The sequence below is a fragment of the Argopecten irradians genome, chromosome 7 (genome assembly GCF_041381155.1).
Source record: "Argopecten irradians isolate NY chromosome 7, Ai_NY, whole genome shotgun sequence".
Classification (NCBI taxonomy): domain Eukaryota; kingdom Metazoa; phylum Mollusca; class Bivalvia; order Pectinida; family Pectinidae; genus Argopecten; species Argopecten irradians.
The window spans coordinates 46,811,023-46,955,201 of NC_091140.1; the positions used below are offsets into that span (position 1 = coordinate 46,811,023).

Genomic DNA, 144,179 nt, shown 5'->3' on the forward strand with positions numbered 1-144,179 from the left:
TTCACGCTATCAATCCAGGTACGAATTACTTCTATAATGTTTGATCAATAGCGAAAGAAGGATTTCCAAGGAGGTCAATATATTACGAGACTATGACAAAATCAAACGATGTTGAATTAATTTAGACAATAAGTTTGTTATCAGAAAGGTGGTGAGGTAGAATTTGAAGGAACGTGGCGAAATTTGTTTTATTGAGCTAGGAATTACCAGTATTTTTGTCAAAATACATTGGAATGTACAAAATGTACTAAATATGACAAGAGAAGGAAATTATGAATCAATGGGGAAAACCTCTCACAGACACACGAATCCCTAAGGATGCGTTGTTACAAAACTAAAATCAGTTCAAACAAATTAAATTCACTGAACATAGATTTGTAAATTTAGTAATACTTTTTACATTTGTCATGTGTCATGTTATTTTCAGGTTTCTGGTTTATGCACTGTCACATTGAATTCCACGCTGATATTGGAATGGGGTTTGTACTGCAAGTCGGTGAGCTACACGAAATGCCTCGTGCGCCAACGAATTTCCCTCGCTGTGGAAGCTGGAAAACTTCACGAGAACAAACGTGATTTATTGACTTGATAAAGTACTGAACAACTTCCTCGATTGTCACACAATGTTGGACAATTTTAATTGTGATATTTCTTTTTTAAATGTTATTATAATTGATATATACATGTACATGTACTAAATTATTCTGTTTTCTATGTAAATAAAAACTAGTCATTTTAATATTGTTTTTATGTACATTTTAGCATTCTGGGTCAAGATGTTCAAAAGACAATTTTCAGGATTAAATTATTAATAGCTATTATCTATAACTTTGTAATATGTTGAAGAGTCCGATTATCATCTTATTGTATATTTAAAGTTTCGCAACAAATGTGAAATGCAAACTTCTTCAATCATTACTATCACTTTTTGAACAACGAAAACCAGATCAACTATAGCTACTACATGTATCCTTCATATCACCAAGTCAGCCTATAATCTATCAAAGTTACTTCTCTTTGTTTCGTTTAATATGGCATTTGAAGTTGCTACAAGTAAATTTAGGAAGGCAAAGACGATTTGTGGCAGAGTGATATTTTCTATTTGGAGAACCTTTAGAACTGCCTAAAATAACTATTTTCTGAAAAGGATTCATAAACCAATGATATTTGATATTATTTATTCGCTTATACCTACAGGTGTGATACTGGCTGGTCTCAGACAATATTGTATGGTTACCCTTGCAATAAAGCCTTGTGACGTCACAGTATCAACAAAATTTCAATTGATCGGTACAGTTTAAATTTTTTTTTTCAGGAACCAATACGGGTTTACTGTAAAAGTTACAAACAACGCGTACGGGATTTTTGTTGTTGAAAATATGTAATTTTCATACATGGCGGAAAAACATAGTAGTAAAATTGCAATACAATATGAAAATGAGAGAAAAATAGTCTTTCATATGTGGATGTGAGGAATATTTGTATCTACATATAAAATTGGAACGTTTTACATAAGTCATTTGAACGATTTTTCCTTTTTCTATTAAAATATATATAAATCAATAAATATCAAGATAGGAAAACGTCCATTATTTGTTATATTTGTTTTTTTTCCTTCAATACAAAATATATGGTATCAAATCTTCGATGACTGCCTGTAGGCCACATTGTTGTACGATCGCTCCCAAAACAAAGCAAGGACAACTAGGACACAAGGGAATCAAAGATAAATTGCAACTAACAAAATCAAAATGTCGGTCATGTTGTTGCCCAATGGGGTCAATAATAAATACACTAAGCACAATTAGAGCCCAAAAGGAACCTACACATGTCATTTGATATAGGACCTGATAGGTACTCTGTGCGAAATAAAGGTAACAATATTCTTTCGGTCGGAAGAACAAACGAAGGATCATTGGCGGATGCATATGTTGCAAATGTTTAAACGAAAAACTATATTGATCCCAAAATGAAACAGTGCTTTGCCAAGGCTGTGAAGCAACAATTACCATGAACACGTATCCTGCTATGCGTTCAGCAATACATATCGGGAGTTGGAAGACTGGTTTAACATCTAATCAAGGAAGTTATTAATTATAGTTTGACCTGTTGTGACGTGCACGCGGTGTCTTAGGTAAACATACCCCAGTCTTCTATAAAACAAGTATCATTATGTCTAATAATTACAATAGTCTAACCTCTTATAAATAGCCTTAGGTGATTGAAGACACAGTACTGTAGCTGGTAATGTTAAGCAAGATAAAAGTAATAGAATCTGAATATATCGATTCGTTACCTGCAGTTTCCCTATTGTGTTCAACAGTCTTGTCAATAAGACTATCATTTACACTTATATAAGTCGGTTGCATTACCTAAATGTTTCTGACTAAATGTTACTGAAAGTTACTGATCACTTTGTGCACTCTGGTGAGCGGCTTATCTCTATTTCTAAAATTTCAATTCAGTTTTCCATTTCTATACAAAGGCTATCTCATTCGAGGGTTTCCAGAGTACTCGTAAAACCATGGAACCATGGAACCATGCTACCGCAAGCACTATACCTATAGGCAATTCATGTGTTCTGATCACACAATTTAGTATAGAAGGTAGAATTTATGGGGATATATGTTTGTCGGACAAAGCAAATGAAGCGTAAATTGCATCTGTGTGTGCATTTAAAACATTTTTTATCTACTTTCTTTCTTGAATAGAGATAAAATTATATCTTGATATCGACATGTCATTCACAATTAAATATCGGTTCATCAGGGAAATACACATTCCTGAGGGAGGCCTATTGGTTTCTATAGTTGTAACACCATTGTATAACATGTGTATGTGTATACATGTATGTAGCTGTTGTGGTGATGTTTACCTTGTCACAGTCAAAGGGTTGCAATGATCCTTACATTTACAAATCCCTATCACACAAGCTAGCGGAAATGCTTACATTACTAATATAACTTTGATAGGTAGCCTATGATGTGAGGTGAACTGTCGCTGCAGACCTGCATTACCTGTATTTTTGCCGAGGTTTGTCTTATAACGTAATGACAAGTGATGATGGTAAGATGGAAACGCTTTGCAAAATAATCATACTATATTTATTAACAAATGCAGGTATTTGTGTTTCTAAGATAACATATTATGGTGCATTTGTTTCAGAACGAAGATTCAGATGACATTTTGAACATAGGTAAGTTAAGTGGAGTATTTTGAATATGGTATTGATGAAATTTTGCATGTAGATAAACAATCTATATTTTAATCATTAATAAAAAGTTAGGCAATTATATTTCAGGCAAATGCTTTCAGGTATTATTAGAGGGTGCCCATAAAGTGTGCTTGATTATGATCATTTTACGAATTGTCTTTTTTTATTGCATAGAAGTTGGCTAGAACGCTTGCTCTTCCAAATACTCTTATATTTTTACCACCATTTGTTCAAATATATATCGCTAGTGAAATCCAAAATTCTAAAATCGACGTTTTGCTTCAATGACGCTTTAGTTAATATTTTAATATTTTGCTATTTTTCACCTTTCTACCATTGATAGTGATCATTTTGTAGATGCCAGAGTGACGATTTCATCACTTCTTTTGATCCTTATGGCCACGTTCCATTTGTGCCATTTAAATGATCCAAGTATCACAGGTAAGTATAATAATTTGAACAGAAATTTACCAAAGTGCCCATTTATTTCGAGTAGTTTGATATTTAGATTTACTTTGAATAAACGATACACTAAATTTGTTTCTTTTCCAGATCTCCAAAACGTAGATATGAGTCAGAGCAGCTGCAGATTAGTTTGTGAAAATAATATCCATGCTCAGCCTAATCCCACCGATGTCACAGACGGCAGAACCAGTTATAGAAATAATACAGCCAAAGGAAATGACCGAGACGCTTCAGTTACCACACCAGTAAGACAACATATTCATGATCAATTCAAATAAATTAATAGATAAATAAATGAAATCATTAATTAATCACATCTGTGAAAGACAATATGAACATATCATCGGGCATCGGGTTATCGGGTTATTTCTGCATCCATTATTCCATCATTGCATATTACAGAGTTATCTCCTTTTTTTGGTATTTATTAATAATCATTGGGACGTGTTTATTTTGTGAGCAGCATTCACGTCGCTTTTTTAAGTATGATGTTAAATATGCTGGCACAAAATAAAACGACAAAATTAATACCTACTTACAAGGGCACATAAGTGTGTAATATACAAATACAGAATACATTTTATTGCATGTCTGTGGTTCTACATTCATATTGCAAAAAAATTATTTACAATATCTTAAAACATCTTCTTTTGAAATATTGAGATCATTCATTAACTAACGGCTCTTGTTTACCTTTGCTATGAAACTAATTCTCCATTTTCAAGATAGAGTTAATTGCACTAGCAGGTAAATGTATATTGTAGGGATCAACCAACTAAATAAAAAAAAAGAAATGGCCCGTGTGTATACAAGATTGAGCCCAGGATAGAATTTTAACCCGGCCGCTGATTGGCTGGCTAATTATGAATTTCAAAAGTAAAAATGTTTTCTGACAAGTAATTATTCCTAGATAACCATGATATGAATTTGGAAATTCATATTGAGATTTAGGTTCAAAATATCAACTTTGATAAGGAATAGGTAAAAGCATTAGAATTTCAGGATTTTTTAGTGAAAAATGCGCCTGATTTCAATAAAGCTACCCTGGTTGGAGTTTGAGCAGAAGGACCCAAACTTTTTTTTCTGTTTAGTGTTATATGAGAACATAGACTTTAATTATAGAACACAATAGCTAACTAATATTCCTCTGTTTTAATAATACAGTACAAAACTTTAACAAAGTTTATCACTGTGTTCTATGTAAAATAATTTAGTTGGTTGCTCTCTATGTAGGAATTAATATTTACGTTGTGTGTTTGTGAGTTTAACGCCGCATTTTGCACAGAAAATGACAAAATTTACGCTCTCAAAACAATGACGTCACAATATATACCTTCCACAAGAGCAGATTACTCTATAGGTAAATAATATCCACGGAATATACATCAAGTATGTTTTGTTATTTATGCCATTTTAGTTGGATGAATCTGTCGGCGATGAACAAAGAAGGAGAAACCATTAGTGCTAGCTATTTCAGGACAAGTATGTAATGGAAGACTGGACCAAAATTGCAACCATTCAGGTTCAAGACTGACCACTCCAAGTTTGCTAACTGATTTTTCATAAGTTGAAATGCAAACCTATGTCCGGAAGTAAGTGAGGGTTTTAGAGTGCCATATGCTTTCCATCCAAGTGACATACGTTCCGAAGTTATCATTTTTACCCCAGGAATACAGTATAATATATTTTTAGTACATTAGCTAATAATTCAATTTTGCTTGTTACAAGCATTTTCATTGGCTTAAAATTTTACTTTATCAGCCAATGAAGGAAAAAATGGCGTCGCCGTTTGTAACATTGCTTCTGATTGGCTGAGATGACGGCGTAATGATTTCATAGACAAAAGAGTCCCAAAATGAATTTTGAATATTGAAGAGATTATCTTTAGTAAATTGAATTATAAGGATTAATTTGAATAGATTTTTATGTTATGGAGATACATGTATAACACAAAGATATGAGTGTACTCTCATCACAAGTACACTCAGATTTCTGTGTTATATCTCCATAACATAAAAAATATATTCAAGTTAATCCTTAAATACATTTGGGAAGAAGTAAATAGGAAAACATTGACGATTTCTTTCAAGTGAATAAAGTTTTGAATTACATAAAAGATTTACCTTACCGACTTAAAGCCACAAAATTTTCTTGACTAAAAGGACGAAATCTTTTCATGAATTTTTATTGAAGTGTTTTCATAAAGATATATCTACAAGTAATAATTTCATAATAACACAACGTATCATATACACTATGTGTTGCTGATCTAAAGGTTTAATTTTAATTTCCTGTTAATATTGTACTTCGTTGATGATTATATAGGTATATATAAATATATAGATTTATATGATATGGTCTAATTAGTTGATAAGTCTTATGTCAAAATTATAGAAATCATTTATACTCATTTCACAAATACTACAATACTTCAGATTGAATATTAGTTATAGATGCATTGTGAATACATTAATTACAAATAATTAATTACAAATAAGTAATGCTCTGTTATATCATCAGTTGAAAAACATTTTTTGCTAGTAAAGTCTAATCAGACATCCAAAATAAAACATGATATATTCAACATTAAAATTCTTATCTTCATTACTATATATATGTTAATTATGGAATGGCAATGCACTAGATGAATAAATGGTGTCTAATAACTGAGTCTTCTTTTAATTAAATACTCATGTATTCACTGTAAAGACCAAAATCAATACTCCCAAAGTTGATTCTTTTGGATATTTTTTAATAAATTCATTTTACACGATTTGTTTTTGTTTTGTTTGAAAATAATGACTAGATAATTCAAAATACATATGCAAGGTTTGCCTATCTTTTTTTCTATTTTAGAACTTTAATCTCTTGACTAATATATCACATAACACTATCTCTAATTGTATTCTTCAATCTAATGGAGTTTTCAACAACAACTGATATCAATTACTACGTGTTTCTGTGAACCATGACAATGCCAGGTTGAATTGAGACTCAAAACATGAGATCACAAAGGATCTTAGCACCCACCATTAAATAATTATGTACATGTTGATAAAAGGACAAAGGAGGTCATTCCCTAATTTCCCTTCTTTCCCTCTTCGATTGAAACATTTGATAACACAAATGGATACTACGTAATATGCAGCAAAATATATTATACTTCAATTACCAAAATCAACACAAAGACATTTTTTCTAATAAGTCCGAGATTGTGATGTCCATAATTATATATATATGTACAGTAAATCCAGTCCTTGCACGTACATGTACTTCTCATAGCATCTTTATAAAGAACACTTGCTTAATTATTAGACCACATTTTATGACCAAAATGGCACAATTTGACCTGTGTAGAACGACCACCTGTGTGATGGACGATGAAGATATTTTTCCTTCTCCCTGGTCTTTATAGACAGGTTTGACTGTATAAGGAATATGTGAGCCTATATTTCATATTGACTTTTGAATAACAGCTGTTTGAGAACAGCAAAGCTCGCCTTTGGCAGCTATTAAAACGCTAAGATCTTATCATACAAGTACATGTTTATCCATTGGGCCTTTTAAAATTCTTTTTGTTATCCCTAAAGTGAATGCCCATATCCACAACAAATGTGATCCTAAGTCCTTATCAATGTCAATAGTAGATTGTATAAAGTAAAGTACATGTGTGCATTGGCATCTATCTTTTTCATTCTTGAAATATTTAACCACACCATAAGTAAGACTTATAATCCTATATCAATGTAGAAATCAATATCCGATGTTATGGATGACAGTTTTTCAGCACTTGAACCAAAACCTCCATCTAATGATTTGGCCCATTGGGTCTCTTGAAATTCTCAAAATCCTGCATTTTCTTCTTTAAAATGATAGTTCATACCATTCAAAACAATTATAATACTAAAATAATAAAGAAATTATTGTCAATTATTGCACCAAAACCTTGACCAGGTATTTCCAACGCGGGTACCAATGTCGATGCCAGAGTGATTCAATAAGCCTCCCTCCCCACCTCTTTTCAAGAGGCAAGTTAAAAGGTCGAAATTTAGGATGGCTGTCTATCAGTCAGCTTCCTACAAGGTATTGGTCCAAACAGTTTCAAAATGCAATGTGTACAACTTAATACATTTTATATTGTACCAAGGAAAACCTACTTATACAATCTATGAGAAATCCCTTTATTAATACTGTAGTAGTTTCTTAAATATAGCGATAGCAAACTTCAAGTGTCAAATTCAAAGATGGCTGCATGTCTGCCATTTTGAATTCATATTGGTCAAAAAATACAATATGCATAACTAGTCACCAAGAGAAAGCTAGATAACATTTGATATAGATCTCTTCAGGACTTTCTGAGAAATAGTGATAACAAGAATTGTGACTGGATGCAAGGAGGACCATACAGATGGATGGAAGATGAACTTAAAATATAAAGAACTACACATGGTAATAGAATCTTACATGGGTATGTTAAGTGGACTAATAGAATCTTAATGGGTCTGTCAAGTGGACAGGGATATCTCAACCAGAGTGAAGGATTTTGGCATGTTAACCTGCATGTTTTGATGACGTCACGTTATTGTCTAGCGCGTTGAGCTGTCCTACACCCCTCTATGTAAGATAGAGTTATCTTTTCTGTAGAAACCTCAGCCAAGATTTTAACTAGTCAACATATATGGTGGGCTTGCTCAATATTGACAGCAAAACTCTTGTATGAGGTTGAGATAAATAAAATATTTTAATTATCTTACCCTAGGCAGGGATATCCACAATTTTACCGGTTTGATATTTTTCTATCACACCCTATAGGGTAATATAAGATACACGAGACCTTTGCACTTGCATTGCTCACAAAGTGTAAGAGAAACAGAGTCATTCTCCATCTTTGGGATGAGACAGGAGATCTCAACCATCGGGATAAGATTCTTTAGCTATCAAACACTCTGCAAAGCCTTGTGTTTGACAACTCAAGAATTTTACCCGTCGGGTTGAGATTCTCCTGTCTCGTCCCAAATGGGGTGAAATTTCTATTAATCTCAATACAATGGGTAAGATTCTTAAATGTCAAACATGAGGCTTGCCAAGTTTAAACAGCTTAAGAATCTTATACCGCGGGTTCAGATCTCCTATCTCACCCTAAAAGAGTGAATGATTCTTTTAATCTTACCCTATGTAACCTGCAATGATCATGTGTAGCTTGTCTTTACCCTAGGACGAGACAAAAAAATCTTACACCGGTAAAATTGGGAATATCCCTGTCCAAGGTAAGGGAAACCTTTTTCTCCCATACTTCACAGGGATATCCCGTGGTTACTAGGGAAAAGATATCTCTATCTTACACAGGGGGGTGTAAGACAGCTCACACGCGCTAGACAATATCGTGACGTCATCAATACATGGGGCGCACATTGTATATGACGTCATCAATTTTGATGCATAACGACCTTTCTGCCATAATGGCGCAATGAAAAAGATGGAAACCAAGTGGAATTTCATCATTTTTCTGCCATGTATGGGAGAAATAGAATCAAACATGGGTCTGTCAAGTGGACAGGGATATCTCAACCAGAGTGAAGGATTTTGGCACGTCAACCTGCATGTTTTGATGACGTCACGTTATTGTCTAGCGCGTTGAGCTGTCCTACACCCCTCTATGTAAGATAGAGTTATCTTTTCTGTAGAACCCCCAGCCAAGATTTTAACTAGTCAACATATATGGTGGGCTTGCTCAATATTGACAGCAAAACTCTTGTATGAGGTTGAGATAAATAAAATATTTTAATTATCTTACCCTAGGCAGGGATATCCACAATTTTACCGGTTTGATATTTTTCTATCTCACCCTATAGGGTAATATAAGATACACGAGACCTTTGCACTTGCATTGCTCACAAAGTGTAAGAGAAACAGAGTCATTCTCCATCTTTGGGATGAGACAGGAGATCTCAACCATCGGGATAAGATTCTTTAGCTATCAAACACTCTGCAAAGCCTTGTGTTTGACAACTCAAGAATTTTACCCCTCGGGTTGAGATTCTCCTGTCTCGTCCCAAATGGGGTGAAATTTCTATTAATCTCAATACAATGGGTAAGATTCTTAAATGTCAAACATGAGGCTTGCCAAGTTTAAACAGCTTAAGAATTTTATACCGCGGGTTCAGATCTCCTATCTCACCCTAAAAGAGTGAATGATTCTTTTAATCTTACCCTATGTAACCATGTGCAATGATCATGTGTAGCTTGTCTTTACCCTAGGGTGAGACAAAAAAATCTCACACCGGTTGAATTGGGAATATCCCTGTCCAAGGTAAGAGAAACCTTTTTCTCCCATACTTCACAGGGATAGCCCGTGGTTACTAGGGAAAAGATATCTCTATCTTACACAGGAGGGTATAAGACAGCTCACACGCGCTAGACAATATTGTGACGTCATCAATACATGGGGCGCACATTGTATATGACGTCATCAATTTTGATGCATAACGACCTTTCTGCCATAATGGCGCAATGAAAAAGCTGGAAACCAAGTGGAATTTCATCATTTTTCTGCCACGTATGGGAGAAAAAAATCAAACATGGGTATGTAAAGTGGACAGGGATATCTCAACCCTCGTGAAAGATTTTGGCCGTCAACCCTCGGCAAGCCTCGGGTTGACCGGCAAAAATCTTTTACTCGGGTCGAGATATCCCTGTACACTTCACAGACCCATGTAAGATTCTATTAATCCACTTGTGTTTTATTATCCACCCCACCCCACCCCCACAATACTTAAAACAAAAAAAGAAATTTCAGTTGTTTTTAAGTATTCTCATCACACCACCATCACATAAATGTCATTATGTCTCAAAGTTGATGACATCAACAACAATCTATCCATTGTAATGCCACTTGTATTCATGTTGAATATATTGGTATTATCATGTGTGAAGTGACTTATACACCATCCCTCACCTTCTCCACCCTCCATCCACTACCACCAACCCCTCTAACCCTCGATCTAAGCAAAGAGTCACACAAAGGTCACAAAAAAACTCAAAAACTTTATAAGTAATATCATTTGTTGCTAATGCAACTTTTATATGGGTTACTAGAAAGAGATAATTACAGACAACATTATCAAAGTTAATATTCATTATCTAATACATATATTTATATCAACACTCACACTCACATATCACAATATATAAATGTTTTACAGTAATTATAAGGGTCAAAGAAGTGGTATCAGCAGGATTTACCAGATGACACGAGATCCCATCAAACATGAGTCTGTAGGATACGAATTACTGATGTTACTGATGATACTTATGTTTTACAGTATTAACACATTCACTTACATCTTTGCCATTAAATTTTATCTACTTCCTTACAGAAACATTCCTACAAGACACGATCACAATTTTTTTACTCCCATTTAACACTCTTTTGCACAAAATATCACAATTAGTCTTTAAATCCACACTAGCACTGTCTATGAACAATGTAAATCTCATTGGAGAGATGAGAACTGAGTTCTTCAGACTTAATATAAGTGTACCTTAATTTGAATATGTTGATCAAGTTCTTTGGGTCCTCATGACCATGCTTGATACACACACAGATTCCATAGCAACAGGTTTACATCCAACTGTGTAAGGGAAATCACTCACTTCACCTACTTTGTCACTCACTCCTTCTTGCTTGTTATGTCCATTGGATTACTCCACACTCTCATTTCTGTTGTGAAATAAATCATTTATGGAATTTAGTATCTAACATTGTAAACTACCGTTATGACAATGAATGACATTCTTTGGTATTTTTTTTGGATGCTTATTCAGCTTTTCTTTTGTAAAGTATTTCTAAATTCTTGTATTTCTTACCAATGCGCATGAAAGCCAGCTGCAAGTTATCAATCAACAATATCATTTCAACACAATAACATCTTTAAAGAATACAAGCACAGTGTAACAGTTCAAATGGTTTATGCTTTTCTTTTTAAATATTATTATTAAAACTAAAAGAACAACTTTATTCTTACTTTCAAATTTCAATCTTTGAAATTTTAATTCATTGTAATTCAATCTTTTGAAAGATCAAAATATTAACTTGGAATATTATATATAGGACACATGTTTTCACTATCAATCTTAATACATGGTATATATTTTTGATTATAATATTGTTAAAGAGTATCAATATTGTATTATGGTCCTAACAATATTCATTATATTAAATTGTGCTGATTATAACAGATCAGTACATATCACTTTAGCTATTCTGTTGACTTGTAAAGGCATGGTGCATGTTTGTGTGCAGGCATGGCCAGCACGCAAAACTTAACATTTATATATGTATACATGGACCACACAAATGCGCAAAAGTACATGTATCTAATATGCAGAAGTACATGTATTTAACACTTTTCATACTTTGTATTCTTTCCGGATTCTGTTGTGTGTTAATTCATTTAATTTAAACATGCTAAGGTAAGTAAAATCAATTATTAGTCATATCATACTTAGCAATATTCTTATGAATTATATGAAGTCTGCATCAAGATTTTATTTTGATAGTTCAATCTGGAGCAAAAGACAATGGTACGGAAAGAATTAAGTGTGTATTACAAACCTCCAGGTTGAATCTTTTCCTTATCAAAACCGGCTCTTCCTTCCTTCTGAAGTTCCTCTAAAAAAGAATGAAAATGAATTAAATCAATGTCAGTCAGTGAGTTAAAAAAATGTTTAATTGCATTTACATAATATTCATTATGCTATAGCTAATGACAAAACTCTACAGTGAACCAACTTTTCTGAGTCCCCCTTAGTTGTATGTATACATCAATACAGAATCTTCCATGAGATTTTTTACATGTACGTATACACTGATCATAATATAAAACAATAAGAAATATGAAATTTATTAAAACTTGGGTCCTGTATTCGATCCAATAATTAAGTCCCTAAAAGCACCCCTCCCTTTCGAGGCCTCATTTCAAGGCTCAACTTAGGACCAAAATTATTAAAACTGAAAAGATTTGAAATGATTTCTTCTAATTAAGTACTTTTTCAGGTTTTTTAAAAAGTTTTTTAAAAGCCCCGAGGACTTATTGGGTCGCTTACAGTAATATGTTCAATATGACACGTACTAACAATGTAGCCTTTAGTATAGGCAAGTGGCATATCAAATTATCTAATTAGTTATATAAATTTCATATTACGTAGCCACCACTGTACACTTTTATTTATTAAATGACTGGTATTTATGGAAATATAGACAAAGCTTTCAATTTCATTTCGTGCCAAAATCAGGCTCGGATAAGTTTCTACATTTATCTAACGATACAAACTGATGAGTGTCATATTTTGATAATGATGTCATTATTATCTGTCGTCTGACGTCACAATTGTAGTACCACATGTGTGTCTTATAATATTGATGTAATGACAGAGAGGGCAAGATGTGTGATAAATGTCATTGTAGTGCAAGTTATGTTAATGGTGATTTAAGCACAGATCTAGATCTTCACTACATGTACAAATGTACATGTGTATCTATAATTGCTATGCATTCCATTTGAACATGTACAATTAAATGGATTGACTAAAAAGTACACGTGATAACTGTCTCTTTAAAATAACAATGCAAATGTTTTGTATAAGCTTCAACGTTAAAGTTTCTGACAAGCATAAAAAAAATGTTACAAATAATTACTACAAATAATGTGTCTGTACCAAGGGCACGTTCGGCTCCAAATTACGATCCCTTTGCAAATAATCATTAATTACAAATGGAATCATGTTTCAAAAACATAAGTGAAAGCAAGAGGAAATCATGTTAGATCTACATAACATAAACAAAAAGTTGCAAATATGTGTGCCCTTGATCAGTTGATAGAGATGACTTACGCCACTTTGTAGGATCCATCATGGGCTGGATAACAGTCGGATATAAAAACAACCCCATTGTTCCAACAAGACCTCCAACTAAAGCAGCGAATTTTAATCCCCTCATTTTATGTACGTTGATCTTATCGAAGTCTTTTCTCTTTATATTTGATCTGCGCGACGGAATAGCCATGTTTATTATCAACCGGAAGTAAACAGTGCATTATAATGGATAGACTAAAACTCGGATATCCGGTGTCTTCCGGATCCACAGACGTGTAGGTTTAACATGATATTCACTGAATGCAAGTAATACTTAATAATAAATATAACATCGAATGACATAATATCAACTTTTCAAAATTGCACAGAAAACCAGCAAATTTTAAGAGCTTCCGACTATTTAGCTACATGTATTTTTTTCTAAATTATATAAAGCAGTGTATATAGTGGATTCAGAGTGAAATCGGCCGGTGTAACGTTGAAAATGGACCTTCATTTTTCAACGTTGAAAACGGACCCCGAATGCCGTTGAAAATTGAACATGCCGTTGAAAACTGACAGTGTCTAGGGTCAATTCTCAACGGCAGGACTGTTGAAAAATGACCGTTGAAAAATAACCTTGGCAAACTATCAACGGATGGTCTTTTGAAAAGTTTTTACTATGTGGAGTGTTACAAAACTATAATTATGTGATATTATTAATTCGTTTCTTAATGATTTTTTATGATTATATTTTCGATGATTTTACGTTTGTCAGGTTCAGTAATTATTAATATATATTCATTCCCTGCAATACAAGAATACATGTATTATATATCTGCTTATGGATCAGTTATGTTGTGTTCTGCGTATGGTTGTGTTGTGGTGTTGTTTTGTGGTTGTGTGTTTGTGTGTTGTGTTGTTGTGTGATGTTGTGTGATGTTGTGTTGTTATGTTGTGTGTTGTTGTGTGTTGTGTTGTGTGGTTGTGTAATGTTATTGTGTTGTGTGTTATTGGTGTGTTGTTATGTTGTGTGTTGCTGTATGCTGTGTGGCTGTGTTTGTGTTGTGTTGTGTTGTGTTGTTGTTCAATGTTTGTGTAATGTGTTGTTGTGTGATGTTTTTGTGATGTGTTGTTGCGTTATGTTGTGTAATGTTGTGTTGTTGTCGGGTGTTGTATTGTTGTGTTGTTGTTGTTGTTAGGTGTTGTTGTATTGTTGTTGTGTGTTGTGGTGTGGTTGTGTTATGTGTGTGATGTTTTGTTGTGTAATTTTGTGCTGTTATGTTGTGTGATGTTGTGTTGCGTATTGTGTTGTGATGTGTGGTTGTGTAATGTTATTTTGTTGTGTGTCATTGGTCTGTAGTTGTGTTGTGTGTTGTTGTATGCTGTGTGTTGTGTTGTTGTTACGTGTTTGTGTAATGTGTTGTTGTGTTGTTGCGTTATGTTGTGTGATGTTGTGTTGTTGTCGGGTGTTGTGTATTGTTGTGTTGTTTTTGTTAGGTGGTGTTGTATTGTTGTTGTGTTGTGTGTTGTGGTGTGCTGTGTGTTGTGTTGTTGTTACGTGTTTGTGTAATGTGTTGTTGTGTTGTTGCGTTATGTTGTGTGATGTTGTGTTGTTGTCGGGTGTTGTGTATTGTTGTGTTGTTTTTGTTAGGTGGTGTTGTATTGTTGTTGTGTTGTGTGTTGTGGTGTGGTTGTGTTTTGTGTTGTTGTGTTGTGTGATGTGTTGTTGTGTGATTTTTTGTTGTATGATTTTGTGTTGTGTGATGTTGTCGTGTGTTGTGTTGTTGTACAAGTGTTGTTTTTGGGTGGTGTTGTATTGTTGTTGCATGGTTGTGTGTTGTGGTGTGGTGTTGTTGTTGTGTTGTGTGATGTTTTGTTGTGATGTTTTGTAGTGTTGGTGTGTAATGTTGTCTGTGTTGTGTGGTTGTGTTGTGTGATGTTGTGTTTAGTGTGATGCGTTGTTGTATTGTGTGATGTTATGTTGTGTTATGTGATATTGTGTTATTTTGTTGTGTTGTGTGAAGTGTTGTTGTGTTGTGTAGTGTTGTTGTGTTGTTGGTGTGTTGACGTGCTGTGTGATGTTGTGTGGTTTCGTGTTGTTGTGGTGTCGTGTTGTGTTGTTGTGTAAAAACGAGATAATGGGGTCACTTTTCAACGGGGTCTATTTTCAACGGGTCGGTGTAAATAGTGCGCTTAAAGTTCAGTTTTCAACGGTTTTCGAGGCCAATTTTCAACGTTGAAAAATGACCCGAGGTCAGTTTTCAACGGGGGTCCATTTTCAACGTTACACCGGTGCCGATTTTTAGCAAATTAATTCGGCCCAGAGTAAAATCGGTCCATAAGGTTATATGTGTATCACCATGTGTCTTGTTTAGAGTATTGACTAACATAAGCAATTCTTCTACTAATAAATAACCCTGATGATGTTCCCAATTAGAAGAATTTGATATCAATGATTTCTTTATCAAACGATGACTTTTGAATACTAAATAGTTTGAAATGCTCTGCCGCTGTGCGCTTCGTGCGATTAAAGGGGTATAACTCGTACAAAAATGTATATTTTTGGCTAATATTTTATATGACGTCGCAGATGACGTACATGTTACTGACGTCATTTGTCAAAGACAGACGTCTGCTTACTAAAATACCAATGTAAACAAAGCCACGTAAAGATGGGGAGGATAATCGGCGGAAGTTTCGTATTATATGAAAAAAGTTATAATAAAAAATGAAGTCATACGGACAAAAAACTTCAGAGTTGGTAAAGGCAACTGGAATACCAGAATCTACGATTAGATCCATATGTTAAAGGTATTTGGAAAGTGGAACTCTGGAAAGCAAAGCAAGAACAGGTAGGCCGTCCAAGTTGTCAACGAGACAAAACATGTCTTTTTCGTTACACAAAAACAAACAGAGGCAAAGTATTGAAGGAAAGAACTAATGAATTAAATGATAGATTGGATGTACAAGGTACATAATAATAATGTACAGTAAATAGTCGAACTGTTCAAAGATTTCATAAAAAGGATTTGAAGCGCAGAGTTGTCAGAAAAATATGATTGTTTCGGAAGTAAATCGTAAAAAACGTTTAAACTGGTGTTTAGAAAAAAACTGACTTAGTGTGGAACAATATTGGAAAACTATAATATTTTCTGATGAATAGGTTGTAATAGGTGATAATCACCGTGTATATGTGTGGAGAACAGCCCGTGAATCTTTCTAGAGTGCATGTGCCCTCCCCGTCAGCGCCGGATATCTGTTATGGTGTGGGGATGCATCACATATTATGGTGTGGGAACTTTTTGTAAAGTTAACGGAAATATAAATGCCTAGAAATACATACATATATACTAGATGATAATCTTTGGCCTGTTATCGCTCAGCATTTCGCCGACAAAATATATAGATTTCAAGACGACAATGCCCCCGTACATCGGGCACATGTTACAAACGAATTTAAGCTGCAAAATAATATACCAACCATTATATGGCCTGCACAATCACCAGACATTAATATTATGGAATTTGTGGCTTAGAATCAAAAGGACTTTGCAAAACAACGCCCGGAACATCGGATTTGCAGACCAGCTGTTTCTAGCGATTTCCGATGTATGGGTTTCATTCACTCTTCAATACGTCAGGTCTTTATATGATTCAATACCTCGCCGTTTGATGGCAGTTATCAAGTCCAAAGGTCACCTCACAAAATACTAGGTAAGTGCAATTATTTTAAAGGATTTGTGCAGCCAAAATTTTTTTTTTTTATAATACGTCAGGATATTGCTTTTGATGAATGAAAAATTAAGTCCTACCCAACGAATCGCGTAGCTTTTAGCGCTATCGGTTGGTTTTGGTCGTGATTTACGGGTAGTGTCGACTACGGTTCAGAGATAATGAGCTAGGTGGTCACGTGGTCTTGTGATGTCAGAGTAGTCCGCGGCTACACAAGGTAAGCCTAGTACTATACATGTATACAGCATATATACGTATACGTTAGATCTACAATTTGAGTTTTTCGAGTAAATGGTTATTCTAGCTTTATGATGTAGATATTTTCAGTTTCAAAACATTCCATTTACACCACTTCAAAAATTCAAACAAGCATATATTTAACTTTAGATTAGATAACGATATCAAAATGATGTTCGGATCAGTCTGGACTGAGATTTAGATAGCATGTAATGTAAATTTCAGTGTAATAAAAAAGTATAATGTAACACTATCTTTTTACGAGTAAAATCCCAAAATTTAGCATGAATATATCTAGAATCCGTGTTTTTATTTCATTCAAACTTCTGCTATAACGATGCAAACACGGCACAGTTTTTGAGTAAAAATAAAATGTGGACGGTTATCAGTTATGTGATATTGGAGTTACAGTACCGAACTTATACCGAAAATAATATGTATATCTATATTGTTGCCTTTGAAACTTTATCCATAACGTTTACTAAAAAGCAGAAATACATCAATGGTATTTCTGATATATGTTCCTATATTACAGTTTAAGTGTAGATTTAAATTCATTATTTCAAAATTATACTAAATCCTTAAAATAGTATATTCATTGTCGACCGTTTTGTATATCATACCGAGATTTAATAGTATGATATATGAACATTTATCGTATAATCCAAAAAGTAACCACATACAATGTTCAAATGAAAATTGAAATTACTCGTATACAGGCATTAAAAATAGATATAATATCTTGTACCTTTTTTAAAAATATACTAAGTGATATTTAAATAAGTATATTTAGTGTGATAATGTTGTAACCCTTCTTGTATGAATATACATGTACATTAAGATTCGAAACGGTGAAAATACATGCTTAGAATTTTTACTAATACCTTAGAAATTACTGGAGATTGCTATATGCCACGATTCCGTAATTACAGTCTAGACTGGAATAATTTTCAAGGTTAAACCTTTAGTTGAACTAGTTCTTAGAACCATTTTTGTTTCTGAATAAGTCACCTTCCATTTTTGTTTTACCTGCGTACGCCATATATATATGTGTATGTAATATGTATTCCTAGGTATGATTAGGTATATTTTATTTCCATTTGCTTTTACATCTTCATTTTAAAAATGGAGGTGACAATAAAAAAAACCTAGAGCATAGATGTACGGGATTTCCATAATTCAAATCACAATCCAATTAACGGATGTCCTAACCTGATTGACAGTAAGACAATAGCAAATACACGATATACACCGAATAGCAAATTGCCCGCGGCCAGGTAATTACAGGTGAGTTCGATGAATGGCGTTGTGTACAGGTAAATAACATCCTGGTCAAGGTATTACATAACCATCAAACCAAAGGCATGGCTAATTATATATCTATAATTTCGGTGTATCTACTCGTATATCGATTAAAAACTGAAAGCGACCGCACGTTCTGAAAAAATAGTTTGTTTTGCTTAATATCTCAATATTTAGATCTTTCATAATATCAAAAGTAAATTCTTTCTACCAAAACGTTTTAGGGTATTGTAATAAATGTATCTCGATTTATTCGGTTAGCAACACACAACACAATGCTTGTTACGATAAAGCATCGATGTGTACGTATGTCAAGCATCATATCCTTGATGTTTTAATCAAGGATTTCTTCAATTGTCACGTAAAATTTCATTCTACAGTCACAAACTTTGCAATTCACAATGTCTCAAAGATACAAACTACAGGAAAATATTATTTAATTAAAGCGTATTCGTTGCTGAACTCCTCGACAAAAAATCGGAAACTTTTATTTCTGTGTGGATTTTCTTTCATAATTACACGAAGATACCTGCTATTAGAGCATAAATTAGAGTATTTGAAACATCGAATTTCACTCTTTTAGTTATTTATATTCGAGACAAAGTTATTGTACGATTAACTTCAATCAAAAGTAATCATAAAAAATCTTTGATCGGCTTTTCCTGTGACCGTCGATGTAAGTGATAGCACATCAGTTAAAGTACAGCTATAAGCCACGGACTATTGTGACGTCACACGGTTTAGGGCTAGAAAATATGCATAATCGGGCGGTCAGAAAATTTGACCTCGATATCGGCGGTTTACAGGTTATTCCGGTCGCGCGCGGCACGGAGAGGTTTCTACACGGTCTAATAAAGCCATTTCCAGCATAAACTGAAATTATCATTTTTGACTGCATAAATCCTTTAATGTTATTTAAGTGACGTTTTCCGTCAACGATGCATAGTGTTGTTTTTGACGAAATAATTACTTGTAAACAAAGCGGTAACATTTTAATGTTATACACCGTGCAGGAATTATTCAGTCTCAATATTAATACCAATTCAATTTCAATATTAATGTAAATAAAATTTAGAAATTACCCACACTTTCAGACAACGCAATAATATATTAATCATGTATTGTACACATTTGTATTCTTAAAGGCGTAGGCTATACATTGTACATGTACAATAAATAGCTATATATAGTAGAGCTCTAAACACATGTTGTAATTTGGTTGAAGTGCAGTCGACCGTGCACGTGGATCTGACTTATGTCGTATGTTTTTTTTTCCGCATCAGTTATGACATCAGAAACATATAAAAGCATGACAAAAGAAAGTCAGAACATAGTCATTATAAACATTTTTGTTCCTAAATTTAGAAAACAAGAAATAACTGCGGTTAATTACTAATCAGTATGAAGCAAGGGAGAACGGTTAATGACCACGAAGCCATGGTGAAGTCTACATTTGATAGAGTTCTTAATAGTTGTATAGCAGTAATTTCTACATGTACAGCAGAAGGCAAGGATTGGGGTTGCAGCATTTTCAACTGTGGAAGAAGACAGTAACAATGACAGAAAGGCGCAGGATGTTTCAGAGCGAGTTCAGGCGGGTAGAGGAAGACAAGAGGCAATGGGCGTGTATGAAGTGGGAATTGCCAAGCAGGGAACTTTCTTGGTTAGAAGTGTTAAGGAAGGACCAGTACAGGATAGCATTCATGTTAAGAACGGTATCTTCAACAGTGGAGATTTAATGATGACCCATCATGTCAGCTCTGTGGGAGCCAGGGATCAATGACCCAAAGTTTTGCCAGGTTGTCGGATATCGTTGACTCAGTGACTTAAGAGATGGCGTCACGATAAGGTCTTACGCGAGCTGGCAATCAACACCCAAAGTTTACACCAGGAAGTATGAAAAAAATTGTTAGGAAAGGCTAGACAACGGAAAAAGTCAGCTACAACATCACTGAATAGAGGAAAGGACTGGGAGCTCAAATTGGACACCTGGATGGAAGGCTTATTTTCCCATTAGTGAGGACTGCATTACGTCAAAATATATTTCTGGCATCGAACCAGTCCAGAACTATCATCGTAATGGAGCTCACTGTATCTTGGGAGGAAAATTGTGAAGAGTGCGGATCTAATAGCAGACTGCAAAGAGAAAGGATGGAAAGCATGGATGTTCGCAGTCGACGCTAAATGCAGGGGGTTCCTAGCTCAATCATCGAACAGCCTCCTGCAACATTAAGGAATAGGAAGGCAATGTCATCAGCCGTGAGGGGAATTGGTGGAGCTGCTGAGAAAGCATCTTGCTGGTTATGGCACCGACTTGGAATGGAAGCCAGGATCCATCGAGTAGTGGATTGGCCACCACTAGTGACCCATCAACTGAAGGATGTCGTGGTTTAGGGTTGAAACATCTGAGGATATTTGGCGACCACCTGATGACGATGGAGACTGAAAAGTGAGCATGTAGTCAGAACACCAGCCATATGAATTACAGGGATGCCAGGAAGGAGATGCAGTAGTAGATCAGCTGTAAGTGTAATATTGTTGGTATACTTTATGTTAAAAACTCCGTTTTGTTTGTAGTTAAACCATTTAAATTTTGAATGAATTTAATTCTAAACTAAAATTAGTGTTTTTGGAATGAAAAAATAAACAAATAAAATAAAAATAAAACATACAGGTTCCAAAGGTCGCCCTGTCTAACCTCAACTTTTACAAGGTAACTTTATTAATTATTTTATTTATTATTTATTGGATTAAGGATTAACTTGGATGTATTGTTTATGGTATGGAGATATATTACAAATTCTGAATGTACTCTAAATAAAGCGGTTTATGATGAGAGTACATTCGGATTTTTGTGTTATATCTCCGTAACATAAAACTATATTCAAATTAATCCTTAGAATTCAATTCACTGAAGATAATCTATGTAGAAATTCAAATTCAATTTGGGACTCTTTCAGGAAGGATGTGACAAAGGGTGACGCATTGTTTTTCCTTTATGTGTTGATAAAGTATTTTATCAAGCCATTGAAAATGCTTTTTGTGGGCAAAATTGAATTATATACATGTACGCTGTATATGTAACACATGGGAGTATCCGTAGATATCCCCTGATGTCTACGGGTGTTAGTTTATTTCATGCAATTTTATTCCGAATGTAACAATATACATGTATAGGATATATATTTATGGCAACATATTACATTTGTGCAAGATGGCACAGAACAAAGTCAATGTACATGTAACGCCACAAAAGTATGGTAATTTCAATAAAGCATGTATTGATCTAATTCTACCATGAGTCATATAAAACAGCTATAATTGATGAATAGGAAATGAGAGTTCTACGCCACTCCGTCCCTCCCTCTATATTTATAGTAAATCCCTCCCTGGCGGGATGGATTGGTGAGGGACCAGTGAGGGATGAGGGACTGACCTCTTGACCTTTAGTAGGAATTTCCTGAGGGAGGATGACCTTTATTGAGATCATCTTATTTACATATGTGGAGGGACCGGTGCTATTTTTATGTGCATTGCGTCAGCCGTACTGTAATCCTCCTAACAAGTCGATACCTGTCCGCTTTCATCATGTTATTTTTTGTTTGGTCTTTCATGGTATAAGAAGCACTACGTCATGCTATATAAATACTTTCAGTTACTCTATTTTCATTTTTTAATCATGAGTTGGAAGGATCACGTGAAAGGCATATACTTTGACTTAAATAACCCAATTAGCTATGCAGGGCCAGAAAAAATCTACAGATATTTAAGAAAAGACGGAAAGTACAAGGTTGGTCTTCATGCCATTCGTCGCTTCCTTCAGGACATCGACGCCTATAGCTTACAACGTCCGCTACGATACAAGTTTAAGACTAGGAAAGTAATATCTCAAGGTATTGATGTCTTATGGGACGTAGACCTTGCCGACGTGTCCAACCTTGCAAAAGAAAACGATGGAATACGATATTTATTTGTTGCCATTGACGTGTTTTCACGTCATTTATGGGTAGTTCCGTTGAAAAAAAACACCACGAGTCCATCATAGACGGATTCAAAACAATATTCAGTCAAGGAAGAAGAGGTGAGATCAGACCCAGGTAGCGAATGGAAAAATAGATGGGTCAAACAGTTTCTAGACAAACAAGGAGTACAACATTACGTCACCCATAACCCTACACACGCAAACTATGCCGAAAGAGTAATCAGAACATTGAAAACGCTGATGTACCGCTATTTCACTCACAATCGGACTCACCACCACTTGGACGTTTTACAGGATATTGTCAGGAATTACAATGACCGACCTCACAGTGCTTTAGATGGGAAATCCCCTGATGATATCGTAAAGTCGAACGAAGCACTCCTGTGGAAACACTTATATGTCGATTCTAAGAAGCCAAGAAGGGTGAGCAGAAAGACAACTACAAAGCCTTTCAAGTTCAAAGTAGGTGATGTGGTGCGTATTTCGAGCACAAGACGAACTTTTCAAAGAGATTACGAACAAAAATGGACAGAGGAAGTGTTCACTATTAAAACACGATACTTACGCCAAGGTATACCTATCTACAAAATCATAGACTATGATGGAGATCCAATAACAGGAACATTCTACAATAGCGAGCTACAAAAGGTTAGTAAAGGGAGAGACGATCTGTTTAAGGTGGAGAAAATTTTGAAACGACGTAAGAGAAATGGAATAAAAGAAGTTTACGTGAAATGGCTCGGCTATCCTAAGAAATTTAATAGTTGGATTAAAGAAAGCGACGTGCAAAGCCTATAAAAAGAGATCATTACGACTCTGTTTTCAGTTTTTCTGTTTTTATTCGTCAGCCATGCAGTCCATATCGTGCCCAGAGTGTAACAGAAGTTTCTCACGCAGAGATGCTCTCTCCAGACACATGAAAACCATCCACGGAGGCAGTCAACCATATCCACAAATCACTCATGCGTATCCACCACCACCACCACCACCATCACATATCACTCCTATACCACCTCCACCACCACCACCACCACCACCACCACCACCACCACCACCACCACCACATATCACTCCACCACCACCACCACCACCACCACCACCACCACCATCACCACATATCACTCATACACCACCACCACCACCACCACCACAACGGGATTTTGTTTTTAAACATCCCTTCACAGCTAACGTGTCTGGCCCTACTTCATGTGGTAAAACCTATTTCGTCAAGACTTTACATCAAAAGTGTTTGACCAGCATAACACCAACTCCGCAGAGAATTTTATGGCTCTACAAAAGATGGCAGCCTCTGTATGACGTCATCAAAACAACTGTCTACCCTTCAGTAGAATTTGTTCGGGGTATACCTCTTGATTTAGATCAAGATTCGTTCATCGATCCGAACATGAGAAATATAATCATTCTTGACGATTTAATGTCAACGGCCTCCAAGGACCCAAGAGTCAATGAGTTGTTTACGGAGGGGAGCCATCATAGAAACCTTTCCGTCATCGCCATTAATCAGAACTTGTATTACAATAAAGACCCTACACAAAGGAGGAATTGTCACTACTTAGTGATATTTAATAACCCCGTTGACAGACAACAAATTATGACGTTGGCACGGCAAATGTATCCGGAGAATCCACAGCATTTAATCAGACACTTCAAAGAATCTACAAGTATACCTTATGGGTATTTATTGGTGGACCTGAAACCCACAACTCCCGAATCTCTACGTTTACGTCGTAATGTTTTCACGGAAGAGCCTATAAAAGGACCGGTTTCTGTTTCAACGAATCATTTTGAGAAGAACACTCCAACCGTACAGACGTATTCGGAAGAATCTGAAGAAGACACGATGAAACATTCACTTGAGGAACCACATAGCAGTACAATCAGCTGTGGAGATTGTGGTATTGTGTTTGAAAACTTACATGACCTTCAGAAACACATAAAAAGTTGGTGTCCCGATAGATACTCATTAAAAAGAGGAATGTCTGAGGAAGAAGAGTTACCTCACAAAAAAGTTAAAATAGACAGACTTATCTCCGAAGATAATGCATCCACGACAGAGGCACACGATGAAGAAGATAATGTATTTGCACATTTTGTAGAATTAGCTAGAGAGAATAACGAAGAGCGTTGGCAAAAGAAAGTGGAGAAATATGAAAATGAAGGAATGTCGAGCTCTGACGCTAAAGCTAAGGCTGACATGAAATTTAAGGACGATGACCTTAAAGAGTTCTTTGATTCCTATAAGACACTTCTATCCAACCTGTTGCAGTTAAAGCATGGGAGATTACACACAGAGGTGATGGAATCCATCGAAAACTACATAGACGATGGTATGGACAGAGAAAAGGCCATTCGAGTGACTCTCAGACGGTTCCATCATCGATTTGAAGACTACTTCACAAACAACTCTGATGACGAGGAATCAGAGTGGTCAGATGAGGAGGATGAGGATGAAACTGAAGACGATGATAGCGAAACTGATGATTAGATATTCCTCGTGGACGTTCTCGGTGTATTTTTGTACAAAACATTAGGGATGCGTGTAAATTTTCTATTGTTTCTGTAAATAAAATTTGTAAATATGTCTAATGTTTTTGTTATTTTATCAATAGAGGAGGATACCATCGACAATTTTAAAGATTTTATTACAATAGACAAGCAAAACACAAATAGTACAAAATGAATGAACAATAAGAGCCAACATTTCATTGTATATACAAGCTAAGATACTTTAGGCGTAACATATAGAAAAGTTTATTATATTTACAAGCAAAATAAAGAGTAGCTGTTTTAAGCTTAGATATACAATAGTTTATTATACTTACAAGCAGTGATAAAACTTAAGACTTAGGCTATACAAAATTCCTCTGCATTAGTAGATACACATATGGTGGAACTTTGACTCACAAATTGATGACTATTAGATACATGTTTAATAAAACTGAAAGCATGAAACGGTTCATCATTGCGGAATTTTAAAATGACCATAAGCCAAGCTGTCAATGCCTGTGAAATAACGTTTGTCATCGTAAGGAGACAAACTGGTCTTGTTAACAGTAATACTGTAAAGTTGATGGTCAAAACTACGTATAAGGTTCATCTTATGTTTACAACTACTTTGGTTAGACAGACAAAGTAAGTAAGCTTGATGTCTCAAATGTTTTTCAATGACGCTCTTCTTTACCCCCTTGGCCGTACGTTTCTCTATACCCCCACATGTCAGGCTGTACATTTTTGGTTTTAATCCAACAAATTGATCCATGATCTGACCTTTACATTCGTCTTTCATTTTGCCGAGGACTTTGCAATTGTTCATGCTGTATAAAGGACTATCTTTCGGAAAATTACTGGTGTCAAACAAGTCGGCGTTGTCATGCATGTCTTTGTACCAGTCATGTGTCTCTATACAGTATGCCAGTGAGTCAGTATCAGTAAAGAGCAACTCGGCTTTAGACCCATACTTTTGTTTGATGAAGTCATAATGGAATTGATACATAAAAATCTTTGAGACTTCTAAAATACAGAATCCAGCATAAATAGGTCGATTGAAAACGATATTTGTTTTCTTCATGTTGACGGCTACGAGATCTTGATTAAAGATTTTAAATGACTGAAAATTTGGCTTGGCACAGACCTTTCGCAGACGTTTTGGTGTATTGACCAACTCTACACTGACTCTCTTTCTCATGTTTTCCATTGTTTTGCCGAAAACGGAGTTATTCATGAGTTTGAAAAAGTCTTTTTCGAAATCGTTTCTAGCAACCATTCTTTTAGCAGTATTAAAATCAATGTAAGGCTTCAGCCATGCCGATTGAGTGAATTCAATGACTCGGTGAATTTTCGTGAGAACCATACCTTTTGAAAGGTAATATTTCAAGTTCCTGTAATGGAGGACATACTGCTGCTTGGAACAGAGATTTGGAACTAATTTTCTGGACGGTTTTCCCTTAATGTTTAATTTCTTCCTAAGGTTTTGAGAATCTGGAGAGAGCATGTCTTTTGTTACACATGTGTTCTCGGGGGCTAATGGGTAACAATTATGTTCATCGTGTAAGGATGTCGGATATTCAAGGTCAATTTCCAAAATATATCCCATTTCTGAGTTGTCATCAATGTTACAAATGTCCAATTGGTCAATTTGTTCAGGTGTTAACCACGCAAAGTTTTTCTCTGGTAATACCTCAGACATGCTTGTACCATACAAATTGTTCATGTCTAGGTACGTAAGCCAAGTGTTTGGTTTTGAAGGGTCATAGCCCGGTGCTTTGGGGTTATTTGCCTGAGCAAATTTCTTTGAAATCATTGATACACCACCACGAACACCCTTTTCAACCATTAAGACCATGTCAATATCATCCAAAAGTTGAAGTTCTACCCCGGTCATTTTTAACATGGCTTCCCAGGAAAATCCAGGAGCCGTGTAGTAGTGTGCTGGGTCCAGGTGATAATAGTCGAGACTAATGGAGCGGAAGTTTTCAAACACATCTGCCAGCAGCAATACGTCCGTCTTTAGGTATAGGTCATGATACTCACCAAAACATGTCATGTCAAATGTTTGCCATACTGATTGTGCGTGTTTGTAGTCTGTATCTGACAAATCACTTTCTGCTAGTTTATTGTAAAACTTGTCTTTCCCGGGCAAGGTCTTTTCATCAAACTTTTCGGGTGATGTCGCGTAATCGTACGGATACACCCCTTTCCTGAGAAGAAGTTCAAGATGCTGTTCATCGGGAAAGTGTTTTGACAAGTTTGAAAATTTACCCATTCCGTCTACTGCAAAATTTGATACCAGTGTATCAAGAGAAGCATTCAGATATTGTAAGGAATCTATGAATCTCAGATTCCCCAGAGAGAATGACATATACTTCTCCATATTGTTGGGAATACAAGACAGGGGTTTCGATTTAAATTTTCCCGCCGATTCCATCAACAGATGCATGTCATAACCTCGTAAGTTATGAAATATCACAGGAATGTAAAACTTTGATCCTTGTGATCTTTTGCCTTGTCGAAACTGAAACTGGAAGTTACAGTTACTGTGGCTTGCGCCTCTAAATGACCCGTTTAGATGATCGTGATCTCGAACTCTGTCATCTCCTAATTCCTTTTGACAAATGTGACATGTCGTTGCATGTTGAAAGGATGACTCTTCGTACTGTGTCAACCTAATTGGTTTTACATTCTGCAAAACATCACAAATAGTTTCTTCTTCTTGGATTAATTGTTTGAAAAAGTTATCGACTACATCAGGACCTCGATAGACCTGTGCGGGTCTAGATAGCTCGTCTGAGGAACATTTCACCATGTAAGAAAAGCCTGAAGGTTCGTGTTTTTGGTATCGTGTCGTAGACGATATGTTCGAGTCAGGCTCACATGTGCTAACGGGGCGAACAAAACTTTCAAAGTCAGCATAAATCACAAAAGGGACCTTAAGTTGCTTGTGAATTTGATTAAATTTAACCCACTGTTGCTCTTCATTTTTAGGAAAACTCAGCTTTTGGGGGCCGTGTGGCGAGCAGTACGGAACATGATCATCTAAAATCTGCTGTGTCGTGTAGTCATGGAGACAATAGTTACAATAATACGTTTGACCGTTGTGTGCGGTTCGGTCCCCGAGCAAACGGCTGAGATTTCTAATGAGACAGTAATGTCTGCTTTCCCCTTTTGAAAACAATAGGAGATTCACATGTTTAGTGCTTCGAAGATCAGTCACGTGTAATGGATATATTTCACCCCCTTCTAAACCAAAAACATTGATGGAGATGTCATTTTGTTTTTCAAACTTCGAGACTTGAGACAAAGGAAGTGGAAATTCAATACCATCTATATTTAACTCCGATTCGTATTGGATATAATTTGACACGCGGTCTGGGTGGTTTTCAAAGGGAAAATGATGAATGGAAGCTAAGACTGACCAGAGGAAACACTTTTGGTCTGTGTTTTGTATGTTAAGAACGGCCTTTTTCTTTTGAATATTTGATGGCAGGGGGATATAACTACTACCCTCAAGTGGCGTGTACTCTACGGTGTTAACTTCCAATTTCAAAATTTTGTCTATTGTCCACCCACTCCCATCCCGCTCGAAATTTTGATATGCATTATGTAGGTTATGGAAAGCCTCAGCGAGTTGTGCTTTTAATTGGGATACATTTGTACATGTTAGATTAACGGACCTGAAGGTGGGTTCAGCATGAATGGCTTCATTGTTTTGGTCATACTTTACAAATTTTATAAAAAGCGTGATAAACCATTTCATACCTTTGACATTTTGCAGCCTTTCTTCTAATATGTCTTTGATCAGTATTTGATTGTCACTAAAAAACTGCAACACATCCCAAAGGTTTCCCGGGTTTGGTTCTAATGTCTCTGTTTGTGCCGTACCATCCAGTGCAGAGATACCAGCACCCTGCTGATTGCGAGTTTTCCATGAATCACGTCGCTTCACACACCTTTCACATACATCAGTTCTGTCACCATAGAAACGTTCTGGGAGAGGTCGATGACACCATTTACATTCTCTCCCTTGTTCACCACACTGTTGACAGAATTTTTTCCCTGGAAGCAGATCTTTATGCTTCATACACCAGTTACATTTATTCTTTGTGTTAGTCTCCGATACAATTACTTCATTGACTATTTTCCTTTCTTTTAAAACTGGAATATCGCCATCCTCATTTCGTGCAGCACTAGCTTCAGACGTTGAACCTGCTTTCCTTTTTCCCTTTATATCCTGAATCACAGGTATATTTTCTTTGTGGTGTTTTACATGTCTTTCAAAGTTATCTTTCCTGTTAAAACTCACACGGCAATGCGAACATGTATATTTAATAGAATCGCCATGAAATGTCCTTTTATGTCTGAGCAAATGGGATTTTTGTTTAAAACATTTATCACAGATATTGCATTTGTTTTCATCGGATTTATTGATACTGGAAGGAGCAGTCCTATTGTCAGTAAGGAGGGCGAGACGTCGGAGACTTAATTCTGTATCCGTAGATAATCCATTGCAAGTAGCCCACTCATCCAACTCGGCTACATTCTGTATTGTGTACATACGACCCCTGTCCATCTTACAGTTCACCTGTGTAGATAAAGATGTATACACCTTGACAGCTAGCGAGATAATGACACTCTACAGGTAAAGTTCCGCTCGATAGGTTTTCACTTTTTCACTGTTTGTCCCAATCTGTATGTTTCACCTGTATTTAATCCGCCGTGTATATACACACGTCCGTACACCTGGAGCGATACTTTTCTACTGATAGGTAAATGTTACTTCTTATTACTTACATAAAGGCAACGGAAAAACCAAGAGTGACTAAAAATAACCATGATGAAAGCGGACAGGTATCGACTTGTTAGGAGGATTACAGTACGGCTGACGCAATGCACATAAAAATAGCACCGGTCCCTCCACATATGTAAATAAGATGATCTCAATAAAGGTCATCCTCCCTCAGGAAATTCCTATGAAAGGTCAAGAGGTCAGTCCCTCATCCCTCACTGGTCCCTCACCAATCCATCCCGCCAGGGAGGGATTTACTATAAATATAGAGGGAGGGACGGAGTGGCGTAGAACTCTCATTTCCTATTCATCATATAATTGCAATTAAACAAAATGAATTAATAATTAAAGACAAAAGGTACTGGCTGGTACTGGATATACGAAAACTGCAATAGCAATACAACCTTGTGACGTCACGTTTTGCGTCGTCAACGAAAATGATATTTTCTCACTTGTTAAAGATGTTAATGCTAAATTTAGAAAACAGGTTTGTATAATTGTAAATGACAATACCATTAGAATTTACATTTAATATATCGCACAGTTTTCATGTTTGGAGAACTGTTTTGCAGTTGCTTTTTAGAACTCATAATGGGAACAAGATCAGAACGACAGGATATATATCTGTAATAATAACGTCGATGTATACTATAAGAGGAAAATACCCTTCCATGCGTGAATAGAAAGTGTAGGGGTTCTACCATCAGGATCACAAAATGTTGTAAACATTCGACAAGCTTCCAGTATAACTACATTTTGTGACCTTCGAGTAGAATTAATAGAATAATTCATCTACTTTGGGGTGAGACAGGAGAATCTCAACCCTCCGGATAAGTTTCCTAAGTTTCAAACACTCTGAGCCTCGAGTTTGGCAAGTTTCACATCAATCTTAGTAAAAAAATATTACTAAACCTGTAATATAGATTAAAGAATTCCTTAACTTTAAATTCTTCATACGAAAGCATTAGAAAATTTAAGGAAGGTTTCTTTACTTAAGTGTTTTCCTTAAATTCTGTAATGGTTTCCTGTGGACTGTGGACTGATGGAGACTTTTTTAGTTATAAGGAATTCCTTATAATTAAGGAATGTTCGTGAGGGTTTAGATTCTCCTGTCTCGTCCCAAAGTCATTTTAATTACACAACAACGTTATTTATGAGAAATATTTGCCACAAAATAGTTTCCTATGTTCCTATTTTTACCTCGAAAAAACTAAGACAAGCTGCCTTAAACGCCTTACAAAAAAAGAAGGCAAACGCACATATTCCCTAATGCTGAAAGCAAGGAAAAACTGTCTAATATAGAAGCTACCACATCTCTTTCCCTTTTGTGGATTACTATTTTAGAAGAACCTATATCATATGTAGAATAGTAGAGTAACGCTACCTTATTAAGCAGTTCTGATGCCAGAAAGTGACATTTTAACAACTTGAATAAGTCTGTCGGATGATTTCAATCGGTTTGACTCCTGAAATTGACGCCGATTCATTATATACCGCATGTACAGATGTATCCCCGTCATCTCAAATACCACCAAGAAAAAGCAGGGTAGAAACTGAAAAAGTAGAATCCTTATTAAGAATCCGTATTTAATCAGTGTAGCGATCACTTCATAACTATCTTTCTTTATACGAGTAAACATTGTTATAATATCTTCATTATAATAATTCTTTGATTGAATATTCACTGATTCGCTCTAAAAATCGAGATTACAGCCAGCAGGAATATCGCCATTATGAAACAAGCACAGACGGAAATATAAATTCGGGCGTATTTAGTTTTCAAATAAAACTGAGCCTTCATAGGAAAAAGGATTACTAAAAACTTCTGAACAGAGATACCTAGGGTGGTAAAGATTGACAAACAGTGGGAAAAAGGTGGGGAAACTTGAATTGATAGAATGATATAAATAAACATATTGTAGGGTATGAAATCTGTATGCGCTTTCAAAATGATAAAATAGAAGATAACTGGCATCTTGAAAATTACTATACATGCATCAAACAATGACTTCAGGCGTAAAAAGAAGATATTACAATTGGTTGACATGTGTAAATTTAAAATGCATAATATTAATCCGTTCTTTAGTGTCGTAATCATCCCAATAGTAGGGAGAGCGTAATGATAATAAAACGCATTCCATGGTGTATCCAAGTACGGTGTTTCTTTACTGAAAACATATTTCTGTGTAAAATAATATTCATTGCAAACGTCAGTAAAACCACTTCGTTTGCAAAAGAGCTAAAACAACTCCATTTTGTTACCGGGATATCTGGGTTTGCGGTTTCAAAGCGGTTTACCATTTGAAAACAGTTCATGAAATCCTCCGAGTTGGTGTCATTAAAAACCTCCTCGCAGTACCCGAAACCTCTCCCATAGTCCTCCGCACACACAGTATAGTCGTCCACTACGCCAGGTAACATTCTGTCACAAAATACGACTAGTTTAGTAAACCATGTCATCATCGTTGCCATGAATTCAGTTGGCATGGATTTGATGAACAAGAGTATTTCTGTCATCATTCTTACACAAAAATCACCTTGGTACTCTTGATTCCATTCAGTGCAGAGAGATATATCACTGGTGTTAGCCATGTTTTTAAATCCTGATTTCTTCAATTAGACTTTTGTTTGGTAGATCAACAAACTTGTCAGAGTACTCAAATGTAGATTAGAAAATATTTCTAAAAATTCTATTATCAAATATATAAATGTCTGCATATATAAAGCTACCCACCCATCCTTTAAAGACAAACTGTATTTGTGTGTATCAAGCCATATATATGCGGGTATCTGGTGATAGAAACAAAGCAAAGGATATTTTGTAAAACAGAAAGACACGGCCATTGACGCTTATTTAAGTAATACAAAACGATTACATGGTCCTAGTATCTATCTGATCCAGAGTAGAACTAAGACAAATTTTTACATAATATAGCTATTATTGATTTCAACCAACAATTTCGTAACTCAAGCCGTTTCCGCTTAGGTATGTATTAAACCGAGTTATAAGCTTTGTTAAAGTTTAAATAAATACTTGCATTGAAGTAAAACTCCCAATGCGATAAATTAATTTTTCTCGCATTAATCTTTGTGCTCTCAAAGCAAAGGTCTCGGTAACTTCCAACATAAATGTATTTTTAACTAGAACCATTCGTTGACAAAATGCTTGATAGAGTCAGTCACAGATTTTAAACTTATGTGATGCATAATAGTAACATATAAATAATCTATTTACATTACTCTGGAACACTGTCAACCTCTTTACATTCTATAACATACCCTGCTATGATAAAAACGATCGTTTTCTCATTGTAATCGTCATATTAATATGTTCTTTAGGTCAAAAGTCATTTGACGTCGTGTACGTGTGTGTCAGCTCAGGTTCGAGGAGGTCACGCTTCACGTTTGTCTCTAAACATAGACTTTAAAGTTGATATCAATAAGAAGAAATATAAGTTTACAAGAAAATGGACCAAAACAACAATGACACTACATGCTACATGTACATTATATAATGCATATTTATAAAAGTAGACCCCGCCACAATCCATAGCCTTTAACTAAAACCCTATCATACCGCGACAAACGTGCCCCTATCCCGCCTTACGTATGTACTACGCACCTCTATTTCCTATTTGTTACTTAATCCTTCAGAACACCGCACAGAAAGGGTTAGGCTTATTCATTTTTTTAAACTCTGTAATGGGTTTTACGGATTTATTCGACAAAATTTCGGGGCTTTCCGTGTACGAAAATAGAATAACATGTACCGTAGTAACAATACACGCACGACCGATAAAAAAGACGGGACAAAATATATTAGATACAATGACCAAATATGCATGACATGTACTCGTAGACAAGATACGCATGCTTAATAGTTCAGCTAACACAGGGCCATGAACCAACACATATCTTAAAAAACACAGCCGCTTCATTATATTATTTAATCGTGCGCAGTTTTGGAATTAACAAACCTGTCGACCTTAAAGTTGTATTGCTGCTAATTTCACTGTAACGATATGTAACTTAAACATTTGATATTTAAACATTGAAATGTAACTTGATGATTTAGCTCCCCAAAAGCATATGTCGGCCTATAAGAGAGCCGAAATCTAGGAATCATATATTCCTGGTTTTGAATAAAGCGCCTTCAATCACCGCCATGTTCAGTGACTTCGGATTCCGAATCGTATCACGTAACTGACGTTCGACACGACCTGCACGTGGTGAGCCAGATAACTAGCGTAAGCGCACATGTGTTTGTTTACGTTTTCCTTCTGGCTTATCATGAGCAAATCATGCTGGTATATGTCCACAGATAGAGTATTTGAAACATCCAATTTACACATTACCGTAAAATATTGTGTGTATCAAATATAGTAATGTGCGAGCATTATTTTCTTTATAGATAGAGTCTGATGAGGTCGACCACATGTTTTGTTTATGAAAAATTGTTGATGTTTTCTCTTGGTTTCACAACTCTCGTTTTACTTCGAGATTGTCGCGACGATGTTCGGAAGAGTTCGGAATGATTCGGCATCTTTGGAGCCTATTTTTCACGTGTACACGTTAAAAAGATTTTTTACTTTTATAATTAAAGATACTTCCAGTGCTGCAACTTTATAAAAAGTGGTAAAATTAGAAAGTTTAAAACTCAGGCAGACGGAGAAAAATATGTATAACACTTACAGTTTTCACTATGACAAAAAGAGTGAAATTTATAGACCATACAACTTTAAGTAAATTTTAAAAGTATGCGAACAGTCCACAGGGATTTGAGAATTAGTAAGTTTATATCAATATGGACACACTAGATAGCCTAGTTGAGACGATTTAGGGGTCTAGATAAAATCAAAGTACTGAAAGTACTAAATGGCTCGGTCTCGATGATTGGAGGAATATATTTCTAAAGTCAAAATTTTTCTTTTTGGACAATAAGAAATAAATTTTGCTAGTGTTCCTTCCAATTTGGACTTTTGAGGATTCCTTGGACACAAAGGTATTAAATAAGAAACACATACTAAACTCTTGGGAGCCCATTCCAATATTTCCTATGATGTTATATGCCAAATGATTTTATAGCATCTTTAAACTTTTCCTTGTTAATTTGATGTCAATTAAAATATCCATTCTGAATTGCTATTCTCAAGTTCCTGGGACCACAGTATCAGTTAACATGTATTGTTTTACAGCAGAGACAGACAAGAGGCATATTTTTCTATGCCAAAATGTCTTAAATATAGAATATGTCAGTCCTCTAAAAGACTTATCAATACAGTCATACCATTTCTGAATAAAATGGTCAATTGGTCTACTTTTAACAAGTTTTTGTAATTATTCTTTCGTAAAACATCAAGATGATTGATATATCCAAGCATGAATTAAACTAGCTCTGGATAAAATATCTTAAACATCTTACAGCCATTTAAAAAATGTCTGGTCCATTTTCATGTAAAGTATACATTAATTCATAAATATTACTTGATAATTTATTTGATGTTATGTAGTTATGCCAAAAAGTAATTATTCTACATTTTATTTCAATATCAATTGGGTATCTTGTTAGCTTGCCATAGACCATGAATTGTTTTATACACTTTCTTAACTTGAGGAAATTACAAATGAATTTTTCTACAATATTTGTATTTTCAAATCCCCATACTTCTGATGAGTATAATAAAACTGTTATTACAAGTGACTAAAATATTTTCAGTTTAAAATCAACAGGAAGAGATACATTCCTTAGTTTCTTAAAAATAGCAAACACTGATTTAATTGTTTGTTCAGCAGTTTTTTCCTTTTTTTTTAAAAAAACCCCGCTACCATTAATGTTAAAGATGCTCCACCGCCGACAGATCATAAATGATATTCATCATTTGAACAATAATTTGTGTTTAATCATGTATATATATGTCTAATTAACACAAAAAATATAATAAAATAATATATTTTGCCTTTGGTACATGGGCAGTCCGTACTTCATTCCATATAGGATACAGTATAGTGCCACGGATTTTTTTCGGGATGCAATTAATTATATTTTTAATTTTCTAATTTAAAATGAAATTAGAAGCTCAAACATTTCAATGGTGGTAATGGTGTAAAATTTGTTACTTTTGTAACTAAAGAAAAATACTAAATCGTCTGCTCCTGTTTTTGACAGTGAAAAAATACCATTTGTCAGCGGTGGAGCATCTACCCTTCTTATCAAAATAATTTTATATCCCATAACGTAAACTGGTGTTGTTGGGCCAATTTACGTTTTGAGAATATTACAACGTTTATCTTTCTGATATTAAGTTATAATTTCCATGTAATGCAATATTGTTCAAATCCGTTTAACATTTGTTATATAACAGCGTCATCGGCATATAAAATGATAAAAAGTTTGGGATACATGTCAATATTATCTATAAATAATTTGTCAATAGTTGTCAGACAATTAACATTGTTTTTAAGATAAGATAAGATTCCAAGTCATCAAGGTAGATTGAAAACAGGAAAGGAGATATAAATAAGGTACCATACTGTGCATGTACATGTATATGTTCAAGGTAAATAAACAATGCAAGCTGATCTTGCAGAATTGCCTTACAGCGTTATAATAGATGCAGTATGTATCATTGCATTGGATGTAATTGATTTAAGGGCAGTTCATGTGGTTACCGAAAAAAAGGTAAAATCACCACTTTCAGAGTGATCAGAGAAGATTGATAGTCAAGGAGGGAAAACATAAGACAACCTGTGTTATGCAAATTAATATTTAATTTATTTTAGATAAATTGTGCTGAAGATGATGATTAGTGTATTATTAACGATATAAATCGAAATATGTTTTCTAAAAATATTAACAACTAATGCCATATTGTGTTATAAATTTAATGTTTTATTTATTCTTTTTATTTCAAGCATGTACATGTCATAGAAAATAATCAAAATACCAACTATATGCTTAAATCATATATAAGTAAAATTCACAAATCACAACACTAATGTGTATTGTATATATGGAATGAAGATGTCATGATGATGGTAAGTATTTGGATCAAAAATGTTTACAACATTAAATGTATTATATATATGGAATTTGAATATAATGATAGTAATTATTTTCAGATCAAAAAATATTACAGTATTAAGCTACCAAAGTTGAAAATTATTTCTTTCATTTTGTTCACACAATTTTTCTCCTGGACTGGTTCCAATTGAAATGATATTTGCATGTAGACATTCTGTAAAACATAAGGAAACAATAAATGTATTAACAGAGTAATTACTGAAAAGGCTAATATCATATAATTAAACATTTTTTTATAAATAGCAATACCAGTTTAGAGTACATATTATTGAAATTTATTTCCTGTTTTTCTTTAGTCCTCCTGTTTTTTTTAGAGTTTTGTCCTTCATAAATTGATTGTAATATAGCATTTGTCATATAATGTATCTGATAATGTGCACGAGGAAGTATAAGTATACGCATGTGTGCATGGGCACGGTGATAAGTTATTAAAAAACTGGCGGATGCTGAATATGAAAGGCGTAAAGTCTATTTTGCCGAGTAAAAAGTTCAAAGAATTAATATTGTTCATACCCAAAGATATAATCGCACTAAAAACAGTGATCGTGTAGGCTTTTGTGTGATTGCATTTGTAAGAATGTGCCAGGTGGTAGAGATTAGTTCCGCTCGAGTGATCACACAATGCAAGTGAGAGTGGGGAGTATGTTTATGCAAGTTTTAATTGCTAATCTCTGATGATTGTTGACAAAATATAACTCAGGATAATTGCTAAACATTTAACAGTTTCCTCCACGTTTGTTGTAGATTGAAACAGCTTTTTGAGTGCCGTTCTACCACAGGGCCATGTATAGTTACTATATGAAAAAATAGCCAGAAATACATATAAAATGACACAAGTATTTTTGGCTATTTTTTCATATAGAAACTATACATGGCCCTGTGGTTCTACGGTAGAATTATGAAAAAGAAATCGGCATTTTCATCGATCTACAAATGAAGTAGTCCAAAAAAATCTCACTTGGAGTTATACGAACATTTTATGTATTTTTTTTCATTCGGACAAAAAATTTACTTCGTTACTTACGTAGTTTACTGAATATGCTATATATATTATCAGAACGTCAAGCTCCTGTAGGCCTACATGTGATCAGAAACATATATGTATATATGTTTCTGATGTGATGGAAGAGGCTAAAATGTTTTTAAAGTATGATTTAGTGACAATCTCTAAACGTGCTTTAATATGTATATATAATCTGATAATTATTACATGTGCTTATAAAATTATCGATAATTATAGATGTGGTAAATATTCATACCTTATTAACTGCCGTAAGTTGGAAGATTACGCCACCTTGGACATTTAGAAAATGTCCATCGTCTGTCACGCGCTATTTGATCCGAAGACAAAGTTTATCCTAAATTTTGTTAGAGTTGTCTTTCTTCCATTGTGGATTTACACGTACATGTGGCATAACGCAGCCGTAATAAACAAGTCTCCATTTCGTCCTGAAATTTATTTGCTCCCGAACTGATTTGATTCAAAGTACAAAAATCATTATTGTAACAATTTTGATGTTTGAGGTGAAATATTGATTCATTTTTTCCGTTGCGGGATAATTGTCACTAGTAGGGACTAAACGCGTGGGGCGAAACGAAGCATTTTCGGGACGAAACGTCTTCATGCATTGTCAACAACATTTTCGGGACGAAAAGTCTAAATACATTGTAAACAATTCAAGTGAAAATTTTCCAACCTAAGATCATTTGGATAATGTATATGGTAAGGATATGAAAGCAGTAATCTACTATTCCTGTTTCAACATTACAGATACGCTTATTTCAGTAACTTTCATATTCAAAATTTATTATTTAAAATTCCCGGTAAAATCAAAGTTGTTGAATAAACTGCCGTTAGGAGCGCTAGTATCTGCGAGCAAGTTTTTAGCCAATCCTATTGAGGAAATTGACTGAAAGAGAATTTTGCAACCACGATCACAAAGGCGAGGTGATTACCTCGCCAAAAATCGGTAAAATTCGTATTCTTCATATATGCAAGTGTACTATGTAGAATATAACAGGAAATTAATGAGTACGCAAATAGGCCAAATTGGCGAGCATTTTGGTGTTTTGAGGGTTCGGGGGAGACCCCCGGGAAAAAATATTACGATTTAGAATGGCTGAGATATGAGTTTCACGATGTATTTTGATGATTTTGCGAGCGGCGAAGGCGCGATATTTTGGTGTTTGAGGGTCCGAAGGTCTCCCCGAGAAGGAAAAATATTACTATTTACAATGGCTGTGATGAGTTTTACGATGTATTTTGATGATTTTAAAGCGTTCTTAACATTGTAATTTTTCGATTTTAAGTTACCTGCATTTAGATAATGATAATATTGTGAATGTCGTCATATCATTATGTAGCTGCAATATTGTAGCTCAAAAGACTTTTTGACCGATAATGTTGTCGTCTTTAGAGCTACAATTGGTGCCTATTACCGCTAGTGGAGCAAAGTGAAAATTTCGCTATATGTTACCTGAAACATTTTTTTCGGACCATTTTACATGCCTTACCTATTACATGTTATCAATAAAAAAGAATTTTCCCGAAATTCGTCCTAATTCTTCTTTTTTCGTCATCAGCTAAAAATGCACTTGTTATTTGTCAAATCTTCCACCATTACACTTATCGAGGATTACCGTGTTTTCTCGCGCATCCAAATAAGGATCTTGTGCCCATTTAAGGAAATAGATACTACAACTTTACAGCTTTCGGGACCTCTCTTGGTGTACCGTATGTGCAATAAAAACAATCCCGAGAGCGCCGAAAGTAAAAATGGAGGGAAATGAGCACTTAACCTGCGTAAATTGTGGAGCAATCTTCGAGAAAAAGGGAAAAATTATAAAAGAAAGAGTCTATGTTCAAAAGAAGGCGACAGAACATTACAAGATGTTTTGGAAGACGAACTGGGCATGGTGTTTTCTCCTGAAAGTGGAAAGACTGCACGATTTATGTGTAATTCCTGTGCATGGAGCGTTCATAGCATAGGACGATCTAGTAAACAAATACGGGAGGCAGCGTCAAAACTGAAAGAGACATCCCATCCTGGTCGGTACTTGTCCAAAAAATACCGATGCAGTCCTGTACCAACGCCTAGGAAAATCAAACGACCGCGACTAACATCGCCAAAGAAGGTAAGCGTACGTAACGTAATGTATGTTGTTTACTAATAAACATGAATATGGTCATGGGACTCGCAATCAGTTATTAATACGAACTCTAATAGGCCTAAGGGACGTCGAGAAAACTGTATTATCAGCAGGTGGTTGGGAGTTACAAATGTAAATATCGGTGCAGTATATATCCAGTATGAAAATGTAAAAAAAAAAAACAAAAAAAACCGGAATGTAAATCTGATTACACCGCGTTGTGTCAATAACGGCCAAATAAAAAAATATTCTTGTTTTCGGTATCATCCTTTTAAAATCGAAGGTCGGTAGGTAGGCTAGAATTAGTTTTCCCCTTTTTTTGGAAATATATTTTTTCTCTTCATCACAGTTTCTTGCAATGGAAAAAATGAACTTAACTTTAATTAACCTTTTATAAACCATGCATTTGGTTCCCATTGTATTATTGATGTGTTAAAAACCGGAATGCAAATCTGATTACACCGTGTTGTGTCAATAACGGCCAAATAAAAACATATTCTTGTTTTCGGTATCATCCTTTTAAAATCGAAGGTCGGTAGGTAGGCTAGGATTAGTTTTTCCCTTTTTTTTGGAAATATTTTTTTTCTCTTCATCACAGTTTCTTGCAATGGAAAAATGAACTTAACTTTAATTAACCTTATATAAACCATGCATTTGGTTCCCATTGTATTATTGATGTGTTAAATTTACAGAATTTGTACAGAAAATTCTGACTTTGTGCAAAACCCCACAAAAATAAGGTTGTTATTGTTTGCATCGGAAACACGTTTTTTTTTTACTTTCTTTTTTGCATGGCCAAATTGCTTCCATGTATTTTTTGTAAGTCATCAATTGAATTGATTTTAAAGGTATCAGCAGCTGGATCATCACCAACTGAAGCCCCCCCCCCTCCCCCCCCCCAAAAAAAAAAAATCAAGATCTATGACAAAATTTGCAATTGTACCGGTAAGTGTGCTATGTAGGCCTATTAAATTAAATTAAAGTAAGCTTAAGACATTCTTTAAGTTAATTGGCTTGTACTAACCAGTTCAGATAGTATAATTCTATGTACTAACTGGATATATTGTAATGCTGGTATGTACTATGTTATAATAGTATTTAAACTTTAATAAGATAAACTCATTTCAATTCATTTGTGTCATATTTTGAATTCTTATAATATTTAAAATTCATTTTTTTCATCAGGTTGTTGATGTGGACCTAAGGAGAGCCCTATCATACATGGTACGTCGGTAGTATCCACGGGTAGTGCTGCTTCTTGTCAACATAAAATCAGGCTTTAAAAAGGCGGTTGACAAATATGTGCAAATAGCTGTTGAAAAGGAAATGTCGTTATGTTGAAAAAGAAAGAGTCTGTGTTCAAAGGTAAAAAATCATTGGATAAACTGAAATTATTCTCATGGGAAAGTCATATGGAGGAGATGAAAGCTACAATGCCTTTGGCAACATCCATGCTAAAAACGTGTGTAAAGAAAAACAACACAGAAGCTCCCCATATTGTTGGCTAAGTGATGGCACAGATGCTATACCACAGACAACAGTCTTTTAGCAATCTGCAGCAAATCAATGCTTTACAACTCTGGATTGGAGGCTGCAAAAGACAGGTAATTTAAAAGGGCAATTTTAGAAATGAGAGTACTGAAACATATACATACTGTATATGAATTCAAATTGATATATACATGTACATGTAAGTCCTTATACGAATCGTCATGTAATCAATGTAAAGGAATTTTCCACATCTTGCAAGAGAAATTAAAATTTTATGAACATGTCTCGGCAATAATTTCATATTATTTTTATGCATGAAATATGTTATTTATCTAGTATTTCTTCTTTAGGTGGTTACACCCTTCCATCAATTGGGGTTGTCTGTTGGAGTCTGGGGAATGCGAGCCACAATTGACAGGATAAGGTCAACATATGATGAGGAGGTGCGAAAGTGGAATACGGACATTTCTGACCAGTTACTGATGCCCTCTGAGAGCTCTGGAACTATTCTATACAGTGGATCAGATGTGTCAATGGCCAGCAGCTCAACTGGACAGCAAACGCCTGGGTCCCCATTCTCACCTCCTATTGGTGCACAGGAACAACCTCTGCTGCAACACGTTCTGGAGAAACACCTTAAGAATCTTGAGAAAGAGGATGAGGACTCAGAAACCAAGGACAAATGTAAATATTTTAGTTTTCGACATTTAAAAGAAATGATTAATTCATGTAAAAGGTGCAGGTTATGTGAAAGTTAAGTTTCTTTCATCCATATTGTATGTTTTCTTTACAGTGTATTGCAAGATCTGTCTATAAATTTAAACTTCTTTGGATCTCACACTAACAGTTGCTTTTTTTTTTATAAAAGTAAAGTTTGCGTTGCTCTATATATCTCCTAAGTTTTAATTGTTCCATTATTTTACAGTGGGATTCTCAATCTGCTTCGACAATGTAAATAGGCGCCTCACAGTAAGACACCAAACCAGAGATAAACAGAATAGAATGTTTAAGAATGTAGTCTCATGATAAGGGAGATAGATCATGATTATTTCATGCAGACGCTTAAGTTATGACAGTGTCCCAAGCTCTTCAAGCATTTGAATGACCGCGATTTGATTAATATCCCCTTTTCTGAAGTTTGAATTTATGAATAAATTATTTTATTAGTTTTAAAAAGAACAATACTAATTATCCCATTAACCTTATATTGCTATTTTATGATATATATATATATTGATTAAACATTGTTATTCATTTTAAAACTAAAAGTATTGACATCTTGATTATATTGTAACAGAAAAACCTACAGTGAATGAAAAAAAGTATATAATAAGGGAGATAACTCTATTGTGATTAACGTCGTTTTCAATGAAAAATGAAGGTTTTATGGTGCTAAAAATGCTCTATTTTGAAATATTGTGGTTCAATTTTCTTGAAAATTGACAGAATAAAAGCAACTATGTCACTTTTTAGTCTATTACTTTTCTAAAAAAATGAACTTCACAATTTTGACCTATTCTCATTTTTGTGAGAATGTTTTAGGTAATTTACATGCATCTTTTTTACCTAATTTCCACCAAAAATTATCACTAAAAATTAATTATGACGAGAAGTAAAGCATTTTTTCTTGAAAAAGCATTGAGATATATCATATCAATTAAGCAATACATATATCATAGAACATTTTGTTAAAGATTTTTATTTGCGGGGCGGATTTAGTGCAGACTAATGCTGTTTTTTCATGTTTAGAAACTACTCAAAAAAGACAAATTTGAATATTGATTTAGAAAAAATGGATGGTTCAATTTCTTCGAAACTTTGACAGAAGATGCATAACAACATATTTACTTCATAAAACAAATATAAAAAATATTGAACTACGGGAAAATTTTGAGGAATGTGAGACTACCACCTTAATATGGTGCAGGCGTATGCTGCTAAAGACAGAATTCCAAGTCTGCATTTGTCGGATGACATGCCATTCCCAGAGGAGTTACAGAACATTCCCCTTGAGAAGTTTTTACCAACTGACATGGACCATGTTGATTTGCGTTCAGAGATGACTACTATTGTCATGCGTATTCTCCATGACCATATGGCAATGTTTGAGAATCTTCCTGTCAACCAACATATTGAACACCCATATTATCTGGAGTCCACAAAGAAAACCCGAATTGTATAAAAATGTTTTTCTCATAAAATTTCCATAATTATCAATGTTTTGTACATGTATAGGAATATTTAATATTTGATTAAATAACAACATTGTAGGAATTGAAAAAAAGTGAAAATAATTTTCCGTACTTTTATATCTAAGTGAATCCTCTCAAAATATACCCTAAAAGGCTTGTTATTTTTAGGTAACCTGACTCTTTCAATAAGTGAAAGGCCCAGGTCAATATTGGACCTATACATGCTATGAAGGGCTATCAAGTTTGTTCAAACATATGACCTTTAGTAATATTCAAGGTCAGAGGAGTCAAATAGCTAGGCTGAAATCTTTAATGACTAACTTGACTTACTGCATAGTCCATTTCTATTGTATTATATTTTATATTTAGATGAACATTAAAGCCCATTTGGCCTCTTGTTATTGAAATTAATAGGAAATAAAATGAGTCAAAATTAAATGGTAGATTAACAACTTCCATTTGTTAAATTTGAAAGCGAAGTTGCTTGAATTTTAACAAAATTATAAGTTTAAAGGTTAAGTTAATATCAGGTTTAAAAAAACTTCTATATTTTTCAGATTCCACTTGGTGTTCTTGACAAGGATGAGAGTAAAGTTGGTGACACCATTGACATCATGGATACTTATCAACAATATGTCCCATTGAAACCAAACGGCAATCCCATGAAGACCATTTTGCATGCAGACGGATTGAGTTGTGAAAGAGGAAATGACGCTCAAAATGCCAGGATAAATGGAGCAACTGCATGGCAACAGCTGCAAGGTCTGCACATGAACATTCAGGAATGGCACAAGAGGTGTATTCTTCTTCAGGTAAGTCCTTATAAAGTCTGCAAATCATTTCAAATTCCACAATTATGAATTGACTTCATTATCACACTCACACTCTTTTTCAGGCAATATCAAGTAGATGTTTTACAATGATAATGCATTTTAATCTATGACACATTTTGCTGTTTTAACAGGATATTTTTGATGAGCTCTACAGTGGATCTAGTGGGAAGGAGAAAGGCACAATGTTTCACAAATGAAGAGGAGCAGGAGATGTTGTTTCAGAGTGTAGCTGCACAAATCATAGATGAAGTTTTCCTTTCATCTACAGTGTTAGTGGATGCTATCACAGGAGAGTCAAGCAAAGGCGAGTTGACTGACAAGGTCAGAAACGTCGACGGAATGTTATTGTAAAACCGAAAAAGAAGGTGAGCTTATGGTTTTCTGTAGTGGGAAAAAGTGCCCTAATGGAACTTGGTTTCATTTGGAATGTGTTGGAATGACAGAGGATGAAGTTCCAGATGGAGAATGGTACTGCTCACAAGAATGTAAGACTGGGAAGAAACAACACACACAAAAAAGAAGAAAGGTAATAGACGTCTTGAAAGCAGACAGGAAAAGGTACTACTCGGTTCGTCTTATCTGGAGAGGGTTGGGACAGATGGTACGAAGGGATGCTATCAGGGAAAATGATGGAGAGCGAATGATCACTCACTGGAAGTTTGACCTGCTTCAATTTTATGAGAAGCACAAGTACTAAGTAATATGTTACCGTCTCCTGTTAGCCATCAATGGAGGAGTCTCTAAAAGACTGCAGCACCAGCTAATCTGGAATCGAACTGTAAATCCACACGGGGGAAAGGCAAAGAACATAGCAATGGACCTTCAAATGGAGTACTTCAATAAGGAGTACAAAGGTAATTTAAATGAATTTTGTTGTAATACAAAGTGTATATCACATACTGATGTGTAACAGAAAACTAAGTTATTAACTGTCTATGGAATAAAGATAACTTCATATTTATCAGTGGGTTTTTTGGTGTCTGTAAGATGATATGGCAAAATGAAGGCAATTCTGTTTTTCATTTTAATAAAGAAAAAATATTGAATGGTATGTTTTCTGAATTGTGGTTTCATGGAATCATAATTTAATGTTCAGCAATTCTTTGGTCTGTATGTAGTTGATTAATGAATTAAGTAAAAAAAATCTTTTTAATATATGATCTGCCTCCACAGACAGGTATATCAATTTTTGTTTTGTATCTTCAATTTCTTTGTGAAACACTTAATTCTTAAATTTTGAAAAATGTTTTGCTTATAATATATAGCTGATCACTTCTCACAATTTAATCAATGATATATTTCAGAGAGTGTTAAAGATGCAAGGCAATTGACTGATGACACTGTTGCCAGACATAGTCAGATGGTGAGTTTAGGAAAGACCCTTGAGTCCATATACAGCACACAAGTAGCAGGAATGAGTGACAGGACAATTCACAAAAATGGTAGTGTGAATCTTCAGAAGGAACTGGATTCCTTTGTTGAACTTCTGCAAGCCGAGGATCTCTTCAGTACAATTCCAGGACGAAAACACCAGTCATTTCCAGAAATAGATCTGGACTTGTACCCAAATACCCTACCAAAGGCAGTGCGTGCAAGAATGGAAATATCAAAAAAGGAAACTGTCAAAAAGGAAAGACTTCTGATTTCCATGCGTGAAAGGGAAAACAGAGATTAGTGTGTAACATATCAGAAACTTTATCAGCGAGAGTGCCTTATAGGTTAAAAAGGACAATTTTGAAATGGTCAAACCACTTTAAGCTCTTGATATGATGAACTATTTAATGCTAAATATTAATTTTTCAACATACTCTGTTAAAATTGTATGTGATATGTTCATGCTGTCTTATCAAGATGTTTTTCGCCACCAAAAGTTGTAAATATCTTCAGAATTACAGTACAAGCAATACATATACCGGTAGTTAATATTACACAGAAAAATCATTATAGCAGAGCTCAAATAATTTTTTTATCTAAACATAAGTACGACAAGAACTTTTACAGTGCAACTGTGTCGTAACTGATGTTTACAAGTCATCATACAGTTGCTTTCAATGTGAATTGTCACTGCTGAATTCATCAAACTTATAGTGGTTTGGAATAGATAAGTAAAACAAATAGCATGCCAAAACTATCACCCAGTTATGGCACATATAATTTTAAGTTGACCAGTTACATTAGCTTTTTGCATTTGTTTAATGTGTGTCATACACTGTGTAGCGAACAAGCCTGACATGTAAACTTTGCAAGACCCATATTATTTTGCAAGTGAGGGTTGTTAAAGTGTGCTTGAAAAGATGACATTTAAGGTCACAGAGGTATATTGATTAGATTGGGTATAATCTTTTCACAATTTCTCAATAAACAGGGACTGCAAACATATTTCTCATAATCTTATATTATATTTAAACAAATTTCATAAATATTCTTATATTTTGACAAATTTCATAGAATGTGCTACTCTAATCAAGATTGTCTTGACAAGGAAGTCGCTCGACTCAAAGCGGGAATGGAACAAAGTTTGTTGATACTAATTAATATGTCTAGACAATAACATGATTGTACCTCAGATTTGTACCGACTTTTCCCAAGGATACTAAATCACAGAAAGCAAGGAATTGTGCAACAGGGCCTTTTCGCAGGGCGTTCTCAGTCTTATGTATAAAACCATAATCACAATCAAATAAGGCCTTATTTTTTCCATGATTGCTAGCTAAATTTCAAATTGACTAACAGTATAAATGAAGATATTACAGATAACAGATAATTTCTTTTGCAAAAATAAAGGATCTTGCAGTATGCTTATTTTACTCCTTACTGCAATTTCACATATAAGGAATGAAATACCCTGTTGAAAAGTCCCTCTGCCCTGTTTTTCATTTTAAATAATAGGTCTGGACCAAATTGAACGCATGTTATAATAATTAATTGGGACACTGCTGGTTACTTTCTTTTTAGTGTGGTAAGCCCTTGCAATAGTTATTTCATTTTGATGAAGGGAACTATAAATGGATATATACCAGGTAACAAGGACAGTCACCACTGGTCTTATAAGATACAGTGTGGGTCCAGTAATAAGTTCTTCATATATATTTCAAGGAAAGCAGTATCAGCAATTTCTCAAAATTTACATGAAGTGCTTTTTTTTACTTCATTTCTTTTAAAATTATAATTCTGATAATGATCTTTGTTCTGAACTGTCTGTGTATCAGGCTATGTTATACATTTCTGAAGTAACATGTTTCTGACCTTCAGTATATGACCAAATAGAATACTTATAAACAACTAATATGCTGTAAAATGTATTACATTTTGCAGATATTGTTAATAAACATAATTCAAACTACAATGCAGTCTTGTTGTTTTGATTTTATTTGTGGCAATTGGGCAGATGAATGCTTCAAAACATAAAAACACTATTATATATAATAAAAGTACAATTAATACATACATACAAACATTCATTACATGCAAAACACAAATGTTGGAGACAATGCATATGCCATTCATGCAGCCATACCAAAGCTCAGTGTATGAAGTTTTGTTAATTTGATTCTAAATACATGTGCACTAGCTGAAGTTGACTCAAAATGTATTAAGAAATATATTATTTTATGTTTCGAATGCTTGAAATTCAAATGACATATTGTTCAGCTGTTGGGAATCTGATGGGGTCATTTTCAGGTAATAAATCAAAGATTAGGTACATTATGCATGTTTTGAAATGGAATACTCATGTGATAAACTCAATAAATTTAAGAATTTGAATAAAACCTTATTCAAGTTTGAAAAACATGATAACCAGCAGTCACTTGTTGGGAACCTCTGTTTCACAACAACAATAATAGTCTAGTAAAAACCCTTTCTGATCATTGTACAAAAATTATCCTAACTTGACAAAAATGTTTTCAACATATTGTTATCTTTGTTGTTACAACAACACATGTTATGGCAAACTGAGCAACACAAGCTCATCACACACTCATTGTTGCTACACTCTGAAGCACTGTCCTTTTCCAACTGTGTCAGTGACGCATTGTTTGTACCTTGCAGCTGAAAATGCTTCAGCACACTTATCCGAAGGCAAGTGTCTAGCCCAACAGCCTTCTTCAAGTGCTCATCCTCGCACTTTGTAATGCTTCTCTTAAATGCATAGCATATGGCATAGCTGCATCTGCCATCCCGACCACATTTGCCAACCTCCTGCCAGTAAGCCAGTCCTGATGAAGGTAAACCCCAGTGAACCACTATGTCAACATCAGGAATGTTGACACCCATTCCAAATGCCACTGTGGACACCAGCACACATATCTCGCCTCCTTCCTGCACAAACTCTTTCATTATGTGTTCTTTCGTTTCTTTGTCCATGTTCGCGTGAAACATTTCAACTATACCAGGTTTGAAATAATTTGAGTCCATCAATCCAGTGGTAAGAAAAAGGAAGATCCTGTAGCAAAGGTTGATTGACCGTACATATATGATCATCTTTTTCTTTTTCTCTGACTTCTGTAGATGTTCCAATAGCCAGCAAAGCTCTGTCTCAAAATTCTCTGTTGATTCCTGCATTTGTAGGTAAATGTTTGCTCTGAAAGCAGAATCAAATCAGCAATTAATATTACAGCGGTATGAAAATCAGTGTTATTTTAATGAGACATCATTTAAGGATTCTTTTCAATTATGTTTTTTGAAATTTCACTTCATTTTTACCAAGATGCATATGCTTGGGTTCATTTGGTTAACAAAAAGTTATCAATAACTTCTTAACTGTCAAAACGGATCATGATTAGGTAAACTATACTAAGACATATAAGGCATTCTAAAACCCAGGAATAAATTGAATAATTACTTAAATATATGTTATTATTGATCGGAATTACTTAAAGCAGATACACTTTTTTCATATGTCTGAATCTCTATTTAATAATGATACATGTCACTCAAAACTCTGCATTACCTGTTTGGAAGAGTGGCGACAACTTCAGTATCTGAATGATGTAGACCAAGTACAATGAAGATATCATCTTGGATCTTTCAGTACCTGAGTCGGGACATCAAAGTAGCTTTGCAACACTGCTACCTGTCTGTAACTAGGTCGAAAATCAAGACACCTGAAGTATTAAAAAGTAGATTGACACCACATGTACATTCAACAAAATTAACACCTATTACATATCCCGCCATCGCCAATAATGACCATGCAAAGGACAAACAGGACTGCTTTAATACTTCACAAGGATATATTGCTATTAATTACATTTATTATAAAAAAAGCTCTATAATGAATATGGATATTCTGGCCTACAATAATTTACATCCATTCTTGCATAATAAAAAATTGATTGTCAACAAATTATTTCACATACCAGGATGAAATACAATGTGCTTCATCAAAAGTCAAGAGACAAATTCTTTTCTGTAAATGCTCGCGCAGAATCCTTGTACACTTTGGTAAAATGGCAGCCTCTGGTGATGCAAATATGATGCTGGGATCAGAGTCTTTTACATCTGTAAAGTGAAATACAAACATTACATATAGCATAAATACATACTTTAATCACAGAAAGTATCATTTCAGAATGAGATCATTAAGAAATTTCAAGTACCATTATTGTTTGATGAAAGGCAAACGATTTCTGAGAATCTTGCATCATTATAGAATTTTTTTGGGGTGATTATTTCATAAATTTCAATCAAAGAAGAATGGTTCAGTATTTGTATTGTAACGAAACTGGGGTTGTGTGTATATGTATAATTCAGGCTCTTGCCCTCCTCTACACTCTCTTTACAATCCTGTTTCCTTGTGGGTCAAGTCTGACCAGGACAAGTAGTGTGGTCACAGACCACTTTCCTCAGTCTATTATTCTTCAGGTCCTCTTGGACTACTAGTAGAAGTATCTTCTAGTTCTATAACCGTACGCCTTGTCAAATACTTATTTATCACTTCCAAAATACTTAACTTAAAAGAAAACTAGAAGTCCAAAGATAAATTACTAATTCTTTGTATTATTAAACATTTTCAAATTCAACAATAACAATTAATATTTACAAGATATTGGTAATGGAAAATGATATTACAGTATTATAAATATAAAAACATGGACAATATTAGTAATTATCCAATTATGTTTTCTCAATGAACAACTCCCTCTCTATACTTCTGAATTGGTAAGTTTTTGCAATTAAATTAGAGAATTGTCCATAGAAACTCTGTCAATAATAAATTAAGCCATCAATTATCAATAATAGGTCTAAAATATCAGATTACAATAACCTTAAGTGAATTTCTGATAATGAATTAACTACAACCTATCTTAGGAGACAACAGTATAATTATAAGACTTTGAATCCAGTCTAAAAATAGTTACATAAAATCTAAATATAGATGAACTTATTATTTCATAGAAACAGGTATAAACCTCTTCCACAGAGAGTTATTACTCTTGCAGGTACTATTTTCCCTAATCCATACCAATAATATTCAAATTACTATACAATAAATTAATTTCTCTATAATATACCACTCCTCTTCCACAAAGTAAATAAATACTTTGTAGGCAATTATCTTTAACCTCTACGGTTACAGGATCTGGAATATTATCTAAAATTCCGTAGAATTTACCAAAAGGTAATATTGCTTACATTATTTCATAATGAAATAATATCATATAAAAGCCTAATGACTGTAATAAAATAATCCAAAAGTCTTATAAGACCGTATGAGTTGTCTCCCTTATTTGTATACTAACTTTGCTATATACTTTAAGCTATCTATCCAATGGTTATGAAAAGGCGCATGTATACACCAATGCCGACGGGCTAGAACTGTCGAAACAGCGATGCACGCCGCCTTTTATAACCTTCGGTCCTCACCAGATGAGGCAAATTCCTCATCTGATGAGGAAAATATCCATATAAGGAAAACGTGACCTCACGTGCCGGGTCAACAGTAGCATTTACTACGACCGAGCAGCCGTGTCTAGACGATTCCTTCCGCAACATAGTGCGGGAATCTATCGATTAAAATACATATTTTACAATAAAAATGTACCTCTATAATATAAGTAAAACCTTTCTTATTACATTTATAGACTATTATAAACTATAGAATGCTGAAAGCGAACTATTACAACCGTACGCTTCCGAAGTAGTTCTCTCATGACGTTACATTGCTCGCCATGTTGAGAGTGGGAACGGGATGAACTAAGATAAACAAACCATGAGTTCAGACGTTTATAACCCGTAAGTAATAAAACTATCATTGCGAAAATGATCTATGAATTCAATACACACACAATAGGCTAACAACTTCTAAAATTATCGATGATTACAATTTTACCTTGTATAATTAGGCTGTAACGAATCCCGTATACTAGTAGCAGTGTTGTAATGGCGACCGGGCAAACTAATCTTAAGACCCAGTAGACAAATAAAATCATTAAAAATCGAAAAGTGAATAGATTTACATAATGCCGTGTTCTACAGTTAGATCAATAATTTTACTACCATCCTAATTAATATTGGCATGTAATTATCGCTATTTATCATAAAAATAGTCGAGTAAACCCAGCCGAATACAGAGGTAAACAAAAATCAGCTGTTTACAAGGTCTCTCGATCTTGTTATAGTAAGATCACACTCACACAGTTTTCCATACCAATTTACCATGCTCAATGCATAAGTTACACAAATTTATCTACACCAGAGATGTATAGCCTACATTCTCTATTCATACCCATCCGAAACTAGAATTATAATAAATATCCAAAACTGGAATTATAATTATCACTGATGCCTTGGCACAGGCCCATGCAAATCCAGACTCGCCACATTACTCCCTGCTTTTAAAATATTGACGTCCGTGTCAATGCTTAAATTTACACACCATCCCTATCACAAATTCAAAACAGTAATAAAAAAAATCTTAATATGTTACAATATGATTGTTACATGCACTTGAATCACGGTAGCTGGCACTTCGCAATATAACACCATATCTACTCTTTTTAACTTTTCATTACTGTAATTCAAAACAACAACTTTGTACATATTTACATTTTACCACAGACCATATGTTCCAACTTGTCATCCGTTACATGCAGTTATACAAAATGTAATTTCAGTATTTCGACAAGTATTAACAAAAAAGAATATACAGTTTTCATACCTGTCATAATCAAGAGTTAAACTCCATAAAATATGTATTGACGTATTATTATATGAACAGATTATTATATAATAATAATGATAATACTAATTAAAATTATGGCTGGCAGATATACCCTACTCAATAATTCCACTCTCAGTCAAAACTTTTGTTCCCAACTTGTATAATAATCTAAGTTTTCCCTGAAATGAACATTACAATATAGTTATACTTTTATACTTCATCTAAAAAAATACAAACAGGAGTTCTAAAATATTCTGGTATGTACAATGTACGCTTGATATCCACCCTATCTCAATTAATTATGAATACCGTATTGCTAAATAAACAATTGTTGTTGACTTGTTCCATATGTATAAAGTGATGATTCAAATTACTATACAATAAATTAATTTCTCTATAATATACCACTCCTCTTCCACAAAGTAAATAAATACGTTGTAGGCAATTATCTTTAACCTCTACGGTGACAGGATCTGGAATATTATCTAAAATTCCGTAGAATTTACCAAAAGTTAATATTGTTTACATTATTTCATAATGAAATAATATCATATAAAAGCCTAATGACTGTAAAAAATAATCCAAAAGTCTTAAGACCGTATGAGTTGTCTCCCTTATTTGTATACTAACTTTGCTATATACTTTAAGCTATCTATCCAATGGTTATGAAAAGGGGCATGTATACACCAATGCCGACGGGCTAGAACTTGTATAATAATCTAAGTTTTCCCTGAAATGAACCAAAAATACAAACAGGAGTTCTAAAATATTCTGGTTATACAATGTACGCTTGATATCCACCCTATCTCAATTAATTATGAATACCGTATTACTAAATAAACAATTGTTGTTGACTTGTTCCATATGTATAAAGTGATGTTACAATTACTGGTTTTACAATGACTGATTTTGCTCCAAGGGAGGTAATCCAAACCCAAAAACATTATTTCATAAAGTGAAATGATTATTCCATTTTTTTTTTTTTTTTTTTTTTTTTTTTTTTTAAACATGAACTACGAATCTAAATTCAAGAAAAAGATAAAATTACACATTCATTCATCCTTTGATATCTCTTACAGTGGTACTGGGTAATAATTAAATTGCCAAAAATTTAAAATTAAATGTGGACTTTATGATATAATTATAAGTTACCTGATACAGGTACATAACTTAATAAGAAATACCTACCCATTGAGCATTACAATAATGATTATATTTAATTTATTTTAACAGCAATGCAACTTTCTCTATCTTATCTAAAATATGATCTAAGTTTGTTTTCCTTCCCGCGGTCTTCAGATGTAACACGATGTCTCCCTCATCTTTTCCACTCAACACTACTTCCCTCAGGGATTGTTACATCCAGTACCTGCTCCAGGCAAGTACTTTCTGCTCTCCATATGGACGACCTCCCTCGCTTCCTCGCAACATCAAGAAGTTGGTACTGTCGAGCAGCAAGTTGGGAGGGATGGTTCCAGGGCCTGCTGGTTCCTGCTCCGTTCTTCCATCTATACTCCCAACTCACTTGGAAGGGTGGCCTCTTCAATCTCGTCTGTCTTCTCCTCTGGAGGAGGGTTGCTGATTGTAACTGTTTCCTCTTCTTCTTCTACCATCTCCTCAGGAGGAGGAGGTAAGGGTAGAAGATTCAAACTGTCATCAGCCTCCTGAGGAGATGGAGGAGGGGGAAGGTCCACCAAAACATCCAAATCAGCATCAGCCTTCCGAGGAGATGGAGGAGGGGGAAGGTCTACCAAAACATCTAAACTCCTCGGTGGCTCAAACAGTTGAATTCTTGAGCAGGCGTGCGGAGAGGGGTACAACTTCCCATAGGTGGAAAGTCATACAGTTCCTGCCCCTTCTCCGGCACGACCTGCTCTGGAACCACAGTGTTACTCTTGTTTGGAACCGCTGTAACCACTGAACGTGGATATGGCCGAAATCTGTTTAACTTCCAACTGGCTGTCTGTGGAGTGTTCTCTTCTGTACCGAGAACATTATGATTCTTCCTTATATGATTATCGAGGAGATGTCCTCTATTACTAGAGTACAGAAAGTTACAATTTGGATAAGGGCACTTCTTTTTCTCTTCATGTCGATCCTTACGATGTTGGTTAAGGCCTTTAGTGGTCTTAAAATCTTTCTTACAGATGTAGCATGGGAACATTCTGAAACGATATAATTAATTACATGTATCACTATACAGCTTTATATTTAGCATATGACTTATGCGACAGAGTTTCAAACCACCCCCATTCCCATTATTATTATTGTTGAGAGAGAGAGGGAATTGTTGTTTATTACATGTATTCTATCTATATATAACTAAACAATAATCTTCTTCAGCAGATCTGTATGGCTTTCTACTCCAGTGTTGAAGATCTGTGTACAGGTCATCCCTGCCAGAACTGAGTAGTGGACTCCATACAATAGACATCTCGAGAGATCCTGGCTTGGACTCTTCCATCTTCACAAGGGTATCCCCTTGGTATACATCTCAATAATTGAAATTATACATGTCATTTTTAAGATATATAAATTTCTGGTAACTAAAGTAACATGTGATATTGAAATTTATTCCAGTGCCATTTTATATCATATTAAAAATAAATAAACCTGTCTTTCTCTTCCTATACAGTATTTCTCCCACCCATTCCAGATGAGTTGAGGACCGCCTATATCTTCTTGTGGCTCTCAAGAGTACTCCAGACTGGTGATGATACTGTCACCTGCGCATGGTGCATCATCAATCCAGAAAGAGTCACTGTATAAATTTCTCGGCCATAGACCACATCGAACATCCTCCAGCAATGTTAAGAGAACCTGGCCATGGTCCGCGGGTCTCCATCATATACTGTATATTATACAATTAACATTAATTAACTTAACAAACTATGTAGTAAAATCTACTCGGGTGTGACCTCATAATCCACCATCCAATGTGGATTTTTCCTGGTTCGACTACTTCTTCGTGTCTGCATCTCGGAGTCTACATTGTGATTTTGTCGCCTGTCGTTTGAGGTAACAACGTCTGCAACATTCTTTCTGGAATGTTGTATCCTTGACGGATGTACGAAATTATCATAAGCTCCGTAATACGGCTTCAATCTGTCATGATGTGAAATCTTTTCATCAGAATTCCTATGTTTCTTTATTTTATATACCACGTCGGATATATGTCCTGTAACTACAAATGGTCCCTCCCATCTATCTTGCAGTTTTGGAGATCGTCCCTTTACACGGGAAGTAACTCTAATCCAAACTGCGTCTCCAACATTATATTGAACTTTATTGGATCTGTGATCATAATGATTTTTCTGTCTGTTACTAGCGGCTGTCATATTATCTCTCGCCTCATCATGTACAGTCCACATTATTTCCTGAATGTCCTTAACATACTCTGATATGGAAGGAGGGTTATCATCTGGAGGCTTTCCAAATACCAAGTCTACTGGAAGTTCTAGTTCTCGGCCTAACATCAGAATACTTGGTGTAAATCCGGTACTCTCTTGTACTGATGACAGGTACGCCAATGTTGCTAGAGGTAGATGTTTATTCCAATCTCGTTGATCTTTAGCAACATATTTACTAAGAACGTCTTCTATTGTCCTGTTAAAACGCTATACAAGTCCATCTGTCTGAGGATGATAGGGTGATGTTCTTGTTTTATCCATGTTTAGAACTTCACATAAGCTCTGAATTAACTTGCTTTCAAATTGTCGACCTTGGTCTGTTAAGATTTGCCTAGGTACCCCAAATCGACAGATAAACTGATTTAAAAACAAATCAGCAACAGTTTGAGATTCCTGGTCCGGCATTGCGTAACATTCTGTCCACCTTGTAAAGTAATCGGTTATAACAAGAATGTATTTATTATCTAGAGTGGACTCAGGTAATGGAACCAAAATATCCATGGCTACTCTCTCCAGAGGTCCTCCAACCTGATACTGTTTCGTCTGTCCACGTAGTGTTCGTGGTGGTCCTTTACGTTTTTGACATTCTATGCATTTCGTACACCAATCTTTTACAGTATTGCAACGGCCTGATCAATAGAAACGTTCTTTAACCCTGGCTATTGTCCTAGTTACTCCAAAATGCCCTGACCCAGGGTCATTGTGTAGCATGCGCAATACCTCGCTCTGTAGAGAAGCGGGTACCACCAGTAGATATCTGGTTCCAATAGCCTTATTGTTCCACTTCTTATACAATATCCCTCCCAGTAAAACTAAACTGTCCCATTGAGACCAGTAGTGTTTACTCTCTATGTTATGATGAGATATGTCCTCTCATTTAGGTTTAGTTGAATATTTCTCCTTCCACATCAGTACCGGACCTATTATTCTGTCTTCCATCTGAGCCTTCTTAATTTCTTCAGGAGATTTATTTTGAAACCAGGGATCCTGGTGATCATGTATATTTGTATCCTCCCCCTCATGGTTACTGTGAATCATCCTAATATTTCCTAGTACTTGAACTGATTGGGTTTGCTCCTTGTTTTCTAGGCGACTACAGTAGTCGCATGGTCGACGAGACATACCATCTGCACTCCCGTGCTGTCGTCCAGGTCGGTGTTGGACTTCCATATTATAGGTTCCTAGAATCTCTAACCATCTGGCCATCTGACCTTCTGGTGACTTGAAACTAAGGAGCCAATTGAGGGCTCCATGATCAGTCCTCACTGTAAACTTAACTCCGTATAGATAATGATGAAAGTGACTATGGACATAATCATACCTAACAGCTCGCGTCTGGTTACACAGTAATTCCTCTCACTCTTATTAAGAGTTCGACTGAAATACGCGACAACTCGCTCCTGTCCGTCTTCCACTTGACTAAGTACTCCCCCAATAGCAAAAGCACTGGCATCACAATCCAAAATAAATGGAAGTTCCATATTTGGATATCTGAGTATTGGAGCTGTAGTAAGTGCCTCCTTTAAGGACTCGAAAGCTTTCTGACATTCATCAGTCCGAACGAAACTTTTCATGTTTTTCTGTTAATTTGTGTAAAGGCTTGGCGATTTTCGAGAAGTCCTTAATATATCGACGATAATACCCACAGGTTCCAAGATAGCTGCGAACGTCGTGTACTGTTTTAGGTTGAGGCCAGGCCCTAACTGCCTCAATTTTAGCAGGATCTGTCGCAACACCCTCCTCAGACACCACGTGTCCCAAAAATGAGACCCTCTTCTGAAAGAAATCGCATTTCTTAGGCGCGACTTTTAAGCCTGCTGTTCTCATGCGTGACAACACCTCTGCTAATCTTGAAATATGTGAGTCGAAGTCGGTGGAATAGACAATGATGTCGTCCAAATATATAAGACACCTCTCCCAATGTAAACCGGCTAATACACACTCCATTAGGCGCTCAAATGTTGCAGGAGCGTTGCAAAGACCAAATGGCATTACATTAAAATGATATACTGCAGTATTAGTTCTAAAAGCTGTCTTTCCCTTATCAGAAGGGTCCATTTCTACTTGCCAATATCCTGACGCTAAGTCAAGTGTAGAAAACCATTTGCTTCCTTTCAGAGCATCTAAAGAGTCATCTATTCTAGGAATAGGGAAACTATCAATGGAAGTGGCTTTGTTGAGTAATCTAAAATCTGCACAGATTCGTAAAGATCCATCCTTCTTTACAACAGGACTATGGCAGCAGCCAAGGTGACTTGCTGGGCTCTATGACATTGGGATCCAACATCCGTTGTATTTCTTTATTTACGTCCTCTCGAGGGGAATCCTCCTTGGAGGTAGCCTAATCGGTTTATTAGTTCCGGTATCAATACGGTGTTTTATAATATCTGTTCTTCCCAAATCGCTTTTGTCTTTTGCGAACACATCCTTAAATTCTGTCAATAGTTGATGTACAGCTGTATGTTGTTCTGGAGTTATGTGTTCTTGACATTTTTCATCTAATTTCTGGAGATAATCTGGTAGACCTTCATCTTGACTTACAGATCTCACTCTCTCGGATGTATGGACTTCGGTACTTTCTTTGGGTACACTAACCAGTTCTCCCTTAGCTGCCTTAGTACCTTTGTATAGGACATATGCTTCATTGTTTGTATTTGCCACTCTAATAATGATTTTGTTGTTTTTAGGATCAGACAAGGACCTGGCTACCAGTATTCCTTCTTTGGCTAAGCGCTGACTTGATGGCTCTACTAAAACTGCCTCAAGGTCTGCGTCTGATGTAGAAGTACCAACAATATTTGCGTTGATAATCATTTCTGACTCCGGAGGTATAACCACATTCTCGACTACAGTGATGGAGAATACTGATCCCATTTGACTCTCTTTCTTGCATTGTAGATTATCACCATCAAAATGTAATACTCCACCACCCATGTCTATCTTGCAGTGATGTGAGTGTGGAAAGTCATATCCCAAAATAGCTGGAGTGCTAATATTAGTAATGACCATACGGTGCTTCACCAATTTTCGACTGATCTCCAATGTTGCGTCAATAGCCCCTTCTGACACTACCAAACCTCCGTCAGCTACCTTAAAACTGGTATGATGTTTACTCAGTACAGGTCGATACTTAACATCAATAGCAGCAAATATATCTGGATGTAATACTGAAATAGTGGAACCTTTGTCCAACAAACAATTGATTTCTACCCCACATACTATAGCTGGTATAAAAAATCCATCAGATTTTGGTTTTGATTTAGCCTCAACTATCTTTCCAGACCCTTGATAATTACTTCCGGCTGACATCGGGTCTTCTATCTCAGCCTTCTTTAGTTTCCCGCCTTCTGTCCAGCTTTTGCTTTCCCCTCATCTGCTTTCCTCTTCATACAATCTCTTCTTATATGGCCTGGTTTGTGACAGTAGAAACATTCCCGATAGTTTCTGCTGTTGTTGTCCTGTAATGCAGCAACTCTGTCTGTTAATTCACTCAGTTTATCTTCTAGTACAGATGTGTTGTCAATGCTAACCTCCTGTTGACTTCTAACCATTGCCCTTGTAGAGCTTCGCTTCCTACGTCCAGTTTGAAATGCTTCAAACTCTAGAGCAATTCTTACAGCATCAGCTATTGTTCTAGCCTTGCCCTGATGTATGGCCCTTTCCATATCAGCATCATTTAATGCTTCAATTAAATAATCTAGTCCAAGTTGTTGTCTAATTTCATGTGGAGCTCCAGGATAAGCCAACCTAACAAGTCGCTTAATATCTTGTGCAATTTCTGGTAAGGTTTCATCTTTCTTCCTCAATCTTCCCTTGATCTGAGCTTTGTATATTTCAGCTTGGTCCTCAGGCTGAAATCTGTCTGTCAACACTTTGACAAGTCCATGATAATTTAATCTCTCGTCCATCGTCAAATCACTCAAAATCCCCTGTGCTCGTCCCCGTAATGCTGTAGCAAGCTTCAACGCCTTGCTTTCATTATCCCATTTGTTACATCTTGACACTAGTTCAAAGTGTACTAAGTAGTCTTGCCAGTTCGCTTCACCATCGAATGTAGCAAGCTTAGTCTCTAGTGATGGTTTACCTCCCTGCTCCTGTTGACTCCTTTGTTCTCCCCACCCTGTCGATCTTGGACCCCTATATGCCCCCGCCCTCTCAACTTCACCCTGAGTAGGGCCAGAATACGGTTAACGGGTACATCTCCCATGTACCTTCCAACACTACTCTCCCTAGCAGTGTTAACGTCCGTACGCAATCGACATTGAGAACGCCAAGAACCCATCTCCTCTGACCCGGCACCGCTGTCAGTATGAACGCCGGCTGTGTTACCCACTGTCCCAAGTAGGCATCCACAACGCTGTTTCATAACAGGTACAGGCTCGACCCCCTGACCTTGCCCCTTGCTACCGGACAAGTCCAGGTCTGATCGACCATACAGGTCTCTTAGCTGCATTCGATCATATCCCCTGTATGATTGGACCTGCATCAGTTGTGCAACAGAGCTCCTTTCTGCGTCTAACACCTCTTGTAAAGATTCTAATTTCTTTTGTAATTCATCATTTCTCTGTTGTAGCTCTGATTCCCGAGAACTACTTCTATAGCTGGATCCTATGTCCACAATTTTCTTCCTGACATTACTCCGGGACACCCGGTTTGGGATTGGTGTATCTAGGTTACTGTCCGCCACAGTTTTCGTAGACATCCCTCTAAATACTTTGGGACGTACGCCCAAACTATTGTTGTCAACATTACCACTGGTAGCAGTTGTTACTCTGAATTGTATTTCTCCACTTGGAGATCCAGCTACATACATCTGCGGATTTCTTATTCTTTCCCTAGGAGTTATGGTCTCTGGGAGCAATGGCCCGTCGGCATTGGGTGAAGTGTAAATTGGTAAATCCACACTACCCAATAAATCCTCATCTACAACTCCTTGAGGAGTTTCTTCAACATGCTCATCTTGTTGATCTGTATGTACTTCTGATATCATTCCATTGGTTGCCATGGTGAATGATAATGACCTCTAAGTGTCTAGTTCAAGGACACTGTTGGATGACTGAGAAAAACTATCCCACCGCTGCCGCCAATTGAAACGAAACTGGGGTTGTGTGTATATGTATAATTCAGGCTCTTGCCCTCCTCTACACTCTCTTTACAATCATGTTTCCTTGTGGGTCAAGTCTGACCAGGACAAGTAGTGTGGTCACAGACCACTTTCCTCAGTCTATTATTCTTCAGGTCCTCTTGGACCACTAGTAGAATTATCTTCTAGTTCTATAACCGTACGCCTTGTCAAATACTTATTTATCACTTCCAAAATACTTAACTTAAAAGAAAACTAGAAGTCCAAAGATAAATTACTAATTCTTTGTATTATTAAACATTTTCAAATTCAACAATAACAATTAATATTTACAAGATATTGGTAATGGAAAATGATATTACAGTATTATAAATATAAAAACATGGACAATATTAGTAATTATCCAATTATGTTTTCTCAATGAACAACTCCCTCTCTGTACTTCTGAATTGGTAAGTTTTTGCAATTAAATTAGAGAATTGTCCATAGAAACTCTGTCACAATAATTTAAGCAAGTCAATAATACATTAAGCCATCAATTATCAATAATAGGTCTAAAATATAAGATTACAACAACCATAAGTGAATTTCTGATATTGAATTAACTACAACATATCTTAGGAAACAACAGTATAATTATAAGACTTTGAATCCAGTCTAAAAATAGTTACATAAAATCTAAATATAGATGAACTTATTATTTCATAGAAACAGGTATAAACCTCTTCCACAGAGAGTTATTACTCTTGTAGGTACTATTTTCCCTAATCCATACCAATAATATTCAAATTACTATACAATAAATTAATTTCTCTATAACATACCACTCCTCTTCCACAAAGTAAATAAATACTTTGTAGACAATTATCTTTAACCTCTACGGTTACAGGATCTGGAATATTATCTAAAATTCCGTAGAATTTACCAAAAGTTAATATTGTTTACATTATTTCATAATGAAATATTATCATATAAAAGCCTAATGACTGTAATAAAATAATCCAAAAGTCTTATAAGACCGTATGAGTTGTCTCCCTTATTTGTATACTAACTTTGCTATATACTTTAAGCTATCTATCCAATGGTTATGAAAAGGCGCATGTATATACCAATGCCGACGGGCTAGAACTGTCGAAACTGTAGTCACACGATTACGACATTGTTCGTCAGGTTTACGACATCGAACGCCATTCTCACGGGCAGACGACCATGTCTTACGAAGACGAAAAAAGTTCGATTTTTGGACAATTTGAAAAGATTAATGCAACTCTACAGTCGATAGAGGAGTCACAAACCAAGATTAACGATCGAATGAAGGTATTTGAGGAGTCAGAGAGTGACAGGAGAAGAAAAGAATATGAGTCACGTTTTTTTTCGCGGTGACGATTTCCACCACGAGGGTGCGGTCGGTCCCACTCCAATGCTTAGTGCAGCCGATATTCAACGAGAGTTTGAGAACATTCGTGCTTCATTAGCGAAAAATAAACTTCCAAATGAGTTGAAAGTGTTTGACAATAAAACAGGAATAAAACAGGTTGATCAAGCTCATCTCGCAACTCTAAGCAAATCAGCACGATTTACTGAGACTGCTCTCCGTTGGTTACAAACAATAAATGTGCAGGAAAAACCAGTAACGACAGAAGATTTGGGTCATTTGTTTACAATTTTAGCGGCTCAAATAAACTTTCTTCAGTCCGAATATTCAGCGTTGTTGGTACAGAACACGTTTGATAAGGAGACATCGAAACTGTTTAAAAACTTAGAACGAAATAATTCTACATTTTCGGACAGCAGTTTAAACAATTTGAAAACAGCAGCTGAAATTTCTGCAGTGAAACAGAGAACAAGCTCTGCAAATACGTTTCAACGGTATTACACACCTGGACGCGGTCAGTACAGGGGCAGGCGAGACAACTCCTACTCTTACGGTCGGCGTTTCGGTCGTGGTTTCTATCCCAGACGTGGCTGTGGAATGGATGGTCCGAGATTTCCGTCGATACCGACAGATAGAAACGACGAGTCATCATAATTATACGGTGAAACATACTCATGTGTGCTAGTCCATTACAACAGTCTGTTGATGCCTGGCGTGAAATCAATGCCCCAGAAACTGTGTGCAATTGGATTTCCAATAGTATTGATATTCCATTTAATAAATTAACACTAGAGTTTTGTATTCCAAACAAGTGTTTTTCTGTGAAAGAATCACAGTTTCTAAGTTCTGAAATAGACAGATTAGTGTCTGACGGAGTTTTAATCGAGTGTATAAATTCTAAGCCTATTTGTATTTCCCCAATTTCGTGTGTACCTAAGAAAAATAACAAGCTCCGATTGATTGTTGACCTCAGGTATTTAAATGAACATATTACTCCTAAATCATTTCATTATGAAGGGATCAAGGTTATTGAAGACATTGTTAAGCCAAATGATAAGTTGGTAACAATTGACATAAAAGATGGTTTTCATCATATACCTGTCAGTTTAGATTCACAAAAATATTATCCAATTTAACGGTAAATTTTATAAGTGGACTAAGTTACCGTTCGGTCTGAAAGTGTCGCCATATTTTTTCTGTAAGACAATACGACCTATTATTTCATATTTTCGAAGTTTAGGTGTTCGAATCACAGTGTATGTCGATGATTTTTATTGTCTGCTGATAGTGTTGATATTTGTTCGTCAAGAGATTTTGTACTTTCTGTTTTTGAAAATCTTGGTATTAGAGTGAACTTTGAGAAGTCTAATCTTGAGCCTAAAACAAGGACGGAATATATAGGATATGTTATTGATACTGTGAATTTAGATAACAATGTGTGGATTTTTATTCCGAAAAAGCGCATAACAAAACTTAGACATAGTATCAAATTAACTCTGCGTAAAGGTACTGTTTCAGCTAAGGGCCTAGCTAGAATAGCAGGACAATGTGTGTCTATGTCGCGAGCCGTATTACCAGGAAAATTGTTATTGAGAAATATTTACAGACTTTTAAAGCAGAGATTGTCGTGGCAAGATAATTTAACATTGGATGAAGGTACTATACAGGATCTCCAGTGGTGGGAGAAGGCTCTCTTATCATGGAACGGTACAAAGGTGGTACATCAGGCTATAGACCTACAATTAATCACAGATGCATCCAGTACCGGCTGGGGTGCGGTGTTGGAACAAAAGGAAGCGCGCGGATTGTGGAATCAAGAAATGTCGTTAGAGCATTCAAATGTACGCGAAATGATGGCGGTTTGCTAGCACTAAAATCATTCTGTTCTCAAGTACACAACAAGGTGGTACAGCTACTTTCGGACAATATATCTACGGTGGCGTACATAAATTATCAGGGAGGATCCAGTATAAGACTCACTCAGTTAGCCACAGCGATTTGGGCGGAATTAATAGACAACAAAGTTTCATTGGTAGCCAAGCACATCGCCGGATCTCAGAATGTACATTCGGACTTTCTAAGCAGACTGGAGTCTCATTCAGATTGGAAAATGAACACGGGTCTATTTCAGTACCTCGACAGAGTATGGGGGCCACATACAATAGATCGATGCGCGTCGTTTTTAACCAAACAAATTCCGTGTTACAACAGCCTGTTTTACGACCCGTTTACTTCAGGAATAGACTGCTTGGGTCAGAGAGATTGGTGGCAACACAACAACTTTGTAAATCCTCCGTTCAAAATTATACCTCATGTTTTACGCGTGATCATCGATCAACGTGCAGAAGCTACAGTTATCGCCCCTTGGTGGCCCGGGAAACCATGGCTCCAAACGTTACGCCGCCTATCAGTGTGTCCGCCTATCCGGTTAAAAAACAACACAAAGACGTTCATGACGATCAATTTATTACCGGAACCGTTGAAAAATCGGCGGTGGAAAATTTATGCCTGGAGAATCTCTGGCGCAATAGACTAAGTGATTTTGGGTGGTCAACTAGAGCTATTGAACAGTTTATGTGTTGTTGGGCCAAATCTACTATGGCACAATATAATAGATATGCTAGACGTTTTTGTAAATTTTGTGAAAAGGAGTGTGTCGAGTTCCCACCTGACTCGTCTAGTTCGGGAGTTTTCGCAGATTTCTTATGTTCTATCTCGGACAGTAGTGAACGACCGCAGTCACAGTTAAAGATGGCATCAGCTTCGCTATCTTGTTTGTATGATTCTTTGGGGAGAAATAACCCTATGAACTGTATACCAATAAAAAACCTCGCTACAGCGTTAGTTAAATCGGGTACAACGAAACCGGCTACACGTACCCCAGTCATGCATCTCGTAGCATTTGATGAACTATTTCGTTCGTGGGAAGACATTAAAGGAGTTTCATTAAAAGATTTGCGTCTTAAGGCAATTACTCTGTTGGCAATTGCGTTTATGACACGTCCGTCAGACTTGGCTCCGCGTGGTCAATATTTCGACCCGTCGTCAAATTCGTGTGTGGCGTTTACATTTTCAAGAGATCAGCTTATGTTTCATGAGGACGGTTCCTTAACGGTTACTTTCTTTGGGATAAAGAACGATAGCTCTAGAACTGGTTTTGAAGTTCGTATTCCCAAGTCGTCATCTTCGCGCAATGATGTGGTTGATACTCTCAAAACATACTTAAACAGAACTAAGGATCAAACGACTGAGAAAGGTCCTGTGTTTATTTCGTTGAACAAACCGTACAAAGGAATAACCGCGACCGCTGTAAGTAAGGTCCTATCAGAGTCAATCTCGCTGGCTGGTTTAAGTGACAAAGGTTTTACACCAAAGTGTTTCCGTCCGTCGGCTGCTAATGCGGCGATTAAATCGGGTTGTGACGCCGAAACCGCTATGCATGTGGGACGCTGGAAAACAAAAGACGTGTTTTATGATCATTATGTCCATGCTATGGCCCCTTCTCAGTTCACATAGGACGCTATGCGCTTTTCCGGTTTACTATATGATTAGGACATGTTATATCGACGAAATGTACTTTCATGTGTTGCACAATTAATAGGCTAGAACTTTAACTTCAGTGATATTTTGTTTCGTATGGAATGTTATTATTTTGACGATAGATTTTCAATGTTTTTCATCTTCAAACCTTCAGTTCGGTTGTGTCTAGAAAGACGTATAGTGAGTCGTATTTTAAGATTTTGATGTAGAGTGGAATATGTATCTCTATTGAAGGCAATAAATAAACAATTAAAATATAAGAAGTGTGACGTAAGTTTGTTTTTCTGAGAAACGAAACTGTAGTCACACGATTACGACATTGTTAGTCAGGTTTACGACATCGAACGTCGTAAACCGTTTACGTTGTCTTTGTCAAAAGTGATTAGGTTTATAGACTGTGTATTTTATGTATTATGTATGTTGTATTTAGGTATGATTATGTGGAATGGCATTTGATGAAGATAAGGCAATAAATAAACAATTGAAATATAAGAAGTGTGACGTAAGTTTGTTTTTCTAAGAAACGAAACAGCGATGCACGCCGCCTTTTATAACCTTCGGTCCTCACCATGTGAGGACGTCCTCACCAGATGAGGCAAATTCCTCATCTGATGAGGAAAATATCCATATAAGGAAAACGTGACCTCACGTGCGGGGTCAACAGTAGCATTTACTACGACCGAGCAGCCGTGTCTAGACGATTCCTTCCGCAACATAGTGCGGGAATCTATCGATTAAAATACATATTTTACAATAAAATGTACCTCTATAATATAAGTAAAACCTTTCTTATTACATTTATAGACTATTATAAACTATAGAATGCTGAAAACGAACTATTACATCCGTACGCTTTCGAAGTAGTTCTCTCATGACGTTACATTGCTCGCCATGTTGAGAGTGGGAACGGGATGAACTAAGATAAACAAACCATGAGTTCAGACGTTTATAACCCGTAAGTAATAAGACTGTCATTGCGAAAATGATCTATGAACTCATAAGTTTTACACAATAGGCTAACAACTTCTAAAATTATCGATGATTACAATTTTACCTTGTATAATTAGGCTGTAACGAATCCCGTATACTAGTAGCAGTGTTGTAATGGCGACCGGGCAAACTAATTTTAAGACCCAGTAGACAAATAAAATCATTAAAAATCGAAAAGTGAATAGATTTACACAATTCCGTTTCTACAGTTAGAACAATAATTTTACTACCATCCTAATTAATATTGGCGTGTAATTATCGCTATTTATCATAAAAATAGTCGAGTAAACCCAGCCGAATACAGAGGTAAACAAAAATCAGCTGTTAAAAGGTCTCTCGATCTTGTTATAGTAAGATCACACTCACACAGTTTTCCATACCAATTTACCATGCTCAATACATAAGTTACACAAATTTATCTACACCAGAGATGTATAGCCAACATTCTCTATTCATACCCATCCGAAACTAGAATTATAATAAATATCCAAAACTGGAATTATAATTATCACTGATGCCTTGGCACAGGCCCATGCAAATCCAGACTCGCCACAGTATTAAAATGCTTATTATTCAGGGTGAGACTTAACATACATATATTTTTTTTGTAGTTAAGTGAGCAAGAGTAAATAGCAATGGGATAATGTGATATATCACTGTTGATCTTTCTAAATTCAGTTGTTTTTTAATTCATGGTCATTCATCACTACAAGCTTCAAGGCATAGCCTATATATCGCATTGCTTGTGTAGGGATCAACCAACTAAATAAAAAAAGACCTTCGAAATGGCCCCTGTGTATACAAGATTGAGCCCAGGATAGAATTTTAACCCGGCCGCTGATTGGCTGGCTAATTATGAATTTCAAAAGTAAAAATGTTTTCTGACAGGTAATTATTCCTAGATAGCCATAATATCAATTTGGAAATTCATATTGAGATATAGGTTCAAAATATCAATTTTGATAATGAATAGGTAAAAACATTAGAATTTCCGGATATTTTAGTGCAAAATGCGCCTGATTTCAATAAAGCTACCCTGGTTGGAGTTTGAGCAGAAGCACCCAAACTTTTTTTTTCTATCTAGTGTTATATGAGAACCTAGACTTTAATTATAGAACACAATACCTAACTAATATTCCTTTGTTTTAATAATGCAGTACAAAACTTTAACAAAGTTTAACACTGAGGTCTATGTAAAATCATTTAGTTGGTTGCTCTCTGTAAATGGAATACAATATATACCATTCAACTGTGTCGTCTCGACAAGCACTGCTGTTTTAATCCCTTTCTGCCTCAGCTGCTCTGCCTGATCTGCCATTAGTGCCTTTAGGGGTGATATCACAATAGCTGTGTGTTTCTTATCTGGATTCAACTGAATGGCAAAAGATGTTCATAATTAATTTACTTTTTACTTACCGGTACTTGTTTCGTTTCTTTTTAACTCCATGACATTTCAATTTCTTTTTATACATTAATGAAACAAACTTGTATACAATATATATTAGATAATTTACTATATTTTGAAATTTGGATGTAACTATATTTACTTTTCCACATTAAGCTGTGTTCAATTATTTCCCGGCATGGCGTGCATGCCTAATGTTCTTTCAGTTGCGTATGCAGCATATGTAATAGGCCTATATGTATGTGCCAGTACTTCATGTAATAGGCCTACATATTATAACTTAATCAGTAGAAATGTAAACAAAAAATTATCGCCGTGAACATGTATTACTTGTGTTGTTTTGGACGGTACGTGGCACTCTGTTTTCCTAATTTTGTATCAATGTAAGTTTTCTCAGAAAATAATAACCATGTTGCACTGTAAATTGTCCAACTTTAAACGGTTAAATTCGGATTAGATGAATCGTGTGTATTTTCATGTCAAGAGAAGAGAATGTGTCAAAACTCACCTCATTCAAAAGAAGTGGCACCATAATAAAAGTCATGGACTTTCCATACCCCGTAGGTAGCAAACAGAACACGTCCTTCTTGTTCATAATGTAGCTGATGACTTCCATTTGATGGGATTTCATTTCATTAAGAGAAAATATCGATCAAACACTGATTTTATCGCTCGCTCCATGCTGCTGGCCGCCATGTTTTACTACACTTTCCGTATATGGGCATTGGGTCCTTATTTGAAACCGGAAATGATGTCTGAACCGGATGTCAATAGTTTTACATAAAAATATGGCGGTCTTTTCAAAGATAAGTTTTACAGTAACACTACTGTTTTGAAATTGACGTCTTGTAAGCGGTAAGGTAGGTAATTGGACTAATTTTTGGGTTCTTTTTGTTAAGAAATGATAAATGCATGCGCCTGTATGCAAGAAATAGTTGGAAATTAAGGAATATGAACTATGAACTATGCCCGAGTGATTTTCGGAGGCAGTGCTCCATTACGACACATGGGGACCAATTCGTACCCGGCCGAAAGGTATAGTAGGCCGGGTACGTATATTCGTTCTAATCATTATGCAACCCTGTTCGATCTGAACATACCGGCTTCACACCATCGGCACATCAAGTTGTTTTGTAACTCAAAAAACAAAGAAATGTAATAATGAATTATTGTCTTGCTAAGACTTACACACATTTTTTGAAATACATGTAGTAGAATCCCTAAAATGAAATATGAAAACTGTGCAAGAGGACCTTTTTTTCTTTTAATTGCGTATGATTGTAAAGCACGATTCTTTTTCATCAAAACGTAGGTCTAAAGAGGTGGGCCACAATAGTTGTCCATTTTCACTACGATCTTATTTTGCACATAAAATTACCAGTATTTATATCAAAACTCCCCGGTTAATTTTATGTGTTAACTATAAATTACATTACATGCACAGTCGTATTACTACAGGGTAGACTGAATAGTATAGTAATACAGTGTACTTATTCATTCGTGAAAAATGACCTTATGTTTAACCCCTCACATGATACTCCACATGATATATTGTACTTGACATTAATGACATCATCATTTACATATAGTGACGTCATTTTACAGGTTATGACGTCAAAAATGTGTCATGATTTAGGGGATAAATCACGCTACCCAATAAGTCTAAACATAACATATTTTTCTCCGTGTGTATTTCCGTAAGTACTAAGACCTGTGGCTAAAATCCACAGGCATGTTGCCAGTTCCGCGATCGGCACACCGGCTTCCGGTAGTTTATTGTCTCAGATGACGTCACAACTCATCGGAACTCAAGGGAGGTAAGTCATAGAAAAAAACCTGTCGTCAAAAAGATGTAGGTTTCGCCCAATGAAATATAAAGACTACGAAATTGAAATTTATCCTGTACATAGATATAATCTTCAGATCATTTTCAATGCATACAGCGAACAATATGGGTGGTCAGTTGCCTAGCTTGACCAGGAAAATACTCCTCTAAAAATAGAGTGAAGTCAAGCTTTACATAGAACATGACGTATTTTTTTCCAAAACGAGGCCGCAGCAACAAACGGAAGCGTGCAACAAAAAGTCAGATGGCAGTGACAGTTTGCCACGACATGTTTAGTTAAAAAAAACCAAGAACAAATCGAAGTACGATGGACTGTTTGTACATATCTTTAGTCCGCTAAACCTGCCTATATTATTAGGCATTTTTAAATTATGTTTTTTTTGGCCTAATACATATTAGGCAAAAAAAAAAAAAAGCCTAATAATATAGACAGGTTTAGCGGACTAACATATCATATATGCTAAAACACTTCACATGTTACTTACATACGCTCGCTAGCTAAGTACACCAAACATACATGAAGTTAGTCTGCGGCGGTATGTGCGCAGGCATATGTGTTGAAATTTAACTCACCACGTGCAACGCCGTTACACGAGTCCCAACAGATCCGGGCAAGTTCCGCTTGAGATTTGGCTTCTGTTTCTTCTATCGCTACATGCCATCTCTGAATTTAATTCCCTATAAATATCCTAGGGTGCTACCGATTCCATTATAATTTCCTCCACTTTGTTGCCGATTCAGATATATTTTTTTTTATCTCACACACTTTCGTTCAGCCATTCTGTTTACTTTTAGTGCGTAACAATGCGCATGCGCGAAACTTAGACTACACAATCCATCGCAGCTACATTTGCATACTATTTTGTCTGACGGACACCGTCAAAAATCAAGGATTTCCTTCAAATTTGTATTCAAGACACATTTGTTCAATCTCAAACGTATAAAGAAATTAAATTGAGGTATTTTTGATATGTTTTTTTCATCTTTTCTTCCGTTTATCGGATTTTACAAAAAAATATTTATTTGGTTGGGCGAAACTTACCTTTAATTTTACTATTTAGAGACAAAATATCAGCAAATATCAAACTGCTATATGTTTAAATAGGACATACAAATGTTTCTAGCGTATTATCTCATTTTCCATGTCCCTTCTGTTTTTATCATCTTTAAGATCAAATTGCGAAAATTTTCATACGTGAAAATAACCGTCTCTACAGTATATTGAGCTATTGTAATCACTTTGGGTTTAAAATAATTTTTTAAGAAAGTAAACATATTTTGATGGAACTTGGTATTAGGTTAAATGCAAAATTTATACAACACATAAACCACGCAAAAAGGTATAAAAGACACGAGAATTGTTATTTGATGCGACATTTTGTTACATCCTATTCCAGTAACAAATCAAATGAAGAAATTATCAAGTTCTACGTAATCGAACTAAACCAGAAAGGGTGTTATTTTTGTTACCACAGGTTTTCGTTTCTCATTCGTCGACACCTCTCCGTATTACACAATTAAACTATATAAAATATATATAACTATATAACCACTGTGTTGGGTGTGTCCTCCTGGTCACGCCCAATTTTCTTTTTTTTTCTCTAAAGCTCGCAATCTCAACCACATAATTTGATTTCTATTAACTGTCAGTATGCTTGATTCAAATTGGAAAATGAGTAAGAAAAATTCTATTTTATTTTTATTTTTCCCATTTGTTTAAAAATAAAAGACCTCGATACTTTGTCCAATATTTCATATTATACCTTGATTTGCAAAAACAATGTACTGACTGTTTCTGTCATCAGAGTATACAGCTCATTAGGAATTTGATACCCATAATGTAATTGAAAAAGTAATTAAAATCTAATTACAATTAAAAAGTAAATTTGCACCAATTAAATTTATCCTATGCCTGAATACAGTTAATCTATCGTATTTTGGTCCTATCTTCAGTTCCTTAACTAAAGATTTCTTTATTTCAGGGGCGATAACTACAAAAATTGGAACTAGGAACTGTATTAAATAGGCAAGTTTTAAAATCTCCAACCTGTTCATATGATCAATGTAAAAAAGACAGTCTTATAACCTTTATAAAACCTATCCAATAAAATGAGTTCAGGTTAACATTGTTTACCATAAACCTTCACTACTTATACTTTTTGTCATGAACAACATACAACATTTAGGCTCATTGTAGGTCAACTTGTACATAATTAAGATTTTCAAACGACCTTATCTCTTTATGACAAAGTCTTCCAACAGAGGGCTATTATAGCTAAATACATATTTTACTGTTTATAAAAATGTGACAAATGTACATGTATATATATTTGTATTCAACATTTTACATTAAAGAGTAATAAGTACATGTATACATGAAACATTAGGAACATTTATGAAGGATTTTTTTCTATGGTTCATGTTATTTTATTTTTTAACTCCCCTAAATTGGGAAAAAAACTATTTAATATAACCCAAAATAGATTTCGGACTATCTTAACTCATTCACCCCTGTAATTTAATAGTGAACTTTTCCACCCTTTAAGTTAAGAAAGTTCAAATGTGTCTACAGGGGTGAATGATTAAGTACAAAACAAAGTGATCTGTTATTGTTGCATAGTGAATATCACATCGAAATATCAAAACAGTATATGGTAAAGGCTTATTATATAATAAGTAATAACAATAAAATAATAATAAAACAAAGGTTTTTAATAAATCACAGTAATAAGAAGGCATCATAATGGCTATAAGACCATCAAATAAATTTACCAAAATTTCCCTTTGGTTAGATGTATATATCAATAAACCTTTGTTATCAATAGATATTTCATATCATGGTGGAGAAAAAGAAAACATTGTTAACTCATTCACCCCCAAATACACATTTGGACTCTTCTAATTCAAAGGCTGGAACAGTTCATTTACATTTTCAGGGTGAATCAGTTAACATGAACATTGTAGGACAGTGTAATATAAAATATATAAATTATGTAAATGGAAGTGTAAATACATTTAATACAGTAACTGTAAATTATATATATATATATATATGTATATGCAACTAGATATCATACCCTAGTTTATAGTTAATAAGCAAGAAACAAAATTGTAGCCATCAGAAAAATGGTCACTGATAACAAGTAATGTAAAAAAAATATCTTCATTTAAAATCTGTAATACAATTACAATGTTCTTGACATATGCAGTATTTATAATATAATAAATTACAATACAACATAGTGTATGAAGTTTCAACAAAATCCATAAATACATTCTCAATTTAATGTCTGGAAACCAATATTTATGTAGACAGAAGACAGAGAAAACCTAGTCCTACCAGCAGACATATGTCTGTATGTTACTTGTCATAAAGAATCCCCATTAATATGCAAGATTGAATTATCAATCTTTCAAAATGCAGTAAAAGTACTAAAGGCAATACTGTAAAAGTACTTATTTTAGCACTTTTCGCTTTGTCTTTGAAGCATTAATTCATTTACAGTTTTGTAAAAGAGGTATTGCCGTTATTGAATCACCATATTGTGTTAATTTATATTGGCGATAATAAATCATAATTTACAGTTTTTTCACATTTGTACTAAAATTTGACTACGCTAAAATAAGTATACTTACAGTAAATTTGTCTCCCACAGACAAGCTGGAAATTGAACACTCAATTTATAAATGTAGACAATATTCAGAAAAAAAAGGAACTATTTGGCACCTTCTCGGCATATCCAGATTTTGTCCTGGTAGATGAAATTTAAACTGCCATAAATGTTTGTAATAGGAGCAGAACAATGCACAACCAGATTGAATTTAAAATCTAAGACCTTTGAACACCTGTCAGTTGGATTTTTGTTGAAGAAAAATATCTGCTTTTCAAATGTTTTTCGTTATATAGTATAGGCAATGATTAATAATTATATAGATATTAAAAGGAGACTGGTAAGTCCTGTGCACGCTTAAATGATCTTTGGCTGTTAGTCATATACTCTATAGATTATGGTGGCAACCATTTTGGAACCCATTACACTCTGTTTGGTTCCACAGTCATAGGATAGCAGACTATCCTAAACATCCAGTGAACGACCAGGTCTACATTATACTTCTGTATACTAGAGTGCTTGAAAGTCTCCACTCATAGGATTATACATTTCTGGTCCTGGTAATATGCCTGCCCCTCCACCAGCAACCACTGCACCTATAACATCATATTTGATTATAGGTAGATATCAAATTGTACAGGATGGTAAACCTGATGTAGGTTATATATAATCTGATTAAAATACATATCCTTATATATAGCCACTCCATTAAATAGAGAATCTGACAACATCCCAAAAGGGGTCATATTCAGATGACCTTTATACCATGTGTACTAAAAATTACATCCATTTTTCCACACCTTACTATATCAATTGAAAACAATATTTTGTCCCAGTATACATATACCAATAGCTTTGTTGTGCTCTTGGAGCGAGATGACTATGTACACGAAAATAATTCTGACAGGTTTTTTTTTAATTATTTTGTCCCCTACAATTCACTTTCAAGATTTTGCAGGCAGCAATTTGATAGGCCATTTCCAAAGGTTACCTGGACATGACCCCTAATGAGATTTTCTCAGATTCTCTTTTCATATGTAGTGATAAAAAGGATCTGTATTTCAATCAGATTGGGTAACATAGAAAACAAAATAATCAATTATGATTTGATTCATTGTTTCCGTATATATACTTATAAAAAAAAGTTATATTTACTAAATCAAAAACAACCAACAAGAGTTTCATTGGCCTTAATGGTCATCTGATTATTAATACAATGCAAGAAAGTGGAAGTAGTCAATGATATAAAAAAATTAGGGCTGTTACGAGTACCCGGTTACCGGTCGGGTTGGCGATGTAACCGGGTCAAAAAATGTGTACCCGGTTACCCGTCAAAATAGGACAATTCGTCTGGATGTACGTAAACAAGTCTAGAACTTATAATAAAAGTATTACAAAATCCAATTTATTTTTTTTGGTTTTCACTCACCAAGGATGATACCTTATCTTTTCAATACATTTTAATTCTCATGACCGTCTTTTGATGCGAGAACAATCTACTTGACGGACATGTGCACTTAAATTGGTCACACTATAGTCATATCCGATAACACAAGAGACCGTCCGAATGTAGTACTCCCTGTTGCGCATGTGCAAAAACATTTCTTCTGGGACTGGTATAGCTACAGACATGCTGGCTAGACTGCCACTTTACGGCAGCTCATTAGCAATTATGAATGTCAAATAGAAATGAAGTAGACACTTAACGACTGAAGCTATCTTTACTGAACTTACATATGATTTCATCGAATCTCCGTCGATCAACCAATCTTTCCAAACAGCACACACAACGTAACCCAATTTGTTACAAAAGCAGTAGATCTGTGTCGCATACCCGGGTATGGGTCCCGACCAAAATACTAAAATTCGGGTACCTGGGGACAAAATTTAGTACCCGTGACAGCCCTATAAAAAATGTAGATCAAATACCAAAGACAGAATTAGCTGAAAAAGTTCACCATTTCTTCACCTAACAATAAAGATATGCATACTAAGAACTCTACACTAGAAATTGTTAGTTTCCAATAAATTTGGGAAGAAGACCAAGGCCAATTAAATAAACAAATTTGAAGTGCTTCATCTATCTTACTTCATGCTCAATACCTTCATACTTTATACCATTAACTCACTGAGAATTTGTTTTCACCTATTTGACGTCTATGACATTTAAAATAGGATAAATTTTCAGCATGCTACAGGTCCAATATAATATCTCTAGGCCTCTTACTTATTGATTAGAAGTTTATATATTTTGAACTATTTGACCTGTGATCTTGACTGAAGTTCAAGGTCATTAATTTGAATAAACTTTGAAGCCCTTCATCCCAACAACATGCCATAGGCCTATTATCATGTCTCTTGACCTTTTAGTTATAAGAATTTGTTAAAAGATTTATCATTTTGACCCCTGTGACCTTGCATGAAGATCATACAATATCAATCATTTGAACTTGGTAGCCCTCATCCAAGCATGCTACCCTTGAGGTCATGTGACCTAAAAATGAAAATTTTGAAACTTGATAAGTTGAGAGGATGTACTCACCTGCCACAAACATCTCCCCTGAGTTAAGTGGAGGACCTCCACCAGGTACATTGACCAAAGGGGCAGGACCTGAGGAAAAACACCATGGTAACATATATATTTAGCTTTTGAGATGTCTGTATATATCACATTACTTTATGAGAAGCAGCAATTTAAAGGAAATGTTGATGGATGAAGGATCAACACTGGAGACACCACGCCATATCAGGTCAAGTGAGCTTAATCATGCAAGGAAGCATCTGCTTTAAGAGTTCTGAGCAGTTTGGTATTCTGTCCTCCTTTCATACAGTCAACAAAACTTACCTGTATTCTGGGGCACATTGTTGTACTGTGGGTCCCTTGGGTAAGAATTTAGGGCGGGCTTCTGTACTGTATGGTCTGCAAATGGTAGAAGTTGTAAAAATATCTGACTTATAATCTGACACAATACTAACCTGTGTTACAATCATGGATTCAACTACCACAAAATTGTCTCATTCAAAAGAAAATTTGATGTATACATATGAGAGATACAGTACCTGGTAACAATTTGAAATTTAAAAGGTTTCGCCAAACAAACACATTATTATTACACACCATGCATGTTCTGATGAGTATCATCTAATTATTATACATGTGTGTATTATGAAACAAAGTTGTTAAGGAATTACAGTGCAAGCAAAGACTCAAGCAGCTAGGTCAGTGATAGTTGGTCATAGGTCAAAGTCACTGTGTCAGAGGTCAAGTTTACTTGTTACCTTCTTTCATTTTAGCACACAAGTGATGAACATTTTGTGATATAATTGTAAAGCTGTTTAGAATAAGTTTTTATGACATCATAAACTGAAATTGTTTTTCATGCAAGTCCACTAATCAGAGGAGGTCAATGTCATCCAGTCAGAGCACGAAGTTTTGAACAAACATCCTGGTAAATTTCCTCTAAAATTTCATGAACATCTTTGCTTGATTTCTTCTTGACAACTATATGCACAATTAAACAGATTGTTACCAAATTTGGCCTGTAGCATCTTTTGGAGAACAGAAACCAATTAATGCATTTTTCAATACCACAGCTCTGCCCCTCCTCAAATCAAGAATGAGTGTATATACATACCATATTCCTTTTTTGTGCAAACACACCCCATTACTTGTATGGATACTATTTCTCCAAGAGGAATCAAGTCGACACATCCACGTTACATAGACCTAAAACGGATTGATACAATAGATTAAAGTCAGTATATTTAACCTAATGGTAAGATAAATATTCTGAAAAGTGTTGATTCAAGCAGAGATTTAGATAGTAGGCATAAGAAACTACCTCATAGTCTAACTAAACCAGGCCCGCCGCGGAAGCTATCCCAGAGTGCATCAGATTTCTAACTTACAGTCAAATACAGTCTAATGGACGCCATATTGAAACTACGCTTCGTCTGAGGAAGAGGTCTAGTATAATTCTATTTCTAGTAACAAATAGCCTAAAGTTTGCTCTTTATTGAAACTAGTATCTATTTGAATATTCTATTCTATTTTCAGAGGTTTTAAACAAAATCAAATGTTAACGTTAAAACTGGATCTTCTCATCCCAGCATGATAAATTCCTCGATCAGTACTGAATCGATTGTACCGTGAAAAATAAGCATAATAAAAGCATGTACTCTGATTTCAATAACTCACCAATTTCCATTTAGTTTTCAAATTTTTGTTGCTTGGTAAATTTTACATGATAGATTTTCAAATTGATTGAGTTTGTACATATTGAACATTTTGAATATTCTGTGGTAAAAGTGTACACAAATCATCGAAGCTACCCTAAATTTATAATGGCGATGATATTGTCCCGATAGGGTCGTGAACGATAGAATAACTAAAATTACACACTCTGATTTCAATAATTGACTGACTTCCATTTAATTTTTTTTAATATTTGTTGCTTGGTTTGCTTTTGTCCAAACATATAGAAACTTTAAAATTTGCTCAGGTAAAAGTCAAATTATCGAATGTACCAGCATATCATCGCAAAGACTTAAAAGTTCTAGAAATGCTTTGAAAGAAAAATGGGTCCTCCTGCACATTTTTCGTTCTTCATTCTAAAAAATTTTCCGCTGCGCGGCGCATTTCCTAAAACGTTCAAGCACATAATGTTCAAACTTTTAATAGCAGATATTCAATACACATGAACTACACTGAAAATGTCCATTAAGGGATTCTACGTACTACATTTGTATTTAAACAAGAGGCCCAGAGGGCCTGTATCGCTCACCTGGTTTGTAATGCCAAGTAATGTTCTAAATACAGGTTCATTGTTTCTTTTCTGAAGGAATTCGAATATTTACCTCTAATTCACCTACTGGGCCCTACCCATCCTGCCCCCGGGGGGTCAGAGCCAACATTTATAGAAGTTCTGTTCCCCTTCCCCCATGGATGTTTGTGGCCAAATTTGGTCACAATCCATGCAGAACTCTAGGACAAGTAGCGATTTATAGGATTTACCTCTATTTCCCCTATTGGGCCCCGCCCCTCCTGCCCCCAGGGGGTCAGAGCCAAACTTTATACAAGTTCTGTTCCCCTTCCCCCAAGGATGTTTGTGGCCAAATTTGGTTACAATCCATGCAGAACTCTAGGACAAGTAGTGATTTATAGGATTTACCTCTATTTCCCCTATTGGGCCCCGCCCCTCCTGCCCCCGGGGGGTCAGAGCCAAACTTTATACAAGTTCTGTTCCCCTTCCCCCAAGGATGTTTGTGGCCAAATTTGATTACAATCCATGCAGAACTCTCGGACAAGTAGCGATTTATAGGATTTACCTCTATTTCCCCTATTGGGCCCCACCCCTCCTGCCCCCAGGGGGTCAGAGCCAACATTTATAGAAGTTCTGTTCCCCTTTCCCCAAGGATGTTTGTGGCCAAATTTGGTCACAATCCATGCAGAACTCTAAAACAAGTAGCGATTTATAGGATTTACCTCTATTTCCCCTATTGGGCCCCCGCCCCTCCTGCCCCCGGGGGTCAGAGCCAAACTTTATACAAGTTCTGTTCCCCTTCCCCCAAGGATGTTTGTGGCCAAATTTGGTTACAATCCATGCAGAACTCTAGGACAAGTAGCGATTTATAGGATTTACCTCTATTTCCCCTATTGGGCCCCGCCCCTCCTGCCCCCGGGGGGTCAGAGCCAAACTTTATACAAGTTCTGTTCCCCTTCCCCCAAGGATGTTTGTGGCCAAATTTGATTACAATCCATGCAGAACTCTCGGACAAGTAGCGATTTATAGGATTTACCTCTATTTCCCCTATTGGGCCCCACCCCTCCTGCCCCCAGGGGGTCAGAGCCAACATTTATAGAAGTTCTGTTCCCCTTTCCCCAAGGATTGTTTGTGGCCAAATTTGGTTACAATCCATGCAGAACTCTAGGACAAGTAGCGATTTATAGGATTTACCTCTATTTCCCCTATTGGGCCCCGCCCCTCATGCCCCCGGGGGTCAGAGCCTAACTTTATACAAGTTCTGTTCCCCTACCCCCAAGGATGTTTGTGGCCAAATTTGGTTACAATCCATGCAGAACTCTAGGACAAGTAGCGATTTATAGGATTTACCTCTATTTCCCCTATTGGGCCCCGCCCCTCCTGCCCCCAGGGGGTCAGAACCAAACTTTATACAAGTTCTTTTCCCCTTCCCCCAAGGATGTTTGTGGCCAAATTTGGTTACAATCCATGCAGAACTCTAGGACAAGTAGCGATTTATAGGATTTACCTCTATTTCCCCTATTGGGCCCCCCCCCTCCTGCCCTCGGGGGGTCAGAGCCTAACTTTATACAAGTTCTGTTCCCCTACCCCCAAGGATGTTTGTGGCCAAATTTGGTTACAATCCATGCAGAACTCTAGGACAAGTAGCGATTTATAGGATTTACCTCTATTTCCCCTATTGGGCCCCGCCCCTCCTGCTCCCGGGGGGGTCAGAGCCAAACTTTATACAAGTTCTGTTCCCCTTCCCCCAAGGATGTCTGTGGCCAAATTTGGTTACAATCCATGCAGAACTCTATGACTAGTAGTGATTTAAAGGAAATGTTGACGACGGGACGACGGACGGACGACGGACGACGGACGCCGCGCCATGACATAAGCTCACCGGCCCTTCGGGCCAGGTGAGCTAAAAATGTGTCTTAAAAGATTATACTTTGCTTATATGTCTTAGCAAGACAATTAATTCATTATTATTTTGAGTTCAGATCGAGCAGGGTTGCACAATGATATAACGACACAATTATCATTTCTAAATGCATGTTACTTTAAATCGAAAAATTACCATGGTAAGAACGCTTTAAAATCATTAAAATACATCGTAAAACTCATCTCAGCCATTCTAAATCGTAATATTTTTTTCTCGGGGGAAACCCCTGGACCCCCCAAACACCAAAATCTCGCGCCTTCGGTCGCTCATAAATTCATCCAAATGCATCGTAAAACTCATCTTAACCATTCTTAATCGTAATATTTTTTTCCCGGGGGAGACCCCCAAACCCCTCAAACACCAAAATCTCGCGCTCGCAAAATTATCAAAATACATTGTAAAACTCACCTCAGCCATTCTAAATTGTAATATTTTTCCCGGGGTCGACCCCCAGACCCCAAAATCTTGCGCCTTCAGCGCTCACACGCTAATTTGGCCAATTTGCATATTCATTAATTTCCTTTTAGCGACCCCACTGTCAATAAATGTGTACAAGGATTATATTTAATGATATATAAAAAAAGTATATGAAGTATATATGGTTGTGTGTTGAATTAATCTCCTCCTGTAGGTGCGGCAGGAGGTTACAAAATATTGAGGACCTTTGCCCCCCATTACGTTTCATCTTCCTACGCCACTGTCATATGCATACTGTCGTCAGGTGTACCCTCGGGCAGAACACCTGGCCATCGCCCCAGTTCCTCGCCTCAATTAACTCAACGGGGGTCCATTTACCTGTGTCTGTGTCTCGCAGGCTATACGGTAAGTTTGTGAATTACATTGATGATCTTTTTTTATTTTTCCAATCAGATTTAAGTCAAGAATGCATAGAACCATATTGAAATACATGTAAACTTAGATGTGCAGTAAGATATATCTCGCCACCAGCTATATTGCGCAAATAGTCTCGCGATAACCGTTCATCCATTTACGATAATATTAGGTAGGTACGTGATATCGCAAGAACAGCCCTAGTTTCTTATCCCAATTAGCTGATTAAGGTTCATGTAATGACTTTAACCAGTGATATTTTGCAAGCCTATAAGTAATTTGTGAAGCTGCTTGTAAATTTCAGTAAAATAAGAGAAAAATGTATATTTCTGGAGAAGACATAGAACTCGTGTGAATTGCATTGATGGCACCAAATAAACATGCTATCGTGTTCAGTAGTGACTATGCCAGGTACTCCAACAGTTTGTTTGGCAAAATTGGACCAGCGAATAGCGCAGGAGCCTATTGTTGTAAATGCAAATGGCTGCTTTAAATGGCGGATCACAAATATAGCATATAAGAAGACATTTTAATTGATACAAGTGCTCTTATATACACTATAAGGTACTCTGAACATGACAAGAAGAATATTTAAGAAAAAAAATAGTTAAAATGTGGACTTTGAGGCTCTTTCCGGAAATTTGCATTTTTCGCCCCAAACAGATTGTTTGAACTATTTTTTTCGAGAAGAGTCTTCTTGTTATGTTCAGAGTACCTTATGGTGTCTATAAAAACATTTGTATCAATTGAGATGGCTTCTTATATGCGATATTTTCGATCTGCCATTTATAGCAGCCATTTGCATTTACTACACTAGGCTCCTGCGCTATTTGCTGGTCCGATTTTGCCAAACAAACTGTTGGAGTACCTGGCATATTCACAACTGAACACGATGGCATGATTATTTGGTTCCATCAATGCAATTCACACGAGTTCTATGTCTTCTCCAGAAATATACATTTTTCTCATATTTTACTGTATTTTACACGCAGCTTCACAAATTACATATCAACAGTAAGACTGACAGTTAGCCAGGGTATATACCAACAATTAATGAAATTAGTTCTGTTCAATTGCAGCACAGTAATGAGTTTTAGGCTTGCAAAATATCACTGTTTAAAGCCATTACATGAACCTTAAGTTATCTATGTCTCTGATTAAAGGTTAAAAATCATTCATTATTTACACGGTATATGTAATAATCAGATCCGGTAGCACCGCTTAATCTAGCTATATAACTAGATATTACTATATAGCCAAATATGACTACACGTATAGTGGACAAATGTAAATAAACAGGTGAGGTCTGTCACATTAATCTGGGGATTTGAGAGTATCAGAGTCAGCCGCCGATTACAAAATTTAAACCACAATATTGTATTGATCCACGATAGGCATTATGCATACTAACTTACCGTTGACAAAACCGTCTAATCTAAAATTTCACTTAAACAGTCAGCGCTATCACTCCTCTGGTGTAGATCTGTTATTATAATCTGAAGCTCGTCTGCTTGTTGTTGAGAAGGAGTACGTCGTAAACCGGAAGTACCACGTCAGGCCTAAGACAAAAATCAGTCCGGTCTAATTTTCCGGAATTAAACAATATTCGTAGCTGTTATATTAGATACAGTGTACAGTTATACCAATTTTGACCCACCAGAATGTCCATAGACCATTGTTAGACGTTTTATGGGTCTAGATAAAAATTCGTTGACATTTGGATTGATATGGAAATCAAATGTCCATTTCTTACAACATATACGTAAGTGCACTAGTCTACGATATTCCCATAAATTCAGAACGAGATGTGTATTCTAAATGTTGACAGTTTATAATCTTTGTCGTACTCAGAGGAATCAACTGCACAGGGGGCAAACTCAATTAAATGGATGTTGTCATACAATTTTTTTTCTTTTTTGTATTTGGTGGATGGACTCAATAATGAATATTATTTTATGTGATTTTTTTTAGAAAAAAACGAGATTTGAAAAAATCATTTAAAAAAATCGGGATATTTATTATATTATAAAGATTTTTTAAACCTCGTTTTTTTATCTGAAAAAAGCACATGACTTATATGTATTCATCAGTCGATCCACCAAACACAACATCCATTTTCATTGAGTAAGTCCCCTGTGATCAGCTATGCATCTTTTTGATGATGTAGCGCGGCATAACACTATAAAGAAACCCGCAACACTGATCTGTGAGAACGAAACGTTGAAAAATGACCCCGAATGCCGTTGAAAACTGAACTTTAAGCGAACTTTTCACACCAACCCGTTGAAAATGGACCCCGTTGAAAAGTGACCCCATAAGAACTCGTTTATGATTACGTAACCCAACGCTACAAACTAGATCTCAACAACGCTTTCCCAATGACTCGCTCAAGTCGACTCGATGTATTGATCTAACTTTGGAAAAAAATAATGTCAAAATTCAAGGTCATATTTTAATTTTTGTATTACCTAAATACAACCCCTGAATTCCAGATCCACAGAAGTCATCAGCCAGGTCCACCTCTCCCTGAACGTTTCGACTCCTAACCTGGAACGTTCTCAAGATGGCGAGTCGACAGTGATTGGCCAAATCACAGCCCTTCTGTGGATAGCTTCCAGCCCATGTCTTGTCTCTACCACAGCCAGCTTGACGACTTCTCTGAGCACTGTTCTTGACAGTCGGTCCACTGCTGCTTTACTGTGTCTGCCCTTCACACGCAGTGCTGCAAGCATTCTCCATGTTGAATGTGCAGTAAATCCTCTGTATCCGATCTCCACTTGGAAGAGCCAAACACTCCACCCTAGGGCTCTGATGTCTCCTGCCTTTTCTTCATACTTCCCCTTCTTTCGCTCAAATGCCTCCTTACATCTTCCCATGGAACTGTCAATTCCACCATGATCATCTTCTCTCCTTGCGTTGACCCAAAGAGGATATCTGGACACAGATTGGTCTGGATGATGTCGGGGAATACCAGTCTACTGTCTAGATCGACCCTCATCTCCCAGTTCTGTGCGTCGTCAAGGATTCTCACTGGTGAACAGTAGTAGAAGTGTTCCTCCCTCCCCGTCTAGTACAAAGTTGATAAATGTACAACCCTTCGCAGGCTTCCACTTCTTAGTCCTTTCCCTCTCCAGGATGTCAGTCAGTTCTCTTAGCACCTTGTCATGGCGCCATCTGTAGCGTCCTTGCGTAAGGGCGATATTGCATCCTGATAGTACATGCACAAGGTTCCCTGGTCGGTTGCACAATGGATAGTCGGGAGTCTCAGTCAAGCCCAATCTATGGAGGTTAGTAGGCGAGGGAAGCAGGTCGTAAACTGACCTTAGCAGGAACTAGTTTCGGCAAGGTTCCATTCGCCAGAACTCCGACCAAGACAGTCTTCTGTCTGTAGTTCCTACCTCGTCCATGCTCCCTGGGCTTCCATCTCTACCACTTTGGCCTTCCTGATTTACTCCTCTATTTCCCTGATGTTATCCTGTACCATCTTCCTCTTGCCGGCTTTATCTGATGTCCCTCAGCGCTGTACATGAATTATACCCAGTCACTGGCGTCCTAAGCACGTTGTACCAACGATGTCTTGGTGTCTCAGGCGGCTCCCAGCTGCTTCTACTGCACTCCTTGCAGACCATTTCTCCCCGTTCTCGTCTCTTTGCCCGCGAGTCTGATCTTATCATCTTTTGAGTCCCTCACAGTCATCACCTGTCTTGCCTTAGCCACCTTGAACTCCTCAACAAGTGATGAAATTGGGACCTGTTTGGCTTGTGAGCTGTACAGGCCAACGCTCTTGAATCTTTGCGGTACTCCTAGCCATCTTCGCAGGAACTTGCTGATGGTTCTTTCCAGTGCCTCTACTGTCGTTGTGTGCACCACATACAATGTGAGCGGCCATGTCAGACGAGGTAGAAGTCCCTACTTGTAGAGCCACGCCTTGAATTTCCCTGGAAGTCCTGTATTGTCGATCGCTTCGAGTCCTTCTTTTACTTGTCCTGCAGCCTCCTGATGTTGTAAGAGTCATTTAGGCTAGCATCAAAGTATTCGCCCCTGTAACTGTAGACGGACCGGTTTAACTCCCTTGTGAGAGCTCGTTGCGGAAAAAGGTAAGAAAGTTCCGAACAGAAGAAAGAAGAAGCCAAGTGCGCGGCTGTTTGAATTCTCTTCCATTTGCGTTGGCCTGCGAATGCCTGTTTGGCAACGAGGCATAAATCTACCAACGGAACTTGTATGTAAGCCCAAAGAGGTACATATAATGGAACAAATATAGTTCTTCTGTACACCATCAAGACCCTTGTCTTAAGTCCTTTGTGCGAGTTGCGTCCCCTTGATCAGGGCTGCGAAATTGCGACACAATCAATGCACGTCACCTACGTAGTACAAATGTACGTATATACCCCTGGTGCGTATGTGTTGCTGTTACACTCCAAGACACTTGATCGGGTTGTTGACGATTGAGGTAATATCTTCGCCCTGGATAAGCATCGAGAACTTCTCTGTGACCTTGCCTCTCTTGATGATTAAGCTCCGTGATGTCCTGGGTTTGAATTTCATTCTTGCCCATTCCACAGTCTCCTCCAGTGCAGTTAGTATCCACCGGACTGGACACATCCATGAAGCCTCTGTTGGGTGGTGGTCGAATCCCCGATTACGTCTCCGGGCCTCTACTTTTTCTGTCTGCTGCCTTGATAATAAGGTTCATTGGTTTTTTTACGACATTATGAAGCAAATAAGTGCAGAAATGAGCAAAGAGTCATCGGTCCAAGGCTTTACTTAGTTTGGTTTGGTTTATTTTGTTTAACTTCATATTGTTTATTGGTATAGGAAAGGTTGATTTCTTGGAGGAAAACCACCAGCCGACGGTCAGTGCTTGGCAATTGCCCCACATGGAATTCGAACTTGCGACCCAGAGGTGTAGGGCTTGTGGTAATATGTCGAGACATCTTAACCACTTGGTCACCGCACCCCATCAATAAAACAGCATCTAATGATTTTGTGTATTTAGAATTGGGATCTTTGTACCCAGAAAAATAAGAATTTTGGAGTATAGGATAAAACTAAAAGGTACTTCTAACTGTATTTCAAAAGAATGTTTAGATAATATGATTGAAACTAAAGATGAGTGGATTATTTACGTTAAACCTGAACTAGTAAAAATGGATTAGGATACCTCTGGAATGAAAGTTACGCTGACTGTTATACATGTAACATTATTGAGAATAGAATTAATGATGTATATAGACAAAAGCTTATTAACAATAAGGTAAATAATACAACACGATGTATACTTTAAACACATTTAGTAGACAGTTTTTGTTCACAATTTTATTAAACAAAAATGGAAAAAAAATATATATTTCACGAGAGAATAGATTGTATACATGTTGTGATTCAAGTGAACTTGATGATGAATATAATTTCCAACTATAATGTAAATTTACGCCAAATCTATATAAAGAAATATCATTACAGAAGACCAGTTTTTTAACTAGTTAAATTGTTAAGCGTTAAAAACGTTAAAGAATTAAAAAGTGCTGGTAAATTTATTCATTTTGTTTTAAGAAACGGTAAGAATAATTTAAAGATGACAGATATTTCTCTGAAAATCTATGGTACATGGATGAAACATTCCCCATCTCTTTTGATTTGTGTGTACTGTACTGCTAATATTTAGGGAGAAGGCGTGTATAGGCATGTTGCATGTTGCTTAATTGCTATTGTCTTGAACACCTGACAATAGAATATTACGGTCATTTTTCAGCAGACAATCTGTTTAGAGTTTGCCACGGTCATTTTTCAACGGTCATTTTTCAACAGACCTGCCGTTGAGAATTGACCCTCGCAGTTGCCAATTTTCAACGGCATGTTCAATTTTCAACATCGTTCGGGGTCAGTTTTCAACGTTGTAAAATGACTTGAGGTCAATTTTCAACGGAGGTCCATTTTCAACGTTATACCGGCTATAAAAAGTCCGCAGTTGTATGTTTGAATAGTAACGGTGAAATCCATCTATAGATGTTCATGTTCATCGTCCCGAGAAGAGAGACTTCTTATAGCCATCACTTGAGCAAACGTTAGGTTATAATATATGGATAATTTTGCGAACCAGATTTGAAAGTCCAGCAAATACACATGTCATGTGAATACCCAAACTTTCAAATCTTTATTTCTGAGTCATAGAAACTCACCAATTACCTGTGGCTGCGCCCCATAATTCAAGAGACGCAGGTATATATTAACCCCGTTAACCTTCTCCATGCGGTGTAAGGACGTGCAGGAATCGTGAGAAACAGTGGACTGCCACAATGCCATTTTTTCATGGAAACCCATACAAAATTCAAATACAAGCAACAAAACAATATATTTATATATTTTTCATTTTTAAAACTCAATCATTAAACCAAAAGAAGCATCACTTGTTCCAAAACAAGTCTTAGGTAAGAACTACCGAAAATTTACAATAATATCACAAAAACAATGCAACGTGAACACCATGAAAGCTATATCATAATTGACTGACTATAATAATCAATTCAGTTCAATTATTACAATTAAGTTAATTAAAAATAAACTTTTTGAATAGTTTTTTTTCTGTTGAAGTGATCAATATTTATAGAAAAAAAGATAAAACGAAATCCATAATCCTTTGTAGATAGTTTGTTGTCTTTCAAAACATAAAGATAACAAATGTTAATTGGTAATAACTAAACCCTCCAGTTCGTCATTCCAATGGACTTAAATGAATGATCAATGGTTTACAAAATGTTTTTAGTCAAAATCATATCAAAATTTGAACATGTTGTGTTGCAATTATGACATAACAAAATGCTATTAAACTTCCATGCCCAACACTGATGAATTAGAGTCATGGGCATTCCATGACTATTTGACCGTGGAAGCAGCATTTTTGACCTTGGACAATATATTGAAATGAGTCAACAATCCCCAATGATCTCTTGGAATCTTTCCACACTGTGCAACACGTTCAAGTCAAACAAGTTCAAAATGTACAACCGATCAAATCGGAACCTCGGGTTAAATTTTCAACGGAAAACTAAGTTGTCATTGAGAGACATGCTCCATGTATAAGCCGCCTCCGGTCTTCGACCAGTAATCTCCCTGACGTCTTGGATACCTGGCGGGACACCGGTACCCCCTTCATAGACTACGTGAAACAAATGTCAAAATTCAACATTCAAACTCAAAACTATGTTTTTCGGGCAGTTACATTGTAGGCCTACTGCTTAACAGGCATTTAAAGAATGAATTGAATCATGATCAATCATTAATTTTCATCCAATGACTTGCTGAATGAAATTGCACGTAGTTTGAAGATATATGTGTTCATAATGATTTAGTATTTTCCCAATAAATCCAAGATTTTTTGACATAAATCTGTAGGTTCTAGGCCTAGCTATGTATGAAAGTGGGAATGGTGAATGGATCTCCTCCTGTGTGAGGACACTACATGTATCATGATAACATGCCTATTATGAATAAACTTTTATGTTTAAAAAAAAAAAAAAAAAATTTTAAATCCTCCGAGTTGAATGAAAGTTCTGGGGCACACCGACTGTTTTGAACTGGCATGGAAATCACTGTTATATGTGATCATTTTAGCAAGACTGTCCTGTTTCAGTCAACTGTTTTATTTGATAGATATGTACTACGTACATAATTGAGTATTAGTGTATAGGAGTTATCTCCCCTAGATTAATGATCTTATGATCTTTCATTTTCGGGTTTCCCAGAATGCTTTGGGCAGTATAAGGAAAACAATATGGCGCATGTTCGCATGTTCAAGGATAAATTTAGGCCCACACAGAGTAAGTTTATTCCCCTCCATATGATGTTTTATGTTGATAAGTATGTATAATTGATCCGTATACATTTGTGTTAGGGTTGTATAAGATGTCGCATCAGTTTAATAGTCAGATATCGTAAATTAAATTTTGATTATGATAACGTGGTTATTTACATATCGTAAATTCGTGTGCATTTCAGTATATTATACCTACAGCAATAACTAGTTTGAGAGTTAAACTTATAAGTATTTTTTATACTTTCAGCTTTCTACCTTCCCATGGAAGTTCTGTACTTTATATGAGGTAATAAAAGGATTTTTGAAAGAAAAAATTAAGGTCTTGGACAGTACAGTAGAAAGTCTGCTAGCATGGCCGCGAACAACGATGATAGACAGGATGTAGAAGGTCCTCGCATCCGGAAACTCTCAGAAAAGGCATTACAACACTATCATCACATAGTGGAAACATCCAGTAGTACATTATCAGTATTACGCAAGGACATTGACAGGATCATTATAGAAATACATACAGAAAAGGACAGAGGTCAAGATATAGGACATTTGAGACATGAACTTATCAAAGTCAGAGAATGTTATACACAAAAGGTGCAGACATTTATGCAATATTTGGAAAAGACACGTACAATGGAAAGCCTCAATGAGTTGACCTCATTACAGTTAATGGAGAGAAGTGTGTTAGTATGAATAGACTTAATCATACAAGAATTAGAACAGAATGATGGTGGTTCAACTTTAGAAAAACAGTCTCATCAAATCTCAGCAGATGTTGAAGATGTTGATCATAGGACAGGAAATGAAGGAAATTTAAGAGCAGCTGCAAAAGCCAAATCCACTACATCAAAGTCTACAAAGTCTACATCTAGATCCCACCATTCGAAAAGGAGTTCAGTCACAGGTTCAACAGTAAGTTCAACAAGTTCACTTTTAATGAGACAAAGGGCAAAGATGGAAGTAGCTAGAGTGAGACTACAATTTGCTGAACAAGAAGCCACTATACTTAATGAACAAGCTGAGAAACGGATGGAAAGTGAAAATATCAAGGTACGCTTGAAGTTATTGGACACACAGAGGGAGTTAAAGGAAGCTGAAGCTGAACTTGAAGTGATGCAGGAGGAAATGCTCTCCTCCGAGGACTCGTCTCTCAATGAGGACTTGAATGCTGTTACAGAGCAGCGTACTGAAGATTATGTGGCAGGGCTGCCTAGAGTCAATATGGATCCACATTCTGAGGAGGACCCCCCTTCCCCCAATACCTTCAACCTTAAAAGGACCCCTAAGGTACACAAAAACAATTTCACTGTTCCAAGTGTTAGTGATCTCAACAGTAAAACAAGATTGGACCCAAACTCGCATCCATTTACCCCTAGACATAACCAGGAATTATATCCACCCCCTGTAATTCCTCCGACACCTACGCAGTCACCTGGAGAACTGCCTGCGATTCCTCAGACACCTACGCAGTCACCTGGAGAGACCGAACTTACAAAATATATCATGAAAAAGGACCTAATATTGTCTCGGCTCTCACAATTCAATGATAAGCCAGAGAGGTATTTTGTGTGGAAGTCAAGTTTCAAGAATATTGGTAAAGAGCTGGAGCTCAACCCTACTGAGGAGTTGGATTTGCTTTGTCGGTGGCTCGGGCCTGACTCGTCAATACAAGCAAATAGTCTAAGGGCCGCTAACTGTTCTAATGAGACAGAAGCTGTAAGCAAGATATGGGACAGACTCGATCAGCGATATGGAGCCCCAGAGTTAGTAGTTCAGGCCTATCAACAAAATTTTTAACAGTTTCCTAAGTTGACCTCCAAGGATTCCGTTAAGATATATGAACTGTCGGACCTCCTTACTGAGTAAGAGTGTCTAAAACAACACGATAGATACACCACATCCCTAGCATACTTGGACTCATCAGCAGGTGTCAATGCCATAGTGAGCAAGCTTCCAGCCTTTATACAAGGAAAATGGACTGACCGTGCCATACGATATAAACAGCAACATAATATTTTATATCCACCATTTACATTGTTCACTGACTTTGTCAGGAGTATGGCAACAAGGATGAACGACCCCAGCTTCAAATTTGATTCTGCTTCAGTTACACCTGTAAAGAAATCTAACAACCAACGGACAAGTAACAGTACTCAACCATCCAACACTAAGGTCACACTTTCCACCAGGAAAACAGATGTGGAAAATCAGAGCCCTATTGAGGATACCTGTCCCATCCATGGAAAGAAGGTAACACATTACCTAAGGGACTGTAAGACATTTCAAGCAAAGTCAATCCAGGAAAAGAGAGAAATCATTAAAAAAAATGGAATCTGTTTTAAATGCTGCGCCGGTAAACACCTAGCAAAAGACTGTACACAAAATGTTAAGTGTGGGAACTGTGGCAGTGTCTCTCACTGCACTGCCTTTCACCGTGAACCTCACTTGAAGCATGGCGGGAAACCCAGTAATCAGGAAAGTGTATCAGTCAAGGATTCGAACCCTGTGAACTCTAAATGTACTCAAATATGTGGGAGAGCGTTTGGAGGGAAGTCCTGTGCCAAAACAGTCCTCGTCAACATTCGTAAGGGCCAGAAATGTATGAAGGCATATGCAATAATAGATGACCAGAGCAATCGCTCCCTTGCTCGCTCTGAGGTGTTTGACTTTTTCAATGAAAATGATAAGGAAGTTGAGTACATGATGTCGTCGTGCTCAGGACAAGATAGTAAGATAGGTAGGCTTGGACAGAACTTCACTCTTGAGTCTATTGATGGCAGGCACAGTCTGAAGCTCCAATCAATCCTGTAATGTAACAGCATCCCTAACGTAAGGCAGGAAATCCCCACACTTACGGTTGCAAGAAATTACAGGCATTTAAGGGATCTCGAGAGAATGATACCTGAGGAGGACACTACTGCAGAAATTTCTTTACTCATTGGTAGAGATATAATCGCTGCACACCATGTTCTGGACCAAAGAATTGGAGACGACCATGAACCCTACGCTCAGAAACTTCGATTAGGTTGGGTTATCATTGGAGAAACCTGTCTTGGAGCAGTTCACCAATCCGAGATGGTTACAGTGAATAAAACTAATGTTCTTCGTTGTGGCCGAGAAACTTGTTTCACACCATTCCAAATGACCTCAATTTTAAGATTAAGAATACCCTAGGAGACAAATCACTGAATATCTCTGAGGACATATTTAGTCACAGTAAAGATGATGAGACCAATGGTTTGTCACAAGAAGACAAAAAATTCATTGATATCATGGAGGATGGATTTTTCATGTCACCAGAAGGAAAATGGAGTGCCCCACTTCCCTTCAGACAAGGACGTATTAGGCTGGACAACAACCGCGTGCAGGCAGTCCAAAGAACCGAAAACCTTGCCAGAAACTTGAAAAGAAATCCCATAAAACAAGAAAAATTCTGCAGTTTCATGGAGGACATGTTCACAAAGGGACATGCAGAAATAGCACCCCCTATCCAAGAGGGAGAGGAGTGTAGATACCCTAGGAGACAAAACACTGAATATCTCTGAGGACATATTTAGTCACAGTAAAGATGATGAGACCAATGGTTTGTCACAAGAAGACAAAAAATTCATTGATATCATGGAGGATGGATTTTTCATGTCACCAGAAGGAAAATGGAGTGCCCCACTTCCCTTCAGACAAGGACGTATTAGGCTGGACAACAACCGCGTGCAGGCAGTCCAAAGAACCGAAAACCTTGCCAGAAACTTGAAAAGAAATCCCATAAAACAAGAAAAATTTTGCAGTTTCATGGAGGACATGTTCACAAAGGGACATGCAGAAATAGCACCCCCTATCCAAGAGGGAGAGGAGTGTAGATACCTCCCCATCTTTCCGGTATACCATCCTCAGAAACCTGGGAAGGTGCGAGAGTCCTCGTCAACATTCGTAAGGGCCAGAAATGTATGAAGGCATATGCAATAATAGATGACCAGAGCAATCGCTCCCTTGCTCGCTCTGAGGTGTTTGACTTTTTCAATGAAAATGATAAGGAAGTTGAGTACATGATGTCGTCGTGCTCAGGACAAGATAGTAAGATAGGTAGGCTTGGACAGAACTTCACTCTTGAGTCTATTGATGGCAGGCACAGTCTGAAGCTCCAATCAATCCTGTAATGTAACAGCATCCCTAACGTAAGGCAGGAAATCCCCACACTTACGGTTGCAAGAAATTACAGGCATTTAAGGGATCTCGAGAGAATGATACCTGAGGAGGACACTACTGCAGAAATTTCTTTACTCATTGGTAGAGATATAATCGCTGCACACCATGTTCTGGACCAAAGAATTGGAGACGACCATGAACCCTACGCTCAGAAACTTCGATTAGGTTGGGTTATCATTGGAGAAACCTGTCTTGGAGCAGTTCACCAATCCGAGATGGTTACAGTGAATAAAACTAATGTTCTTCGTTGTGGCCGAGAAACTTGTTTCACACCATTCCAAATGACCTCAATTTTAAGATTAAGAATACCCTAGGAGACAAATCACTGAATATCTCTGAGGACATATTTAGTCACAGTAAAGATGATGAGACCAATGGTTTGTCACAAGAAGACAAAAAATTCATTGATATCATGGAGGATGGATTTTTCATGTCACCAGAAGGAAAATGGAGTGCCCCACTTCCCTTCAGACAAGGACGTATTAGGCTGGACAACAACCGCGTGCAGGCAGTCCAAAGAACCGAAAACCTTGCCAGAAACTTGAAAAGAAATCCCATAAAACAAGAAAAATTCTGCAGTTTCATGGAGGACATGTTCACAAAGGGACATGCAGAAATAGCACCCCTTATCCAAGAGGGAGAGGAGTGTAGATACCCTAGGAGACAAAACACTGAATATCTCTGAGGACATATTTAGTCACAGTAAAGATGATGAGACCAATGGTTTGTCACAAGAAGACAAAAAATTCATTGATATTATGGAGGATGGATTTTTCATGTCACCAGAAGGAAAATGGAGTGCCCCACTTCCCTTCAGACAAGGACGTATTAGGCTGGACAACAACCGCGTGCAGGCAGTCCAAAGAACCGAAAACCTTGCCAGAAACTTGAAAAGAAATCCCATAAAACAAGAAAAATTTTGCAGTTTCATGGAGGACATGTTCACAAAGGGACATGCAGAAATAGCACCCCCTATCCAAGAGGGAGAGGAGTGTAGATACCTCCCCATCTTTCCGGTATACCATCCTCAGAAACCTGGGAAGGTGCGAGTGGTTTTTGATAGCTCTGCCAAATTTAACGGACACTCATTGAATGATGTCCTTATGACAGGTCCAGATGTGACAAACAATTTGGTGGGAGTCCTCTTGAATTTCAGAAAAGAAAAGATTGCCATAACTGCCGACATTGAACAAATGTTCTTCAACTTTCAAGTACATGAACAGCACAGAAACTTTCTAAGATTTCTCTGGTTTGAGGAGAATGATCCAACGAAGAATCTGGTAGATTATAGAATGCGAGTGCATGTGTTCGGTAACTCGCCATCTCCTGCGGTGGCAACTATGGGGCTGCGGAAATCTGCATGTAACCATGGAAACGATGAATCATGCGATCAAGTTTGCGATTTTGTCCGGAACCATTTTTACGTCGATGATAGTTTAAGATCATTTTCTGATGAGAAAACGGCAGTGGAATTGATGCTGAAGACCCAGCAAAGGTTGAAAGAAAACGGAAATCTGAGGTTACACAAGATATCTTCAAACAGGGCAGAGGTTCTTTCTTGCTTTCCACGAGATGACTTAGCAAAAGAGCTCAGTGAGAGTGATTTCTTTGACTCAAATACAGCAGGTGTACAAAGAAGTTTAGGTTTGTCGTGGGAACTCAAGTCTGATACTTTTCTATACCGTGTCTCTATTGGAGAGAAACCATGTACCAAAAGAGGTATTTTGTCCACGATAAATAGCATCTTCGATCCTTTAGGATTTATCGCCCCAGTGCTGCTAGGAGGCAGACTCATTCTAAGGAATGCCATTAAGGACAATACTGTGACCTGGGATGAGGAACTACCTGAGGATGTTCAAAATGATTGGAACGAATGGAAAGGGTCTCTCAAAGACCTTGAATCTTTGAGGATTCCAAGAACTTTTACAGACATGTCTCTAGAAGGAAGTGTACGCCGCGAGCTGCATATGTTCTCAGACGCGTCCAAGGAGGCGATCGGTGCTGTAGGCTATCTGAAGGTCTACGATATACATGGAAACTATAACCTCGGTTTCGTGTTGGGAAAATCTAAGGTCGCACCGAAACACGGACACACCATTCCCCGGCTCGAGTTGTGTGTAGCGGTGCTTTCTGTGGAACTTTCAGAATTCATAACAAGGTATTTGGCAGTGACGATTGATGCAACATATTTCTATACTGACAGTCAAGTTATCTTAAGATATGTCAACAATAAAACTCGTCGGTTCCATGTGTACGTTGGAAACCGAGTTGCTAGGATACTAAGAGCGTCAGCATGTCCCCAGTGGAATTATGTGCCTACCAATAGAAATCCTGCAGATCAGGCTACAAGGCCAGAAAAGGCATCGGATCTTCACAAAGGTAACGGTTCATGGCTTCAGGGCCCAGTTGAATTTCTTGACGAGAAGACTGAAAAGAAGACATATGAGATTGTTGACCCCGATCAAGATAAAGAAGTTCATTCTCAAGTGAATGTCCTAAAGACAGCAGTGACTAAGAAGGGACTTGGTAACCACCGGTTTGAAAGGTTTTCGTCCTGGAAACGGTTGATTTTGGCTATATCAAGATTGAAGCAAAAGGCAGCGTCACTTCAAGGGAACAGTTCAGATGAACGTAATGTAGTAGACTACTATCAAGAGGCAGAACTTCTAGTATTGAAGGAGGTCCAGAGGGAAGTATATGCCAATGAACTCCATTGTCTACAAGGAAACTGCCCTCTTCCTAGAAATAGCAGTTTAGTGACCTTGTCCCCTGTATTAGACTCTGATGGCTTGATTCGGCTTGGAGGACGTCTAAAAAATCAACGCTTGAAACTGGAGAGAAAACACAAAATTACTAGTTAGACATTATCATGAAGATATTCATCATCAAGGTCGACATTTGACAGAGGGCGCGGTCCGCTCTGCAGGTTACTGGGTGACAGGCGGAAAGCGATTAATCAACTCTATCCTTCATGCATATGTGAAATGTAAGAAACTCAGAGGAACCGTTGAACATCAGAAGATGTCAGATCTTCCACTAGATAGACTCACTCCAAGTCCACCATTCACATATGTTGGAGTCGATACGTTTGGTCCCTGGTCGGTGACGACTCGTCGCACCCGTGGAGGAGCCGCTAATTCTAAACGATGGGCCATAATATTTTCTTGCCTGGTCACACGAGGAATTCATGTCGAAATTGTGGAAGAACTCAGCTCATCGTCCTTCATAAATTCTCTGCGTAGATTTATTTCTCTCAGAGGTCCAGTGAAAGAGTTTAGATCAGACCGCGGTACAAATTTTGTTGGAGCGGCAGGTGAACTATGCTTAAACGTCATAAACATAGAGGACCAGGACATTGATGGATTTCTGCTGAAAAACAAGGCTGTTTGGAAGTTTAACCCACCCCATGCCTCCAATATGGAGACACGAGACGGTTCCAAAGCGACATATACCCGACCAATTTCTCAATTGGTGCATTTGTGTTCTAAGTGACTTTCTGTGTAGGATTGAACAGTGCTACATATACAGTGTTAATTCATATTTTGAGTTAAGGAGTCATGGTACATGTTACTCCCATGTTTTATTCTTACCGGACATGAAAGACAGTTTTGTATATAGTTGTAAAATAATGTAGTGAGTTTATAATATCAACTCAGGCGGGGAATGTCCTGACTTCAGTCAACTGTTTTATTTGATAGATATGTACTACGTACAGACTTGAGTATTAGTGTATAGGAGTTATCTCTCCTAGATTAATGATCTTATGATCTTTCATTTTCGGGTCTCCCAGAATGCTTTGGGCAGTATAAGGAAAACAATATGGCGCATGTTCGCATGTTTGCCCTCAAGGATAACTTTAGGCCCCCACAGAGTAAGTTTATTCCCCTCCATATGATGTTTTATGTTGATAAGTATGTATAATTGATCCGTATATATTTGTGTTAGGGTTGTATAAGATGTCGCATCAGTTTAATAGTCAGACATCGTAAATTAGATTTTGATTATGATAACGTGGTTATTTACATATCGTAAATTCGTGTACATTTCAGTTTATTATACCTACAACAATAACTAGTTTGAGAGTTAAACTTATAGGTATTTGTTGTACTTTCAGCTTTCTACCTTCCCATGGAAGTTCTGTACTTTATATGAGGAAATAAAAGGATTTTTGAAAGAAAAAATTAAGGTCTTGGACAGTACAAAGACACTTTCGAACAAACGCCTAAATTGCAAGTCTAGTTTCATATGTCATGTCTTTACCACATTAGACATTGGAAAGAAATGTCCTTTTTATATCGCTTAAATTGAGAAAGTAATATCCCTCCATAACTGTCGGTGGACATGGTGAAAGTGAATTTACAGACAGTTTCATGCTTCATGCATTCCGTTCATGAATTGCTATTCATCACAGGCAAAGGTATGTTGCCATTGTCTATATTGAATTTGTCACGGTTGAATGCACATAGGTAGAGTTACCCGAGCTCATATACAAATGCAAAAAAAAATGGCTTAAATTGGAAATAAAAGTGTACTTTATTAACACAAAGACTTGCTATGTTTAAAGTTAGAGATACAGCCTGAAACTTTACAATATGTGGAAAGGGCCGCGACACAGGGCCTCGACACAGTCCTCTCTCCAATATATTTTACAGTTTTCGGCTAATCTCCATATAATTAATCCCGTTGAACATTATTCCAACAGTGATAGAGGTACAGCACGACGAGATACTTTTGATCATTACGTCGTGTCGATATTGCCCATCAGAAGTTTCTCAATAACCGACGTCTAATGTTATTAGATTAGTTGAACATCAGCTAGATGCCAACAATGGAAAGCATTGATATACAATATGAACATGTATGTGTTTTTCAGGCAATGCTAGCAATTTCAAATATCGTAATGGAATTGTTTCTAGAAATGACGATGTACTAACTTCTTCATCACGTAAATTGAGATCCCCTCCAAAGCTGACGGTTGACGACTCCGAAGATTTCCCCATCACACGGAATGCCTTCTGTAGCTGAGCTTCACGCTCAATACGATAGTGTCTTTTGCTTTCTAAATGCGAGGTCAACAACACAAAATTCTCCGTTTTAATCTTGCACTGCAATGGAACAGAATAGTAAACAAGGCTAGAATGGGTATTAACACAAGTCCCAGGCGCCTTTATGGTTACTTGAGTTCTGATACAGCTTTCAAATCATTGTAAAAGGAAAGTTTTCAGGAAAACTGCGCTAAAATAGAACGAATGGTTATCTATGCCTTAACTCAGTGACATACTTCGTCAATTGTCCATCCGTTTTCTTTACTAAATACACAAATCCGTGATTTGCAGACAAAAATTGAAAAATATATATAATTACTATTCTATGATAAAGTACGGTAATTTATTTATTTGGGGCTTAAAACAATAAAAATATTAATTTTCACCCTTTGACCTCTGAGCCCAGAAAAGATGAATGTTCTGAATAGCATACATGCAGCTGACCCTAAGGTATCTTTTTGCAAAAAAAATTTGCTGATCACTAATTGGTGGTAAAACGGTCAAAAGTAATGTTTCTCTTTTGCAAATAATGCAGAAATAAAAACTTACCTGTAAAAGCAGAAGATTTCTTATCATCATTCTGTTATGAAAGGTAATGTTTGGTGATGATGATCTCCACCTGTCCAATCTTAATTAATATACAGGTGGAATATTTTCTTTCTCCTCCAGGTATTATTTGGTAGGTAGGACAGCTGAATTCAATAATCGCTTGTGTCGCAACTGTCACCTCTTGTAGAAAAACAGCGTGAGGGTTCTCTCTGTTACAAAATGAGCATATTTAAGGATTAACTAGAATAGATTTTTATGTTATGTTACACAAAAATCTTACTGTACTCTAAATAAACCGCGAAGCGGTTTATGATGAGAGTACACTCAGATATTTGTATTATATCTCCATAACATAACAAAATATATTCTAATTAATCCTTTTATTCAATTTACTAAAGATATTTTCTTTAATATTCAAAATTCATTTTGGGACTCTTTTATCTATGAAATCAGTATGCCAATCCGATGCGACTTTACAAATGGCGACGCCATCTTTTCCTTTATGGGATGATAAAGTTAATTTTTAAGCCAATGGAAATGCTCGTTACAAACAAAATCGGCCAAAAAATTATTAATAATATTATGACATTAAGAACCAGGTGGGTTACGATCTTATTCTCCCGTAAACCCTTCCCCTCTGAATCCGCGCCTGGCCAAGGTAAGTTGGTATACTATAGGAACAATGTACAAAATGTGCCAAAGGAGATAATGGAAAGCATTACTTGAAACCTAGAGTTGGAGGGCTTGTGGTAACTTGAAGTAAAGAATTATGTACTCACTTGTTGATGATTTCACACACTGCTTTGGTCCGTTGCTGGAGCGCATCTTCATGTAATCCATGTTCCAGGACAGAATCCGAATTCTACGAGGCTCGGGATCCATTTCAGCTCCTCTGTAAAAGTAGTTAAAAGGTTTTAGTTTTATTTTTTTTAGCTCACCTGGTCCTAAGGACCAAGGTGAGCTTATGCGATACCGTGGCGTCCGGCGTCCGACGTCCGTCCGTCAACAACTGACTTCTTCTCCATGACAGCTGGTCGGAATTCAACAAAATTTGACTGGTAGCATCCTTATGGGTTACTGTCTGAAAATTGTACAAATGATGGAGCTGACCCCCCAGGGATCTGAGGGGCGGGGTTAAAAGGGGTCAATTTGGCTATTTCCATATAAACGACTTTTTCTCTGAAACTAAGCATGGGATAGCACCAAAAATGGACTGAATCGTGGCTAAGGTTTAACTGCCTCTAGATCTGTATGTGCAGTGCTAAAGATTAACTGCCTTTGTATGTTCGGTGCTAAGGTTTAACTGCCTCTGTATGTCCGGTGCTAAGTATAAGGTTTAACTGCCTCTGTATGTCCAGTGCTAAGGTTTAACTGCCTCGGTATGTCCAGTGCTAAGGTTTAACTGCCTCTGTATATGTTACCAAAATTGTTGATGCAAAACGGTGAAAAATCACTTTGAGACAAAATATTGGATTTTCGTTTGTTCCATTTTTTTGGGGGGGATTTAAGGGGTTGAGTTAAAATGTGATCTATGAATAAATTTGAGCAAACCATTATTAAAACGTCTGTATGCACTTTAACACGCTTATTTTACATCACTTACCTACTAGGCAATACAATTGAACCGTTTGCAATATCAATTTCACAGCGAAACATATTTTTTCACATATAAATATGGAGGTCTTTTCGAAAGAAAAATATACCGCATGTCTACAAATGATGAACTTGACGTCTTGTGAACGGTACAGTAGATATTGAGAATGGTCGTTATGTTTGTTTTGGACATAAATAATACATATGGGTCATTCGAATTTTTTATTTATTTTTTTTTATTTTTTTTTTATTTATTTATTTTTTTTTTAATATTTTTTATGCTGTGCTATAATACGAGGAATTTATCTATCTATCGTTGATACTAGCAGCGAGTCGAATTCAATATGTTTTTTCAGATATTCAATTTTAATTTTTGTGTCCCGTTGTCATTGCCGTAACATAACTATTTCTGTCAATACTGAAAAAAACTTTATTTTTTTCATTTGAATATAGCGATTAGGGTACGCGTGATTTAGTGTAACACAGCCATCATTGAACAAAATACCTTATTTTCAATGAAAAAAAAAACAAAAAAATTTGAATATCACATTTGCAAATATTTTGGGAATTCTAGACTTATTTCATATACTTTATCCCGTAAGATAAATTCAGAACGCGTGTATCGACATTCACCCATCTTTTTATGTATCTACATTTTATTCCACTGTTAATTTTTATCCACACCATTATTCTAGCTATAAAAACCCTGCTATATGCACATGATACGGTAATGGAAATGACCGGTATATGTAACGGTAATAACAAGACATTACGGTCATGACATTGTGTTACGGAAATGACCGGTATGTGACGGTAATGACCAAGAAGTTACGGTAATGACATTTGATTTTTTAAATGCGTCATTCAAAAAGATTTTTATGCAAGAAAGAAAGCTTACATGAAGTAAGAACCGTAAGTGTCGTATTACGCAAGTTGTGTGTGAAATTGGGCCTATCAATATTTAAGGCAAGATACAAGAATCGTTTATTTTACGTCGAATATTTACATACAACATAAGTTATCAGTAACTTGTTTTTCGACAAACAAAAATATAGAAACACAAGAACTAGGATAACAAATATAAAGGGAAAATTAAACGTACACAAAGCATATGTGGTTTCAGTTTCATACATACATGTAGATACAGTATATTTCAGTTAAGATATGATTTTATATTTATGACGCAATACAATAGTCACTATAAAAGTTTATCACAGACAAATTATGACATTTATACATAGGATTATAGCTAAGATGGATCAAATGGGGTCCATGGGGCAGGTGATTGGAAATTCCCTACCTACAAGCCCTCTGCTACAAAATTATGTATAATATTTGGGGAAAAATAATAAATATTGTCACAGACAATAACATTTGAACATAGGTCAATAGATAAGGAAGACAAAATGTAGTCTAAAGGGCAGGTGATTGGGAATCCCCTACATAACAAGCTCTCTGGACACAAAATTATACAGTCTATACATATTGTACGTGTATAGCTGTTGAGATATATCTTATTTACTAAGAATTATTAAGTAAAAAAAAGCACAAAAACATATCACAATAATAGCACGAGCAAGTTTCGGACGTAAGTACAGTAAGTATGAGAGTTACAACTAATTTTGCAGACTAGTATGTGTTCATTTATTACCGAATGATACATATGTTGAAAATTGTGTACGCAATATTTTCCTTCAAAACGCCAGCAATGTAAAGTAAAAAAAAACACAAAAACATATCATATTTCTATGTTAGCATCAAGCTCATTTGATTAACACTTTTAAGATAAAGTCGCCGAGAGCAAGTGAACCTTTAAAGGCCCACTACCTTTCCGAAACGGCTTTTAATTTTTAAAATGGGAATGTAAAACAAGATCGATAATTTTGTAGAGTCCTAAAAATTATTAAGTTACCGTAAATACTACAGTTATCATCACCTTCTGAACGATTTGATTAAAATAAATAAAATGTTTATTTTCATAACGCGGGTCGTATTATGTTTCCCGCCGTCGTCCAAAATACCGCGCGGTAGTTGACTATCACTGCGCCAGACGGCAAAACAGCGAATTGACTCTCCACTGTTTTCATATATTACGCAGGCAATCTTGCATATGTTAAGTGTCGTAACCTTATTTTAGATCATCAGTATGCTTTTTCTGGTGTTATTAATGTTTTTTAAGAAACCTTTATATTTTGCTCCGGAAAGGTAATGGGCCTTTAAAGAAAAGAAAATAAAATTAAATAAATAACTTTGACACTAACCCAGGCCTCTTTCCATGACTTCTTTTCGGCGAAAACCTTGTAGCATGTTTTTTCCAATTTAGCGGAACCCTGCGGACACTTGACGGTCGGTTGTCCTGAAACCACACGATATCGGTAAGAGATAATTGTTGCTTTCATATAATTTGGATGTCTAAGCTCCGGAATCATAAAATACATATAGCCTTCGACTTTGGTGTATCTAAAGCGTTTGTTTAAAAGCTATATTTACATGTATCATATTACAAATATCAACATGTGAGCAGGCTTCGCTGTGTGTGTGTGTGTGTGCGTGTGTGTGTGTGTGTGTGTGTGTGTGTGTTCATTTACTCTTTTAGATAATATTTTATTGTAAATAATGACAAATTAATAATGAAGTTTATGCAATTTTACAAGAAAGGAAAATCTTGGCTGGTTTTTGATTTTCAAAGACTTCATAACCTTCATGGCGATGTGACGGAAAATCAATAGGTATGTACAGTATATTGGATTTGATGTAAAAGCAAGATTTGTGTTCAGAATCCATAGACCACAGCTTGAATTGATTTCTCTTTATATTAAAATAATATAACTCTTTAAATGAATCATATCATATACGACATGGCTGATTTAGCAACTAACATGAAACATTTTCTGGCATACTAGGAATCCTAACTCTTTTATGTGCATTTTAGGTACCATGCTTCACACATGTAGGGTTTGTTCCACCATTAAAGTGAACACGGAACGGAAAATTATATTTTGATATGTTATTCTCTTTGATCTCCTGACGAGAATGTTGAAAACCGCATCAAAATCGGCCGCTTTAGTACCGAGATTCCGCCCTCCAAAATACTCGATTTTTACCTGTATATCGAATGCTATATCGCGATCGGGCCGCTCACGCTGATTTGGGAAATAACCGGATGTGACGTCACGAGGACAACGGCAGTGAGGTGTTTAGTAGTTGGGTTATAGCACAAAGGTGGACATACATATATGTATTTCTGAAATTGGGTTACGAGAATTTTGCAAATATATATACAGTATACAGTTATGATGACGATTAAATTATATATTAGGAAATATTGCAACAAAAATCAGACTAAATACATATGCATAAGCAGAAATACCTATTAGATTTATATGTTTCTGGTAGGCATCACCTTGTGTACCTTGTGTAAAAACTTTTAACCAGCGATCTTATCTTTGTTTTGACAGCTTACTAAATAATTAAACCTCGGGAATATTCAATTTTCATTATGTGATCTAAAGGAACGAATTCGGAGAATGATGGTCATGTAATCATCAATTTGAAAATATTTCTGTGCAAATAAAAATTCACTAGCCCTATGGATTTCAAGAACCAACATAACGAAAAGAATTTGTGTTAAATGTATTTTATAGCTCAATGCACGTAGATATCATAGACATAAATTGGGAGGGGGGGTTAAAAAAATAAAAACTTGAGAGTTTGATTTCATGGTATATAGTTTATTAAACATAGCTGTAATGAGTCTCTCTTTCTTTTAATGCTACATGTACATGTATGTCGACATGTGTTCTTAAACATCATCAACAGTACATTTATTGGTCATATAGAATATCATTATTGGTATTACATATCGATCGATATTGACCAAAATTCACAGTGAATTGGATATCCGAAATCTAGCAACTATCAGAAATATCAAAATTCTGACATTGTGCATTATATTTGCATTGTTCTTTCTCTATATGTCATTTGAAAATAATTTTGTAGTTTTTGTTATAAGAATACATTTACATGTAACCAGAAACATATGTACAAATATATACATGAGTGTTTCTGAAGTGTATGTATATACATCTAGTGCTTGATACACTTGTTATATGTTATGTTCGAACGGTATATTTTACTGTAAACCAAGAATTGAAAAGTGAAAACAAATATCACCACATTATACAACAATTACATGATGGTCCATAGCTAACTTACCTGTGAACTGATACTTTGACACCTGACGTGAGCGTGACAGGTCACTAAACACCTTAATTACGTAATCTGGTTAGCCCACAGCTCATTAGTCTCGGTTGACCACACGTTTTAGTTACTGCAGTATATAGGTAACGCAGCACGACATTGGCTATTCGATAGTATTCTAAATTTGATACCTCATATCTGCTGTTTGGATTAGAAATAGACATCTTCAGTCTCATTTTTTCCCGCTTGACCCGTGTATGATTTATTTTTCAATTGAAGACACCAATGAATGAACTTGAGCGAAATATTACCAAGTCGTCGGATGTACTGTATTATTTGAAAGCTTAATGTATTTCGTAAAAAATAAATGGAAAAAAATATCACTCCTGCTAAATTATAAATATTTGTGATATAACGGTTCTCAAAACTTGGTATATAGAATCAGAAATATATGTTTCTGATAGAATTAAATCCACCAAATCACAATAGAATTAAATGGCAAACAACTATGTACCTATATACTGATAATTAAGTATTAAATGTGTATGAATTAAGTCACCTGATCGATTTCAGACAACGCAATTTTGGATAACATAATCAAGAACATATACGTCCTCATATAATATTCATGTATATGAGGTTCCAAACACCGTAAGTGTATAGTTACACTGTAGGTATATTTTATTGTGTGAAATTATGCAGTAATCGCTCAGAGGTGTTCATTTATCTACGACAGACACATCATATATGCATGGTTGTACTGACAAAGTCCTGGTTCTAAGTTTTCAAATTCTTTATTCAGTTTCTCTTGATTGTCAGCAGCTCTGTCCTGAGACAGAGTAAAAAACTGTAAACAGAAACAAACATAGTATTACCTTACAGTAGCGTGTAACACGTTTTCAGCCGACGCTGAATTAAGCTATAGCTAGGTAAACAACGCGGCATAGTTATACGAATGTAAATCACACAATTAGAGATAATATCTTATAGAGTATCATTCACAATCACAGTTTGTATTTACCATTTAGACTATTAAGGACTCTGTTGTAATTCTGTCCAAAACATGACGTTTCTCTTTCCCAGTTCTTTTTCGTGCGGTCGATAATAAAAGACCACTTCCGGAACCGGACTCCGTAATGGGTATTCCGGAATTTAAATTTATTACAAAAGGGTGAGACACGACACTCCCCACCTGATTGCGAATAGCAATCACCACTATACTACAATAATACACCGTAAAAGAAGGTAAACAAGACTTAACAGTTCTGGAAATCGCGTTAAACAAAAAAGTTTAAAGTCACATTTGTAGTCCTCACAACACTCTTGATGATGATAATAGGTCAATTTAAAGTCACTCACTAAGAATCAGTACCAGATCCGTAACTGGGCGGAAGTAGAAGGAGGTGGTTCCATCCCTGGTGACCTTGACCTTAACCTTTCGGACAAGGTTGTCCTCTCCACTGAAGGTGTCGACGACTCTAGACACGGACCAGTCGTTCCTAGGTGTATTTTTGTCTTTAAGCAGTACAATGTCACCAGTTTTGACATTTTGGCGTTCAGACTGCCACTTTTTGCGTCCCTGTAGTGATTGTAGGTATTCCTTTTGCCAACGACACCAGAAGGAATTGGCTAGGACCTGGACATGTTTCCATTGGGCCTTATACATGTCGCGAATGCCCAGTTCCTGGAAAGGCTCTTCCACTCTACCAGTTTTCTGCGTAAGGAGGACAGAAGGGCTGAGTATCTGAGGAGTTTCGGAATCATTTGATACGGAGATGATAGGTCGTGCATTGAGAATGGCACACACTTCATACATTAACGTAGTTAGTACTTCGTGGGTCAGGTTCTTGTTGTTGTGCTCCAGCAGCATGGAGTCGAGAATACGCCTTGACAGGCCAATCATCCGTTCCCAGACTCCTCCCATGGGAGGAGTCGGGCGAATTAAACTTCCATGTGATACCCCTGCGATATAAGAAATCCTTCACTGGGCCGTCTCCAACATTAATTGTATCTATCGTGATGTCGTTGGTGCTTCCGACGAAGTTGGTACCGCGGTCCGAGTAAAGTTCTTGAACTTCTCCGCGAATAGAAACAAATCTCCTAAGAGCGTTGATAAAGGCCGATGAGGTCATGTCTTCGACAACTTCGATGTGGATTGCACGTGAAGCCAGGCACGTAAAGATGACAGCCCATCGTTTGGAATGAGCTAGGCCGCCTCTGGTCCTCCTCGAAGTGACTTGCCAGGGGCCGAAGACATCGAGGCCGACGAACGTGAAGGGCGCAGAAGGAGTGACACGTGCCAGTGGTAAGTCCGACATCTTTTGATACAGAAGTTGGCCTCTGAGCTTACGGCATTTTACGCAATGATGGATAATCGAGTTTACAAGACGTCGACATCCGACGATCCAAAATCCGGCTGCACGCACAGCGCCCTCCTTAAGATGTCGACCTTGGTGTTCGGTGGCTGCATGGTAGTATCGAACAATGAGCATGCCCACGTGGCTTTTACCAGGAATGATAATGGGGTTCAGTTCATTTTGATTCAAAATATCCTTTAGTCGGTTCAGTCTTCCTCCAACTCTCATGACACCGTTTGAATCAATGTATGGTGAAAGCGAAATGATGGGACTGTCACGTCACAGTTTTTCTTCCCTAGTAAGTTGCATGAAATCGTCCATATAGAAATCCTTTTGAGTTTCCATAATGATCAAGCTCTTGGCCTGGTGAAAAGGGACGGAATCCCTGTAATCCTGATTATTATTCGTATGTTGAGTGCTGTTCGGATTCGTTTTCTTACTGAAAGATCTAGCGACGTGTTTGAGGATAGATATGCTACGTATCAGCGAGATCCAGTCGGAGAATTTCTCAAACCGATGCGAGCCGTGGTTGGTGGCTGGCTTCTCCGAAGTATTGGTTTTCACAACCTGGACCAGGGTCCTGATTTCTTTGTCAGAATCCTCGTTGACCAATTCATGCTCCTCCGGGTTTTCTTTCACGAGATTAGAAAGTGTCAGGAATGAGGACCTTTCAGCCAGACACTCTCTTGAATTTTCGTTGACGGAATGGAACGTGTACCCTGATCGGCAGGATTCTGGTCGGTGCTTATGTACAGCCACTGTTCTGGTGTAGTGATCCTTCTGATCCGTTCAACCCTGTTAGCAACGTAGACGTAGAATCTTCTGGTCGTGTTATGGATGTACCCAAGGACCACCCTGCTATCGGAGTACAACTTAACCTCGTCGAACTCGATTTCGGAGTTGTCCAACACAGTTTGCAGGATTTGAGTGGCAAGGACGGCCGTGCAAAATTCAAGGCGGGGTATGGTATGTCATTCCATCGGCGCAACCTTAGCTTTTCCTAATACATGAGAAATATGAATCTTGTCCTCGTAGTCGAAAGTTCTGAGATACGCTACGGCTGCGATAGCTTCGACAGAGGCATCAATAATATGTGCAGTTCCTTTCTGACCTCGCTGCGAGGATTGTCAGTGTACGTGCGTGGAATACGAACGCCTTCCAACTCGCGCAAAGATTCCCTCCAGGTCTCCCATGCACCCTTCGACTCGTGAGGTAGGGGGTCGTCCCAGGCCAAGTCCTTGGCGTTCATCAACTTCCTGAGGAATAGTTTGCCGCGGATGATGACAGGGGACAGGAAGCCAAGGGGATCATAAAGGCTGTTGACTGTGGATAGGACGGCTCGTTTAGTGAATGTCTTTTCCTCGGCAGAGACTTTAAACGTGAATTCATCAGAGACGATATCCCAGTATATTCCCACACTTCTTTGAATCGGGGGTGATTCAGAGTCGAAGTTCAAGTCCTGTAGGTCTTGGGCTAGATCGTCTGAAGGAAAGGCGTCCATGACCATGCGAGAGATTGACGATATTTTGTGAAGTCGGAGATTGCCTCCCTGAAGGAGGGATTTCTGTGTTCTTTTCAGGAGGTCGATCGCTGATTCGGCATCTGGACGGGACGATAGGCCATCATCAACGTAAAAATTGTTGTTGACGAATTCATAAACGTCCTCACCTTATCTGTCCTTGTTGATTTCAACTGATTTCCGAAGGCCAAACGTTGCTTTGGCCGGGGAGGGGGCGTTGCCAAATGTATGTACCTTCATCCGGTATTCAGTGAGTGGTTTGTCTGGGTCATTTTCAGAATGCCAAAGAAACCGAAGAAAGTTCCTGTGTTCTTCCGTAACAAAGAAACAGTGAAACATTTGTTGAATGACTGCTACAAAGGCCACTCTTTCCTTGCGAAAACGAATGAGAATACCGAGAAGGCTGTTGGTGAGGTCAGGTCCTGTGAGAAGAGCACTGTTGAGGGAGACGCCTTGGTATGTGGCCGAGGAGTCAAATACAACGCGAATCTTTGATGTCTTCTTCTTATGGTATACTCCAAATATGGGTAGATACCATTGTTCCAATGAGTTCGAAATAGGTGGCGCTATCTCTGCATGACCACGATCCAACATGTTCTTCATGAACAAACAAAAGTGTTCCTTTTTTTCTTGGTTCCTTCTTAAGTTTCGAGTCAAGGATTTGGCTCTGTCCATGGCTTGTGACTTGTTGTTCGGAAGGGGCTGTCCGTTGCGGCGAAAAGGGAGAGGGGCTTCCCAGTTTCCGTTTTTATTTCTTTTCATTTTTCCTTCCATGATTCCCATAAATTCTCTATCTTCGACGGAAAGGCCAAGCTTGTCGTCGTCTGGGGTCCTACGAAAGACAGAGTCATTTACGTGGAGTGAGCTTGTGCATGGTGCCAGGATAGTAGGACGACCCTTTCCGAGTAATTGAGTTTTACTAACTTGGACGAAGTTCGGATCATGGGTGATCCCTAAGTAGACTTCTCCGATGACAACCCATCCTAGATTTAGTCTTACGGCAAATGGAGTGCCTTTGGGACCCAGACGCTGATCTAATACGTGTTGGGCTTCAATGAGGTCACGGCCTATAAGCAGCATGATTTCTGTCCCATCTTGGCTTTGGAGTTGCGGGATATCCTTTGATATGTCTCTTAAGTGATCATGATACCAAGTGACTTCTGGGGTTGGAATTTCATCCCGGGCATTAGGAATCTCGTTACATTCAATCAGAGTAGGTAGGTTCATGCTTGCTGATCCATCCATGGATTCGATCATGTAGCCAGATGCCCTGCGTCCAGAAGTAACGAATTGACCGGAACATGATGAGATCACGTATTCTGATTCACAACCACATTCCTGGAATGTTTCAAAGAAGCTTGTGGTAGCTAGCGACCTGTTACTTTGATCGTCTATAATAACATATAGGAGGATTTGGCGTTCTGGAGATTCTTTGGGGTATACTCTAGCAAGAACCGTCTTTGCACATGATTTTCCGTTTTTGTTTTTACCGCACAACTGTGTACATTTGGCATTAACATCTGATGAAATATCTTTGCTTGGTAGATCCTCCCCACCATGGTCGCTCACGATGTTGGATACGGAAGGTTGTCCTTTAGTAGTCGTGCTAGTTGGGCTAGAAACATGTAGGGCAGTACAGTGCGAAGTACTTTTACAGCGGGAACAGAGCACAGATTTCTCTTTGCAATTTTTTGCAATATGTCTATTTGCCTTGCAACACCGAAAACAGATACCCTTTTCCTTCATAAACTGGCGCCTTTCTGCTATTGGTTTTTGTTGGAAGGCTCTGCATTCATTGAGGGTATGTCTAGTATTATGAATAGGACACAGGTTCTCCTGTTGAGTATAAGGCTGTGAGATGTTATCACTCTCGGATGGAATGTCCGTTTTCCTTGTAGATACGACAGGAATAGTCGATTTCTTGCCTTTCTCAGTGTGTACCTGAGTTTTGTTTTCATTTTTGTAGATTAGGCTAGGATCGTTGGCTCGACTACTAAATTCGCGCACAAAGTTGCAGAAAACCTTGAATGGCGGGAATCCCACAGTGTTATCCTTCTTATAGCGTGCCGCGCGATCTGTCCACTTGGACTGCATGTAGAGGGGAAGTTTCTCAACAATAGGAATTACGCTGACTGATGAGTCGTAGTAGGACATAAGGGAACAGTAGTTCTCTTGCTCCTTTATTGATTCAATCTCTGATAGGATATCCGCTAGGTCGTATAGGCGCTTCGTGTCTTTATTATTAAGTTTTGGGAAGTTTGAAAGCTTATCACGCATTGAGGCCTCAACAAGTTCTGGGGCACCATATCTCTCATCGAGTCGTTGCCAAACCCTGATGAGTCCGGACGATGGGTTGGCGGCATTAGAGGATCTAAGGCTCTCAGCGTGTCGTTTTGACTCATTACCGAGATATTTTACGAGCAGTTCTATTTCCTCGGCTGGGGACACTTCCAGGTCAGAGATAACTGCTTTGAAGCCACTCTTCCATGCTGAGTAGTGTTCATTAGCTTATCATTATAGGTTGTTAGCCTGTGAAGAAGGAGATCTCTTTTCATTATATATTTGGTAATTTCACGCATGCCGGATGAAGTGACAGTATCTGTTGGGTCGGAGTCCCGTTTGCGATTTAAGTCTATTCGCTCGGTCTCAACTGGCCTGGGTATGTAGGTCGATGGGGCCATCATGACAGATGGTGGGCGTGGTATTGACTCCTGGGTGTATGATAGGTTTGACAGAGAATGAGGTGCATTGGTAGAGAGGAGTTGTGGCGATGCATAGGTGCGAGAGGCACATGTTGGGGGATCAACCTCAAGTTTATGGTTCGATGCCGGACCGTAGGGATGCTTGTCCCTAGGTTTCAAACCTAGTTGCTTAGGAGGACTGAACTCCTGAGCCGCAGCGCGTAGTTCACTGATAGGGCCCAAAACATTTTTCCGACCGTTAGAATTAGGACTCATATCAGGTATGGGCTCGATGTTTGAGGGTTGGTCCTTTTGTATACTCACGTTACAGACAGACTGTTCATTACAGTACCTGAACCGTTTAACGTTCCCAAATTTGCGTTTCGTTCGCGTTTGCGTTATTTCCGTTAGCAATCGTTAGCGTTAGCAATCGTTTATCGTTAATCTTTATCGTTTGCGTTAGCAATCGTTAATCGTTAGTTGCGTTTATAATCGTTTGCGTTAGAAATCGTTTGCGTTAATCGTTAGCAGGATCCACTTCCGCTAACGTTAACCACTAAAAATAGAACCAAATACCGGTGAGACGCTTTGACGATCCGGATTTAATGTTCATTACTTTTCTCCTAAGATATTACGTTTACCGCTTCGTGTAGAAGCGATCATTATAACATCTATGAAATAACAAATAAAGTGTATTGTATTGCATTTTATATCGCTTTTGGTTGTATATATATTTGTTAGATGTGGTTGAAATGAAAATATGTACAGTAACAAGATCGTATACATGGCGCTCCGATCCGTTAAAACGTTCTGAAATACTTCGTATTTAAATCATTCAGTCAATTTACAGAAATAATAAATGTATTAATTATCAAAACTTAATGTGATTTTCCCTTTTTATATTATTATTATCAGAAACATATATCATATATGTTTCTAGCTGTTATTATTATTTCTGCGAAAGCAATTCAAATATTAACGAAACTGTCTTACAGAACATTAATGTCAAAAGCATTATTTTAGAAAAAATCCACGACAACTGAAAGATTATACAAGAAAATAGCTAAAACAGATAATAAAAATATAAAAACGTTATTACAGACACGCTGCATAATATTGTTCTTGTTATGTTAAATATTATCAATGTACGAAGAACACAAAAAAAAAGACTCGGGAGATTTGTAAATAAATTCGTGAAGTTTAATATTCATTAACGTGAGGAGTTTGAACACGGGAAGAGGTGAGATTTGGCATCTACATGTACATATTATTTAAACGCAATTAATAAGTACTCGTATTTATAGGAAAATGGAATAAAAAGATGTAAACATTTGCATTTCTTCACATACAATAATGTTCGTAATGTACGAGTATACCTACTCGAACTGTGCAGGTACGTTACATTGTAAGCCTTCACACGTACATGTACTGTACGCGTGTTAAATCAGACACGGATATATCAATAAAAATTGGACAGTCACCTTCTCGCATGTGCTCGTTGTTATTTGTACCTGGAATCTCTTCAATTCCCAGCGTGACGCGCACGGGTATTTTACCTGTACATGTATTTAGGTCACGACAGGTGTTACCTTGTGTCGACCCCCTGTCGCTGGCCACGGGCGGAGTTCACCTGTAATTAACACCTTCTTGGGAGGGAGATTAACTTTATACCCAACTTACCTGTGCCCCGTACAATGTGACAGTACATTTCACGTACTGTCGTATTTCAAAGTTTTGATGTTTACAATATGCTTTTCTATAGATTACGTTGGAATGAATTAGCTTATTACACTTATACATTGTACGAATAAATATTTGTGAAATTTGTAACGGTGAATTGCAGAGTTGCTTGATGTGAAATGTGATCAAATAACATTATTTCTTACACCGGTTACAAATACAATTTTTCTACGTAAAAGTAATCTTCGGTGTACATGTATATACAAATGTACATGTATGCATATGCATCACTATCTTCACCGTTGTTATCATCAATGATTATGCATAATTGACTTAATTTGAATATAGATAACTGGAAGTGAAATATTTTCATTCTTTATATCTTTATTATATGCATGAACTATAAAATGAGAGAACTGCAAATGACGAAACACGAATTCAAATGTTCAATCTTGTACGTATATACGTACATTTGTAACATTTGTAAATGTACATGTGCGACCCTAAAATCGATACCTAGTCAATTGTAAGCAATAAGCTTTTATGTACATATATACTGTATATATATGATCATGAATGCACACCCTAGTAATATAATCCCGTTATGAAAAAATATTCCGAGAATACATTTTCCATGGTAAGCGGAAGAGCCTTTCGACAATCTGAAAAATAAAACAAATTTAAACTTGTGATTGATGCGGGAAACACTATAAAATGTTACTTATTACAATCGTTGAGTAATGAAATATCGATAATAGAAATCAAGCATATAAATGGAAATTTGATGTAATGAGTTTTAAATGTGTTTATGTGAAAATCTTTTATTCGTCATTTCAATACCATGATACTATTTAAAGTACCGGTATACGCCTGATCGCTTCACTAAAATTATGACTTTGTGACGGTAATATTGTCAATAAAGTGTTGTTACAATTTGTTTGTAATTTCTTAAAATATCGGATAAATATGACACTTACAATAATACAATTCTCTCTTAATACATACTATTGTACACGTAATTTGTAAACGTACTTGTACAGTGGAAACTTCGTATCGAATACAGTCGTGTTTGACTTCATTGTGTTATTATCAGTAAAGAGATGTTGTAATAATTTGTTATTTCTTAAAATATTCGGATAAATATGACACTTACAATAATACAATTCTCTCTTAATACATACGGTTGCACACGTAATTTGTAAACGTACGTGTAAAGTGGAAACTTCGTATCGAATACAGTCGTGTTTGACTTCATTGTGTTATTATCAGTAAAGAGATGTTGTAATAATTTGTTATTTCTTAAAATATCGGGTAAATGAGACACTTTAGAATAATACCATTCTTTCTTACATACAGTTGCACATGTAATTCATTTTGTAAACGTACATTTTGTACCTGTAAAGTGGAAACTTCGTATTGAGTACTGTCGTCTTTGACCTCATCGTGTCCATATGGTATACAGAAACTTCTTATACTTTCGTTTGTATTTCAGAACGTCAAGATCCGTAATTTATTTACCGTCAAGCCGTTTCCGTGATTATAACAATGGTATTTCCGGTGTATGCTAGCCGATCGTTTTGCGTTAACCGTTAATCGTTAGCCGGTATTGCGTTAATCGTTGATCGTTAATCGTTAGCGTTAGCAATCGTTAGCGTTAGCTAACGGACGGATTTTTTGCGTTGCGTTTGCGTTAGGCTGGGAACATTAAACGGTTCAGGTACTGTAAAATGTTCCTGTATGTATTGTTCAGTACGTTTTATCGAGTCCAGTTCTGGCACAGAGCTCAATCTGGTACTGCTCTCGCCTTCAGAATCTTCTTCATAGGCTCTTAGATTTGCTTCGGCAGCTGCGACCTCCTTTTTCTGATTTAGAAGATGAATGTCTGCAGTGAGTTGTGCCTTCTTTCTGTCAGATGTAGCTTTTTGTTTTGTATCTTCCTCCTCAAGTATAGCTTTCTGCAGCTTATAAGTTTGTATTCAAGTTTTTCGAAGTCTAAGCGAGCTTTAGCTTCCAGGGCTTTGGCTCTGTGCCTAACTAGGCTTGAGCTGGACTTACTTCGCATGCTGGTACCAGAGTTACTACTTCTTACAGATGACTCTTGTAGTACACCGAGAGATTTACTGGTTTTAATTGAAGGGGGTTTGTCCACTGTGCCCTTAATGCTAACACAAATATGGTCCATCTCATTTAAGACTGTAGACATCTTAGCTTCTATACTATTATGTATCATCTTTTGTGACGTGTATTCCAGTCTGCTTTCTTCTGTGTTTTTTCTCTCGAGGAATTCCATAAAACAATGTATATGAGAAGCATAGATCTTGGATTTTCACGGTGTTGAAGCACGAGGCTTGTGTTAGTTTTTGAACTGGTGGCTTAGTCCAGGATTACACTTTCTATGTCATTGCGAATAGATCTTACCTTCGCGGTATATTTCTGTATTTCCTGTTCATATATATCTTGAGCCTTTTCTGTAGGTTTAATGACACGACGCTCAGGGTTGTTATGAGGGGTCTGAAATAGCTTGTTAATTTCATAATTTTCCTCCGATTTATCGTGTGATGGTTCAGCACCGAGCTGGTTCTGAGAGATAGTATGATCAGGGACAGTTTCTGAGGTAAGTTTGTTATATGGGGGCCGCTAGGCGCGAGTAGACGAAATATCACTCATGTTTGGGGCGAGATGTCTCGGGGTTTCAGTGTGACGAGTCCTACTTTCGTCTAGTTTTTTTACTGTACTGACAAAGTCTGGGTTCTAAGTTTTCAAATTCTTTATTCAGTTTCTCTTGATTGTCAGCAGCTCTGTCCTGAGACAGAGTAAAAAACTGTAAACAGAAACAAACATAGTATTACCTTACAGTAGCGTGTAACACGTTTTCAGCCGACGCTGAATTAAGCTATAGCTAGGTAAACAACGCGGCATAGTAATACGAATGTAAATCACACAATTAGAGATAATATCTTATAGAGTATCATTCACAATCACAGTTTGTATTTACTCTTTAGACTATTAAGGACTCTGTTGTAATTCTGTCCAAAACATGACGTTTCTCTTTCCCAGTTCTTTTTCGTGCGGTCGATAATAAAAGACCACTTCCGGAACCGGACTCCGTAATGGGTATTACGGAATTTAAATTTATTACAAAAGGGTGAGACACGACAATGGTATAAATCCCTATTTTCAAGCATATTACAAACTCATATCTGTGATCGAGGATAATATTAAATAGGTATAGGACATGTACACAAGTATTTGTGTCTTCAAAATCGATATTTACAAACAGATAGTTTATTTTAGATGGCAGACACCGAAAGTCGCCACTCTAACTTTAAATATTGTGAGAAATTACTTATTCCAACTCTCTCAATATCATTCAATAACATCCTTAGCAGTGGTTGTTTTCCTACTAATTGGTCATCCGCTATGATCATACCTGATCGAAATGACCCTAATAACTTTAGGGGTATTAATTTAGTTTAATTAGTTGTCTTTGTAAACTTTTCACTTCTGTATTAAATAAACGTATTTTAGATGTATGTATCAAATATGACATTTTAACTGATGCGCAATTTGGTTTTCGACCAGAAGTTAGTACCATCGACGCAATTTTTGCATTGCACTCAATTTTATCTAAAACTTTGCCATCAAAGAAACGCCTATATTGTTGTTCTGTAGATTTTCGGAAAGCGTTTGACTTTGTTGATAGATTAAGCTTATGGCGTAAACTGACTAAATTAGGCGTAAGAGGGAAAATATTATCTGTTATTAAGTCACTATATAAATCGGTTAAATCTTGTGTTTTGGTAAATGGTAAATGCTCTAATTATTTTGAGAAGAATATTGGATTAATGCAAGGTGAAATATTATCACCGATTTTATTTTCACTTCTTGTTAATGATTTTGAAACTTCATTTATTGAAAATGGAAATTCTGGCTATGATTTCGGCAAATTGAGTCTATTTCTCATGTACGCGGATGACCTGGTAATGCTCTCTGAAACTGTTGAAGGACTTCAGTGCCTCTTAGATAGTCTTTATAGTTACTCAACTAAGTGGAAATTGCCTGTTGATACTGATAAAACGAAAATAGTCGTATTTAGAAATGGAGGACGTATACTTGAAAACGAATCGTGGAGATATAATGGCAATGAAGTTGAAATAGTAAACGATGTTTGCTATCTTGGTGTAAAGCTGAAGTATAATAATAAATTCAATCAAATTCAGAAACATTTATCTGACCAAGGCCGTAAAGCCATGTTTGCACTTTTTTCTAGGTGTTCTAATTTATTCAAATTTAGAACACCTTGTTACGTTTATTTGACACGTATGTTTTTAGCATCTTGTATTATGCTTGCGAGGTATGGGGATCATCGAAAGTGTGTGATATAGAAAAAATCACTTATCATTTTGTAAGAAGATACTAAAAGTTAAGAGATCAACTTGTAACGCCATGGTATATTTTGAATTAGGCCGGTATCCATTAGAATGTTTAAGGAATTACAGTGATAAAGTATTGGCTTAAATTAATGGTCTCAAATAACTGTATTTTTAATTCCGCTCTTTTATATTTAAGTAATAGCAACACTGGTAATTGTTTTAATTGGATAAACCATGTTAAACATTGTCTTATTTCTATCGGTTTTAGTAATGTATGGAATCATCACTATCTGTATAACCATAAACATATATTTTATCTAAATTTCGTCTATCCCGCTCATAATTTGGCCATCGAAACAGGCAGATATACCGATACTGCTAGAGAACAAAGATTGTGCCCTGGTTGCAATTTAGGTGTGGAAGACGAATATCATTTTATTTTAATATGTATTAATTATCATGATTTAAGAAAGAAATATATAAAACCTGTTTATTGGCGTAAACCATCTATGTACAAGATGATACAATTATTATGTTGCGAAAATATAAGTGATCTACGTAAATTAGCCAAATTTATCATTGAGGCCATGAAAATATGATCCCGCCTCCAATAAGTTCAGTATAGTTATTTTAGTGTTGTATACTTAACCTGTAAGTTATGTAGCCTTTATATAATACACATTTTTTATTTCAATATAAAGTACAATTGTAACTTGTCTATGATATTGTACTAATTACTATGTGATTGTACATATATGTATATTCACGTATTGTTCACAATTCCAATGAGTTGTAAACTTAAGGAAAATAAAAGATTGAAGAATTGAATTAAAGAACTTATGCGAGTAGAGTCGATCCCGTTGTCCTCGTGACGTCACAAAGACGTACCTGGCAACTGTGACGTTCATAAAATTTACCCAACGATGTGCCGTTGACATCTAGTGAGATGAATTATGTAGATTACAAATGGCATCACTTTTTTTTCCATTTCAACCAACTTTATTAAATCAATCAAAAGGATTGGGCAACAGGCTATGTCTATATAAGCCCTTTCCTAGTCAGAAACTATAATCAAATTAAAGTATATACATGTAATAAGTTGACTAAACAACACCATAATTAAACAAATTTGGTATGTAACAAAAGAATATTATAATTACTATTAATATGCCAAGTATTATACTCTTATGGATATATAAGTTTGGTAATAAGTTTCAAATTGATATTTTTATATATAATATAATTGTACAAGGGAGATAATTCATTAATAAACTGAATGATATTATAGTAGTAAGATAGTAATTAATTATGTAACATAACAGACTAGTAAGCCACTGAAAACTTTTTTCGAAGTTTTCTCAGTTTTAATAAGTACATAATCCATTGATTCTGCCTGTGTCTTGGACTACAAATGTCCATAGCCAATTATTGGCAAAAGCCCCTAACACAGGCAAAACCTAGATTTGCACCCAATAAAACTGGAAAAAGAGAGTAAAGCTTAGCATCATCATGATCGTGATTTAACATAAAAGATTCATATATATAGAAGGCAGCTAAACACTTAGCTTAATTTATGCATCTGGAAGCATGCACAATATTTGTTATATATTATGCTGATAAGTATGTAAGAGTTATTTCCCTTTGTTACCTATTGCCAGTACGTTAACTTAATTATGTCCCTTTGCAAGAGTAGCAAAGGATCATGGGAAACATACTGCCATTGCGCGCCTGAAAAAATTTTGTCAACAAATTTTATATTCCTGATTATCACACGTTTAATCAGTTATTTTCATCTCTGACGAATATACAAGGTGTTGTTTAAACATATCCGACCAGAAAACCTGCCATTGTTGACGGGATTTCGAGCCCGGGAGGCTCTAATTCTGGATTCAGGGTTGACATTGGGCAGTTGAGTATATCTACTACTGTAAGCATGGCTACTTTGACCCCGCGAGTTTTAATTTTGGGTCACAGTTTTATACGTAGATTGTTTGAATATGTGCATGAACATCACCTATCAACGTTTGGGTTATCCCAGTGCAATGTTGACGGAATAGGGATTAGCGGAGCGACGATTGACATGCTACGGTCACACCGAGCTGTCGACAGGAAACTCCACGATTTTCAGCCTCACATAATCCTTCTACAAATTGGTGGTAATTGTTTATGTGACAATGCACTACGTCCAGACCAAATAGCATATAAGATTTTCGAATTTGCAAAATATTTGCATGTGAATTATGGGTGTGACATTTATGCATGTGAGATATTTCCTCGACCTAGACCCCGTGGCATGGCCCCTCGTCAATATGAGTCACGTAGACTAGATGTAAACAAAGCTTTGCATGTGCTGTTTACCGGACAGGAGCATGTGTCGGTGTGGCCTCACCGACGTATTTTCCACAGTCCACTAAACTTATTCCTTCGGGATGGATGTCATTTGAATAATGACGGGAACAAAAAGTTCTATCGGAGCCTTCGCCTGGCCATAATGCATGCCTATAGACAGTACATTTCCAGGAATTCTGGTAAGTAAATAGTTTGCATGTTCTGATTCACATGTACTGATCATGACTGTGTATTATCATTTTATGTCATAAATATTTCATTACGCAACAGGGTAGTACCTGTCCTAATTAATGTATACTGACAGTATATAGTATTTATGATATAACATGACAGTGTGTATCTGTCCTGATTGAAATCTACTGACAATATTGTATCTGTCCTAATTAACATGTATCCACAGTGTTGCATCTGTGTTAATTAACATGTATTATCGACAGTGTGGCATCTGTCCTAATTAACAAGTATTGACGGGTAGTGTCTATCCTACTCTACCTGTATTGACATTATAGCATCTGTCCTAATTACAACCTACTGATGGTGTTGTCTCTGTCCTAATGACCCAGTACTGACAGGTTGTATCTGTCCTAATTACAAACAGTGTTGTATCTGTCCGAATAATGTACCGACAGTGTTGTATCTGTCCTAATCATTGTATCTGTCCTAATAATGTACAGACAGTGTTGTATCTGTCCTAAGAAACAAGCACTGACAGTGTAGTATCTGTCCTAATTAACATGTTCTGGCAGTGTGGTATCTGTCTTAATATTGTACCGACAGTGTTGTATCTGTCCTAAGTAACAAGTACTGACAGTGTGGTATCTGTCCTAAGTAACAAGCACTGACAATGTGGTATCTGTCCTAATTAACATGTTCTGACAGTGTGGTATCTGTCTTAATAATGGACCGACAGTGTTGTATCTGTCCTAAGTAACAAGCACTGACAGTGTGGATTCTGTCCTAATTAACATGTTCTGACAGTGTTGTATCTGTCCTAATAATTCATTCAACATGTTCTGACAGTGTGGTATCTGTCATAATTGAAATGTACCGACGGTGTTTTATCTGTCCTAAGTAACAAGCACTGACAGTATGGTATCTGTCCTAATTTACATGTTCTGACAGTGTTTTATCTGTCCTCCTTAACAAGTACTGACAGTGGGTTTCTGTCCTAATTTACATGTTCTGACAGTGCGATATCTGTCCTAATTAAAATCTACCGACGGTGTTGTATCTGTCTTAATTAACATGTACCAATAGCATGGTATCCTTTACTTACATTATCATACCAATTAGCAGTATCTGTCCTATATCTAGAATCATTATTGGCACACATACATCTGTGTCGTGTATGTAATGACATTGTGGTATGTCATTTATAAAAAAAAAAAATATTCTTATTTGGTATTTATCTGTCTACTGTCCATACTGCTATTACACATACATATATGTCCCAGTGGTTCATGTCTCTGGGTACGGTCAGTACCTAGCTGTCTTGTATATACCATGCCATGATCTATATCTAATGTTACTTTTTATCTATTCTCATCCATTTAAGCTAGCTATTATATATAGAGGTTGATTATCATATCGGCTTTTGCCATATTTACATATCAATAGTAAATTATGCACTCAAGTTTATTTCACCTCTGTTTAATTTATTGGTGATACTTTATTGTCACCTCTGTTTAATTTATTGGTGATACTTTATTGTGCTGGGGTGCTCTTTACATAATTATCTAATGATAACTTTGACTACTAATACGCTTATTTCGCCTTATCAATATATATCGAGTAGCTAGCCATAGGCTACACATTTTCATATCCGTTGAATATCTCATGTAGGTGGTTTTTTTTTGTGAATGTTTATGTCTTCAAGCACAGAGATAATAATTGAAAATTTGCGTGAAATAACACGTCACTATCTCTGACTCTGACATAGCCTGGCATAGTCCTTATAACAATTTTCACCTGGTGTTTAATCACTTCAGGGGACTATCCAGAAAATATACGTATGTTGAAATAATAAATGTTAAGTTTCTTTTGTGGAGATATACATATTAACAGGAACTCCAATGATAGAATGAAGACGGCATACACAAAACAAGTCAAATATAAACGAAGACAAAATAAAGTCAGAATTATGATGGGCTACTGATCCACTTCTATAAATGGAGGCGGAATTATAGTTGACAGGCGTGGATACATTAACACTTCCGTCGCATGGGGTCCAGATCATATTTCGATTGGATTATGGCTGATTCTCAATTCTTTTGCTTATCAAAGGCGACAAGTTGTAAAGATTAGACTTTTCACTCTTTTCCTTATAAATAATTGTACCAATCACAAATATATTACTAAGAATGTCATGGCATCACCAGAAATGTAGAAAAACTATATAGAAAAATGAAAGATAATAAAATAATCGCTCAATAACATTGTACGTATCAATCAATAGTTGTAATATTATCTGTAGATTTGCCTAGGGGATAGTTGGAGATATTTCATTAAATATATCTATAACTATCAAGCTGTTGTTATTTAGAGCTTGTGGGAAAAAACCAAAGGGATATATATTATAATGTAGTAAGCAGCCAACAAATGCATAAAAAAACTATCATGAGCTTGTGGTGTTATATGTATTAACTGCTGTTAATTTTTGTACAATGTAAAACTTAAGTTGTAAATCGTGCTTCAAAGCGATAATATAACCGTAAGTAAAGTATTGATGTATGGTCGTCTCATTATCTACGAGTAAAACTTTTGATACTTAACTATGTGATAAGAAGAATAAATCTAAAAACATATATACGTGATACTAAGTGAAAAAAACTGATATGGCATATATGCATTTAGCAATTTATCAGTTCTTATTATATATCTATTTTGAGATAGAACAGACATTGAATCTGTGAAAACTAGATGAAAAATACAACACAACTTCTAGCATACATGCGTAATTTATGTACAATGTAGTATGTTTCATTTTTTTAACATTGTGGGTTTTTCTTTTTTTATTTGCATTTATAGTTTTTTTTCCGGTAACTAAGTGAATTGTGAGAAATAAAATGTATATGTGTGGGTATGAGTAAGACATTAATAATGCTTGATCATTTGATGAAGATATAAAATGAATATGTGTAATTTAATGTAACTAGATTGATACAAATAGCTTAAACTTGTAGAAAATTTGATTTAAATACTTGAGAGAAAAAAAACTACAAAATAATATATAAGCTAATTTGCACTTATTCCGACATGTTCACGATATGCTGTTGCCATAGAGTGAATGACAATCAATGAGAGAGTCTGATCGACGTACGTACTTCCGTCTTAAACTCAGACATGACGCTTCGTCTCTAATTAGATTGAAACTTAAAGGAAACTAGATGATAAGTGAAAGAAAGTTCCGTAAGTTTGTAAATTGTATGTGCAAAATATGTAATGTAGGAGAAAATTAACAAGTGTTAACCTTGCATTCAAATGCATCAGGTAGTAATTTCCTCCAATAATGAAATAAATAATATAATCATAATGTGTGTTATGTTGTATGTTTTATGTATATAAAAGTATAATGTGCGGAATCTGTTATATGAGGATTAGAGCAACTAAAAATAAACGTGTGTGTTTAATCACATCACTACTCTGCCTCTAACATAAAAATAGACGAGTTTCCATGTACATATTTACCTCCGTGCATTATCACGTGAGAGAAACTTGTCAAAAGTATATAAGATAAATTTTTTTGTGGAATAGTAAATATTATATGTAAATAAACACTAAGGAACTTCTAAGATTTATGATACAAACAATCAACTAAATTCATGAACATGTCACAGGAGAGGAATCATAAAATAATTGAACATTTTTTAACCAGTGATTTGAAATATTGTAGCTTATTGTAGTTAAAAATAACTAGCAAGGTTATTGAATAAAAATATTCCCTCAAATATTTCCATAACGAAATTGTTTTAACTTATAAATTGTTTATTTTTATGTCTATATGTGTGCGTTATGTGTATTGATGTGGTCGACTCCTTGTGGTGCATGTCTGTGTTTTAGTGTAAGTTTTATGTGTGTACTTCAAAGTGAAACTACATACTGGTAGTCTATTTTAGTTCATAAAATGTATATGTGTATAAAGTCAAACGATAATTCTCACTAAGAATAAGACCGGTTCTCAGTGATGATAAAGCCATGATAAAACAGTAATATAATTTGTGCGAGAAAAAATAAAATAAGTGGTACAAATATTTACATGTAAAAGAGCTAATAGGCCAAATCCACGTACCTGTGAAACCAATGATCGATAGTGGTAGTCGACGCAAAGTGTCAAACCCAGGTTCTTTTCAGCACGGCGCCAATATGATGTTTTTAATCTTGTGTAGATGTATGTTGAGGAAAAGTAGATGTAGAACTCCAACAACGCAGATTCAGTGAATGGTACGATACGTTTATTGGAGTCTTAGGAATCGACTCTGTACAGAGATTATTGGCGAGTTAATATAGCAGTACATCGGGATAACATATGTCAATATTTGGGTATGAAAGCCAATACCTGGAACAGTTGACCCGACGCAGATGCTGTATTACATAGGGAAACATGTTTACTCATTAGAACTTATCATGTAACATAATTAATAACATGGCTATGTAATTAGTAGCAATACAATGACCCTAACAGAGGTTGGTTTCCAATAAACTTTACATGCACGTACATATACTATTGTAAATATGAAATACATGTGCTTGACCTACACAGTGTAACATACCTGAAAGATATATGTAGATAATTATATATTAGTCCAAATTTCAAAGTCTAAAATTCTTATCATTTATATATATTATACTACACTGATCGCTAGAAGCTTTATATTGCTTCCATTTACAGCAAATCATTAGCAATGTAAGGTGGTTCAGTTGTTGACTTTGTGTTATGCATGAAATGTTATATTTTGCAGACACTGCGTAAGATGCCGAAAGGAAAGCAGCAATCCACAGCTGCAGGGTCTGCCAAAGCTCCGGCGACACCTAGGAAACGGCGGCCTGCAGTGTCGCCACAATCATCTGCCTCCTCACCTGGCGAGGTGCCACAACAAAGTGACGGGCAATCAGAGCACTCTGCAACGGACAGATCCAATGTGCCTCTCCCTGCTTCAGCTTTGAATATTACAGAATTGGCAGCTATGGTATCAAAATCCGTGACTGAAGCTGTCCTTACAGCCTTACAGGCGAAAGCGCAAGACCTTCCTGCTAGTAACTAGTAATGTTGTGCCAAATCAGACCTCTGCAGTCCCTTCAGCAACAGTAATTCCTGCAACAACAGCAACACAGGCCTCTCAACAGGCAATATATCCTTCCGCAGCATTAGGTGCTGCCAATCAGGTTCAGGCTCAGGCATCAGGTGGGTGTCCCCAAAGGTTCGACATTGCGGCACCAGTCTCACTGGCATGTCAGCCATTATATCGCTGCGTGACAAACGAAATGCGCGAAAAAATTATATCCAGGAGATTTATTGATATGGCCTCCCTTATTGATACAAACAATGAGGCCTCCCGTGATGGAACCTTAAAAATCAATGAAGCAGGTTTTATCCAGCTACCCCCTCCGCGGCGTAAATATTTAGATATTAATCGCTGGACGGATGCTTTCAGCATTTACTCATCTGTGCTCCGAGAGCACAATCCCAACTTGAGGGAGCATCTCGCCACTTACCAGAATGTGATTCGCGGTATCGCTTCGAGTGGTGGGAATTGGTATTACTACGATACCAATTTCAGACGTATGCGAGAGTCTTCGCCAGAGCTCTCATGGCATCAGCTCGTTAATGAGCTATACATCCAAGCTTTAACTCGACGTCCAGGTTCGAACAATCAGCAATCGCGTCGCTTCCAAAATAAAGGTGCACGGGCGCCCTTTCGTTCCCCCCGACAGAATACTCCCCTCACCTGCCACAAATTTAACAAAAACCAACCATGTGATGGCTGCTAATACAAGCACGTTTGTGCCCACTGCAGTCTCCCACATCCCCGATTTAAGTGTAAGAAGTGGCTTGAAACCAAAAACCATTCAAAGTCCGACAATAAGTCTTCGAAATAGATCTCCGGTTGACCCCACAAAAATACTTGCTGCTCTGACGGGGTATAACAAAAATTTAGTGCAACATATCACTTTGGGTTTAGAGCAGGGTTTTCAGTTAAAATATCAAGGTGAACGCAGTTCACAGACTTGTCGTAATCTTAGCTCAGCTCTAGACAATCCTGTTCAAGTTAATATAAAACTGATGAAAGAGTTAGATGCTGGTAGGATTTGTGGCCCATTTCAAGATCCGCCTTTTTCAAATCTTAAGATCTCTCCTTTGGGCTTGGTACCTAAAAAGAGCAGGGTAAATTCCGCTTAATTCATCACTTGTCTTTTCCCAAGAACAGTTCTGAATCGGTTAATGCAGGTATTCCACGGGAATGTTGTACTGTAATTTATGCCTCCATCGACAATGCTATCCAAAATATTGAAAACCTTGCCCCCTGGCTCATTTATGGCAAAAACTGATATTGAATCAGCTTTCCGGATACTTCCGGTTCACCCAGATGATTTTTCTTTATTAGGTTTTAAATGGGAAGACGCTTACTATTACGATACTTTCCTACCTATGGGCTGCTCCTCTTCCTGTCAAATCTTTGAAACATACAGCACAGCTCTCCAGTGGGTTGCTCAGAATAAGTTAGGTTGTTCCCAGGTATTTCACATCCTAGATGTTTTCTCTTTATTGAGAATACTAAAGAACTTGCCCAACAATCTCTTGATGCCTTTCTCAATTTTTGTGCGGATGTCGGTGTGCCTATTTCGAAGGAGAAGACATTTCAGCCTTCCACAATGATGGAATTTCTAGGCATCACCTTGGACTCTGTAAGACAGGAGGCCAGGCTCCCGCAGGATAAGGTTATCAAATGTCAGCGATTATTAATGAATCTGCTGAGCCGGACCAAATGTACTCTCAAAGAGTTACAGAGCGTTATCGGTCTCCTTAATTTTGTGTGCCAGGTAGTTACTCCAGGAAAACCATTCTAACGCAGATTGATTAACTTAACAATTGGTGTTTCACAATCATATCACCATATTCGAATGAATGAAGGAGTTAGGGAGGATATTCGGATGAGGTTAGCATTTCTGGAAAGTTTCAATCACTCCTCATTTTGTCTAAATGAGAGATTCATTCATTTCTAGCAATGCTATTCAGTTGCACACTGATGCCGCTTCGACTTTAGGTTTTGGCTGTATCTGTGGAAAGCAATGGTTTTATGGTTCTTTTCCAGTCTCTTGGTCAAGTTTTCATATCTCCATTAAAGAATTTTATCCCATTCTTTTAGGAGTGAAAATTTGGGGTCATCTTTGGAGGAATCATTGCATTCTGTTTTTTACAGACAATGAAGCTCTTGTGCCTATCATAAATGAACAGACCAGTAAGGATGATATTCTCTTGTCTATGGTGCGGTGGCTAGTTCTGCAGTGTATCCGCTTAAACATATTATTTAAAGCTAAGCATATCCCTGGAAAGCAAAATGTTTTAGCAGACAATCTTTCTCGGTTACAGATAGAAGACTTCTGCAAGAATGCACCATAAATGACTGCTATGCCAACAACTGTACCCCAAGGTTTCTACCACAGAGCTTTCTAGAGGAGTTGAAGAACTTTTAGGTGCATCTCTAGCGCCTTCCAGCCGGTCAACTTACTCAAAAGCTTGGTCTACCTTCTCATCCTTTGCTGTAAGAACCGGTTTTAAGCCAGATAGTTCTTTGGTTAATTCTTCCCATATAGCTCTTTTCATTTCTGAACTACATTCACAACAATTTGCTCCAAAAACCATTTCTACTTGTGTATCGGCGGTCGCATATGTTCATAAGTTGATTCATAATCATGACCCCACAAATTCTTTTTTAATCAAGAAATTGATGTGTGTGGCGTACCGGCTTGCTCCTTCTACCGATACACGATTACCGTTTGACAATATCTTATTGGACAAAATGGTTCAGGCTTTAGCATTTGTCGCAAAAGGTCCGTTTGAATGTGTTCTTTTTCGTGCGATGTTTCTTTTTGCCTTCAACGCGTTTACTAGAATTGGCGAAATTACAAACACAGGCAATCAACGCAACCTGATGCAGTACCAAAATGTCTTTATTAATTCGTCGTGTCCTCCAGTTTCAGCGGAAGTTGTTGTGAATTTCTACGAGTTTAAACACAACACTGACAAAACACGGCATACCGTCACATTTAGTCATGGGCCGACCCAGTATTCTGCTGTCACCGCGCTAACGGATTATCTAACCTACAGAAATACCTCCAATGGTCCACTCTTTCAGTATTTGAATGGAAAGCCAGTTACGCGGCCACAAGTTTTGCATGCGGTTCTTAATTACTGCAATATAGATTCCAAATACTATAAAGGCCATAGTTTCAGACTCGGGGCAGCTTCATATGCTGCCTTGCATCTCCAGTATTCTGATGCAAAAATCCGTGCTCTTGGTCGCTGGAACAGCAATGCTTTCAAAAAATTATATTCGTGTGCCCACTTCTAAGTAATATCAATCTTAACCCACCTTTTGCCTATAGTTCTGTGGACATTATGACTATTTTGCCTCAAAATATGAGAACTCGAGCATTTATAAGTATGAGGCATATTGCAGATATGAGGCTTGCTTGAGCCGGTCTCAACTTTTTCATCTGCATTCTTTCTGTTTCGCGATTCTTACAATGCATATCCTATTAAACGTTTTAAAGTTGTTGGACACTTGGAAAGTCACACAAGATACAATCTCTTCCACCTTCGGTTCTGGATGAGAGGCTTGACATGGATCATGATTGAGGCTTGCTTGAGCTGGTCTCATTTCAAGTATCCCAATTTCTGTAATCCAGGACTTTGTTTTTACTATATTTATTGTGTGACTCTTGAAGTATTTTATATTGACATTGTGCAGAATGGAGGCTTGCTTGAGCCGGTCTCTTATATTCTGTATTTCAAAACATATTTCAGTTTTTTGTATGTGTATGATGTATATAGATATTTACAATGACGTCACACAAGATACAATCTCTTCCACCTTCGGTTCTGGATGAGAGGCTTGACATGGATCATGATTGAGGCTTGCTTGAGCTGGTCTCATTTCAAGTATCCCAATTTTCTGTAATCCAGGACTTTGCTTTTACTATATTTATTGTGTGACTCTTGAAGTATTTTATATTGACATTGTGCAGAAGGGAGGCTTGCTTGAGCCGGTCTCTTATATTCTGTATTTCAAGACATATTTCAGATTTTTGCATGTGTATGATGTATATAGATATTTACAATGTTTTTTCATTTATTTTTTATTACTTTTTTGTAAATTTATGTGTTTTGCTTGACACTGATATATCATCACTATGAAAACTTTTGCAGCTGGTTTTGATCAATTTCTAATTAAGGACAAATATTGATTTTTTTTGTGATGAAAGGCTAATATATCTTTGTTAGTATGTATATACATGCATGTACTTGGGTCTCGTGTATTGCCGGCGTGAGCCAGTATGCATACATATTGTAACGGGATATATACCTTTATTCATACTTGTTTTATTGGTTTAGCGAAGCTTTATGTAACTATAATTTTATGCTCTTAAGTTGGATGGATCATCAGATCTCTTTTACCACTCTAGATCTGCTTTGTTGTATTAGCAGATCAGTGAAGTGATGTATAACCTCATGTGCAAAGCTTTTTAGAGACAAATTCAATCTTATCAAGAAGATGGTTTTACTTGAACAGCTTTTGCATTCATTTTATTGTTTTTATTTGAATTATTAAGGCACAATTTGCATATTTTTGTCGCTTTATTGTTGTCGAACAATATATGTAGTCATTCAGTAAAGAATTTTATTGTGCCCCCTTTTTTCATTTACGAATCTTGTGTCCAAGCACTAATAATTACATTATTCCAACTACCATAGCATAACAATGAATCTTCTAACTGCCTTTTGTGGGGAAACCTTGCAAGTTTCACTTGCGGGTTTTGTGGCGGAGTTTGGCAACCCCCACACAGGCTTTTGGTTTTAATTTGTGTAAATGTTATTTCGATGCTTAGATTTTCTTATGTGTTATAAATTTCCTTATGTGTTATAAGGGGTTTGTTATGCTATGGCTATGCAATGTGTATGTTGAAATTTATAGTTTGAATATTAGATTAAAAATGTCACCATATATTTCAATATGGTGGCCATGTTCATTCAAATCCTTCTTATAGTTTTTTTTTGTGACAGGAATGAAGATGCATAAAGGATTTTTTATAGAAGTTCTGATCACCATCACTACCCACCATCGCCATTCAGGAAGTTTATTAACAATAATAAGAATATTTGGACATAATTTGGATATTTGAATATTTGGAAGACCCAAATAATATCAAAAATGGTGTACAAGGGTGTACAGACACACCCGCGCGCGCGCACACACACACACACATATATGTTTGGATATATAAAATAATCAGATAAGTCGTTTGGTATTAATTAAAAAAATGAAACATATTTGAATATATTTGCATTAACTTCATCTGGCAATTGTATACAGCCATTAAGTGCTACAGTAAGGGAATTATGCAAGTGGTTATTTTCATATAGTTTCAGGGTATCAATTAATATTTGTCTTTCATCAATAAAGAGTGCGCATTCGAATAAATAATGGAAAACAGTTTCTTGTGGGTATCCGCACTCGCAATTTGGAAAATCTAATAAGTGATCATTGAATAAGTCATAATTAAGATTACTAGCATTATTTCTAAGTTGGCAGAGAATGATGTTTTCTAGGTCTATAATTTTGAAAAGTGATAGTAACTTTACATACCTTTTGTTCTGTTTATTCATTAGGTTTTTGAATTGTGAAAGAGTTGGTGCATCAATAAGTGAAGTGTCTAATTTATTGTAATCATTTAATGTAGATGGGAAATTACTGTTTAAATAACTTTCAGTTCTGCAAAGAGGTGGATTAAATATTATGTTTTCTCTCAATTGATATCTATTATTTATATTGTCATTTATGTATGAATTTATAATATCTTTTAAGTATGGTGGTGAATCAGAATTTAAAATTTTATACATGATCGATAGCTTCTTTTTGTCGCCTTTCGGCAAAGGTTTCCCACTGTAATTCATTATACATTTTTGAATGTGAAGTACCTCTACGTAGGCCAGTAATTATTCGTGCTGCATCTAACTGTATTGATTCTAAAAGTGATTTTTCAAATTCTGTACAATTATCCCAGACTTCAATAGCATATTCTAGAATTGGCCTAATATAAGTTGTTTACATTATAATTAGAGATTGTCTATCAACCGAGTTTTTAAGATTTCGCATGATGTTGATTCTTTTGTATGTTTTATTACAAATATGTTGTATATGTTCTGATCACTTTCCATCTTCACTGAAGGTTAGACCAAGGTGATTGTGACATCTTTTATTCGCTAATGGTTCATTTAGAAAGTCAATTGGTGGATGATTAATTTCTTTTTTTTTACGACTAAAAATTAAAGTTTCAGTTTTAGATGCATTAAATTTAAAATCCCACTTTTTAGCCCAATTACTAACGTTTTGTAAATCATGTGAAAGTTTTTTCTGCTGCTTGGATTGGATTATTATCTATAATTACATATATTGATGTGTCATCTGCAAAGAGTTTGATGTTGTTATCGACTTGGTCTGTTATGTCATTTATATATAAAAGAAACAAGAATGGTCTGAGAATAGATCCATGAGGGATTCCAGCATTTACAGTGTAACAGTTTGAAAAATGACCTTCAGTGGAGACTCTTTGTTTTCTCTCAGACAAATAGTCTTTAAACTTAAAATAGTCTTCAGTTTGGATCGAGAATATTTTTGGATATCAATGTTGTTTATATACAGCTTCTGTGAAGCGTATGTTACCTCCAATATCATTGACTAAAAAATCGACAGGAAAATCTGTCGGGGCCAATCAGATGGCACTTGACAAATGCGGTGTACATGTTCTGAGATCGTGTTGTCACACGGGTGATAAGTGTATACGTAGCGTAGTGTAGTGCAATCAACCGTGGGTCTCAGACGATGAAATGGCATAAGCTTTAGAAAGTTCGTTACGGTGGTTTACGAAAACCCGCTCGAGAACGTTTATTTATTTACCAATTATTAAATCAGGCACGATTTGTTTGAACGTTTTACCTAATACTCTCTCGGATGTGCTTCTGTCGTCAAATGTTTGCTTTGGTGGTCCTTATTCATTTTCCACATTCGTCCAACAAAAAGACCTGTACCATACGCTCTCAGCTTAGGTACTGATCAGGGAATCTTTCAGGTTTACTTTAGTTAGATGCAGTCTACATTGTATCACTAATCTTAAAGTTTGTTTTCATTATATAACAAAATACCCTCATCGCCCAGGGGCAATTGTTGTAAAACCTTCAAATGAAGAATAAATAGTTCTGTTAGTGAGCATGTAAACTGTTTGTTTCGTCACTGATGCTTTATAAAGCTAATTGACTACTACATTGTTGAAGGTTATTTTTGTGTATTTCCATTCTACTTTCAGTTTTCCGTTTGATCTATGTTAAACCAGATGGGCAATATCACGCTATGAACTCCAATCTGGTCAAGCGTATGAATATTTAACGTTTCCGCCGCGTCACGGACAGTCATAACGGTTAAATAATTTAAAAAGTGATTTTAAAGTTGTGTGGTCTATGAAATCTAATAGTATTATCATGTTTACAAAATAGCATTTATTAAAAAATATCATCGCATAATTTTCTGTTTCAAACCGTTTTGTGTTGAACTATATTCAGAAGCTGATGATATGGCTGTTCCGTTTATTAAACTTGGTGACGTCAACACTAGCGCAAGCGGGAAAATTCAAAGGATATACGTGTATAGTGTTGAATTTTAATAATCGTAATGGAAATATAAGTAATAAACTGTTACCAGATTGGACATACAGTTGATATGAAGCCTATCCGTCCGAAAGATAAATATTCATGGCGCCCTAACGGGCGCCAATCTATTTATCTTCCTTCCGGATGGGCTTCATATCAACGGTATGTCCAATCTGGTAACAGTTTATTGCTTAAATATCGAATACTTATGTGCGACCCCTACCAATTATCGCCATTTGTCACTGGTAGACTACATTGATGGAAAGCCACTGTAAAGATGATGTTGCAAATGGTTTTCTCGTTGTAAGGGATTTAGTGAGATAGCACTATCAAAGTCTAGAGACAGATATTGCGTTATTCTGTAATTGCTTATTACAGAGTTATCTGCCCTTGCGGGTAGGTATTGATAGTGACGTTATGTCTTTGCGAGTGTAACGTCATACTTTTCGGAGAAAACGACGTGAATCGCGCTCAAAAACAATGACGTAACAATCGATACCTACCCACAAAGGAGCTAATTCTGTAATATGCAAAGACGGAATTCATGCTTAATGGAAATTTGAAGATGTGCTTTAAAATTGGTTGGTCGATTTACTCAGTTTAAACAACCTTTTAATGATACTACTAGCTCCAAGCTTCAATGGTTACAATTCCGAATAAATCACAGAACACTAACTACAAAAACATTTCTTTTAAGAATTGGTAAATCAAACAACAATCTATGTACATTTTGTAAAACACATCCAGAAACAATCACTCATATATTTTGGGATTGTGAAAATGTATCAAATTTGATTGAACAATTAAGAATTTCTATAATTACTAATAATTTAAGTCTTAGATTTGAAAAACAGGATTTTATCTTAAGCAAACAAGATATTACAAATACTAATTTCCATATTGAAAATTTGATACTGCTTCTAGTAAAACAATACATTTACAACTGCAAATGTCTAGAAAAAGAACTCAATAGATCTTTTATGTGAATGGTAGTATGTGTGTATTTTGTTACGTTAATAAGTTACTTGTAAATATATGTATGTACATACGTTAAAATATTCAATGTGAAATAACTCTACAAATGTAACTTCTATTGTACTTGTCTTTCATGCATCTTCTGTATATGTTGTGATGTGCATATTTTTGGGAAAAAAAATGAATAAAAAATAAATAAAAAAAGAAGTGTTGTTTGTACGATACCTGACAATGCCTTAATATGAAAAGTTTCTCTTCTATTGCTTCGATGACAATTTAACACATCGAAGATCATTGTAATTGGATGTATTAAATATAAATGTTGTATTAAAATGCACGGTTAAGCACACTATTAGTTTATGTTGCATGAATAGTAGTACAAAAATACTTTATAAAAAAATGTATCTGAAATAGGAACATTCCTAAGAAAAGTGTCTACCATTAAGTTCTAGGCTGTCTAGTATACTCGGGTTAATGGGTTCTGTTCAATCGATCTTCATTACATTTACATATCAAAATATGTGTTGTAAACTGGTGTTTAAAATCATCTAGCAATCAGCATTCACTGGTGTTTTCCGAATACACCTAATACATATATTTTTGCTGTATTTAGCACTTACGAGCTATATGGGGGTTTTTCAAATTAAATATATATTCGAAATATATATTTTTTTTTTGCAATGAAAAAGAAGCCACCCAGACTTACAACGTACATATTTCGCATTTCATAAAATGGATGTGTAGCGAATTATTTGCTGGTTTATGTTATACACCAAGTAGCCATGCAATCTCTCCCAAACAACTATTTGATATCTGACTAAAGGATCTGCTCTGGTGGGATTTTAGTCTCGTTAAATTCTCGTTTCTCCAAAATTCTCAAAAACTAATTGTCTCAATTTGTAGCAAGTTGCCATGTATAAGATATGTCAAAATAAACTTCTATTGCTTGTAGAATTTTTTATACCCAAATTCTAAGAAATGACTAATTTGGCGGCTATTTTGAAAAGGTGCATTTCTAACACTTTTTTTAGCTATATCAAGTTCTTTTTTTGCTGTAAGTCTTTTTTAAGTTCACTGAGATGAAAACGATAAACATTTATATAAGTGTGGAATTATAACCTACTGATTTTTTTTTCATATTTTAATGAAGATAAAGTGATTTGAATTTTTAGCAAGAAATGCTGAAAAATAACAATTTTTTAATGGGACAAAAAGCAAGCACAGTGACCCCCTATTTTTACGATGGATTAAAAACGGCAACTTATTTTCTTTTGAGCTGCAAAATTTTTGGAAAAGAAAATCATCACAACTTTTTCTGTGAAGCGTTTAATCTTTTTTTTAAAAAAATGTGAAAAACCGAGGTATCTTCATCTTCAAAATTTAGGGGATAGGGGTAACATATACAGCTGTTCTGAGCAAAAATAATGAGTTGACTTTGAGTTTGATTCATAATAGCTCAAAATCATGCACACCGCCATATTATTTTCCTTACATTTTAAACTTTGGTATGAATTCTATTCCTAAAATCTATATTAGAAAAAACAGCCATCGTTTTTTGTTGACTTTACACCAGAGCAGATCCGTAATTATGTTATCTATTCGATATTAACCGGATAAATATTTCAAAGAATAGAAGCATATACTAAATATTAAGTCAAAAATATGTATATTCTAAATATTACTTTTAATTGGCGGCGGGGATCTATGTTTTCTGTTTTTACTCAGAATTGGCTCGTCACATTTATGAATAATAAAAAAGTAACCCTTGAGCTGTTTGATCTTAAATGTAATGAAATTAGTATTTGTTAAATTGTGCTAATATTTATCTAGTTTTTTTTTATAATTTAATCACGTGCGTCTATTCGACTGACCTACAATGCAACTAAGGCGAAATATTGTTTAAAAGACGGACATTTTTGAAAAAGTGTTGGCATCTTCCAGGGAAAAAATGTATGAATTGGATGAATGGTGAATACGGGGAAAAAGTAAACATGTCAGTGTTTTAAAAATAAATTGTTTTTGATACAGCTTAAAACACTGACCGTGTATTCTCTTTATATTTTGCGCTATATGTATGAATTTAAGAACAGCCATTAAACGTTTTAATATTTTCCATGGAACCCTTCCATACATAAGCTAGATGTACGATATTCTTACTTAGAGAAACATATTCATCCCCTTGTAGGATTACTGAACAATGTTTATATTGATTATATGCTGTAAGCTGCCTCTAACAGAGCAAAGTTGAATTGCCTTCGGTCCAGTTGATCAAAGGATAATTAGGCTAATCACGGGTTTGGGTTTTAGTAGTTTAACGTCCTGTTAACAGTCAGGGTCATGTAAGGACGTGCCAGGTGTGTTGGTAGAGGAAAGCCAGAGTACAAAGAGAAAAACCGACAAGCGGTCAGCAGCTGCTAACTGCCCCACTTTTGGGATTCATAATTTAAAGATAATTTTCAAACGATGATGAAACAATCTTCGCTAATACTGATTAAACAGAAACTATTAACTGTTTAAAAAAATGTTTTCATTGCATTAACAATCAAAATAAGCGGTCTATTTGTCTCAAAATAAAACATAAACAGTTTACACTCTTTCTTTTATTGAAACATATAACTCAGTCATGAGGTGTATTTTTATTCCACTCATCTTATTTTGTAGCCGTTACATTTCAGATCTGATCAGTCTTTGCTGATGGCAGGGAGCGATTGTTGGGGCCTTAAACAGCTCTCTGATGACCACTTTAACTATCAAGTCAGCTGATAACGTTCTTCAATATCACTATATGAAATGAAGGTTCAGTGTCTTTGTGCTTTAAACTACATATATAATGACTACATATATAATACATCGACGGAGTGAAATGAAGGAATGTGGTTCGGAGTTTTCCGGTTTGAGAAACAATTCCTATCACAGCAATTTTTGTCACATTTTTCGTATTAGCCTAGACGTGATAAAGACACGATAGCATTTTTTGTTTGTTAGTTTTCTGAATTTAGAGAATGTTGTATGTTTGCATCATATAAAAACGATATTGTATTATGGCGATAATATGTATTTTGTTAAAGATAACTGGAACCAATCAAAATGTTAGCAGTGTCCGCTATGACATAAATCGTTCCCGTACTGTTAGTAGTACGGTAAAGCCTAAAACGCTTTCAGTTCTCAGAAGGAATATGGTGAATTAATGTATCAATAATATTATCATACTAGTTGGGCGACACCTGAAGGAGTGTCGCGGATGAAATGAAGAGAAGAGAAAGGGAAGATAACTCTTGCTGTTACCCTTAAACGGGACCAATTCCATTAGGTTATGAACGAAAGGCCGATGGGCCTTAACGGTCATCTGACTATTGGCACAATACAACACCTCAAAGAATAAAGAAGTGGCACACAGTTATAAGGCAATCCAAAAAACTCATTTATTAGAAGAAGTGCAGGTCCTGATATATTTAATGAATTAGACCATGAATGAAGGTCCCTTGATCCCCACCATGCTGCAAATCCAATTTCCAGTCTCAAGGTAGTCATTCATGTTACAGGCTCAATATCAGGTCTCTATAGGCCTTTAAGTTATTCACACGAAGTCGTTAAAATTTTTTTAGCCTATTTGACCTGATGAAGGTCAAGATAATTTATTTGAACAAACTTTATAGCCCTTCATCCAAGCATGCCGCAGACCCTATATGAGTACCCTGGGACTTTTGGTTCTTGAGAAGAAGTCGTTTAAAGATTTTAGCATTTTTGACCCCTGTGACCTTGAGTGAAGGTCAAGGTCCTTCATTTGAACAAACTTGGTAGCCATTCATTCTAGCATGCGACAGACCCAATATCAGATCTCTAGGCCTCTTGGTTATTCACAAGAGGTCATTTAAAGATTTTACCCTATTTGACCCCTGTGACCTTGAATGAAGGTCATTGTCCTTCATTTGAACAAAGTTGGTAGCCATTCATCTGTGCATGTCACAGGCCCAATATCAGGTCTCTAGGCTACTTATTTATTCACATGAAGTCGTTTAAAGATTTTAGCCTATTTGACCCCTGTGATCTTGAATGAAAGTCAAGGTCATCTGTTTGAACAAATTTGGTAGCCATTTATTCTAGCATGCCAGAGACCCAATATCAGATCTCTAGGCCTCTTAGTTATTCACAAGAGGTCATTTAAAGATTTTACCCTATTTGACCCCTGTGACCTTGAATGAAGGTCATTGTCCTTCATTTGAACAAAGTTGGTAGCCATTCATCTCTGCATGTCACAGGCCCAATATCAGGTCTCTAGGCTACTTATTTATTCACATGAAGTCATTTAAAGATTTTAGCCTATTTGACCCCTGTGACCTTGAATGAAAGTCAAGGTCATCTGTTTGAACAAATTTGGTAGCCATTTATTCTAGCATGCCACAGACCCAATATCAGATCTCTAGGCCTCTTAGTTATTCACAAGAAGTTGTTTAAAATCTTTTAGCCTATTTGACCCCTGTGACCTTGAATGAAGGTCAAGGTCATTCATTTGAACAAACTTGGTAGCCCTTCATCCCAGCATGCTACAGGCCAAATATCAGTACCCTGGGCCTTTCATTTGAATGAAAAAGTTTCGCACTGCAGACTGCAGACGGCGCACGATGACGGACGATGCATGATGACATAGATCGTCAATGACCTAAAAATATACCTGAGCTTGAAGTCATTTAAGGATTTTAGTCTATTTGACCCCTGTGACCTTGAATAAAGGTCAAGGTTATTTATTTAAACAACCTTGGTAGTTCATTGTATAATATATACTGGCAGTTAACCTGAAAGATACAATATAATTGATTGTCTATAAAAACACCAATAAAGGAATGTAATTAAAAAATGAAAAAATCCTTTTAAGTTACATCCTCAATACTAACTCCATGGGTAACTATCACTGACGTAATATCCACTCTTGGAATATCTCATAGTAACTTGGAGCCACTTCAGAAGAAACAAACTGACCAATCACAGGCTTGCAGAAATCATTTTTGGCTACATCCTCAATACTCCAGGGGTTACTATCACTGACGTAATATCCACCCATGGACTAATATCTCTTAGTAAAATTGGATGCAGTTCAGAAGAAAACAAGAGGCCCAAGAGGCCTTGATGGTCACCTGAGTGCTGATACAGAAAGAACATTGCAAAGTTGGTTTCAAATCTTAAAAAAAGCATTTATGAATTAAAAGAAACCCCTTTTGGACCCAATCCTCAGGCCCCTGGGGGTCAGTCATGGAAAATTTGTTAATAGGATTCAATGGCCATATCATACTGATAATTCTGACAACATTTGACTCATTTTCTATTACAAATGACCAAATAATGTTCAAAAATGTGTTTTCCCTATAAAAACTATAGTAAACTTGACCCCTCCCTCCCCAAGGTTCATATATAATTCATAATTATTGTAAAGGACCTTAAGACCTTTCCATCTATGAAGAGTATTTGATTCTACCATTTCCACAATTTTTTAGATGAAGGTTTTTGAAGTTTAAGCCTATCCTATTTGACCCATTTTAGCCCCACCCCTCAGGCCCCTGGGGGTCAGTTATGGGAAATATGTTAATATGATTCATTGACCATTTCATACTGATAATTCTGATTCATTTTCTATTACAAATGACCAAATAATGCTCAAAAATGTGTTTTACCTAAATAAACTATAGTAAACTTGACCCCCTCCCCACGTGATTCCATCTATGAAGAGTATTTGATTCCACTATTTCTTGAATTTTAGAAGAAGATTGTTGAAGTTTTAGCCTAATTGACCCCTTTTGGCCCCAACCCTCAGGTTCCTAGGGGACCATATAATTCACAATTTTGATTGACCTTTGGCCTTGAAAGGTCTCTGCAAAATTAGATTAGGTCACTGGAGACTTCATCTCAGGTGACCTCAAAACTGAGTCCTGCATAGACTTCCTTTCAAGATTACAGAGAAAGTGACACCCAACTTCAAACCAACCCCTGAGTGATAGTAACCCCTGGCGTATGGAGAAGGATTAGGCTATTACTCTGCTATTTTCTTAAATAAAGGGAGACTTAAAACTTGAATGTGGCATTTTATAATTGTCCCTATGACATACAATTAAGCAAGGAGTTCATCATAATTGCTATTGCTGCCTGGAATATGCATTTTCATGAATAATCATGCAAAAGTCTCTGCTAGCTACCCCCATTTTATCGAAAAAAGTAAAAAAAAAATGGTAATAATAGACAATATCGCCTGGCTGGCACTCAATCTCTTACAAATACATACATTTTAGAGAACAAGAAATGTTAAACAGTTTTTTACAGAGAAAAAAAAACAAAATAAAACTACTGCTATAATCAAGTTAAAATAACCAGAAAATGTATAAATCTATGTAATAGATGTATAAATGTATGTATGTACTTCATATGATTGCAATTACTATACATACATGTATAATGTATATGGTATGTCGGAGTGAATGTGTATATGCCTGTATTATGTAATGTACTATAAAATGTCTTGAAAAATAAAAAAAAAATATAAAAAAAATAAAATAACCAGAATTCATTTAATATGGATTTTATCGTTTCATAATGACACAGCATCAAAGATTTGAAAAATATCATGTAATTATACATGTACATCACGAATAATCATGTAAAAGTCTCTGCTACCCCCATTTTATCAATAAGAAACTGTTTTTCCACATGTAGATAAAAAAAAATGTCAAAATATAGACAATATTGGTCTGACCGAATACTCAATCCAAAACTAAACATACATTTCTCTGTTTTTGCAATTCTTTTAGTGATATTGAGCATTTTGCTAGAAAATATACCTTAAAAAATAATAAGCCAATTACCTCCCTTTATCCAATCCCAATGAAAACTGTTCATATGAACATTTAAAGAATATAAAGTTTTTAATTTAAAACCCACGTACCCTTTTACAAGTAAGTCAGTTGTTTGATGGTATACATGCATCTGATCATACATGTACTTGCATAAGATATTTAACAATATAGTGCTTTAATCAAGAAATGCCTTGGAAATGTATAATGCTAATTCGAATTTCATGTTGGGCAATTAGGGTAATGAGTTATATTAGGTGCCAATCTTTCTAATTATCATAACATTTATGAGACCTTTTATGAGAACTCTATTCGTGGGGCCACGGTGACCAAGTGGTAAAGTTGTCCCAACATATTACCACAAGCCGTCCACCTCTGGGTCACAAGTTCGAATCCTATGTGGAGAATTTGCCAGGTACTGACAGCTGGTCGGTGATTTTTCTCCGGGTTCTCCGGCTTTCCTCCACCATCAAACCTGGCACGTCCTTAAATGACCCTGCATGGCTGTTAATAGGACGTTAAACTAATAAAAAAAGAGAACTCTATTCTATATCCGAATTGTACATCCTAATTGGAACACATATGGTACCAGGTAATTAAATTATTTTAAATCCTTGATACTGCTGAATGATATGAAAATCAGTTAAATAAATCATCACATTAAAGGATCTATTTGTAGCTTTTATTCATACGCAGAAATGAATTACTTAATTGGTACATCTTTCATACTTCAGTCTTTTGTTTTATTAATCATATTTAATTTTTATATTGAGGAAGATTACCTACATATATATATATATATATAGGTACTAGTATTTAAAATAGTTACCGTTTCCAAGTGTTATTCATCACAGATGAAAAAAATGTCAACAGCAAGCAAATCATATATTTAAAAGTCTATACCTTAACCGAAATGGCTTTCAATGTATCAATTTTTTTTTTAAATTGTTTTTTTTGATTTAGAAACATTTTGAAAACCTTTCTCAAGCTGATGAGGCTGTTACAAGTTTGACATTCACTACTGTATAGTGAGTGTTATAACTAGGTCTCCTTTTACCTAGATACTGTATGATATTTTAAAAAAACCCAGAAAACTGTTGTTATTTTGGAAATAAAATGTCAAAATATCCTTAAAGGCTCGTGGTATTTCAAATTTTATAAATTTAAGTTTAATAAATTTCAAATGATGTAGCCATGAGTGTAAGATTCTATTTATCACATAACTAGTATTAATCAAAACATAGTCAAAACTTCAGTGATTCTGACAGGACAGTGGCGTAGGAAGATGAAACGTAGTGGGGGGGGGGGGGGGCAAAGGTCCTCAATATTTCATAATTTCATAACACCCCCCACCCCCGCGCCCCGCACCCACAGGAGATACTTGATTTACTTTTTTCATATATCATTACATATTTATTGGGGGTCCGAGGGATTTGAACATACCGGATTCACACCATCGGCACATTGTTGTGTAACTCAAAATAATAATCAACTGATTGTCTTGCTAAGACATATAAACAAATAAATCTTTTAAGAAGCATTTTTTGTAATAGTATAATTCCTTGATGGACATTTTTAGTCTAGTTCGTGTGTATTGAATTTTCATTATTAAAGGTTTGAACATTACATGCTTGAATGTTTTAGGAAACACGCAGCGAAATATTTTCTAAAAAGTTCAAAAATGTGTAGGAGGACCCTTTTTTCTTTCAAATGTGAATTTTTAGAATATTTCACTCGGCAAAAATGGGGGGGGGGGGGGGGATGTGCTTAGTTTAAGTGCACCTTGACCTCAATAAATGACCACCAGATCAGAGTCCAGGGGCACCAAGAAGATATCAACAACTTCCTTTACAAGGAAAAATCTTACAAATTTTCTTGAACATTGTTTATTTAATTCTAGATCTATTGAATCCTTGAGAGAATAGCCAGGGCTTAAGCTCTGGGTCAAAATTGGGATTACTTTGTTTAGTTTCAATTCTGTTTTATGTAAGAGTGGCGAATCAGGCTTGGATTCGACGTGTCAACCGAGATAATCATACAACATCACAGACGTCATTAATATCTACGACGCCACAATAACGTTCGTCTTACAACATTTATAACATGACTGTATATAACATTGCTAAATGGGTCAGAGTGATATTATACATGTATGCTAATTTTCACAACACGGGTCAATCTGATGATTCCTGTCGGCATCCTAATTATTACGCAGTAGTTGTCTATCACTATACACAACACAGCAAAATTGTGAAATGAATTTTCATTAATATTATTGCCCTCACCCACCCAGTCTGTACAGTAACTTAAGCCTAAGCAATTATTATGTGTCATGTAAAACTGCAGTGCATACAAATGTCCATATCTACATGTAATAATGTTGATCATATCCATTGTCAAACTACATGTACATTGTTACCATTTTTTTTTCTGGTTTGTTTTCTTTAGTTGTCTAATATTCAGATTACTCAAAGACGTTTCGGTACCTTCTGAAAGTCATTTCGCCCTGTTCACTTTATGATACCGAAAAAGACTTCCGCATGTACCGAAATGACATGTAACGAAGCTAACGTTACGTACGTTACATGTGAGCCTACGCACTACCGAAACGATATATATGTGCATGACTTTATGGTTTAACTACTAGCAATTTAATCATATGCTCAAACAATATATTAGGAGATACATATATTCAAACGGCATCTGCCTCAAAGTCGGTACAGTTGTCAGTTTACGTGCTGTTAAGCCACGATTTAGAACACATGCATGGTTCTGTTGTCAGACAGTCACTCGCGATGGTGATCATAAACAGACTGTAAACAGTACCTAACGTTATATTTGCAGGCCTACAAAAACAATCAAATATATCTGATAATACTAATATCCACCGATAATGATATTGATGTCTATAACAAGTAAAATGAACAATTACTTACCTGATAATGCCGGATTTAACTTGAACATCAAGGCGGCTTCAACGTTTTTACTCAACCGGATACAAACAATACACATTCCTTATAGGGGGCGCGATAGTCTGCGCCATGATTTTGTGCGTTCGAGACAGTACAAATAGATTCATTTCACTGTTGCACTTGTTGGGCGCATTTTGTAACATAAATTTGATGATTAGTGCATACATTATTTACTCATTTTATAATGTTTAGTCACTTCTACAGAAAATTTCAAAAATATCACTCATTTTTAAATGGTACATTTGCCGGTCCAATCGTTCAGAATAGCTCAGAAGGAAGGCGCCTGGGACCCCGAAATATCTCGTCTGTTGTGGAAATTTACCGAGAACCTGCGAAATA

At 36.3% G+C, this 144,179-nt stretch overlaps 10 protein-coding genes, 1 long non-coding RNA gene and 2 pseudogenes across 16 annotated transcripts in view; 6 read left to right on the top strand and 7 right to left on the bottom strand.

Moving 5' to 3' along the window:
* The window catches only part of LOC138326715 (uncharacterized), a 10,812-nt gene extending 9,740 nt beyond the window's left edge, over nt 1-1,072 (top strand). For both annotated transcript variants that reach the window (XM_069272728.1, XM_069272730.1), the window contains 2 exons: nt 1-18; nt 428-1,072. The exon at nt 1-18 is cut by the window's left edge and continues 130 nt beyond it. In XM_069272728.1, coding sequence (XP_069128829.1) covers nt 1-18; nt 428-576 — 167 coding nt within the window. In that variant the 3' untranslated portion in view covers nt 577-1,072. The remainder of the gene's footprint in view (nt 19-427) is intronic.
* Nucleotides 1,073-3,164: 2,092 nt separating this feature from the next.
* LOC138326966 (uncharacterized) lies at nt 3,165-3,978 on the top strand. The gene is made up of 3 exons (XR_011208991.1): nt 3,165-3,196; nt 3,572-3,655; nt 3,767-3,978. It is a non-coding gene; the product is annotated as an uncharacterized lncRNA (long non-coding RNA).
* A 6,745-nt stretch (nt 3,979-10,723) lies between these two features.
* LOC138326716 (uncharacterized) lies at nt 10,724-13,766 on the bottom strand. The gene is made up of 3 exons (XM_069272731.1): nt 13,571-13,766; nt 12,294-12,350; nt 10,724-11,399 (listed from the first exon to the last, which is right to left on the bottom strand). Exons 1-3 carry the CDS (start codon nt 13,740-13,742, stop codon nt 11,350-11,352), a joined length of 279 nt encoding a protein of 92 aa, XP_069128832.1. The 5' UTR covers nt 13,743-13,766; the 3' UTR covers nt 10,724-11,349.
* Nucleotides 13,767-25,431: 11,665 nt separating this feature from the next.
* On the bottom strand, nt 25,432-30,295 carry LOC138326717 (uncharacterized). Its single transcript, XM_069272732.1, has one exon. It carries the CDS (start codon nt 29,872-29,874, stop codon nt 25,768-25,770), a length of 4,107 nt encoding a protein of 1,368 aa, XP_069128833.1. The 5' UTR covers nt 29,875-30,295; the 3' UTR covers nt 25,432-25,767.
* A 13,435-nt stretch (nt 30,296-43,730) lies between these two features.
* On the top strand, nt 43,731-45,034 carry LOC138327278 (uncharacterized). The gene is made up of 3 exons (XM_069273255.1): nt 43,731-43,988; nt 44,562-44,816; nt 44,969-45,034. Exons 1-3 carry the CDS (start codon nt 43,731-43,733, stop codon nt 45,032-45,034), a joined length of 579 nt encoding a protein of 192 aa, XP_069129356.1.
* Nucleotides 45,035-45,210: 176 nt separating this feature from the next.
* On the top strand, nt 45,211-46,602 carry LOC138327280 (uncharacterized). Its single transcript, XM_069273256.1, has 3 exons — nt 45,211-45,527; nt 46,011-46,014; nt 46,144-46,602. The coding sequence occupies exons 1-3, from the start codon at nt 45,211-45,213 to the stop codon at nt 46,510-46,512; spliced, it is 690 nt and encodes a 229-aa protein (XP_069129357.1). The 3' UTR covers nt 46,513-46,602.
* Nucleotides 46,603-48,197: 1,595 nt separating this feature from the next.
* LOC138327281 (uncharacterized) lies at nt 48,198-49,535 on the bottom strand. Its single transcript, XM_069273257.1, has 2 exons — nt 49,531-49,535; nt 48,198-49,419 (listed from the first exon to the last, which is right to left on the bottom strand). Exons 1-2 carry the CDS (start codon nt 49,533-49,535, stop codon nt 48,723-48,725), a joined length of 702 nt encoding a protein of 233 aa, XP_069129358.1. The 3' UTR covers nt 48,198-48,722.
* On the bottom strand, nt 49,285-83,351 carry LOC138326718 (uncharacterized). 5 transcript variants are annotated; one of them, XR_011208943.1, is made up of 9 exons: nt 83,195-83,351; nt 77,897-77,988; nt 77,107-77,181; nt 76,804-76,872; nt 69,313-74,857; nt 68,642-68,771; nt 50,198-50,339; nt 49,789-49,942; nt 49,285-49,419 (listed from the first exon to the last, which is right to left on the bottom strand). XR_011208943.1 is itself a non-coding variant. In XM_069272733.1 (6 exons), the coding sequence occupies exons 2-6, from the start codon at nt 77,925-77,927 to the stop codon at nt 74,795-74,797; spliced, it is 378 nt and encodes a 125-aa protein (XP_069128834.1). In that variant the 5' UTR covers nt 77,928-77,988; nt 83,195-83,351; the 3' UTR covers nt 71,759-74,794. The 5 variants fall into 5 exon arrangements, 2 of the variants coding, with proteins under 2 accessions (XP_069128834.1, XP_069128835.1); XR_011208945.1 differs by lacking the exons at nt 49,285-49,419; nt 49,789-49,942; nt 50,198-50,339 and adding an exon at nt 61,768-66,318 and having other exon boundaries at nt 68,642-74,857; XR_011208944.1 differs by lacking the exons at nt 49,285-49,419; nt 49,789-49,942; nt 50,198-50,339; nt 68,642-68,771 and adding an exon at nt 75,996-76,166 and having other exon boundaries at nt 71,759-74,857.
* Nucleotides 83,352-88,652: 5,301 nt separating this feature from the next.
* On the bottom strand, nt 88,653-106,842 carry LOC138327282 (tyrosyl-DNA phosphodiesterase 2-like; annotated as a pseudogene).
* Nucleotides 106,843-106,984: 142 nt separating this feature from the next.
* On the bottom strand, nt 106,985-107,761 carry LOC138327283 (uncharacterized). Its single transcript, XM_069273259.1, has one exon. The coding sequence runs from the start codon at nt 107,759-107,761 to the stop codon at nt 106,985-106,987; it is 777 nt and encodes a 258-aa protein (XP_069129360.1).
* Nucleotides 107,762-109,202: 1,441 nt separating this feature from the next.
* LOC138327284 (uncharacterized) lies at nt 109,203-112,009 on the bottom strand. The gene is made up of 2 exons (XM_069273260.1): nt 111,628-112,009; nt 109,203-111,541 (listed from the first exon to the last, which is right to left on the bottom strand). Exons 1-2 carry the CDS (start codon nt 112,007-112,009, stop codon nt 109,203-109,205), a joined length of 2,721 nt encoding a protein of 906 aa, XP_069129361.1.
* An 8,126-nt stretch (nt 112,010-120,135) lies between these two features.
* LOC138326719 (uncharacterized) lies at nt 120,136-127,680 on the top strand. The gene is made up of 2 exons (XM_069272735.1): nt 120,136-120,314; nt 125,094-127,680. The coding sequence occupies exons 1-2, from the start codon at nt 120,282-120,284 to the stop codon at nt 125,394-125,396; spliced, it is 336 nt and encodes a 111-aa protein (XP_069128836.1). The 5' UTR covers nt 120,136-120,281; the 3' UTR covers nt 125,397-127,680.
* On the top strand, nt 125,653-132,621 carry LOC138327285 (uncharacterized; annotated as a pseudogene).
* The last annotated feature ends 11,558 nt before the right edge of the window (nt 132,622-144,179 follow it).

Bases quoted from the DNA above. Each gene is read 5' to 3' on its own strand.
- LOC138327284 (XM_069273260.1), bottom strand. From the start codon at position 112,009: ATGAGTCCTAATTCTAACGGTCGGAAAAATGTTTTGGGCCCTATCAGT. The intron at 111,542-111,627 runs GTGAAATTACCA...AACACTACTCAG, and splicing joins TGTCACTTCATCCGGCATGC to CATGGAAGAGTGGCTTCAAA.
- LOC138326717 (XM_069272732.1), bottom strand. From the start codon at position 29,874: ATGGACAGGGGTCGTATGTACACAATACAGAATGTAGCCGAGTTGGAT.
- LOC138326716 (XM_069272731.1), bottom strand. From the start codon at position 13,742: ATGGCTATTCCGTCGCGCAGATCAAATATAAAGAGAAAAGACTTCGAT. The intron at 12,351-13,570 runs GTAAGTCATCTC...ATTCTTTTTTAG, and splicing joins GATGGATCCTACAAAGTGGC to AGGAACTTCAGAAGGAAGGA. The intron at 11,400-12,293 runs GTTTGTAATACA...ATTTCACAACAG, and splicing joins GGAAAAGATTCAACCTGGAG to AAATGAGAGTGTGGAGTAAT.
- LOC138326718 (XM_069272733.1), bottom strand. From the start codon at position 77,927: ATGGGGTGTGTTTGCACAAAAAAGGAATATG. The intron at 77,182-77,896 runs GTATGTATATAC...TACCATTTGCAG, and splicing joins TTGCACAAAAAAGGAATATG to ACCATACAGTACAGAAGCCC. The intron at 76,873-77,106 runs GTAAGTTTTGTT...GTTTTTCCTCAG, and splicing joins CAATGTGCCCCAGAATACAG to GTCCTGCCCCTTTGGTCAAT.
- LOC138327278 (XM_069273255.1), top strand. From the start codon at position 43,731: ATGGTGCAGGCGTATGCTGCTAAAGACAGAATTCCAAGTCTGCATTTG. The intron at 43,989-44,561 runs GTATAAAAATGT...TATATTTTTCAG, and splicing joins CCACAAAGAAAACCCGAATT to ATTCCACTTGGTGTTCTTGA. The intron at 44,817-44,968 runs GTAAGTCCTTAT...CTGTTTTAACAG, and splicing joins AGAGGTGTATTCTTCTTCAG to GATATTTTTGATGAGCTCTA.
- LOC138327280 (XM_069273256.1), top strand. From the start codon at position 45,211: ATGGTTTTCTGTAGTGGGAAAAAGTGCCCTAATGGAACTTGGTTTCAT.
- LOC138327283 (XM_069273259.1), bottom strand. From the start codon at position 107,761: ATGAGAGTTGGAGGAAGACTGAACCGACTAAAGGATATTTTGAATCAA.
- LOC138326719 (XM_069272735.1), top strand. From the start codon at position 120,282: ATGCCTATAGACAGTACATTTCCAGGAATTCTG. The intron at 120,315-125,093 runs GTAAGTAAATAG...TATATTTTGCAG, and splicing joins GTACATTTCCAGGAATTCTG to ACACTGCGTAAGATGCCGAA.